The 143,551-nt window shown below is 43.0% G+C and overlaps 7 protein-coding genes, 1 long non-coding RNA gene, 5 other non-coding genes and 1 pseudogene across 31 annotated transcripts in view; 6 read left to right on the top strand and 8 right to left on the bottom strand.

Annotated features, from left to right (window-relative positions):
* The first annotated feature begins 25,838 nt into the window (after positions 1–25,838).
* LOC110504130 (inward rectifier potassium channel 13) lies at positions 25,839–35,413 on the top strand. The gene is made up of 4 exons (XM_021582958.3): positions 25,839–26,252; positions 30,992–31,250; positions 31,513–31,849; positions 32,099–35,413. Exons 2-4 carry the CDS (start codon positions 31,050–31,052, stop codon positions 32,671–32,673), a joined length of 1,113 nt encoding a protein of 370 aa, XP_021438633.1. The 5' UTR covers positions 25,839–26,252; positions 30,992–31,049; the 3' UTR covers positions 32,674–35,413.
* A 1,435-nt stretch (positions 35,414–36,848) lies between these two features.
* Positions 36,849–54,993, bottom strand: LOC110503390 (EF-hand domain-containing protein D2). The gene is made up of 4 exons (XM_036961969.2): positions 54,253–54,993; positions 46,462–46,609; positions 39,912–40,046; positions 36,849–38,278 (listed from the first exon to the last, which is right to left on the bottom strand). The coding sequence occupies exons 1-4, from the start codon at positions 54,546–54,548 to the stop codon at positions 38,144–38,146; spliced, it is 714 nt and encodes a 237-aa protein (XP_036817864.2). The 5' UTR covers positions 54,549–54,993; the 3' UTR covers positions 36,849–38,143.
* Positions 54,935–55,006, bottom strand: trnag-ucc (transfer RNA glycine (anticodon UCC)). Its single transcript has one exon. It is a non-coding gene; the product is annotated as a tRNA-Gly (tRNA).
* A 6,362-nt stretch (positions 55,007–61,368) lies between these two features.
* On the top strand, positions 61,369–61,440 carry trnaw-cca (transfer RNA tryptophan (anticodon CCA)). The gene has a single exon. It is a non-coding gene; the product is annotated as a tRNA-Trp (tRNA).
* A 244-nt stretch (positions 61,441–61,684) lies between these two features.
* Positions 61,685–61,756, bottom strand: trnap-agg (transfer RNA proline (anticodon AGG)). The gene has a single exon. It is a non-coding gene; the product is annotated as a tRNA-Pro (tRNA).
* A 3,413-nt stretch (positions 61,757–65,169) lies between these two features.
* Positions 65,170–65,241, top strand: trnap-ugg (transfer RNA proline (anticodon UGG)). Its single transcript has one exon. It is a non-coding gene; the product is annotated as a tRNA-Pro (tRNA).
* Positions 65,242–70,554: 5,313 nt separating this feature from the next.
* Positions 70,555–70,628, bottom strand: trnai-aau (transfer RNA isoleucine (anticodon AAU)). Its single transcript has one exon. It is a non-coding gene; the product is annotated as a tRNA-Ile (tRNA).
* A 2,410-nt stretch (positions 70,629–73,038) lies between these two features.
* Positions 73,039–95,207, bottom strand: LOC110504131 (ephexin-1). Of its 13 annotated transcripts, none has more exons than XM_090218839.1 (16): positions 94,375–95,207; positions 93,237–93,523; positions 88,202–88,316; positions 87,408–87,782; positions 86,587–86,672; positions 85,129–85,364; positions 84,820–84,980; positions 84,441–84,593; positions 81,301–81,430; positions 81,068–81,142; positions 78,305–78,394; positions 76,817–76,980; positions 76,464–76,622; positions 76,247–76,326; positions 74,707–74,811; positions 73,039–74,518 (listed from the first exon to the last, which is right to left on the bottom strand). In XM_090218839.1, the coding sequence occupies exons 2-16, from the start codon at positions 93,436–93,438 to the stop codon at positions 74,268–74,270; spliced, it is 2,382 nt and encodes a 793-aa protein (XP_090074965.1). In that variant the 5' UTR covers positions 93,439–93,523; positions 94,375–95,207; the 3' UTR covers positions 73,039–74,267. The 13 variants fall into 13 exon arrangements, 6 of the variants coding, with proteins under 6 accessions (XP_090074965.1, XP_090074964.1, XP_021438634.2 ...); XM_090218838.1 differs by having other exon boundaries at positions 81,068–81,194; positions 81,301–81,426; XR_016491423.1 differs by lacking the exon at positions 94,375–95,207 and having other exon boundaries at positions 74,707–75,913; positions 81,068–81,194; positions 93,237–93,889.
* A 6,531-nt stretch (positions 95,208–101,738) lies between these two features.
* LOC110504132 (lysophosphatidic acid receptor 6-like) lies at positions 101,739–109,845 on the top strand. 3 transcript variants are annotated; one of them, XM_021582963.3, is made up of 4 exons: positions 101,750–101,828; positions 102,126–102,186; positions 106,193–106,288; positions 106,820–109,845. In XM_021582963.3, exon 4 carries the CDS (start codon positions 106,824–106,826, stop codon positions 107,925–107,927), a length of 1,104 nt encoding a protein of 367 aa, XP_021438638.2. In that variant the 5' UTR covers positions 101,750–101,828; positions 102,126–102,186; positions 106,193–106,288; positions 106,820–106,823; the 3' UTR covers positions 107,928–109,845. The 3 variants fall into 3 exon arrangements, with proteins under 3 accessions (XP_021438639.2, XP_021438638.2, XP_090074963.1); XM_090218837.1 differs by lacking the exon at positions 106,193–106,288; XM_021582964.3 differs by lacking the exon at positions 106,193–106,288 and having other exon boundaries at positions 101,739–102,186.
* On the bottom strand, positions 105,402–108,650 carry LOC149972419 (uncharacterized). The gene is made up of 2 exons (XR_016491418.1): positions 108,428–108,650; positions 105,402–107,805 (listed from the first exon to the last, which is right to left on the bottom strand). It is a non-coding gene; the product is annotated as an uncharacterized LOC149972419 (long non-coding RNA).
* On the top strand, positions 108,778–109,845 carry LOC110503391 (lysophosphatidic acid receptor 6-like; annotated as a pseudogene). Its single transcript, XR_016491464.1, has one exon. The product of XR_016491464.1 is annotated as a lysophosphatidic acid receptor 6-like (transcript).
* A 1,272-nt stretch (positions 109,846–111,117) lies between these two features.
* LOC110504134 (integral membrane protein 2C) lies at positions 111,118–117,306 on the bottom strand. The gene is made up of 6 exons (XM_021582966.3): positions 116,815–117,306; positions 114,862–115,008; positions 113,223–113,411; positions 113,000–113,110; positions 112,494–112,641; positions 111,118–112,378 (listed from the first exon to the last, which is right to left on the bottom strand). Exons 1-6 carry the CDS (start codon positions 116,908–116,910, stop codon positions 112,287–112,289), a joined length of 783 nt encoding a protein of 260 aa, XP_021438641.1. The 5' UTR covers positions 116,911–117,306; the 3' UTR covers positions 111,118–112,286.
* A 76-nt stretch (positions 117,307–117,382) lies between these two features.
* On the bottom strand, positions 117,383–130,069 carry LOC110504135 (calcium-binding protein 39). 3 transcript variants are annotated; one of them, XM_021582967.3, is made up of 9 exons: positions 129,861–130,069; positions 126,388–126,547; positions 124,873–125,037; positions 124,158–124,276; positions 120,928–121,096; positions 120,726–120,785; positions 120,276–120,341; positions 119,763–119,906; positions 117,383–119,657 (listed from the first exon to the last, which is right to left on the bottom strand). In XM_021582967.3, the coding sequence occupies exons 2-9, from the start codon at positions 126,499–126,501 to the stop codon at positions 119,469–119,471; spliced, it is 1,026 nt and encodes a 341-aa protein (XP_021438642.3). In that variant the 5' UTR covers positions 126,502–126,547; positions 129,861–130,069; the 3' UTR covers positions 117,383–119,468. The 3 variants fall into 3 exon arrangements, with proteins under 3 accessions (XP_021438642.3, XP_021438644.3, XP_021438643.3); XM_021582969.3 differs by having other exon boundaries at positions 129,866–130,069; XM_021582968.3 differs by having other exon boundaries at positions 129,919–130,063.
* Positions 130,070–142,081: 12,012 nt separating this feature from the next.
* LOC110504136 (transcription cofactor HES-6-like) overlaps positions 142,082–143,551 on the top strand; it is a 2,624-nt gene continuing 1,154 nt past the window's right edge. Inside the window, exons 1-3 of one of the 2 annotated variants that reach the window (XM_021582970.3) lie at positions 142,082–142,404; positions 142,541–142,636; positions 142,751–142,829. In XM_021582970.3, the coding sequence (XP_021438645.3) occupies positions 142,342–142,404; positions 142,541–142,636; positions 142,751–142,829 (238 nt within the window). In that variant the 5' untranslated portion in view covers positions 142,082–142,341. Of the gene's footprint in view, positions 142,405–142,540; positions 142,641–142,750; positions 142,830–143,551 lie in introns of both variants that reach the window. The other variant, XM_090219065.1, reaches the window with a different exon arrangement.

Genomic DNA, 143,551 nt, shown 5'->3' with positions numbered 1-143,551 from the left:
GGCTCTGATGATGAAGACATCGATTTAGGCAGCCCCCCACACCTCTCTGATTCAGATGTGGGAGACACATTTCAGTTGAATGCATACAACTGACTATATATCCCCTTTCCCGATGCTCTAAAAGATGAATGGTATCTTTTTCTCTCTCTCTTTCACTGCCCCGGTCCCTTCTTAGGAGATGGACATTCATCAAAACCTGGTTCTAGTTCTATGATCAAAACCCTTTCAATGCAGTCTCTCTGAAAGGAGAAGGATGAAGGTAGACCATCCGGACATTACAACCCCGCCCCCTGCCCACACACATCCTTTCTATCTCTCTCTCTCTCTCATGATCACACATGTAATGTCTCCACATGTTAGGTGAACAGGTGTGACAGGGTTGATCACAGAGGTAAGACTATTTCAAATGTGAGTACAGGATGTGAAAGGAAACTTTTCAGCTCAAGGTTCGCTCTCATCACCTAGACAACACAGCTATACATATAGAGCATGCTTTCAGATAGCTATTTCACAATAGCTACAGACCTATTCAGGGTCTGTGTTCATCTCAAGGTCTATAGCCACTTAGCAATGGTTTCCGGTACAATCCAATGGCACCGATGTTGATGAGATTGACAGACAGGCGTAGGCCGCGAGATCTGGTTCTGAGGGTCGTGTTTTCAATCCCAGTGCAAGGCATTTTGTATTTTGTATTATTTATTATGTTTTAACCCTATCCCAAACCTTAACCCTTAACTTAACCATTTGCGACAGACGTCTAAACTTAACCCTCAATGTGATATTTATGGACAAACGTTGGATTCTGCAGTGTGTGTGCGCACACTCATTTACTCCAAGATCGCATAGCAGTTCAGACGTCTTTTGTCCTCGTCTTGTCGTGTCCTGTATATATATACATTTACAACTTTTTTCACATACATTTTATTTGTATTTTCCATCAACTCATCTTCTAAACACTCTCCTGCAACCAGCCTCACCAATTTATATTTATAAAAAAGTATTATTTACCTCAGATCTGTAATCCTCCAAGAAGCTAGCCAGAAACTCCAAGAAGCTAGTCAGAAACTAGCCAGAAGCTAGCCAGGAGCTAGCCCAGAAGCTAATCCAGAAGCTAATCAGAAGCTAGTTAGCTTCTTTACTGGCAAATCGTTAGTATTCAGCTAACCACGGTTTGTGGTCATCAGCTATCCTTTAGCTCGAAAATCTATCGAAAATCTGTCGCCAGTTTTGTACGGCGCAGCGCGGCTCGGAATGGAACATACCGGACAAATTTTTCTCTCCATGTCCCTGGATTTCAACTGCTCTCTGGACATTCATACCCGGATCTCACAGCTAGCTAGCTGCTATCCGTGTGACAGTCGGCTTTCATCGATTCCGGAGCAAACATCGATTGTTCCGGTGCTAGCCAGCTCCGTCAATCACTCCTGAGTTCCATCATTCACTCCTGGGCTGCAGTCACCTATCCGGACCCGTTTTACTGCCTACGCGGAGCCCCACCGGGCCTTCACAACTGGACTGCCGACGTTATCTACCTGAAGGAGATCCGGCTGGCTCCTCCGTCGCAACGTTACCTGAACACCCATCTGCGGCCCGCTAACCGTTAGCTGTCTTACCGGCTGCTATCTGAATAGACCATCGGACAATTTATTTATTTTTATTATTATTATTATGTTTTCTTCTCGGGCCTCTATAACTATATCTATTGTTCTTATTTTTGTTGTTGTTGTGTGATTTGGATTCATCCCCTCTACCACACGGAACCCCACTAATCTACTGACCGAACGCAAGAGGTGGCTAACAACATACCTCCATCCTATGCTAGCTTGCTACCGATGGCCTGGCTAGCTGTCTAAATCGCCATGACCCTCAACCAACCTCTCCACTCACTGGACCCTTTTGATCACTCGACTAAGCATGCCTCTCCTTAATGTCAATATGTCTTGTCCATTGCTGTTCTGGTTAGTGTTTCTTGGCTTATTTCACTGTAGAGCCTCTAGTCCTGCTCACTATACCTTATCCAACCTATTAGTTCCACCACCCACACATGCAATTACATCTCCTGGTTTCAATGATGTTTCTAGAGACAATATCTCTCTCTTCATCACTCAATACCTAGGTTTACCTCCACTGTATTCACATCCTACCTTACCTTTGTCTGTACATTATACCTTGATGCTATTTTATCGCCTCCAGAAACCTCCTTTTACTCTCTGTTCCAGACGTTCTAGACGACCAATTCTTATTGCTTTTAGCCGCACCCTTATTCTACTCCTCCTATGTTCCTCTGGCGATGTAGAGGTGAATCCAGGCCCTGCAGTGCCTAGCTCCACTCCTATTCCCCAGGCGCTCTCTTTTGACGACTTCTGTAACCGTAATAGCCTTGGTTTCATGCATGTTAACATTAGAAGCCTCCTCCCTAAGTTTGTTCTATTCACTGCTTTAGCACACTCTGCCAACCCGGATGTTCTAGCTGTGTCTTGGCTTAGGAAGACCACCAAAAATTCAGACATTTTAATTCCAAACTACAACATTTTCAGACAAGATAGAACTGCCAAAGGGGGCGGTGTTGCAATCTACTGCAAAGATAGCCTGCAGAGTTCTGTCCTACTATCCAGGTCTGTACCAAAACAATTTGAACTTCTACTTTTAAAAATCCACCTCTCTAAAAACAAGTCTCTCACCGTTGCCGCCTGCTATAGACCACCCTCTGCCCCCAGCTGTGCTCTGGACACCATATGTGAACTGATTGCCCCCCATCTATCTTCAGAGCTCGTGCTGCTAGGCGACCTAAACTGGAACATGCTTAACACCCCAGCCATCCTACAATCTAAACTTGATGCCCTCAATCTCACACAAATGATCAATGAACCTACCAGGTACCTCCCCAAAGCCTTAAACATGGGCACCCTCATAGATATCATCCTAACCAACTTCCCCTCTAAATACACCTCTGCTGTCTTCAACCAAGATCTCAGCGATCACTGCCTCATTGCCTGCATCCGTAATGGGTCAGCGGTCAAACGACCTCCTCTCATCACTGTAAAACGCTCCCTGAAACACTTCAGCGAGCAGGCCTTTCTAATCGACATGGCCGGGGTATCCTGGAAGGATATTGACCTCATCCCGTCAGTAGAGGATGCCTGGATATTTTTTAAAAATGCCTTCCTAACCATCTTAAATAAACATGCCCCATTCAAGAAATTTAGAACCAGGAACAGATATAGCCCTTGGTTCTCCCCAGACCTGACTGCCCTTAACCAACACAAAAACATCCTATGGCGTTCTGCATTAGCATCGAACAGCCCCCGTGATATGCAGCTGTTCAGGGAAGCTAGAAACCATTATACACAGGCAGTTAGAAAAGCCAAGGCTAGCTTTTTCAAGCAGAAATTTGCTTCTTGCAACACTAACTCAAAAAAGTTCTGGGACACTGTAAAGTCCATGGAGAATAAGAACACCTCCTCCCAGCTGCCCACTGCACTGAAGATAGGAAACACTGTCACCACTGATAAATCCACCATAATTGAAAATTTCAATAAGCATTTTTCTACTGCTGGCCATGCTTTCCACCTGGCTACTCCTACCCCTGTCAACAGCACTGCACCCCCAACAGCAACTCGCCCAAGCCTTCCCCATTTCTCCTTCTCCCAAATCCATTCAGCTGATGTTCTGAAAGAGCTGCAAAATCTGGACCCCTACAAATCAGCCGGGCTAGACAATCTGGACCCTTTCTTTCTAAAATTATCTGCCGAAATTGTTGCCACCCCTATTACTAGCCTGTTCAACCTCTCTTTCGTGTCGTCTGAGATTCCCAAAGATTGGAAAGCAGCTGCGGTCATCCCCCTCTTCAAAGGGGGGGACACTCTTGACCCAAACTGCTACAGACCTATATCTATCCTACCATGCCTTTCTAAGGTCTTCGAAAGCCAAGTCAACAAACAGATTACCGACCATTTCGAATCTCACCATACCTTCTCTGCTATGCAATCTGGTTTCAGAGCTGGTCATGGGTGCACCTCAGCCACGCTCAAGGTCCTAAACGATATCTTAACCGCCATCGATAAGAAACATTACTGTGCAGCCGTATTCATTGATCTGGCCAAGGCTTTCGACTCTGTCAATCACCACATCCTCATCGGCAGACTCAACAGCCTTGGTTTCTCAAATGATTGCCTCGCCTGGTTCACCAACTACTTCTCTGATAGAGTTCAGTGTGTCAAATCGGAGGGTCTGTTGTCCGGACCTCTGGCAGTCTCTATGGGGGTGCCACAGGGTTCAATTCTTGGACCGACTCTCTTCTCTGTATACATCAATGAGGTCGCTCTTGCTGCTGGTGAGTCTCTGATCCACCTCTACGCAGACGACACCATTCTGTATACTTCCGGCCCTTCTTTGGACACTGTGTTAACAACCCTCCAGGCAAGCTTCAATGCCATACAACTCTCCTTCCGTGGCCTCCAATTGCTCTTAAATACAAGTAAAACCAAATGCATGCTCTTCAACCGATCGCTACCTGCACCTGCCCGCCCGTCCAGCATCACTACTCTGGACGGCTCTGACTTAGAATACGTGGACAACTACAAATACTTAGGTGTCTGGTTAGACTGTAAACTCTCCTTCCAGACCCATATCAAACATCTCCAATCCAAAGTTAAATCTAGAATTGGCTTCCTATTTCGCAACAAAGCATCCTTCACTTATGCTGCCAAACATACCCTTGTAAAACTGACCATCCTACCAATCCTCGACTTTGGCGATGTCATTTACAAAATAGCCTCCAATACCCTACTCAACAAATTGGATGCAGTCTATCACAGTGCAATCCATTTTGTCACCAAAGCCCCATATACTACCCACCATTGCGACCTGTACGCTCTCGTTGGCTGGCCCTCGCTTCATACTCGTCGCCAAACCCACTGGCTCCAAGTCATCTACAAGACCCTGCTAGGTAAAGTCCCCCCTTATCTCAGCTCGCTGGTCACCATAGCATCTCCCACCTGTAGCACACGCTCCAGCAGGTATATCTCTCTAGTCACCCCCAAAACCAATTCTTTCTTTGGCCGCCTCTCTTTCCAGTTCTCTGCTGCCAATGACTGGAACGAACTACAAAAATCTCTGAAACTGGAAACACTTATCTCCCTCACTAGCTTTAAGCACCAACTGTCAGAGCAGCTCACAGATTACTGCACCTGTACATAGCCCACCTATAATTTAGCCCAAACAACTACCTCTTTCCCAACTGTATTTAATTTATTTATTTATTTTGCTCCTTTGCACCCCATTATTTTTATTTCTACTTTGCACATTCTTCCATTGCAAAACTACCATTCCAGTGTTTTACTTGCTATATTGTATTTACCTTGCCACCATGGCCTTTTTTGCCTTTACCTCCCTTCTCACCTAATTTGCTCACATTGTATATAGACTTGTTTATACTGTATTATTGACTGTATGTTTGTTTTACTCCATGTGTAACTCTGTGTCGTTGTATCTGTCGAACTGCTTTGCTTTATCTGGCCAGGTCGCAATTGTAAATGAGAACTTGTTCTCAACTTGCCTACCTGGTTAAATAAAGGTAAAATAAATAAATAAATAAACACTTTGTTTGCATGCAATTAGGTGGTTTAGTATTAAGGTTGAACATCCATTATCAGGAAGTCCCCAGGTATGCAGAAGAGCTGCTTCTATATACTATATATATATACTCTCTATACATATATAAATGTGTATATATAAACAATGTATAATATCATTATGAATAGTTATATAGTAACTGATTTGTGTTCCAAGATGGCGTAATATACAAGACAGGAAAGAGAGAAAAGAACAGGATAGTCACTTATGGCAGAGAATTAGTGTCTAAATACCTCCCCATCCATCCACCCTTCCTCTCCATCCACCCCAGTGTTCCTTAATGATTTTCTTTTTTCCTGGTATTGAACTCTGTGTTTCTATTTCCAGTCCTGATGACGTTCCCGTTCCTATTCCGGTTAGGATGGGCCTGGACAGTGTGGATTTGTCCATGGATGTGCCTGCAGTGTCTTCTTGTCTTTAGCTGGTGCAGATAGGGCTCAGATCTTACCAGGTGCCCCATATCCCCATTATTACTGGAAATAAGTAGCCTACTTTGAGCCTCTCTGATTGCATCACTGTTCTGACAATCTTGTCAGACAAGAGCAGAGGATGATAACAAGGGGTATCCCTGGGGCCTGTGCAGGGCTGTTATAGACAAGCTGACAGCTTCCTCCTGCTATCTGTCTGGCACAGTTTCCTCCCTTTCTAGCTCCCTCTACACCTTTAAAAAATATATTTTCTGCCCTCTTGTCTCCCTCCCTTTTGATTTACATTTTGATTATATTAGATTTTTGTGTGTGTGAGACCTGTCTGACACGAGAGAGTACATGCCTGTTGCCTTCTTTAGAGAGTATTGTACCCATCTCTAAGACTGAAATCAAGAACAGAAGGAGGAGATAGAGGGAGAGAGAGATATTTTTACACAACAGACAGTTAATTCAAGTCAATTGAGTTAGGATTTAGTTAAATATCCTATGACTATCCTTTTCCAAAAGTTTTTGATCTGATTGCCACTACTGTATATTAAACATTGACATTTCACAGAAACTTGTGAAATCATTGATTTGTTCAACTAGTAAGGTAGATTGATTTATTGCTGTGCCTGTTTCTCTAAACTACCGTAAAATGTTTTAGAACACCTACTCATTGAATTAAAAAATTCTACATTGTAGAATGCTGTATCGCTGCAGAATGCTGTGGTTGCAATGCTGGTTAAATGTGCCTTAAATACTAAATACATCACAGACTGTGTCACCAGCAAAGCACACCCACACCGTCACACCTCCTCCTCCTCCATGCTTCACAGTGGAAAATACACATGCAGAGATCATCCGTTCACCCACACCACGTCTCACAAAGACACGGTGGTCGGAACCAAACATCTCCAATTTGGACTGCAGACCTAAGGACAAATTTCCACCGATCTTATGTCCATTGCTCATGTTTCTTGGCACAAGCGAGTCTCTTCTTATTATTGGTGTCCTTTAGTAGTGGTTTCTTTGCAGCACTTTGACCATGAAGGCCTGATTCACGCAGTCTCCTCTCAACAGTTGATCTGGAGATGTGTCTGTTACTTGAACTCTGCGAAGCATTTATTTGTGCTGCAATTTCTGAGGCTGGTAACTGTAATGAACTTATCCTCTGCAGCAGAGATAACTCTGGGTCTTCCTTTCCTGTGGCGAGAGAGCCAGTTTCATCATAACGCATGATGGTTTTTGCGACTGCACTTGAAGAAACTTTCAAAATTCAAATTGACTGACTTTCATGTCTTACAGTTTTTTACGTTTGCTTACACACTAAAATGTAACTTTTCCCACAATTAGCAAAACCTTACACTCAAGGAGCAAAAAACAAGGCTAGATTTGCACAACTGTAAGAACATTGTCAGCTTCACACTATTTGCAAAACATTACACACAGTGATTTGCAAAACTCTAAACACATTTGTATACATCAGACACAGAAGTATATCATGATGTTACTTCCTTGCAATTCCAAAGCACTGACTGTCAAATTACCACACCTATGAGCCAATCTGTTAAACACAGCCATCAGGTGCACAAACACATGATTGCTAAATTGTAGACGCACCAATCAGGTTTAAGCACTATAAAAATGCAGCAGGTACGTTCACCTGTCTTCAACCAAAATGGAAGGAGTCAGAAGAAGAGTGAGGGTGAGAGGAAGAGTACACAGAGGAGGAGGAGAAGGAGGTAGAGGAAGAGGCAGAGGCCGAGCCAGAGGTCGAGGAAGACCTGAAGCAGGAGGAGAACATGCACAAAGAAGAAGAGGACCAAACTTATCAAATGACATTCGTGCAACACTAGTGGACCATGTTGTGAACCACGGATTGACGCTGAGGGAGGCTGGACTGAGAGTTCAGCCAAATCTTAGCAGATATACAGTGACATCTGTCATAAGGACTTTTCGACAGGAAAACAGGTAAAAGATCAGCTGCTTATTGTCAGCACCATATCCTCACCATACAGTAAGTTACATGTATTATTCTCTACATAGGATTGAGGGTCGGGAACGACAAGGAGGAAGGGGGCCCATATTCACGCAAGAACAAGAGATAGAGATAATAAACATGGTTTTGGCCAATAATGCTTTCAGGCTCAGAGAACTACAAGACAGCATTATCTGTGACCATGCCATTTTCAATAATGTCCATCAGGTCTCTCAGTCAACACTGACAAGTATCCTGAAAAGACATCAGGTTCAAATGAAACAACTTTATCGAGTGACTTTTGAGCGGAATTCAGAGGGTCAAACGGCTGCGGCATGAGTATGTGGCGGTTTGTATTGTTCACTTTAGCACTGTGATGTTGCATACTGCACACATTACTTTTTTACATTGACTGTATACTAGTTCTATCCTGAACTACACAATCTTGTCTTTCACTGTATTTCAGGGAGTTTTGCAGATGGATGCTGAGGAAATCCTGCATGAATTCATATATATTGATGAGGCAGTGTTCAACCTCACAAAAGCAAGAAGGAAAGGTAGAAATATCATTGGCCACAGGGCTATAATCAATGTCCCAGGGCAACGTGGGGTAACATCACCCTTTGCGCTGCCATTTCACAGCATGGGGTTGTCCTCTGTCATGCCAAAATGGGCCCTTACAACACAACTCACATTCTCGCATTTTTGGACCGATTGCACCACATCGTCACAGCAGGTAATGAAATGCACCAGATGCAATACACGTCATCTGGGACAATGTGTCATTCCACCGCTCTGCTTTGGTCAATAACTGGTTTCAACACCATCCACAGTTGACAGTACTATACCATCCACCATACTCTCCGTTTCTAAACCCTATCGAAGAGTTTCTCTGCATGGCGGTGGAAGGTTTACGATCTCCAGCCCCAGGCTCAGGTACCCCTCATTCAGGCCAGGAAGGTTTACGATCTCCAGCCCCAGGCTCAGGTACCCCTCATTCAGGCCAGGAAGGTTTACGATCTCCAGCCCCAGGCTCAGGTACCCCTCATTCAGGTCAGGAAGGTTTACGATCTCCAGCCCCAGGCTCAGGTACCCCTCATTCAGGCCACGGAGGATGCCTGTGACCAAGTCGACGCCGCAGCTGTGCAAGGATGGATTCGACATTCAAGACGGTTCTTCCCGCGTTGTCTTGCTAATGACGATATTGTTTGTGATGTTGATGAAATTCTCTGGCCAGATCCAGCTAGGCGAAGAGATAATGTATAGTATGTTTACTGTAGTATTTTCTCTATTGTCCGTTTTTTTCAGATTTTTTTTTATGTTTGTTGTTGTTAGTTACTGTAATTGTAACCTGTACTGGATACAGTATTTCACGTTTGTCTGTTGTTTGCTGAGCTAACAGTGTTATGCACACTACTGTAGTAGCATGAAAACTGGGACATGTTTTGTTGTGATTATCACTGTTGACATGTTGACTGATTTGGGTATATGGAGAGAAATACATGATATCGTCCTCAGTCTGCAGCATTGGTCTTGTGTAGTGTTTGTATAGTTACACTTTCTCTGTGTACTTAATTTACAACACTCTAATCACTGACAATTAGACTTGCTAAAAGACTTGCAACAGCAGTGTGTAACTGGTTCAAAAAGATTGAAGTCATGAAATGTGTGTGTTTCATATGGTAACAAAATATTATTTTTATGAAGTCGTGTATAGTTTTGACAAAAGTGTTACATTTTGCAAATGATCTGAAGTGTTGTGCTAATTGTGTGTAGTGTTTTGACAAACCGGGCCCTGTTTTCAAAACTGTGCTTAAACAATTGAAAAAAAACTGTAAAGTAATGATGGACTGATGCTTCTCTTTGCTTATTTAAGCTGTTCTTGCCATAACATGGACTTGGTCTTTTAGCAAATAGGGATATCTTCTGTATACCACCCTTACCTTGTCACAACAACTGTTTCACTCAGACGCATTAAGAAGGAAAGAAATTCCACAAAATAACTTTTAAGACGGCCCACCTGTTAATTGAAATGCCTTCCAGGTGACTACCTCATGAATCTGGTTGAGAGAATGCCACGAGTGTGCAAAGCTTTCATCAGGGCAATGGGTGGCTATTTGAAAAATCTCAAATTAACAAATCCAAATATTTTATAACACTTTTATGTTCACTACATGATTCTATATGTGTTATTCCATAGTTTGTTTTCACTATTATTCTACAATGTAGATAATAGTAAAAAAGAAAAACTCTTGAATGAGTAGGTGTTCTAAAACTTTGGACCGGTAGAGTGTGAAAACAGTTGCCCAGCTAACAATTTTAGGGATAGAGAACGTTTTTGGAATGTAACTCGTAATTGTCCATTATGTTTGAGTGTCCAATTTTCCATTAGTTTGGGGAACATTTTATGTGTGTTAGCAAAAACCTCCTGAGAATTTATTTAGCATGTTTGGCGTTCGAGTTAGGAGAACATTCCCGGCAGGTAGCCAAGTGGTTTGAGCGTTGGGCCAGTAACCATTGGACACAGGAATGTTTTGCAACTTTCCCATGAAATGTGCCTATATTCTGAAAACATTGCAACCATATTCTGTGTTTGTTTGGTGTGACGTTGACAGAATATTCTCCTAACCTTCAGAAAACTGAACACTGGAATATTCTTCCAACGTTCCAAAAACACAAGTCTAGAACATTAATACTGAATATTCTGAGAACATGGTCACCACGTTCTCTGGGTAAGTTATGTTTGGCATTAAGGCAGTGGTCTCTTGGAAACAGTCCATGCACATCACTGGAACATTCCTATGAAAAAGTTAAGTAATGACCAAATTACACTTTTAAGGGAACGTACTCTAAAGTTGTGGGGACGTTTGTTGTTAGCTACAGCTATAAGGTGTTTTATGGTCATTCAGTAGCAGTATGTTCTTTAGAGTAAGAATGAGGCATTTAATTCACACTGTCAGCTAACACCAACCAGGCGAAAAACGGATAAAGCAAAAATAGAAAGCAAGAGGGAGAGAAAGAGAGCGGGAGTGATTTATGTCTGTGTGAACACAAAGCGTGTTACCTAAGGATTCACAGCATACTGTCTTAGCAGTGAGTGTTTTTACAGAAAGACAGTCAGGCTTTTATGCAGCAGCTCTGTCACACCACTCTACCAAACCACTCTACCAAACCACTCTACCAAACCACTCTAACAAACCACTCTACCAAACCACTCTACCAAACCACTCTACCAAACCACTCTACCAAACCACTCTACCAAACCACTCTACCAAACCACTCTACCAAACCACTCTACCAAACCACTCTACCGAACCACTCTACCGAACCACTCTACCGAACCACTCTACCAAACCACTCTACCAAACCACTCTACCAAACCACTCTACCAAACCACTCTAACAAACCACTCTACCAAACCACTCTACCAAACCACTCTACCAAACCACTCTACCGAACCACTCTACCGAACCACTCTACCGAACCACTCTACCGAACCACTCTAACAAACCACTCTAACAAACCACTCTAACAAACCACTCTTACAAACCACTCTTACAAACCACTCTTACAAACCACTCTTACAAACCACTCTACAAACCACTGAGAAAATTCAGATTAAAAAAAGGGTAAACTGCTCTCTAGTGGTAACCACTACACAATGCAGCTTGTTCTCCACTAGGAAACACTTGTGTTGTAGTGGGACAGTGGAGGAAAGGAGTTGTACTGGCATAGTTGAACACAGCCCAACCAGACCAGAGAGAAAAAGAGAGAGGGGAAGAGGGAGTGACAGAGAAAAGGGGGGTAGAGGGAGTAACAGAGAAAAGGGGGGTAGAGGGAGTGACAGAGAAAAGGGGGGTAGAGGGAGTGACAGAGAAAAGGGGGGTAGAGGGAGTAACAGAGAAAAGGGGGGTAGAGGGAGTAACAGAGAAAAGGGGGGTAGAGGGAGTGACAGAGAAAAGGGGGGTAGAGGGAGTGACAGAGAAAAGGGGGGTAGAGGGAGTAACAGAGAAAAGGGGGGTAGAGAAAGAAACACAGAGCGAGTGTTACTGAAAAGAAGAAGAAGAAGGGGGAGATGGACGGGCGGCAACATTTTGCCCAGCAGCAGGTGAATGACCCGAGTCTGCCCTCTCTCTCTCCTCTCTAGCTCTCTCTCTCTCCCTCTCTCTCTCTACCTTACCTCTGTCTTCAGACTAATGAGACTGAATGAGGGTTAGAGTGTCAGTCAGAGCCAACAGCAGGTATAACAACACACCCACATGACATTCTATCTAAAGACTTCTACTTATAAAGAGATCTGAAACAAGCCAAAACATACATTACACGACTCAGTTTGCAGTTTTGAAAGACGCCAAGAAAGACCTTATGAAAGAGTGAGTGCTGTAGATAGTAATGTGAAGGTAGATTTTGCAATGGAACAACCCAGCTAACAAACGTTCCAGTTTTCTGTGGGTTAGGAGAATTTTCCAGCAATCAATCAATCACATTTATTTATAAAGCCCTTCTTACATCAGCTGATGTCACAAAGTGCTGTACAGGAACCCAGCCTAAAACCCCAAACAGGCAAGCAATGCAGGTGTAGAAGCACGGTGGCTAGGAAAAACTCCCTAGAAAGGCCAGAACCTAGGAAGAAACCTGGAGAGGAACCAGGCTACGAGGGGTGGCCAGTCCTCTTCTGGCTGTGCCGGGTGGAGATTATAATAGTACATGGCCAAGATGTTCAAATGTTTATAGATGACCAGCAGGGTCAAATAATAATAATCACAGTAGTTGTCGAGGGTGCAACAGGTCAGCACCTCAGGAGTAAAGTCAGTTGGCTTTTCATAGTCGATCATTCAGAGTATCTCTACCACTCCTGCTGTCTCTAGAGAGTTGAAAACAGCAGGTCTGGGACAGGTAGCACATCCGGTGAACAGGTCAGGGTTCCATAGCTGCAGGCAGAACAGTTGTAACTGGAGCAGCGGCACGGCCAGGTGGACTGGGGACAGCAAGGAGTCATCAGGCCAGGTAGTCCTGAGGCATCCTAGGGCTCAGGTCCTCCGAGAGAGAGAAAGAAAAAAAGAGAGAGAGAGAATTAAATTCCCACAAGACACCGGATAAGACGGGAGAAATACTCCAGATATAACAGACTGACCCTAGCGCCTCGAACACAAACTACTGCAGCATAAATACAAGAGGCTGACGCAACGTCCCAGCAAACATACACAGAACGTGGTCGCCATGTTCTCATTATATAAGATATTCATGTTCTAGACATGTTTCATGGGACGTTGCAAGAACATTTATGTGTATCAGTTGTCAGGATGCCTGAAGGTCCCAAAGAAACGTTCTCCAAAAAAAAAAAGCTTGTTACTCTTGCCGAGCCAATCAAGGCCCTGCTTGGTGAACCATTGATCCATTCCTAGCTCTTTTTCTGTTGGCAAGGTTAGGGATACTTACACAGTGCTTTCAACTTAAATATTTGACATTACATTGTGCATGTTCATTGATACAGTAATAATTATTCAACATATTCTCACCTGGGATTTGAACTCACAACCTCTTGGTAGATGGTACTCTGAGCTTCCTGCTACGCCCCATGACAGGTATTGGTTAATCTGACTATTCTCATCATTGATTTGATTAACTAATTTCAGCAATTGAAGGGCTTTCTGGATAGTTGTGTAACTTAGATGGGGCACCGTGTGCAGTGGATAACAGCCGTCTTACAGGATTCTGACCGATTTTGGGTGTTGTTTTTTTACACTAATCTTAGCTTTTTTTTGTACATAATGTCTCCACTATCATTTCCTATGACTGAAAACATCTACTTCAACTAGTGGGCAGCTCTGTACTTTCTGTTTACTAATCCCCAGGACTTGAAAGACCAAGCGGCGGCGAAAGAGTGGCGGGAGCCATGAGACTGCTAAATAGCTAATCAAATGGCTACCTGGAATATCTGCATTAACCCATTTTTACACTACATTTCTTGAACTGACTCTATGCACACACACTGGACTTGACCCACACACACTCACACATACTAACACTGAAACTCCAGCACACACATACACGCACCCACACACATAACATGTGCACACATGCATACTGACACCACACACACACTTTCACACACGCTGCTGCTAGTACGCTGGACCAGTGTATTTAGGTCCTTTCCAGAAGAAACCCTAACCCCTCCTCCCTAGGAACAAATGTATTTATAAAGCCCTGTTGTAACGGCATTCCTCCTCTTCTGAGGAGGAGTAGCGAGAAGGATCGGAGGACCAATGCGCAGCGTGGTAAGTGTCCATAACGTTTATATAAAGACAGAAACTGAACACTACAAAACAATAAACGTGAAACGAACAAAACCGAAACAGTACCGTGTGGCAACAAACACTCACACAGAAACAAACACCCACTCAAAAGTGAAACCCAGGCTAAGTACGATTCTCAATCAGAGACAACTAACGACACCTGCCTCTGATTGAGAACCATACTAGGCTGAACTCAAAACCCCAACATAGAAAAACACACATAGACTGCCCACCCCAACTCACGCCGTGACCATACTAAATAAAGACAAAACAAAGGAAATAAAGGTCAGAACGTGACACCTGTATTTCTAAAGCCCTATATTTATAAAGCCCTATATTTGTAAAGCAGTGTGTATACCCTAAACAGCAAGAAATGCAGATGTAGAAGCACGGGGGTGAGGAAAAACTCCCATGAAAGGCTAGAACCTAAGTTCTCTTCTGGCTGTGCCCGGTGGAGCTTCTAAGAATACATAGCCATTAAGGCCAGATCGTAATAATCAGCGTGTTTGTAGAGAGTGCAACAGGTCAGCACCTCAGGAATAAATGTCAGTTGGCTTTTCATAGCCGAGCATTCAGAGGTTGAGAGAGATTGAGACTTTTGGTCTTTCTTTAATGAAACAATCTAATTTCATTAAAACCTCACCCCCTTCAAATAAAACACCAAAATGTATCCTGTACTGCATACATGTACCATACTCACCATGCCCACTACCCCACTGTCACGGATGCCTCTGGGAACTTTCATCACGCACACCTGACACCTATTTCCACTGATTAGTATTTGTATATATGTACCCTTTGGTTTCCATGGTCTGGTCGATTATTGTTACTATGTCCGTTGGTGCGTGTGAGTACCTGTGCTGTGTGTTCTGGCTTTCTTGCCATTGCGGATTGCGCAGATGATTACGGGTCTCGTCCCGTGTGTTAATCATTGTACGCGTGTGTTACTTATTCAAGGTACTCCTCGCATTTTTGTTTGTGTTTCAACCCTGTGTTTTTGTACAGTGTTTGTTTGGTCTTCGTATAGCAGCGTGACACCCACGATACAAAACAACACCACAATAACCAAAACCTCACCACTTCTACAACCGTATATCCTAAACATTTTCCCCAGCTATACAGACAGCCCCCCCCCCCCCCCCCCCAACACACCATATCTCCTGAAACATCTCCACACTTTTTATCATTTAATAGAACTCAAATTCCACCCTAAGGCACGCAGACCATCCCATTAAATAACAGTAAATGGTCTGTCATCACACTACCTTTGACCCTCCTTGTTGACCAAATAACCAACTTTGCCTGAGCAAACAGAAAATTCAACAAAACACATTTGGCCTTCTCCTTACTTGAATACCTGTACCCCATTATAAACATCCCAACAGTAAAAACCACTCCCAACCTCTCACACAGACATTCCAACAGAGACATTAAAGGCATTAACCTGGTGCACACAGAAAACACATGAATCACAGTTTCTCTCATAACACGGAAAGGACACCACTGCCCGATTCCCGGTTCAAACCGTACAAACCAGCGGTTAGTGGCCAGGGCTCCATGTAGAACCCTCCACTGGAGGTCCCCTGACCTCTTTGGTACTGGGGGTTTGTAGAGCCCCCTCCATCTAAATCCCACCACACTGTCCGCCCCACATACACCCTGCCACTGATGTGCCTTCACTCCTGTTAGGCCCCCAATGTTCCTCACTTTAACGCAGAGGTTGTAGAGGGCTTTACCTCCCACCCCTTCAAACTCCCCCAGGCTTGGAGTGTTAAAATCTAACAAGTCCTCCTTGCCAGTCCCCAGTCTCTGCCGACACCTGCAGTGACGGAAACATTGGTGGCTCCTCCCCCTTTGGCCACACAAACACCCCCCTTACCGGCTCAGACAGTGCCTCCTGGACCTCCTCCAGGATTCTCTCCAGCAGCCTAAAAGACGTTATTTCTGTTTGTTGTGCCAGGACTTCTGGGGTTTTCCACCCCTCCTCTCCCAGCAGTCTCAGGTCACCCAGCCTTAGTAAACCAGTTGCCATCAGTTGCCTCTGTAGGGTGGCAGACTGAACCGATCTCAGAAGGATGGCTGGATTGTGGAAGACAGGCTCCTCCCACAGCCCAGGCTCCACACCCCCTTCTCGTGTGGGCCTTAGCAGCTGCCAGGTCCTTAGCACTGCAGAGTAAAACCTGCTGTACCCAGCCTCTCCAGCTTCATGAGGAACAATTGCCGGTCCAAACCGAATCAGCCAGCTCTCCTCAGCAGCGCGCACGCTGGTTCCCTCCAGCCGACATCAGTATGGTACAGCAGTCTCTGCACCGCCTTTAGTCAGAAAGCAGACACCCTGCTCTCCAGTTCCACCAGGCCCTGTCCTCCTTTGTGGACGGTCATGTACAACACTGCCACCCTCAGTTAGTGATGGCCCGACCAGAAAAAATCCACCAGCTTGTGTTGCAAAATTCACCAGCTTGTGAGCAGACCGGCGGGGGGGTTGAGGACAGCCAGTTTATGCCACAGGTTGTTGATTATCAGCACCCTCCCTCTATATGACACTTGGGACAGGAACCACCTCCACCTGGCAAGTCTTGGCACCATTGACTGTTTACAGCCCCTCCCAGTTCTTTCTGACCCACCTCTCTCCAGGTACACCGCCAACATTTTAAGCCCTTCACAACCCCACTGCAAACCCCCTGGAAACAGAGGAGGGGCCCTATCCCCCCATGCCCCACTTAACAGAGCGTTGTTCTTGCCCCAGCTTACCTTAGCTGACGAAGCTCCCTCATGCACCTTCATATCAGTCTCTAGTGCCTTCATATCCTGATCATCCCTGACCATCACAGAAATGTCATCTGCACACGCCGACAATGCTATGCCTGTCAACACACCCATGCCTGTCCAACACACTCCCTGCAGTCTCACGCCAAAAAAAGTTTCAATGGCTAGTGTATATAACTGCCCCGATAGAGCGCATCCTCGTCTAATGCACCGTCTCACCCAGACTGGCCTACTTGAGCCCCCCTCCCACCTTGACCATACATGATGCCCCTGCATACAATATCTTCACACAGGTCAAAACACATTTCCCAAACCCCAAAACAGACATCATATCAAACAGATACTCATGGTCCACTCTATCAAAGGCCTTCTCTTGATCTAAAGAGTCCAAAGTTCACATTAGAACCTCTCGACAAGTCCAACATGTCCCTGATTAAGAACAAATTGTTCATGATTGATCGTCCCAGTACACAATATGTTTGGTCCTTGTGTACTATAGAGTCCAGATGGGACATCAGTCTGTTAGAGAGGACCTTGTCAAATATCCTATAGTCCGCACAGAGCAATGCCATAGGCCTCCAGTTCACACAAGTCCGCTTTTATGGGCAGGAGAGTCAGAGTCGCCCGATGGCAGCTCATCGGCAACTCTCCTACCCCGACGCATTCACGCAACACACAAAAGAAGTCCTGTCCAATTATTCCCCAGAATTTCTTACAAAACTCCACTGGGGGACATCTGGGTTACGGCCTCTGACAGTTCATGGGACAACAGAGGAATGTAAATTTCATCCCTCTGTGCCAGAGAGAGCTTAGGGAGTTCTGCAAACAAGACCTGAGCACACATAGGATAACACAGTTCTGCCCTATACAACTCAGTATAATACTCCACAGACCACTCCCACATCTCCCCCACCACAGAGGTCACCTGCCCATCAGACAGCCCTAGACCATGCATACTCTTGGCTTCACCACTCTGTCTCCTACGTAATTCAGCTAAATTACCCTGGAGGCCTACATTGCCTTGCCCCACCATCGCTACCTCCATCTCACTATACAACGCTCGAGTTCCCCCAATACTCTCCTAGCCTCTGAGGATGAGAAAGATGTATGCTGTTGACAGAAAAGCCAAATTTGGACTTTCCCCACATCCCACCATTGACTCAGAGATGCATACTCCTCTCTTTGCTGCCTCCACCTTTCGAAAAAAATCTGGAAACCTGAGCAAAAAGTAGCATATTATAAGAGCTTTACATTAAACTTCCAATAGGATGCATGCTGAGGCCCAGGTGAAATAGACAGCCGAGCCATGGTTATGTGGTGATCTGAAAACCCCACTGGGAGAAGGGTAGCACCCAGCAGCCTATTGCACCGATTCCTGGACATGTAAAACCGATCAAGTCGGGCTGCACTCACCCTAGGCCCAAAAACCTTTACCCACGTATACTGTGTTGTGTCAGGATGTTTAGTTCTCCAAACATCCACTAGATCGAACTGATTAATGATGTCCCTTAACACTCCCACTGACCCTGAATGAGGCTCTTCCCCATTTCTGTCTTTTGTAAAATCCATTGTTCAGTTCCAGTCCCCGCCGACCACCAGTGTCTCCTCAGGCACAACCTGTGAGAGTTCCTGTTTAAGACACCCAAATAGAAACCCTATCTCTCTCCCTGTGTTAGGCACATACAAATGTATTAAGACAAAACCCATGTTGTTAATTTCTGCTTTTACAACAAGCAGCCTACCCCTACACACCTCTTTCGAGGAGCACATTTTTACAGACAGACCGGTACAAAAATAACTGCCATCCCTGCACTAAAATGTGTCCCATAGCTCAACACACTTGCCCCTTTCCACCAGAGCCCCCAATCGACTTCATTCACCACATCCTGCAGAAACAACACCTGTACTTTTTTTTTTTTTTACATATTCACCCAACATACTCCTCTTTTCACATCTCTGACACCATTTATATTAAGTGAACCTACCCAAAGAGTCTCCATCAAAAGTGGGTGAAAAGCCAGTGTCATGACTGTCCTGATCAGGTCAGGTTACAGGAGACCACAACCCTACAGATTATCTCTCAACCCCAACAGAGGAGGAGAGATCTAGGGGTCTGAATATGTGGGGGTTTTATGACCCCTCACGACCCTGGTAAATCTCAGGCCACAGACAAATTAATTTGTCCTGTTACTATGGAGAACCAGCCTCAGAACACTAAACATGAAATAAAGGGACTTTGGAACAATGGTTTCCGTCAGCCACAAAGGTGGTCATGACGATAGATGGAATATGAAAATGTATGTCATTTTTGTTTTGTTATTAAAGGTTAATAGATGACGTTATTACGAAAACATTGTAACGTGAAGAGTTTTCCTAGAATATGTTTGATGTTAATATATTGTACGTTGTATGAAAAATATCCAAATCAAAGAGAATGTTTTGGTAAAGATGAAATGTGAAGTTAGTTGTCTAAAATTGGATTTGAGTCAAATCTAGACCTTGCCCTCATAACTTGGTACGCCCAGAAAATTGCTCTTAGGGCGGTTACGCCCACTTCTGACAAAAGGGTTTATAACCTGTGAGTAAAGAATTTACAGACAAGACTACATGATCCAAGCTGCAGCCAAGGTCTAAAAAGTCAACGAACCCAGAACGCAACACAAGTTTGAAGACAAAGAAATAATTTTCTACCCAAGTTACAGATGAGTAGCTGTGTCTCAGCGGGTGAATTCAAGTCGAACTACCTAGCCTCCAGCTCCCATCGAATCGTGGTATCTACACTGTTTCATTCCAACGCTGTGAGCTCTGAGCTACAGAGCTGTCTGTCCTCTGAAGACTCCTTCCAGAGCAAGGGTGAGGGAACAGACTCCTATGCCAAAAGTACACTCACATCGTGAGGACGACCTGAGAGGTGCGACGGAGAAGTGCGTCATCGAGCAGCCTGAACGGTCCACGCGGAGAATCCACAGAGAACTTCCCCACGTAATTACATCATTATATTCTGACCCATAAGAGCGGCAGTTTGGGGCAAGGCTAGGGTTAGAATAAGCATAGCTGACAAATTCACCCAAATGTATATTTATCTCGTGTACTTTCTCTTTTTCTCTCTCTTTGAAATCCCCATTTTGGGTAACACGCGCCATAGTGTCTTGGCCCATTATACTAAGTTCTAATCAATAGCCTATAATGTGTTTTGTCTATGTGTATCTTTTATCATAATTTTAGCTATTTAGTAAATAAATATTTAACTAAGATTGGTGTGGTACGAACTCATTGGTGAGACCCGAGGCCGTGCAGATTCACAGACTATACGACGTTCAGAACGAGATTGGTAGAGGTAACTGGTTAATTAGCGGCTGTTGTAAAATCGATATTCTGATATTCTTTGAGTTAATTTGGGAAATAGATACTCAATAAAAACTAGTTTTCCCATGGTGCCCCAGGTTAATGAGTTAATAATTGCTTGATTCAGTTAATCACACAATTAGAAACTTTTAATCATTCGAGGAACAACAGTCGTCACATTAACTAATACAACGTCACGACACCAGAAAAGAAAGAGACCAATAGCAAAGCTCAAAAAGCCACAGTGCCAGAAAGAAACTATTCATCTAAACAGCGTCTGAAGGTAGACCTTTACACACTGTTGTAACACACTTCTTCAACCTAAACCGTTTCCTGGGTGAGAGGACACCATGCTCCTCATTTTTCATAGCATGTTGTCATGACGCTGGCCTGGGGGTAGGTTTATGACAGTCATAAATACCTCTCCCCCCCTTTTTCCTCTCTCTACCCTACTGATGTGACTATTGAAAATCCCTTGGTTAACATAGAGATTCTGGGAACATCAGAAGGTGGGGGGAAATGAACCATATTTTGGTAATCCGACAAGTTGAACATACGCGTGGGTACTTAATGAATATGATGTCAGTTCGGTTGTCATCTGAGACATTCTCATCAATGATAGGATGACATAAACGGTACAGTGGAAAGTCTACACATTATAGTTTCATCGAGCAGAGAGACATGGAATTTTTGTGCAGTTTAAATGTTTGAATATAAAATTATTGGTGAAAAGATTAAATGTAATTTTAGCTTCCAAATGAGAGAATTGGGTTTTCATAAGGTTAGGGCTCTGCTCAATCAGTGGCCCGCCCCTGTGAAGAGAGATGGGTTATAAAACTATGAAAACACACACTTCTCCCTTTACTATATAAGCCTTGACGAAAATGTAACCTCCTGATCCGAGGATGTGGGGACGACGTTGAAAAGGACTAATATGTCAACTACAGAACTAAGCCAACCTCAGCGTGAGCTTTGGTTGTGAATGGTATGAACTTTGAACTCTTATTCACTAAATAAGTGAGACATCCTAGCCATTGAGTTAGCAACAGCAGCTAAAAACGTGGGTTTGGAAAGGACAGACAGAGTATCCCGCCTACCACCCAACGACGACACTACAACGTTTCCCATTCACCACCAGAGACTCTCTTCAAAGGACAAGGACTCTGTTGGGCAACACGGCCTTCCATCTACCACCAACCTATTGAAGCGCAGCTCAGAGTAAATATTTATTGCATTTTCCTTTTCCAAATGGGAGGTAATTTAGAATGCATAGAATATTGCATTTATGATAGCACAGCTTCTCCCTTTGTTCCTCAGTCTTCCCGCTCTTTCAGTCAAACCCAACCCATTTTCCTTTGTGTAACCAGCTGTCATATCTGCTCCGTCCGCTAGGGACGTTTTCCTTTATGACATAATTTGTAATCAAGGTATGATTCATTCTGTGTATATGTAATTCTGTTTGATTAGTTAGGTATTTACTAAATAAAGAATTAAACCCAATTTTGTATTGCTGATTCAACTTGTTAGCCAGGGTTCGTGAAGATAACCAATAATTTACAACGTTCAGATGAGACTGAAGTAAGGTGACGATTAATATTGACTGCTATTGATGTAAAATATTACTAGGTCTTTAAGAGTTGATTTGGGAAAATAATAGCTCTATAAATATTATTTTGTGGTGCCCCGACTTTCTAGTTAATTACATTTACAGTGGGCAAAAAAGTATTTAGTCAGCCACCAATTGTGCAAGTTCTCCCACTTAAAAAGATGAGAGAGGCCTGTAATTTTCATCATAGGTACACTTCAACTATGACAGACAAAATGAGAAAAAAAATCCAGAAAATCACATTGTAGGATTTTTAATGAATTTATTTGCAAATTATGGTGGAAAATAAGTATTTGGTCACCTACAAACAAGCAAGATTTCTGGCTCTCACAGACCTGTAACTTCTTCTTTAAGAGGCTCCTCTGTCCTCCACTTGTTACCTGTATTAATGGCATCTGTTTGAACTTGTTATCAGTATAAAAGACACCTGTCCACAACCTCAAACAGTCACACTCCAAACTCCACTATGGCCAAGACCAAAGAGCTGTCAAAGGACACCAGAAACAAAAGTGTAAACCTGCACCAGGCTGGGAAGACTGAATCTGCAATAGGTAAGCAGCTTGGTTTGAAGAAATCAACTGTGGGAGCAATTATTAGGAAATGGAAGACATACAAGACCACTGGTAATCTCCCTCGATCTGGGGCTCCACGCAAGATCTCACCCCGTGGGGTCAAAATGATCAACAAGAACGGTGAGCAAAAATCCCAGAACCACACGGGGGGACCTAGTGAATGACCTGCAGAGAGCTGGGACCAAAGTAACAAAGCCTACCATCAGCAAGGGCATTGAAGATTAAATGTGGCTGGGTCTTTCAGCATGACAATGATCCCAAACACACCGCCCGGGCAACGAAGGAGTGGCTTCGTAAGAAGCATTTCAAGGTCCTGGAGTGGCCTAGCCAGTCTCCAGATCTCAACCCCATAGAAAATCTTTGGAGGGAGTTGAAAGTCCGTGTTGCCCAGCAACAGCCCCAAAACATCACTGCTCTAGAGGAGATCTGCATGGAGGAATGGGCCAAAATACCAGCAACACTGTGTGAAAACCTTGTGAAGACTTACGGAAAACGTTTGACCTCTATCATTGCCAACAAAGGATATATAACAAAGTATTGAGATAAACTTTTGTTATTGACCAAATACTTATTTTCCACCATAATTTGCAAATAAATTCATAAAAAATCCTACAATGTAATTTTCTGGATTTTTTTTCTCATTTTGTCTGTCTTAGTTGAAGTGTACCTATGATGAAAATTGCAGGCCTCTCTCATATTTTTAAGTGGGAGAACTTGCACAATTGGTGGCTGACTAAATACTTTTTTGCCCCACTATACATGACTAGCTCAATCAGGTAATATTAATTACAGAGAAAGGATTTCATAGAATAGCATGTCATATCACTTAATCCGGCATAGCCAAAGACACAACAATGTTATACTGATCTTACAAACTTTCTCGGATCAGAAAGAAAAGCCTCAAAATGTACTTTTTTCCTCTTGGTCTCATTCAGGAACCTTGTCAGTTCCCTCACCGTGTACTTTGACCCCTCTGCTTGTCCCCTCTGCTTGTCAGCTCCAGACCCAATGAAGAGGAGTCTGAAAAATAGGCCTCCGCATCATCCTCTTCCTCAGACTGACTTTCCTCCTCCTCATCTCCATCTCCCATCCTGACCACCTGCCCTTCCTCTCTGGTCAGGGCCTCCCCCCAGCACCAGGCAAAAGGTCCATGGTGCCTTTGACCATACCAGCCCCTCCACTCCCACCTCCTTTCTTCTCCCCCTTTTTCCTTAAAATGAACATTTAGCTGTTGCTCATTGTTATTCAGAAACATGAACACTTGCCTGCGGTGCGAAACAACGTGCTTAACAGCATCTGCCTGAAAACCTACTGACAGTACACGAAAACTGCTAGCAAACTTACTGAAATGACTAATCTCTTTCCTGATTTGATCATCCGTAATAAACAGAGGAAAATTTGCAACTACCACCCTGGTTGAAGGGGTAGAATGAGGTGAAATTGGCACCAACACACCCCTTACAAATATTCCACATACCAATTAGGATCTTCAAATACTTGAATCAGTTATAGAACCCATTGCCCTTCATGGTTGTAAGCTCTGGGGTCCTCTCACCAACCAAGAATTCACAAAATGAGACTGCATGCATAATTCTGAAAAAATATCCTCTGTGTACAACATAAAACACCAAATAATGCATGCAGAGCAGAATTAGGCAGTTACCCGCTATTTATCAAAATTCAGAAAGAGAAGTTCAATTCTACAACCACCTAAAAGGAAGCGATTTCCAAACCTTCCATAACAAAGCCATCAACTACAGAGAGATTAACCTGGAGAAGAGTCTCCTAAGCAATCTGGTTCAGAGGCTCTGTTCACAAACACAAACTGACCCCACAGAGCCCCAGGACACCAACACAATTAGACCCAACCAAATCATGAGAAAACAAAAAGATAATTATTCACAAGAAAACAGAGACTGTGACTGACCTAAACTTTGACAACGTACAGCTTTGACTATGTACAGACTCAGTGAGCATAGCCTTGCTATTGAGAAAGGCCGCCGCGGGCAGACCTGGCTCTCAAGAGTAGACAGGCTATGTGCACACTGCCCATAAAATGAGGTGGAAACTGAGCTGGACTTCCTAACCTCCTGCCCAATGTATGACCATATTAGAGAGACATATTTCCCTCAGATTACACAGATCCACAAAGAATTTGAAAACAAACCAAATGTTGATAAACTCCCATATCTACTGGGTGAAATACCACAGTGTGCCATCACAGCAGCAAGATGTGTGACCTGTTGCCACGAGAAAAGGTCAACCAGTGAAGAACAAACACCATTGTAAATACAACCCATATTTATGTTTATTTATTTTCCCTTTTGTACTTTAACTATGTGCACATCGTTACAACACTGTATATAGACAAAATATGACATTTGAAATGTCTTTATTATTTTGGAACTTCTAGGAGTGTAATGTTTACTGTTCATTTTTGTTTATTTCACTTTTGTTTATTATCTACTTCACTTGCTTTGTCAATGTAAACATATGTTTCCCATGCAATAAAGCCCCTGAGAGAGAGAGAGTTCACACAAGAGAATTACATCAGATGGGACAGGAGAATTACACCAGATAGGACAGATTGACCCTAGCCCCGAGCACATAGACTATTGCAGCATAGATACTGGAGGCTGAGACAGGGAGGTTCGGGGGACACTATGACTCCGTCCGACGATACCCCCGGACAAGGCCAACCAGGCAAGATATAGCCCCACCCATTTTGCCAAGTCTCTTTCTTTGAACTTTGAACTTCTGCAACATTTAAAACTTTAGCAACAGAAAGACTTATTAAAGAGTGAGGGTAGATAGTAATGTGAAGGTAGATTTTGCAATGGAACAATCAATCCTTCTCTCCCTCTCTCTCTCTCTCTCTCCACCCCCCTCCCTCTCTTTCTCTTTCTTTCTCTTTCTCTTTCGCTTTCTCTCTCTCTCTCTCTCTCTCTCTCTCACACACACACACACACACACACACACACACACACACACACACACACACACACACACACACACACACACACACACACACACACACTCACACACACACACACACACACACACACACACACACACACACACACACACACACACACACACACATACACACACACACACACACACACACACAGACACACACACAGACACACACACAGACACACACACAAAGACACCCTGTTGTCACACTCCCCCTCCAGAGCCTCTCTCTCATCATCATTCCTATACTAATTTACTCCTACCAACCACAGGACTCAGAGGAGCTACAACTGGCTCTGTCAATGAACTGTGACAAGGTGTTGTTCTTTGGGTTATTCTCCTCCCTCTCTCGCCTTCCGGGAACACTAATTGGCCACATGCAGAGTAATGTGACCAATCGAATCATCCTCGGCAGAGAGCCGGAGCTGCAGATCGGAAGAGCAGAGCGTTGGGCTCAGTCCGGCTCCCACGCCGAAGAGTTCCTGGGGTGACACTATCTTTTCCTTCCTTTACCTTGGGAATACCTCGGGATTTACCCCCCATCTTCTCATCCCACGGATTTGGTGGTTTTCCCCCCCCTGGCCTCGCCTCCTGCCCGCCCTCGGATCAGCGCTCGGGTGAAAAGGGCACCATCAGACGGGTGATCGCTGGCCCTGGTGCTATACTACGGTGAGTAACCTTACGGATGGACTGGGAGTCAGACGATCCAGGCCACTGAGAGGAAGAGAGAGAGGGTGATACGAGACTGTGTGTGAGAGAGACAAAGAGACAGGGAGAGAGACACAGCGGCAGAGAGAGAGACAGACATCGACAGAGAGACAGATTGAGAGAGAGGGAGAGGGAGACAGAGAGACAGAGAGGGAGACAGACAGGGAGACAGAGAGGGAGACAGAGACAGACAGAGAGGGAGACAGAGAGAGAAAGAGTGAGAGAGAGAGAGACATTGATAGAGAGACAGAGTGAGCGACAGGGAGAGACAGAAAGAGAGACAGACAGAGAGACAAAGAGAGAGACAGACAGCGAGACAGAGAGTGACACAGCGTTAGAGACAGAGAGGGAGACAGAGAGATGAGACTATGGTGCATCACAACAGAAAAAGCTGTAAAATCTGTCCCAAAAAAGTTAGACTTTCAAATTTCAAACTTTCAAGATTGAGTTTGTGCAACATTATTGAACAATGTGCAAGAAATTGACCAGCCGAATCACCCATGCCAGCAAAACTTAACCAAGACTGGGTCTACTGTCAATCATGTACATGTAAATGAATACATAAACACAGCTTGTACCCTCGGAGACCCTAGACTGAAGAAGTCAAATAACAGGTCAACTTTTTCCAGCTTGAAGTAACAAAATGGGTGTTTCTTTTCATTTTTAACACGTTCGATATAGGCCTAAGTAGGACAAAGGGAGGTCAACTTGCACAACCTGTCTTACTCTGTTTCATAACCACAGAGAAAGCATTTACAGGATGTATCTATAATATAACTGAGTCGATAACTGTTTAGCTCCAGGTGGTTATCAGGTTCTCCCCTCTTGTACTCATTGGATCTCTATGGGGATGGGGGTAAAGCTGGACGTTAGAGGGAGACCCTGTTAACCATCTGGAGCTAAACAGTTATAGACTCAGTTATATTATAGATAAATCCTGTAAATGCTTTATCTGTGGTTATGAAACAGAGGTGGACAAGTTGTAATATTAAACTTCAACATATGTAAGATGCGGTAATCAACACCAGTGGAGGCTAGTGGAGGGATAAATCAGAGGACAAGTAAAACAGCCTCCTCCTACATATACCTATACCCCCTTAAACTTTGGCACCTAAGACAAACACTCAATAACGTATTATCTACAATTAACGTATCCGCTGGAAAATGGCAAACGCTCCTGCACCGCACTTCGCAGTGATAGAGGGCCCTCTGATGATTGTATCATTGTTGGCTAAACTAAGCTATAGCTTAGGGAGCAATGTAGCCAAGCTGTCTCCAACCAACAACCCCAAATTACAACCTCAAACTATCCCAGCAGCCACTGAGCCTCCTCATCCATCCACAGAGAGAGCCCGCAGAAAGAGTGCTGTTGTTAGCATCAGCTAATAGCCGCCACTATCTCACACACATACTGAGGAGAAAATGGCCGCCAGGCCCAACGGACTGTGGGGGACATTGGCGATTTGTAACCACTGTGTGTGTGTGTTTTTGCCTCCCCTGCACGCAGCATGCCCCTCATGTGACGGCCTCTCTGATGGCCTCTCTCAAGCTGGCATCCCCCCACCTCAGGACAATGAAGCACTTCTTACTGCACTAACACATAGCCATGCTTACCCATTACCCTATATTGTTTCTGTAATAACAGTCCCATGCTTGGCCTAGAGAACAGAAGTGGTAGCTAGCAGCAAGCCGCTGCAGCCTGACTTGTTAGCCCGTGCCAGTGATTATTTCTGACCAGTGGTGTAAAGTACTTGAAAGTACCACTTAAGTAATTTTTTTCCTATCTGTACTTAACTATTTATATTTTTGACAACTTTTACTTTTACTTCACTACATTCCGAAAGAAAATGATGTACATTTTACTCCATACATTTTCCCTGACACCCAAAAGTACTCATTACATTTTGAATGCTTAGCAGGACAGCGAAATGGTCTAATTCACTCACTTATTAAGAGAACATCCCTGGTGATCCCTACTGCCTCTGATCTGGAGGACTCACTAAACAGAGAACATCCCTGGTGATCCCTACTGCCTCTGATCTGGAGGACTCACTAAACAGAGAACATCCCTGGTGATCCCTACTGCCTCTGATCTGGAGGACTCACTAAACAGAGAACATCCCTGGTGATCCCTACTGCCTCTGATCTGGAAGACTCACTAAACAGAGAACATCCCTGGTGATCCCTACTGCCTCTGATCTGGAAGACTCACTAAACAGAGAACATCCCTGGTGATCCCTACTGCCTCTGATCTGGAGGACTCACTAAACAGAGAACATCCCTGGTGATCCCTACTGCCTCTGATCTGGAGGACTCACTAAACAGAGAACATCCCTGGTGATCCCTACTGCCTCTGATCTGGAAGACTCACTAAACAGAGAACATCCCTGGTGATCCCTACTGCCTCTGATCTGGAAGACTCACTAAACAGAGAACATCCCTGGTGATCCCTACTGCCTCTGATCTGGAAGACTCACTAAACAGAGAACATCCCTGGTGATCCCTACTGCCTCTGATCTGGAGGACTCACTAAACAGAGAACATCCCTGGTGATCCCTACTGCCTCTGATCTGGAGGACTCACTAAACAGAGAACATCCCTGGTGATCCCTACTGCCTCTGATCTGGAGGACTCACTAAACAGAGAACATCCCTGGTGATCCCTACTGCCTCTGATCTGGAAGACTCACTAAACAGAGAACATCCCTGGTGATCCCTACTGCCTCTGATCTGGAAGACTCACTAAACAGAGAACATCCCTGGTGATCCCTACTGCCTCTGATCTGGAGGACTCACTAAACAGAGAACATCCCTGGTGATCCCTACTGCCTCTGATCTGGAGGACTCACTAAACAGAGAACATCCCTGGTGATCCCTACTGCCTCTGATCTGGAGGACTCACTAAACAGAGAACATCCCTGGTGATCCCTACTGCCTCTGATCTGGAGGACTCACTAAACAGAGAACATCCCTGGTGATCCCTACTGCCTCTGATCTGGAGGACTCACTAAACAGAGAACATCCCTGGTGATCCCTACTGCCTCTGATCTGGAGGACTCACTAAACAGAGAACATCCCTGGTGATCCCTACTGCCTCTGATCTGGAAGACTCACTAAACAGAGAACATCCCTGGTGATCCCTACTGCCTCTGATCTGGAGGACTCACTAAACAGAGAACATCCCTGGTGATCCCTACTGCCTCTGATCTGGAAGACTCACTAAACAGAGAACATCCCTGGTGATCCCTACTGCCTCTGATCTGGAAGACTCACTAAACAGAGAACATCCCTGGTGATCCCTACTGCCTCTGATCTGGAGGACTCACTAAACAGAGAACATCCCTGGTGATCCCTACTGCCTCTGATCTGGAGGACTCACTAAACACACGTTTCATTGATAAATGATTGGAGCCCCTGGCTTTCCCTGCTTTGCTTTATATAAGGAATTGGAAAATATTATATTTTAGCAATTACATTTACTTCTGATAGTTAAATACATTTAAAACCAAATACTTTAAGATTTTTACTCAAGTATTATTTTACTGGGTGATATTCACTTTTTACTTGAGTCTTTTTCTATGAAGGTACCTTTACTTTTACTCAAGAATGACAAATGGGTACTTTTTCCACCACTGGTTCTGACTGTAACAAATCTGTAATTTAATTAGCCAACATAAGTGCCTCAATATTCCCCAATTAAAATGTTGATGAATAAAACCCCTTAGAAACATAGAGTTACTCCAGTGAGATTCCCACGACTTTTGTGACTGCCCTCGTGTGTAGTCAAGGCTCAGGGCTCATTTTTACTACCGAGTGTAATTGTATGCGTCTAATACACAGAAAAGAACAACAACACAATTTCCCAGCTGATTTTCTACTTCGTTAGCTGTACAAACATTGCACAGCTTTTGACAATTACATTTATTGAAGTGTGTTTGATTCAACAGAATAACTTTATTAGCTGTATATTCCATGTATACTTACAGACAGTATATGGTGCACAATTTACAGGCTAAAATTATAAACAGGAGCGATTTTTAGCCATGCATCCCTATAAGTGCTTCTGGTCCATGATGTGAGTTAGATACAGCACTTAAAATAATTGTTTGTAAAATATGTGTGCAATGTTTTCTCAGCTCATCTCTTGCAGCTAGCAAATACTGTACATACACAATGCAAACAAGAGACTTCATGGGTTCATAAAAAAAACATCTTTAATCTCACAGAATGACATATATTTTCATATATACCTCAAACATCATCACATAGTAAAAACGTCCCATCATATAGTCTACAGTCAGTACATGAGGAGGGTGTGTGTTATTTATCACAGTGATCATCCATAAAGCATTCTAACATGTTGCTGAACAAGACTAGAGAACAGATGGGAGAGAGAAGTCCCAGTCTGGTACTGTAGTGATTGTTACTGAGTCTGTTCCTCCAAGATTAAACTCAACACATTCCTGCTCTGCATGTCGCTGTGTTCCACTGACAGATACCCCACTGAGCACATCTCTAATCACCTGCAACAACATTCTAGACGTTTCTGGAAGTTTCTGTCTCTCTCTGTCTGTCCCCCTATGTACATAACTAACTACATAACAATGTCAAAGTGGATTTGTAAAGTCAAAGTTGTCCATGTTTACAAAGTTATAATAAACGGTCTTCTATGATTCTTGGCATGATTGTCCTTGTTTCCAGATACCTTCATCCTGACCTGCCCACTCGCCTGCCCTCGACCCCTCACCTCCCTGTAACCATGACGACCAAAACAACCAATGTCCTGGACGGGAACAAGGTCTCCTCCTCCCCTCTCCTGTTGTCCACATCATCCCCGTCCTACCTGTCTTGCCAGCGCCTAGTGACCAAGGACGGTCACTGCGCCCTGCGGTCCTCCCCTCCCTCCCCTGGCCTGTGGCCCTCCTGGGCATCTGCCTCTGCCTGGCTGCTAGCCCTACAGGTAAAAAATAAATGAGTTGACACACACACAATAGTTGAAGAGGTGCTGCTGACTAAACGGAAAAGTAAACTTAACATAAAAGGTTACACACAGACACTCTATGGGACAGTTTTGCAGACATAGATTAAGACTAGCCTTGAATTTAAACTCTCAATTGAGAATATCCATTGAACTTGATTATAAGACCAGGATCAGGCTTTATCTCTGTCTGGGAAACCAGCAATAATTGAATGGGTATATACACCCTGGCTCTCCCCTGCAGGACCTGTGGGGGGCAGTGGTGTGCCTGCGCTGGCGCTGGGTCCTATTGGCCTTCTGCACCTCCTTTGTGGCCCACTGGCTGCTGTTCGCCTGTCTGTGGTACCTACTGGCCCACCTCAATGGAGACCTGGCGGTGGAGGACCACGACGCTCCTCCAGAGGGACACGTAGTGTGTGTCAAATACATCACCAGCTTCACCGCAGCCTTCTCCTTCTCCCTGGAGACCCAGCTGACCATAGGGTACGGCACCATGTTCCCCAGTGGGGACTGTCCCAGTGCTATAGCCCTGCTGGCAGTTCAGATGCTGCTGGGGCTCATGCTGGAAGCTTTCATCACAGGTACTTTCTAATGGAGAGGAGCACTTCTCTTTCTCAGGTTGTTGTTGTCCGTTTCAATGCTGAGGGTACAGCTGTTTGGTGTTCTTCATCTTGCATTGTTTTTTTCTTACTCTATTATTTTAATTTCTTGTTAATACTCAATCTTTGTCTCACCTGGGTCTCTAGAGATAAAAAAACAACACAACATACATATTTCTGAGGAAAACTACTGATATCTACATTTTCTCTCTCTCCCTTCCCCACTCTCAGGTGCGTTTGTGGCTAAGATCGCCCGTCCCCAGAAGCGTGCGGGGGCCATTCAGTTCAGCCCCCAGGCAGTGGTAGGTCAGCACCAGGGCCAGCCCTGCCTCATGTTCCGGGCCACCAACCTTCTGCGACGCCCCCTGGTGGACGTGGAGGTCAGTGCCGTGCTGTACGAACAGAGAGACGACCAAGTCCTGCACCAGACCAACCTGGACTTCCAGCTGGACCGGCTGGGCCCACGCCCCTGCCCCTTCTTCATCTTCCCCCTCACCTTCTATCACGTCCTGGACCGCCACAGCCCCCTTTACCCGGCCCTGCGTGAGGGCAGCGCCAGCCATTTTGAGCTAGTGGTGTTTCTCTCCGCCTCCCAGGAGGGCACGGGCGATGCCTGCCAGAAGAGGACGTCCTACCTGCGCCAGGAGATCCAGTTTGAGCGGCGCTTTGTGCCCGCTGTGGGGTTGGACAAGCAAGGCAGGTACCAGGTGAGCAGTCAGCACTTTGGCATTGCCCACTGCAATGAGCCTCTGGACAAGGAGTGTGTGGTGCAAATCAACGGGGATGGGAGTGACAGGATGGAGTAAGGGTGGGGAAGGAGGAGGGTGGAAGGGAAGGATGGGCAGGAAGAAAGGGAGAATGAGGTATGGGAGAAGGGGAAGAGGGTAATGGGTGAGAGGAGTAAGGGACAGAGAGCAACGTGGGATGGGTGGGTTCCGGGGTTTAGAATATCTATATATATAGTACCAGTCAAAAGGTTGGGCACACCTACTCATTCAAGGGTTTTTCTTTATTTGTACTATTTTCTATATTGTAGAATAATAGTGAAGATATCAAAACTATGAAATAACACATATGGAATCAAGTTGTAATCAAAAAAGTGTTAAAAAATCCAAATATATTTTATATTTGAGATTCTTCAAAGTAGCCTCCCATTGCCTTGATGACAGCATTGAACAGTCTTGGCAAAGAGAAATGACAGTGCATCATTACTTTAAGACAAGTCAATTCTGAAAATGTCAAGAACTGTGAAGGTTTCATCAAGTGCAGTCGCAAAAACCATCAAGCGCTATGATGAAACTGGCTCTCATGAGGACCGCCACAGGAAAGGAAGACCCAGAGTTACCTCTGCTGCAGAAAATACATTTATTAGAGTTAACAGCCTCAGAAATTGCAGCACAAATAAATGCTTCACAGAGTTCAAGTAACAGACACATCTCCAGATCAACTGTTGAGAGGAGACTGCGTGAATCAGGCCTTCATGGTCGAGTTGCTGCAAAGAAACCACTAATAAAGGACACCAATAATAAGAAGAGACATGCTTGGGCCAAGAAATACGATCAATGGACATTAGACCGGTGGAAATCTGTCCAAATTTCAGATTTTTGGCTCCAACCGCCGTGTCTTTGTGAGATGCAGGTGAACGGATGATCTCCGCATGTGAGGTGTGATGGTGTGGAGGTGCTTTTCTGGTGACAGTGTCTGAATTCAAGGCACACTTAACTAGCATGGCTACTACAGCATTCTGCAGCGATACGCCATCCCATCTGGTTTGCGCTTAGTGGGACTATCATTTGTTTTTCAACAGGACAATGACCCAACACATGGCCTGTGTAAAGGATATTTGACAAAGAAGGAGAGTGATGGAGTGGTGCATCAGGTGACCTGCCTTCCACAATCACCCGACCTCAACCCAATTGAGATGGTTTGGGATGAGTCGGACCGCAGACTGAAGGAAAAGCAGCCAACAAAGTGCTCAGCCTGTATGGGAACTCCTTCAAGACAGTCTGAAAAGCATTCCAAGTGAAGCTGGTTCAGAGAATGCCAAGAATGTGAAAAGCTGTCATCAATGCAAAGGGTGGCTACTTTGAATAATTTAAAATATAAAATATATTTGGATTTGTTTAAACACCTTTTTGGTGACAACATGATCCATATGTTTTATTTCATAGTTTTGAGTTCTTCCCTATTGTTCTACAATGTAGAAATGTGTAAGAAATTAAGAAAAACCCTTCAATGGGTAGGTGTGTCCAAACTTTTAATTGGTACTGTATAGTAACACAGGGATAGAGATAGGGGCGGAAAATTGTGGGTTAGGGGCAAAATGGGAGGGACAGGTTTCTATGGCTCTGCTACCTGGTTAAGCAACCATCCACATCAAAGGGCATTTATCCAGTCGATTGAAGATCACTAAATTGTAGAGCATGTTCTAGTTACCTGTGATCTCTAGAACCAACAGGCACATTCACTGTCATGAAGGATGATATTCCACAATCAATAACACCGTGCTGCTATGGAATACACTCTGGCTGCATTTACACAGGCAGCCCAGATCTGATATTTTGTCCAATTATTGGCAAAAGAGCTTATCTGATTGGACAAAATCCCAACTTGTGATAAAATATATATATATTTTGGACACACATACAAGTTTGGACATATCTACACATTCAATGGTATTTCTTTATTTTTACCATTTTCTACATTGTAAAATAATAGTGAAAATATTTTATTTTAGATTTGAGTGTGCAAAGCTTTCATCAAGGCAGAGGGAGGCTACTTTGTAGAATCTCAAATGTAAAATGTATTTTGATTTGTTTAACACTTTTTTGGTTACTACAGGATTCCAAATGTGTTATTTCATAGTTTTGATATCTTCACTATTATTCTACAATGTAGAATTCAAACCCTTGAATGAGTAAGTGTGTCCAATCTGTTGACTGGTACAGTATATATATATCAGAATTTGACTGTCTGTGTAAACGCAGCCTCTGTAGTCTAGAGGAGCCTACTTTGAAAGGTGACAACTCAATGTCTTCAATCATTTTAAACTGAGGTATATAATATTGAACTGTCAGAAATTTCAGTCATGCATTAGAAAATATCAGTTGATTTAACTGAAAATGTATTAGATTACTGCCTTAAATGTTTATAAAAAGTCAGAAATCAGTGTGCCTATTTACACCAAATATTAGCCAAAGATTAAATGTAATAATTTGTTATACATTGATTACACATGTTCAATATGTAAAATGCTATGACTTTAGATTGAGCACTTTAGTGATAGGTTAAAGGTTTGGAGAACGATGTCAGTAGATCATCTTTACGTTTTCCCTTTGAATTGATGTAAAGACGAAAATCACTATTTCATCATGCATGTATGCATGAGTCAACAGCAAAACACAAAGATTAAAAAGAAAATGGAAATAATGTTATGGGAAGCCCTGATTTTCAGAGATAAAATCTTATTGTAACATAATACATGTTCCAATGGCTTGTACAGTGTACATTACATGAAATAAAATAATATTTTCTGAACAATTCAAATGGAGAAACATTACTTGTTCATACTTTCTCATACTTCATTTCACAGGTTCTCTCACAATAACACAATATTATATACATGTTGAATGTGGATGGCAATTGGCTACAAAATGTAATGCTGTATGACCGTGGTATTACAGCTGGGGGTGTACGGTACGACACCAAGTCAGCCTCGCTACCATGCTGCCTCCTGTTAGTACAGTGCATTCGGGAAGTATTCAGACCCCTTGACTTTTTCCAAATGTTCTTGCTTAACAGCCGTATTCTAAAAATGATTAAATAAAACATTCTCGTATCTACACACAATACCCCATAATGACAAAGTGAAAACAGGTTTTTCTAAATGTTTGCACATGCATTTAAAAAAACAGAAATACCTTATTTACATAAGTATTCACTAGTATAGGTCACTAACAGAGCTCCAGAGTTCCTCTGTGGAGATGGGAGAACCTTCCAGAATGACAACCTTCTCTGCAGCACTCCACCAATTAGGCCTTTATGGGAAAGTAGTCAGATGGAAGCCACTTCTCAGCTAAAGGCACATGACAGCCCACTTGGAGTTTACCAAAAGGCTCCTAAAGGACACTCAGACCATGAGAAACACATTTTCTGGTCTGATGAAACCATGATTGAACAATTTTGAGGAAACCCGGGCATTATCCCTACAGAGTGACGGTGGTGGTGGCAGCATCATGCTGTGGGGATGTTTTTTAACGGCAGGGACTGGGAGACCAGTCAGAGATGAGGGAAAGATGAACGGAGCAAATTACCGAGAGATCCTTGATGAAAACCTGCTCCAGAGTGCTCAGTATATCAGACTGGGGACAAATGTTTACCTTCCAACAGGACAACGAACCTAAGCACAGTCAAGACAACGCAGGAGTGGCTTCGGGACAATTCTCTGAATGTCCTTGAGTGACCCAGGCAGAGCTCGGACTTGAACCCTGAAGCTGTGCAGCGACGCTCCCTATCCAACCTGACAGAGCTTGAGAGAATCTGCAGAGAGCAATGGGAGACTCTCCAAATACAGGTGTGCCAAGCTTGTAGTGTCATATTCAAGATGACCCGAGGCTGTAATCACTGCCAAAGGTGCTTCAACAAAGTACTGAGTAAAAGGTCTGAATACTTATGTAAATGTCATATTTCTGTTTTGGTTTTTTTATTCTAAATTTCCAAAAATGTAAAAAAAAGTTTGTCATTGTGGAGTATTGTGTGTAGATAGATTAAATTCTAAAAAGTTTAAGCAATTTTAGAATAAAGCTGTAAGTAACAAAATGTGGGAAAAGTCCAGGGGTTTGAATACTTTCCAAATGCATCAAGTCAGCCTCGCTACCAAGCGGCCTCCTGTCTTTCCTCACCAGTACTGTACCACAGCTGTTTGAAACTTACCAGACCAGCAAATCAGATCACTAGAATACACATCATTGAGAAAGCAGACAGAATGTGATTACCATTGTTTTATTTATGGAAAAATACAATTCATCCATTTCCTTTTATTTCGGGACACATAAGACAACCTAATGCTACAGTGTTACATGATGGTATGTTTCTAGAAATTAAACAAACATGGATTACTGGTCAGTATTCAATATAACAGCACCACCTATAATATGCCAATAGTGAAAACGTATATTCAGTGATTTTTACAGGTTTCAACAGAAAAAAAAAAGGTGGCTAGGGACTTTTTTTGGACACAGATATTTTAACATTCCTTTGCCTTCTACGCATAAATTGGTCAATACATTGATCCACATAACCTTTTCTGTAATGTACATCAAACAATATAATTATTGATGGGAAATAGAAACATCTATTTTCTTAAAATAGGTATGACCTCACTGTTTTAAACTAAGTGAGAATATTGTGTATAATAGCTAATACAATCATGTTAATCAGAACAATAATAACAATAAATCACAACAGTCATATCATAACAATAACCTTAATATCAAACTTTCATTATTCAATCAAATATTATTATGTGTGTATTCAGGGAAGCTATGGAACTACTTTAAAACCTCCCTTAATGTGCAAGGGAGTATGAGCATGATCATGCATGTTTTAGTTTGTGTTTGTGTGTGTTTTAGTGTGTGTGTGTTTCAGTGTGCACGTGTGTGTGTTTCAGTGTGTGCGTGTTTCAGTGTGTGTGTGTTTCAGTGTGTGTGTGTGTGTGTTTCAGTGTGTGTTTCAGTGTGTGTTTCAGTGTGTGTGTTTCAGTGTGTGTGTGTTTCAGTGTGTGTTTCAGTGTGTGTGTGTGTGTGTGTGTGTGTTTCAGTGTGTGTGTGTGTGTGTTTCAGTGTGTGTGTGTGTGTGTTTCAGTGTGTGTGTGTGTGTGTGTGTGTGTGTGTGTGTTTCAGTGTGTGTGTGTGTGTGTTTCAGTGTGTGTGTGTGTGTGTTTCAGTGTGTGTTTCAGTGTGTGTTTCAGTGTGTGTGTTTCAGTGTGTGTGTGTTTTGTTTCAGTGTGTGTGTGTGTGTGTTTCAGTGTGTGTGTGTGTGTGTGTGTTTCGGTGTGTGTGTGTGTGTGTTTCAGTGTGTGTGTGTGTGTGTGTGTGTTTCAGTGTGTGTGTGTGTGTGTGTGTGTGTTTCAGTGTGTGTGTGTGTGTGTTTCAGTGTGTGTGTGTGTTTCAGTGTGTGTGTGTGTTTCAGTGTGTGTGTGTGTTTCAGTGTGTGTGTGTGTTTCAGTGTGTGTGTGTGTTTCAGTGTGTGTGTGTGTTTCAGTGTGTGTGCACTGTATTATGAGCAGAAGGCAGACTGCAGCTCTTTGAAGGCAGCCCGTCTCTGTTTCCTATCAAGCGCCTGCCTCTTCATTTCCTCCTGCTCCTCTCGGATCTCAGCCTCAAACTTACTGCCCACCTTTAGAGCTTGCACCTGCACCATACAACACAATATTAGATCTACAGTACAGCCAGGGATTATACAGTGCATTCGGGAAGTATTCAGAACCCTTGACTTCTTCCACATTTTGTTACACTACTGCCTTATTCTACATACAATACCCCATAATGACAAAGTGAAAACAGGTTTTTCGAAATGTAAAATGTATTAAAATTTCTAAAATAAAAGCCCAGAGACATAATTGTGTCGAGGCACAGCTCTGGGGAAGGGTACCAAAACATTTATGTGGCATTGAAGATCCCCAAGAACATTATTAAATGGAAGAAGTTTGGAACCACCAAGACTCTTCCTAGAGCTGGCCACCTGGCCAAACTGAGCAATCGGGGGAGAAGGGCCTTGGTCAGGGAGGTGACCAAGAACCTGATGGTCACTCTGACAGAGAGAGGTTCAATGTTCCTCTGTGGAGATGGAAGAACCTTCCAGAAGGACAACCTTCTCTGCAGCACTACACCAATCAGGCCTTTATGGTAGAGTGGTCAGACGGAATCCACTACTCAGTCAAAGAAACATGACAACCCGCTGGAGTCTTTCTTTCAGACCGTGAGAAACAAGATTCTCTGGTCCGATGAAACCAAGATTGAACTCTTTGGCCTGAATGCCAAGCGTCCCGTCTGGAGGAAACCTGGCACCATCCATACTGTGAAGCACGGTGGTGACAGCATCATGTTGTGGGGATGTTTTTCAGCGGCAGGGACTGGGAGACTAGTCAGGATCGAGGGAAAGATGAACAGAGCAAAGTACAGGGGTTCACCTTCCAACAGGACAACGACACTAAGCACACAGCCAAAACAAAACAGGAGTGGCTTCGGGACAAGTCTCTGAATTTCCTTGAGTGGCCCAGCCAGAGCCCGGACTTGAACCTGATCGAACATCTCTGAAGTGACCTGAAAATAGTTGTGTATTGATGCTCCCCATCCAACCTGACAGAGCTTGAGAGGATCTGCAGAGATGAATGGAAGAATCTCCCCAAATACATGTGCACCAAGCTTGCAGAGTCATTTGCAAAGATTTTGAAAAACCTGTTTTTGATTTGTCATTATGAGCTATTGTGTGTGGATTGATGAGGGGAAAAAAACTAGTTAATCTATTTTAGAATAAGGCTGAAACGTAACAAAATGTGGAAAACCTCAAGGGGTTTGAATACTTTCAGAATGCACTGTATAACACCACTCTGAATTCCATCACTACTGAATCTGTACCTGAAACATTAGATAATTTCAACCTACACTGCAAACTCAAAAACAGCACAGAACACACACAGAGTCACTGTATTTCTCTTTCTGTCCACTAGAGGTGGATGTGGCCTAAGACATGCTGGTGTACAATCCTGTTATGATGGGAGAGACGAGGAATGAATCAGGCCAGCTAATGCACGTCAGGTCTTAAAATAGCTGAGCTCTTGTGGCCCACCTACTGTGACCTGCATTTCCTCAAGTATTCACAACTATACATCTGGGAAACTTAACACACGTCACACACCCTCCCCTTGTCCAATCACCCTGGTTCATCATGGGCATTGATTCTATAATGTTGACACAGCCAACCCTTTTCTCACACATACATACACACACACACACTCTCTCCTCTTCCTCCAACCTACTCCTACCTTAGCCTCGAAGAAGTCCCGAGCCCCCATGACTCCCTCTGTGGAGACGTCAATCTCAGACAGTCTGGCCAGAGCCACCAGACCGCTCTCCTCCTGCAGCTCGCCTGCCGCTGCTCGCCTGAAGATCAGCAGGAACTGGAGGAGAGAGGGAAACATCAGGGTGGAGGAGAGAGGGAAACATCAGGTTGGGTGAGAGAGGGAAACATCAGGGTGGGCGAGAGAGGGAAACATCAGGGTGGAGGAGAAAGGGTAACATCAGGGTAGAGGAGAGAGGGAAACATCAGGGTGGGGGAGAGAGAGAAACATCAGGGTGGGGGAGAGAGAGAAACATCAGGGTGGGGGAGAGAGAGAAACATCAGGGTGGGGGAGAGAGAGAAACATCAGGGTGGGGGAGAGAGAGAAACATCAGGGTGGGGGAGAGAGAGAAACATCAAGGTGGGGGAGAGAGAAACATCAGGGTGGGGGAGAGAGAGAAACATCAGGGTGGGGGAGAGAGAGAAACATCAGGATGGGGGAGAGAGAGAAACATCAGGATGGGGGAGAGAGAGAAACATCAGGGTGGGGGAGAGAGGGAAACATCAGGGTGGGGGAGAGAGGGAAACATCAGGGTGGGGGAGAGAGGGAAACATCAGGGTGGGGGAGAGAGGCTCAAACAGAACTATACATTCAGTTGAAGTTAGAAGTTTACATACACTTAGGTTGGAGTCATTAAAACTTGTTTTTCAACTCCTCCACACATTTCTTGATAACAAACTATAGTTTTGGCTAGTTGGTTAGAACATTTTGGCAAGTCGGCATGACACAAGTAATTTTTGCAGAAATTGTTTACAGACAGATTATTTCACTTATAATTCACTGTATCACAATTCCAGTGGGTCAGAAGTTAACATACACTAAGATGAATGTGCCTTTAAACAGCTTGGAAAATTCCAGAAAATTATGTCATGGCTTTAGAGCTTCTGATAGGCTAATTGACATCATTTGAGTCAATTGGAGGTGTACCTGTGGATGTATTTCAAGGTCTACCTTCAAACTCAGTGCCTCTTTGCTTGACATCATGAAGAAAATGTTTTTAAAAAATCAGCCAAGACCTCTGAAAAAAAATTGTAGACCTCCACAAGTCTGGTTCATCCTTGCATCCTTGGGAGCAATTTCCAAATGCCTGAAGGTAACACGTTCATCTGTACAAACAATAGTACGCAAGTATAAACACTGTGGGACCACACAGCCGTCATACCACTCAGGAAGGAGACGCGTTCTGTCCTAGAGATGAACGTACTTTGGTACGAAAAGTGCAAATCAATCCCAAAACAACAGCAAAGAACCATGTGAAGATACTGGAGGAAATAGGTACAAACGTATCTATATCCACAGTAAAACGAGTTCTATATCGACATAACCTGAAAGTACGCTCAGCAAGGAAGAAGCCACTGCTCTATAACCACAATAAAAAAAGCCAGACTACGGTTTGCAACTGCACATGGGGACAAAGATTGTACTTTTTGAAGAAATGTCCTCTGGTCTGATCAAACAAAAATAAAACTGTTTGCCCATAATGACCATGATTATGTTTGGAGGAAATAGGGGGAGTCTTGCAAGCCGAAGAACACCATCCCAACCGTGAAGCACGGGGGTGGCAGCATCATGTTGTGAGAGGGTGCTTTGCTGCAGGAGGGACTGGAGCACTTCACAAAATAGATGAAATTCAGAGGAAAGAAAATTATGTGGATATATTGAAGCAACATCTCAAGACATCAGTCAGGAAGTTAAATCTTGGTCGCAAGTGGGTCTTCCAAATGGACAATGACCCCAAGCATACTTCCAAATTTATGGCAAAATGGCTTAAGGACAACAAAGTCAAGGTATTGAAGTGGCCATCACAAAGCCCTGACCTCAATCCTAGAGAAAATTTGTGGGCAGAACTAAAAAAGCGTGTGCGAGCAAGGAAGCCCACAAACCTGACTCCGTTACACCAGCTCTGTCAGGAGGAATGGGCCAAAATTCACCCCACTTAATGTGGGAATCTTGTGGAAGGCTAGGTTTGAACCAAGTGAAACAATTTAATGTCAATGCTATCAAATACTAATTGAGTGTATGTAAACTTCTGACCCACTGGGAATGTGATGAAAGAAATAAAAGATTAAATAATTCTCTACTATTATTCTGACATTTCACATTCTTAAAATAAAGTGGTGATCCTAACTGACCTAAGACAGGGAATTTTTACTAGGATTAAATGTCAGGAATTGTGAAAAACTGAGTTTAAATATATTTGGCTAATGTGTATGTAAACTTCCAACTTCAACTGTATCTATACTTTTTAGGTCAGTAGATTGTATAATATATACAGGAGTTACAGTGCACTGCATTTGTGAAATAAACATAAGATGTTATTGTAGGTCATAGTCAATTATTTTAGCTCTAAAAACAACTATAAACTGTTTTTTTTGCCAAATATAGGGTCCTATATTTCCTACATTTCATGTACTGCCACAACAATAGTCTGTCACAACAATCCCTACAAAGCTTCACAACATCAATTACCAATTATCAACATCAAGTACCTAACAGTCTAATATCATAGCATCATAGAGAAGTGATAACGGTTCCTTCTGATATCATATCATATCATATAGAAGTGATAAGGGGTCCTTCTGATATCATATCATATAGAAGTGATAACGGTTCCTTCTGATATATCATATAGAAGTGATAACGGTTCCTTCTGATATCATATAGAAGTGATAACGGTTCCTTCTGATATCATATAGAAGTGATAACGGTTCCTTCTGATATCATATAGAAGTGATAACTGGTCCTTGTAATATCATAACATCATATAGATGTTATAACTGTTCATGTCTGTGGGTTTAGTGTCAGAACTGTCCTCCTATGAGATGTGTTTTCTGTGTGTGACCTTGATGTAGCGACCTGATATCAATCAATCAAATGGATTTTATAAAGCCCTTTTTACATCAGCAGTTGTCAAAGGTCTATACTGACACCCAGCCTAAAACCACAAAGCAATTCAGATGTAGAAGCACGGTCGCTAGGAAAAACTCCCTAGAAAGGCAGGTACCTAGGAAGACACCTAGAAAGGAACCAGGCTCAGAAGGGTGATAGAATCCCCCATCTAGCCAGACCACCAGTGGTCCTAGGGACTGTGCTGTGTAATGGGATATGTCTGTGTGAAACTCAGCTACTCCAATCAGGAGAATGAGAGGCAGAGAGAAGCAAGGATTGGGCTTTGGTCAATGCCTCAGAGCTCAAACCAAACAGAGTCTTTGTATCTCTGTTCAGCTGCCCCTATCACCTGTTAAACCCTGTGAGTATGTGAGAGAGGGGAGAGAGAGAGAGGGGGTAGGAAAGATACGAAGAGGCGGGGGGGAGATACGGAGAGAGGGGGGGGTAGGAAAGATACAGAGGGAGGGGTAGGCAATAGAAGGAGAGAGGGGGAGGGGAGTAAGAAGGGTGAGAGAGGGGGTAGGAAATAGAAGGAGAGAGAGGGAGGGGAGTTGGAGGTAGAAGGGGAGATAGGTCATAGGAGGGGGCTGTGGCTAAGTCATGCAGAAGTGTGCTACCTGTCGTAATCAGTTTCTCTCTCAATTCAATGCAATTAAAACAGCTTTATTGGCATAGGAAACATGTGTTTACATTGCCAAAGCAAGTGAAATAGACAAGAAATAAAATGGAAATAAACAATACAAAATGTACAGTAAACATCACACCCAAAAGTTTTAAAATAATAGGCAAATGATATAAATGTGAAAATAGTTGAAGTATGAAAGAGAAAATAAACATAAATATGGGTTGTATTTACAATGATGTTTATGCTCCACTAGTTACCCTTTTCTTGTGGCAACAGGGTACAAATATTACTGCAGTGATGGCACACTGTAGATATGGGAGTTTATCCTAGATATGGGAGTTTATGCTAGTTGAAGTGTACCTTTGATGAAAATTACAGGCCTCTCTCATCTTTTTAAGTGGGAGAACTTGCACAATTGGTGGCTGACTAAATACTTTTTTGCCCCACTGTATATGTCGCTGGTATGGTCATACATTTGGCAGGAGGTTAGGAAGTTCAGCTCATTTTGTGGGCAGTGGGCACATAGCCCGTCTTCTCTTGAGAGCTGCCAATGACGGCCTCTCTCGATAGCAAGGCCATGCTCACAGAGTCTGTACATAGTCAAAGCTTTCCTTAATTTGGGGTCAGTTACAGTGGTCAGGTATTCTGCCACTGTGTACTCTGTTTAGGGTCAAATAACAATCCAGTTTGCTCTGTTTTTTTGGTATTATTCTTTCTAATGTGTCAAGTACTGTAACTATCTTTTTGTTTAATTGCGTTGCTGTCCGGGGGCTCTGTGGAGTCTGTTTGTAAGTAGAGTCTCCAAACCAGCTGGCAGAGGGGACTCTTCTCCAGGTTCTCTCTGTATCTATCCCCCTCCCCCCCCCTCCCCGTACACTCGCAGAGTGATAATGAGACACACCCTTTTACAGACTGTCCTGAATGGAGTACACTAGTTACCCTATTCAAGCTCTGTCAAATTGTTAGACAGCATTTTCAGGTCTTGCCATAGATTTTCTAGCATATTTAAGTCAAAACTGTATCTCGGCCACTCAGGAACACTCACTGTCTTCTTGGTAAGCAACTCCAGTGTAGATTTGGCCTTATGTTTTAGGTTATTGTCCTGCTGAAAGGTGAATTCACCTCACAGTATCTGGTGGAAACCAGACTGAACCAGGTTTTCCTCTAGGATTTTGCCTGGTCTTAGCTCCATTCCATTTATTTTTTATCCTGAAAAATTCCTCAGTCCTTTACGATATCAAGCATACCCATAACATGATGCAGCCACCACTATGCTTGAAAATATGGAGAGTGGTACTCAGTCATGTGTTGTATTGGATTGCGGTCAAACATTTTTCAGTATTACTTTAGTTTTATTTATTTTATGTTTTTTAACCTTTATTTAACCAGGAAGGGCTCATTGAGATTTAAAATCTATTTTTCAAGAGCGTCCTGGCCAAGACAGGCAGCACCAAGTCATGACAAAAATTACAGACAGACAACATGAAAAACTACAAGTAATCTAGTAAAAAAACATTGAATTCACAAGAGTATAACAAAATCAAAAACAGCTAATTAAAAACTTTGACAGGTCAGGGAATCAGCCTCAAAATCCTTCATCGGTGATTTAAAAACACCAATCGGGACAAGTTCTTCCAGTTTAAAATTATTTTGTAAGGCGTTCCAAGACGATGGCGCAGAGTACATAAAGGCCCTTTTACCAAATTCAGTTCAGACATTTGGAACAGTTAAGAGGATAACGTCCAGCGAACGAAGAGAGTACCCACCACATGTCTGAACATTAAAAAGGCCCAAATAAAAAGGTAGTAAAAATGGCTTTGTAGATACCAGTGACTGAGCCTACGAGTGACTAGAGAAGGCCAGCCAACACTGGTATACAAAGTGCAGTGGTGCGTAAGGGTTTTGCAGTTTAAAATAAATCTCAAAGTGCCATGGTAAAGTGTCAATTGATCTCAAACACTGAGCGGAAGCATTCATATATTAAATATCCCCATAGTCTAGTAAAGGCATAAATGTAGCTGATACTAGCCTACTTCTGGCTTCAAAAGAAAAACAGGCCTTATTCCTAAAATAAAATCCCAATTTCAGCTTCAATTTTTTTGTAAGTTGTTGAGTATGCAATTTAAAAGAGAGGCCGTCATCAATTAAAATTCCAAGAAATGTATATGAGGTTCTCAGTTTTCTCCTATCACAGCCATTAAACTCTGTAACTATTTTAAAGTCACCATTGGCCTCATGGTGAAATCCCTGAGCGGTTTCCTTCCTCTCCGGCAACTGAGTTAGGAAGGACGCCTGTATCTTTGCAGTGACTGGGTGTATTGATACACCATCCAAAATGTAATTAAAAACTTCTCAATGCTCAAAGGGATATTCAATGTCTGCTTTTTAAATGTTTTACCCATCTACCAATAGGTGCCGTTCTATGCGAGACATTGGAAAACCTCCCTGGTCTTTGTGGTTGAATTGTGTATGAAATTCACTGTTCGACAGAGGAACCTTACAGATAATTGTATGTGTTGGGTACATCAATGAGGTAGTCAATTAAAAATCTTGTTAAACATTATTATTGTACAGAGTGAGTCCATGCAACTTATTATGTCACTTGTTAAGCACAATTTTACTCCTGAACTTATTTAGGCTTGCCATAATAAAGGGGTTGAATACTTATAGACTCAAGACATTTAAAATTTAAATGTTTTATTAATTTGTAAACATTTCACAAAGATAATTCCACTTGGACACTATGGGGGTATTTTGTGCAGGTCAGTGACAAAACACAATTCAGGCTGTAACAACAAAATGTGGAAAAACTCAAGGAGAGTGAATACCTTCTGAAGGTTCTGTATGTGTTACTGCAGTTAAAAAATACACACTGTAATTAACAGGCCTTGTAAGGCATTGACTCACTCAGGCACACACACAAGGACATTGACATGGAAGTAGACAGCACACTACACACACCTCTCTGTAGCTCAGCTTGCTGTCGAAGTCCTCATCCACCTCCCTGATCATATTCTTGAGGCCCAGGTGGGTCTGAGGAGCTCCCAGCTTCTCCATCATCAGCTTCAGCTCCATCAGGTCTATGAAGCCGTCCTTACCACTGTCAAACCTACAGCGAGAGGAGGGTAGATCAATTAACTTACATTATAACATCACAACTTTATGAAGCCCTCCTTACCACTGTCAAACCTACAGAGAGTTGTGTCTACATACAGCCAGGGGGAAAGGAAGGTACACAGACATTACACTAACTCATTACACTAACATGTTAAGTCTGTCATAAAGGCCACAGATAGTTATATAGCCAACAACTAGAGGTGTTTCTCATGGTCAGGTCAAATGCTCAAAAACACCTCATGGATCTAGTAAGATATGTGCCAAACCTTTCCTAAGTTCAGCCTAGACTGGTTGACCGGCCCAATGTGGTGAAAGGCATCTATACCCTGAGTGTGACCAGACAGCCACATCTAGACATAGAGATACAGTCCCTAAGTCTGCCAATGACATTACAACACACAGAGGAGAGACAGACATGTTATGATGCTGGGAATAGTGATGCGAGTGGTTGACACTAACCAGACAGCTACCTTTGCTTGACTGACACACACAAACACCAACTTTCCCTGATCAATCACAGTTAAAACACAACACACTCATTTGTCATCAGAAAAACAACAGATGAATCAAGGGTGATAAACAGATCAAGGGAATAATTGAAAAACAGAGAGAGATAACTGAGTGAGATGGAGATAGAGCAGAAGTGTGTGTGTGTATGTGGGGGGGGGCTGCAAGGAGTCCGTCTGTATCTGACACAATACGTATTTATAGATCCTTTCACACAGCTGTTCGAGAGGCACTGGATCTGGGTGTGAGTGAGGAAACACACACACACTCACTCATTCAAACGCACGCACGCAAACACACATGTGCTGCCGACGCCTGAATGGTAGGAGTGTAATCTGGTCAGACCAGAGACCAAAAAGAGAGATGTCATTTTTTCAGGCTAACTCTTCAAAGGTCCATAGGAACTAAATGCCCTCCCTTAAAAACCACCTGATTTAGGACTATTAACTTCCTAACAATCAGCCTTTGTGCTCAGTAGCACAAAGGACCACTGATTTGAACCCCACCCAACACTGTTACCCACCCAATACTGTTAACCACCCAACACTGTAAGCCACCCAACACTGTAAGCCACCAAACACTGTTACCCACCCAATACTGTTACCCAACCAACACTGTAACCCACCCAACACTGTAACCCACCCAACACTGTAACCCACCCAACACTGTTACCCACTCAATACTGTAATTCCTGTTCGTGTCCCTGTCAAGCGTGCTGAATTACTTTTCACCATATTCATTCCCATCGCGCACGCGCACACACACACACACCCATCTGTGTTCTAGGACAGCTGGTTTTGTTTGGTCCTCCACAGCTGACCAGTATGACAACTGTTCACAGCAACTGATGACCACAGAGCAGCTTAGCAACTGTCACCTGTACATACAGGACCCACTCCACAGCTTAGTGACAGGTCCTAGTCCAGCTCCTCAGCGGGGCAAGTCAGTATCTCACAACAACAACATGTTATGCTGAAAGAACAGAAAAGCTGCCTAGTCAGAGGCAGTACTATGATCATTAAAATACTACTCTGGGCTGCTATTACCGGCCCAGCTTTCTACCACAATCTACCGTCCAAGTGTCTGACGAAGGCTTTGACGTAACTTAGATAAGACTAAAAGGCTGTCTGGCTATCAAAAAACTCAAAAGTGAAATGAGGCAAGAAAACAACAGTGTTATGGAATGTCTTCCTTTGTAAGGGAGTGGTGCCACAGCTACGGTCCATGGTCAGGACTTATTGTCCCACAGCTAACTTCCTGCAGTAATTATAGATACCAAGGCTTTTGGCATGGACATTGTATTTTTGGATCTTTCTTTCTCTCTCTCTCTCTCTCTCTCTCCTCCCTCTCACTCTCTCCCCCTCTTTCCCTCTCACCAGCTCTCTCCCCTTCTCTCTCTCCCTCTTCTCTCTCCCCCTTCTCTCTCTCTCCCCGTCTCTCTCCCCCCTTCTCTCTCTCCTCCCCGTCTCTCTCCCCCCTTTTCTCTCTCCCCTTTTCTCTCCCCCGTTCTCTCTCTCTCCCCCCGTCTCTCCCCCTTCCCCCCCCCCCCCGTCTCTCCCCTGTCTCTCTCCCCTTCTCTCCCCGGTCTCTCTCCCCTTCTCTCCCCGGTCTCTCTCCCCGTCTCTCTCCCCGTCTCTCCCCCGTCTCTATCCCCTTCTCTCCCCCCTTCTCTCCCCCGGTCTCTCTCCCCTTCTCTCCCCCGGTCTCTCTCCCCGTCTCTCTCCCCTTCTCTCTCCCCCGTCTCTCTCCCCTTCTCTCCCCCGTCTCTCTCCCCTTCTCTCCCCCGTCTCTCTCCTTCTCTCTCCCCGTCTCTCTCTCCCCTTCTCTCCCCCGTCTCTCTTCCCCCTTCTGTCCCCCCCGTCTCTCTCCCCCGTCTCTCTCCCCGCGTCTCTCTCCCCCCCAGTCTCTCTCCCCTTCTCTCCCCCCGTCTCTCTCCCCCCGTCTCTCTCCCCCCGTCTCTCTCCCCCGTCTCTCTCCCCCGTCTCTCTCCCCCGTCTCTCTCCCCCGTCTCTCTCCCCGTCTCTGAGTCTATTCAGGTCACTCCTGCTGCTATAGGGCATTCTAGTGTCAGAGTGAAGATGGAGCAGGTAAGAGCCGGCTGATAGAGCTACATCCTCATCTCTAATGCAGCCAGTTTTAGACAAGCGTCAGGCTAGTGCATGTGTCTGTGCATTTTCACCCCGGACACAGAGATACTTGTGGACTCTGACGGAGAAAACAGAGAAATTTGTGAAAAAGCCATCCCTCAGAAATCACAGTAACTAACGCATTACCATCAGAGGCTGCTTTTCGATCAGTGACTCGATCAAAAGTCAGAATTGTGACTCCACTGTTAGATAAAAGGGTTCCAGAAGGATTCATCTGTTGTCCCCATAGGATAACCATTTGTGGTTCCAGGTAGAACTATTTTGTGTTCCATGTAGAACCCTCTGTGTAAAGGGTTCTATATAGAACTCAAAAGGATTCTACCTGGAACCAAAAAGGGTTGTGTTATGGGGGGACAGCCGAAGAACCCTTTTAGGTTCTAGATAGCACATATTTCTCTAAGAGTTTAGTGTTGATGATGAGTATGAGTTATGCAGAGTTAAAAGGCAGGGAAGGGTTAAGGCCAATGGAATGCAGAGAAAGTGGGTGAGTGAGTGGGGCATGTGCACCATCAGGGAAGAGAGAGAGTGTGAGGAGGGCATGTGCAGCATCAGGGAAGAGAGAGAAAGTGTGAGGAGGGCATGTGCAGCATCAGGGAAGAGAGAGAGTGTGAGGAGGGCATGTGCAGCATCAGGGAAGAGAGAGAGTGTGAGGAGGGCATGTGCAGCATCAGGGAAGAGAGAGAGTGTGAGGAGGGCATGTGCAGCATCAGGGAAGAGAGAGAGTGTGAGGAGGGCATGTGCAGCATCAGGGAAGAGAGAGAGTGTGAGGAGGGCATGTGCAGCATCAGGGAAGAGAGAGAGTGTGAGGAGGGCATGTGCAGCATCAGGGAAGAGAGAGAGTGTGAGGAGGGCATGTGCAGCATCAGGGAAGAGAGAGAAGGTGAGGAGGGCATGTGCATCATCAGGGAAGAGAGAGAGTGTGAGGAGGGCATGTGCAGCATCAGGGAAGAGAGAGAGTGTGAGGAGGGCATGTGCAGCATCAGGGAAGAGAGAGAGGGTGAGGAGGGCATGTACAGCATCAGGGAAGAGAGAGAGTGTGAGGAGGGCATGTGCAGCATCAGGGAAGAGAGAGAGGGTGAGGAGGGCATGTGCAGCATCAGGGAAGAGAGAGAGTGTGAGGAGGGTAGACCAAAAGATAATGGGGTGAGGCAGAGTATAAAGGGGTGAGAGAAGAGGCATAATTTAGGATGGAATGGCCCGGCCCTGCCATCAATCTAGCCTACCCCCGCTTAGAACATTCCAAAGTGCCCCCTCCCTGGCCCTCATCCCAACTAGGCTCTGCCACCAGGACTGCATTCAAGCAAACTTTAGGACACAGAGAGACTGGCCATTGTCTAATCAGTGTGCCCCCGCTGAGCATGTGTCTCACCCATATCTAGGTTACCCACCAGTGGCTAGGTCAGAAGGTCAAGTACCCTGCATGTAAAGCTAAGGACAGCAGGGGGAGATGAAAGACAGATTGGGTAGATAAAGGAAGCAGTGTCCACTCAGAAAATAATGAGTCAGGCAAAGACAGCACATCTGACCTCTCCGCTTCAGCCAATGAAAAGCCTACAGAGAGACGATAGGATATCCTAAGGAAATGGAGGTTTGCAGCACTTCAACTCATTGTGGTCTAATTAATCATCAAGGTCTGAGCTTTGCACTGAAACCAAACTCTAAAGCATGACAGTCTATACTTATGACACTTACGACATGGGTGGGTAATGCTGCAACACATGTCTATCCTGGGTGGGTAATGCTGCAACACATGTCTATCCTGGGTGGGTAATGCTGCAACACGTGTCTATCCTGGGTGGGTAATGCTGCAACACATGTCTATCGCGGGTGGGTAATGCAGCAACACGTGTCTATCATGGGTGGGTAATGCTGCAACACATGTCTATCCTGGGTGGGTAATGCTGCAACACATGTCTATCATGGGTGGGTAATGCTGCAACACGTGTTTATCCTGGGTGGGTAATGCTGCAACACGTGTCAATCACGGACATATGTCTAGGAAGTGCCCCAGTGTTGGCTATAGGAGAGATGGATAAAACCTGCCCCAGGCAGAACAGCTTGAGAGTCAGAGAGAAGAGAGAGGAAGGAGAGAGGCGGGCAAAAGCGATGGAGATAGAGGACACATTCAACCAACACCCAACAGAATAGATCATCTGGGGCAGTGTGTGTGGGTGAGAGAGAGAGAGAGGCATGATTACAAAATGTTTCTTCATGAGTGCATCTAAGTGCATGTTTGTCACTGTGAGGCATGTTCAAGTAAATTCCCTCAATCAACCCAACATCCTCCTAAAGAAATAGGTTGATACCAAGCCCCCTTCCTCTGTGAACCATATCCACCTCTACTTACTGAGTCCTCCATTCCAACTGTGCTGAGGCCAAACTCAAATGTAAAACTCAAGTTTAAATAAATAGTCCTGGAAAAACTGCAGTGATACTGCATCAATCCACCAATCAATATCCATCTCTACACTGTTTTCACACGCACCTGTAGCTACAAAGCCACAGACGAACTGGAACAAAAGTAATAAATGTCCTCAAGTTCAATGTCTCCCCTATAGCTCTGAAGTAGTCTCCCCTATAGCTCTGAAGTAGTCTCCCCTATAGCTCTGAAGTAGTCTCCCCTATAGCTCTGAAGTAGTCTCCCTTATAGCTCTGAAGTAGTCTCCCTTATAGCTCTGAAGTAGTCTCCCCTATAGCTCTGAAGTAGTCTCCCCTATAGCTCTGAAGTAGTCTCCCCTATAGCTCTGAAGTAGTTTCCCCTATAGCTCTGAAGTAGTCTCCCCTATAGCTCTGAAGTAGTCTCCCCTATAGCTCTGAAGTAGTCTTCCCTATAGCTCTGAAGTAGTCTCCCCTATAGCTCTGAAGTAGTCTCCCCTATAGCTCTGAAGTAGTCTCCCCTATAGCTCTGAAGTAGCCTACCCTATAGCTCTGAAGTAGTTTCCCCTATAGCTCTGAAGTAGTCTCCCCTATAGCTCTGAAGTAGTTTCCCCTATAGCTCTGAAGTAGTCTCCCCTATAGCTCTGAAGTAGTCTCCCCTATAGCTCTGAAGTAGTCTCCCCTATAGCTCTGAAGTAGTCTCCCCTATAGCTCTGAAGTAGTCTCCCCTATAGCTCTGAAGTAGTCTCCCCTATAGCTCTGAAGTAGTCTCCCCTATAGCTCTGAAGTAGTCTCCCCTATAGCTCTGAAGTAGTCTCCCCTATAGCTCTGAAGTAGTCTCCCCTATAGCTCTGAGCAAATACAGTACATGGACACTACTAGTCTCACAAGCAAAGGCTGTCCAGTCTCAATCTCCCCTCTCTCTCCCTCACCAGAGAAACACTGTATACAGTAAAGTCTACTCTCGTCAGCGGTCCCCCCCTCACACACACACACACACACAAAGATGCCATTATCGCACAGGAGAGGGGGTGTCACTGGGGACCCAGTGTTTGAGAAGAGTGGCCCTTGTCCCTCCAGTGAAAAAAGACTGTTGCACAATGACTGTACAGTTCCATTGGCCCAGGAGAAAACATTATTTTGGCCTGGTACAGAGGATGTCAGTAAAGCCCAGTATAGCCCCATATCCCCCCACTGGGTCCACAAATATCCTAAATGGTTGGTGCTGCAGAGACTGGAGTGACAAAGCAGGCTCTAGACACACACACACACACACACACACAGCAGGTTATTACAGTACATAGTCTATGAGAGGATTAAATGAGAGGTAGAGAAAAAATGGGGGATTCGCCCTATACAATAATAACACTAGGCTAGCAACCTAGATTAATTATTGTCATGTAAGCAACATAGGGCTATATATTATTCATATCTATTCATGGCAGAAATGGAAAGTGTTGAAGGCTAGATGAAGACCATTCAGTCTGAAGTTCCACAACAATTTCACTCCACAAGCAGTAGACAGAGGTCACTCAGCAATCTCAGTTCACCTTGTCAATTCTGTGTTCAGTAAATTGTCTCTGACATCAATCCCTCATGCTCACTCAATACCTTGCCTGGATGTGACTAGCCTGCAACATGCATAGTGTCCAGGGAACAAAGTAACACTGTTCGGCTTTTTCTTATTATGAAAACGCTATTCATGTTAGATTAATAATATTTTATACAAACAACATAGATAGAATAACTACATTTCTAAGACATAGAAGTTTTACAATTCAACCGAAAGTAAAACATTACAATTGACACCTTATCCGGGACGAAACATAACAGGCTACAAAGTTAAATGTAACACCGTCTTCAATGGTAAAAATGATGGGCAATTAAAAAAGGATGATTTGAAACTGATATTTTGAAGAAAATACACAAAAATGTAAAATAAATATTTCCATTTGATCTTTTAGGCATGTCACATTGACCAAAAAGGAGTAGCCAAAATGAATAGATTTATATAAAGTATAAAATATCTTTTTAGCATTCAAAAGTCTGAATTTGACTTTTTTTTATTTATTCTAATGTATTATCTTAATTGTACTGCTAAACTTGATATAAAGAAGTGACATTTTATATAATTATGTGAATGTGTATAAATATTATGTACGATTTTAAGTACTGTGTTACATAAAAACACCCTCCATAAAATACAATAACAATTATTGGCATCAACTATACCAACCAAAAGACCCCATCTTACTGATAAAAGGATACATGTTTAAATACATGGAGAATGGTTCCACAGGTCTGTTACCAAAAAAAAGAGAGCCAGCAAGTACATTTAAAAAGACAATACATCATTGATTGATTTGAACTAAACGCATTAGGCATATATACACACTAAGCACTAACACATTTCATAACATCTTTCTAAATAGTCTCAAATTTGAGTTATTAAACTGTTTCAGTACAACTGATCCGCTGTTACTTTGTTCCCTGGTCTCCCCTGCAGACAAAACTGAGGACACCTCTTTATCAGGTCAAGTCACAACATAGGCTATAACCACTGCCACAAGAATGATATTCAAATAAAAATAAATGATTAGCCTACCGTTTGAAAATGTTCTCCATCTCTTTGATCTGTTTGCGAGAGAATTCTTTGAATTCCGTGTAGGGGTTGAATACCTTGGCTTGCTTGGGCGCAGCGTTCCCATCGTTGATATCCAGTCTCCGGGTGAGTTTCGCCGTGAGTTCCGATGTGGCATCATTGACAATGACCACCACCGCTTTTTCCTGCGGCTCAGGGACAGAGTCGCTCGGTTTCACCGGGGTCTCCTCTGGTGCACGCGGGTTGAATTGGGGAACCATCCTGGGCTGCAGTTTCCTCGCCAATTCGTCCGATGCCATGGTGCGTAGGATACTTTTGGACTTGATGCGATTGGAACGTGTGCCTAGCACTCAGGGTGGTCAGCTGTGTCTGTCAGCTCGTGACTCAGAGCTCCTCTCACCCTGGACAGTTTCGAGGAGGCGGAGCACAATTGAACATCAGCATAAAAACATAAATTGAGCTATATTACAGCATCTGAAACCAACCACAGGCGAGCCCAAACAAATAAGAGCATAAAAGGTGCAACACGAGCAGTCAAGGTGTTGATGGATAATTGTTTTGATTTTTAGACATTCTTGGTATGTTTACTTGGTCATCTTTTTTATCGAACCTAATTATTATACCGGTGACGCAGGTACTAAAATGTAGCCTCCATCAAAAAAGGAACTACGGAGGAAAAACTATCTGCGTTGGCCGGGAATCGAACCCGGGTCAACTGCTTGGAAGGCAGCTATGCTCACCACTATACCACCAACGCTCGACCATTACCAAATGAATCCGTACTAACTTCAGAGAAGCATTGGAGTTGATCTGGACATTATTTCGTAGTTGCCATTATGTTTACATGTTATGTGCTCAAATAACACGACTCCCATTACTGAAATAGCGGAGATATAGTGTCAGTCAAACAAGTGTGGGCTGGATTGACAAACAAAACAGTAACGTTAGCCACATTAATAGCGAGGACCGGTTAAAATAGTCATGGCCTAGCGAACTAGCTAAATCTCAGCCTGCCAAGAAAGATGTATGATCTAGCTAAATAAAGAAAGGTCATCATCTGCTTCCATGTTCTGTGCAAAACAAACCAACATGCATGACAGGAAAAAGGCGCCCCTATACAGTGCAGCAAAAAAGTATTTAGTCAGCCACCAATTGTGCAAGTTATCCTACTTAAAAAGATGAGAGAGGCCTGTAATTTTCATCATAGGTACACTTCAACTATGACAGACAAAAGGAAAAAAACAAAATCCAGAAAATCACATTGTAGGATTTTTAATGAATTTATTTGCAAATAATGGTGGGAAATAAGTATTTGGTCAATAACAAAAGTTTATCTCAATACTTTGTTATATACCCTTTGTTGGCAATGACAGAGGTCAAACGTTTTCCGTAAGTCTTCACAAGGTTTTCACACACTGTTGCTGGTATTTTGGCCCATTCCTCCATGCAGATCTCCTCTAGAGCAGTGATGTTTTGGGGCTGTTGCTGGGCAACACAGACTTTCAACTCCCTCCAAAGATTTTCTATGGGGTTGAGATCTGGAGACTGGCTAGGCCACTCCAGGACCTTGAAATGCTTCTTACGAAGCCACTCCTTCGTTGCCCGGGCGGTGTGTTTGGGATCATTGTCATGCTAAAAGACCCAGCCACGTTTCATCTTTAATGCCCTTGCTGATGGTAGGCTTTGTTACTTTGGTCCCAGTTCTCTGCAGGTCATTCACTAGGTGTGGTTCTGGGATTTTTGCTCACCGTTCTTGTGATCATTTTGACCCCACGGGGTGAGATCTTGCGTGGAGCCCCAGATCAAGGGAGATTATCAGTGGTCTTGTATGTCTTCCAATTCCTAATAATTGCTCCCACAGTTGATTTCTTCAAACCAAGCTGCTTACCTATTGCAGATTCAGTCTTCACAGCCTGGTGCAGGTCTACAATTTTGTTTCTGGTGTCCTTTGACAGCTCTTTGGTCTTGGCCATAGTGGAGTTTGGAGTGTGACTGTTTGAGGTTGTGGACAGGTGTATTTTATACTGATAACAAGTTCAAACAGGTGCCCTTAATACAGGTAACGAGTGGAGGACAGAGGAGCCTCTTAAAGAAGAAGCTACAGGTCTGTGAGAGCCAGAAATCTTGCTTGTTTGTAGGTGACCAAATACTTATTTTCCACCATAATTTGCAAATAAATTCATTAAAAATCCTACAATGTGATTTTCTGGATTTTTTTTTTCTCATCTAAGTCAAGTCACGAGTCATTTGGGTTAAAGTCAAAGTCAAGTTGCAAGTCATCATATTTGTGACTCGAGTCTGACTCGAGTCCAAGTCATGTGACTCAAGTCCACACCTCTGCCAATCACTGTACCTGTACACAGCCAATCTGTAAATAGCACACCCAGCTACTTCATCCCCATATTGTTACTTATCTTTTTGTTATTTTGCACCCCAGTATCTCTACTTGCACATCATCATCTACACATCTATCACTCCAGTAGTTAATGCTAAATTGTAATTATTTCACCTCTATGGCCTATTTATTGCCTACCTCCCTAATCTTCTACATTTGCACAGACTGTACATAGATTTTTCTATTGTGTTATTGACTGTACATTTTTTTATCTGTAACTCTTTATCTTGGTCAGGTCGCAGTTGTAAATGAGAACTTGTTCTCAACTGGCCTACCTGCAGTGGTGGTTCTAGACCATTTCAACTGGGGGGGCCAAGCTGGGGCCAGTTGTACTGTTAGAGGGGCCATTTACATTAGACGTTATTGTTGTCATCGTTTTCTTCACTGCATTGCAGGCATTAGCAGGCAAAAGACCATGTTCATAATCATCATCGTTGCCACTGTCTAATAACGGATGTAAAAAAAGAACGATAGCAAAAATGTGTTATGTAAAACAAAATTCATACTCCACATTTAGGGGGGGCCACAAGGGGGTTGTTGTCACAGGGGCACTTATGGAATGGGCAGGCATAAGCCAGAGACAACTAAAGGCAATTGCATTTTATCAATGGCAGTTTGAATGCACAGAGATACCGTGATGAGATCCTGAGGCTCATTGTTGTGCCATTCATCCGGTGCCATCACCTCATCATGTTTCAGCATGATAATGCACGGCCCCATGTTCCAAGGATCTGTACACAATTCCTGGAAGCTGAATATGGCCCAGTTCTACCCATGGTCTGCGTACTCACCAGACATATCACCCATTAGGCATGGTTGGGATGCTCTGGATCGACGTGTACAACAGCGTGTTACAGTTCCCGGCAATATCCAGAAACTTCACACAGCCATTGAAGAGGAGTGGGACAACATTCCACAGGCCGCAATCAACAGCCTGATCAGCTCTATGCGAAGGAGATGTGTCACGTTGCATGAGGCAAATGGTGGTCACACCAGATACTGACTGGTTTTCTGATCCACACCCCTACCTTTTTCTTAAGGTGTCTGTGACCAACAGATCTGTTTTCCCAGTCATGTGAAATCCATAGATTAGTATATAATGAATTTATTTAACTAGGCAAGTGAGGTATAAATACACAGGGGATGATGGGGAAGATGGGCGACAACTGGATAGGGGTGGAAACAATCACAAAGACAGGTGAAACAGATCATGGGGGTGACAATATGTGTTATTTCATAGTTTTGATGTCTTCACTATTATTCTACAATGTAGAAAATAGCAATAATGAAGAAAAACCCTTGAATGAGTAGGTGTTCTAAAACTTCTGATTTTCCCCTTGCGCCTGTCTTTTCTGTAGTTCCTGGTTTTGACCATTCTGCCTGCCCTGACCCTGCCTGCCTGCTGTCCTGTACCTTGCCCCACCACACTTGATTACTGACCTCTGCCTACCCTTGACCTGTGGTTTTGCCTGCCCTCTGTTCTAGTAATTAACTTTTGTTACTTCGACACTGTCTGCACCTGGGTCTTCCCTAAAACGTGATAGGCTCAGTGCTCTGTCACTCATGGGGACAGTATGTCACCGCCAAATCAAAGGGTAGAGCTAAAAAATTCAAGCCCCTTCAGTGCTGCCATAGAGTTTCACTGGAAGTGCCCATCCAAGAAGGCTCAAGGTCATTGGCCATAAAATGTCAAATCACGTAGCTTTGATAGGACCAATCATGTCAACATCATACTTTCAAAATCTTAGTTAGAAGTCATGAATCAAGTCAACAATCTACTGGCAAATCCTTTTTAATACGGGTCATATGAAGAGAAATAATGAAGAAAAATGATAGCTAAAACAAATCGGTGCTCATCGGCAATTGGACATAAACATTACACAACAAGTTGGAAATCGCAAATTAATTTATGGGAGGCACACATGGGACTATGGGAGGCACACAGTACTACATAGAGCCATGACTACATGGAACTCTATTCCACATCAAGTAACTGCAAAACCTGGACCCGTACAAATCAGCTGGGCTAGACAATCTGGACCCTCTTTCTAAAACTATCCGCCTCCATTGTTGAAACCCCTATTACCAGCCTGTTCAACCTCTCTTTCGTATCGTCCTAGATCCCTAAAGATTGGAAAGCTGCCGCGGTCATTCCCCTCTTCAAAGGGGGTGACACTCTAGACCCAACCTGCTATAGACCTATATCTATCCTGCACTGCCTCTCTAAAGTCTTCGAAGGCCAAGTTAATAAACAGATCACTGACCATTTTGAATCCAAGCGTACCTTCTGTGCACCTCAGCCACGCTCAAGCCATACTCTCAGCCATACTCTACTAAACAATGTCATAACTGGCATCGATAAAAGACAGTACTGTGCAGCCGTCTTCATCGACCTGGCCAAGGCTTTCGACTCTGTCAATCACCGTATTCTTATCGGCAGACTCAAAACCCTTGGTTTCTCTAATGACTGCCTCGCCTGGTTCACCAACTACTTGCAGACAGAGTTCAGTGTGTCACATTGGAGGGACCTCTGGCAGTCTCTATGGGGGTACCACAGGGTTTAATTCTCGGGCTGACTCTTTTCTGTGTATATATCAATGATCAATCTTGCTGCGGGTCATTCCCTGATCCACCTCAACGCAGACGACACCATTCTGTATACTTCTGGCCCTTCTTTGGAACTGTGCTAACTAACCTCCGAACGAGCTTCAATGCCATACAACACTCCTTCCGTGGCCTCCAACTGCTCTTAAACGCTAGTAAAACCAAATGCATGATTTTCAACTGTTCGCTGCCCGCACTTGCCCGCCCGAATAGCATCACCACCCTGGACGGTTCTGACCTAGATTATGTGGACAACTAATAATACCTAGGTGTCTGGCTAGACTGTAAACTCTCCTTCCAGACTCATATTAAACATCTCCAATCCAAAATCAAATCTAGAATCGGCTTTCTATTTCGCAAACAAAGCCTCCTTCACTCACGCCGCCGAACTTACCCTAGTAAAACTGACTATCCTACCGATCCTCGACTTCGGCGATGTCATCTACAAAATAGCTTCCAATACTCTACTCAGCAAACTGGATGCAGTCTATCACAGTGCCATCCGTTTTGTTACCAAATCACCTTATACCACCCACCACTGCGACCTGTATGCTCTATTCGGCTGGCCTTCGCTACATATTCGTCGCCAGACTCACTGGCTCCAGGTCATCTGTAAAGTCTATGCTTGGTAAAGCTCCACCTTATCTCAGCTCACTGGTCACGATAACAACACCCACCCGAAGCGTTCCAGTGGGTATATCTCACTGATCATCCCCAAAGCCAACCCCTTTCCTTCCAGTTCTCTGCTGCCAGTGACTGGAACGAATTGCAAAAATTGCTGAAGCTGGAGACTTATATTTCCCTCACCAACTTTAAACATCTGCTATCTGAGCAGCTAACCGATCGCTGCAGCTGTACATAGCCAAGGGGAAATAGCCCACCCAATCTACCCACCTCATCCCCATACTGTTTTTATTTACTTTTCTGCTCTTTTGCACACCAGTATCTCTCCTTGCACATCATCTGCTCATTTATCACTCCAGTGTTAATCTGCTAAATTGTCATTCTTCGCTACTATGGCCTATTTATTGCCTACCTCATGCCTTTTGCACACTGTATATAGACTTTCTTCTTTATCTACTGTGTCGCTGACTTGTTTATTGTGTTATTGGCTTGTTTATTGTTTATTCCATGTTATTCCATGTGTAACTCTGTGTTGTTGTCTGTGTCACACTGCTTTGCTTTATCTTGGCCAGGTCGCAGTTGTAAATGATAACTTGTTCTCAACTAGCCTACCTGGTTAAATAAAGGTGTTCTCAACTAGCCTACCTGGTTAAATAAAGGTGAGAAAAAAAAAATAACAAAAACTGATGCAAGCAGTAAAATTACATTTAAAAAACAGATTAAAAAACATATTGTGGAACAGCGGGGACTGTGAAGCAACAGACACACGCACACACACACACACACACACACACACACACACACACGATAACATACGCACTATACATACACGTGGATTTATTACTGTAGATATGTGGTAGTGGTGGAGTAGGGGCCTGAGGGCACACAGTGTAAGAAGGGCAAGAAGGTAGAAAGAACAATACATCATGCGAAGCAGCCACAACTGTCAGTAAGAATGTCCATGATTGAGTCTTTGAATGAAGAGATGGAGATAAAAACGATCCAGTTAGTGTTTTTGCAGCTCGTTCCAGTCACTAGCTGCAGCGAACTGGATAGAGGAGTGACCCAGGGATGTGTGTGCTTTGGGGACCTTGAACAAAATGTGACTGGCCGGTGTTGCGGCAGAACAGGTGTAGTTTATGGAGGATGAGGGCTGCTCTCAGATAGGGGCTAGCTCATTTCATTACTGTCTGAATGTAGTGTCAAAAATATACGAGCATACTTAAAATTTAATTCCTCCAAAATCTCAAAATATCAAGTAGTTGATTTTTGAGTGTTTCATTTAATTTTCAAAGCATCCTGACCTGTGGGGGTTTTTTTCTGTCTGGTCATAGGCTAAAGACAATGCGGGTATTTTGTAACACCTTTGTGACATTGTTGTAGTGTCAGTTAGTTCTTGCCATATCACATCAGCTACCTAGAGCGTTACAATCAATGTAGCGAAATAGAGACATTGAACAACTGTTTTTACAGACGATGTACAAATGCATATTATAGACCTCGTGGCGCAACGGTAGCGCGTCTGACTCCAGATCAGAAGGTTGCGTGTTCAAATCACGTCGGGGTCATTATTTTTCTTAGTATGTGTTGTCTCTGTATGAACTCCGGGTTGCTTGGTTGTAAAACAATCGTTATTCCTAGGTGAGAAGAGAGCCCTATCCGCCATCCACCTTGTAAAAGAAAAACACATTTACACAAAAGCGTTCGTCTGTGTTGCATCGTTTTGGTCTCTGCTATTGGCAGATATTATAGTTGAAGATCTGCATGCTTTTCATGGAAAAAAATAAGCATATAATTATTTTTATAAAAAGTGGGCTCGTCCGGGATTTGAACCCGGGACCTCTCGCACCCTAAGCGAGAATCATACCCCTAGACCAACGAGCCGTGAAGAAACTTGAAATATTTCGCTTTATAACTGAAAGCTGTAATGCAAATCTCATCAATTGTACGGAAGAAGAATATTAACGCAACACGTAACAATTTCAACGATATTACTGAGTTAGAGTTCATATAAGGAAATCAGTCAATTTAATTAAATTCATTAGGCCCTAATCTATGGATTTCACGTGTTTGGGCAGGGGCGCAGCCATGGGTGGGCCAGGGAGGGCATAGCCCACTTGGGCCAGGCTGACCTACTGGGCAGTTAGGCCCAGCCTATCAAAATGAGTTTTTCCCCACAAAAGGGCATTATTACAGACAGAAGTACTCCTCAAACTGTATAATTTGACTGTCTTGGATTTTAATTTACTATTTAACGTCTACCTTTATTCATATACTGTCCATATTGCCCAGTGATGTAGTGCTATTTTTTTTAGGTGAGTGAACAAACATATATTTTTTTTATGTCATAATTTCTCAATCAAAGTTTGTACAGACAGCTGTAGCCTATTGCATATCATTGTATAACATGCATTCTCCAATCGCAACATTTTCCTATGCTAAGTGCCCACACATGTTGTTAGAAAATATTTGATCTCAATCAGTTTCATGGGAACATGTACTTAGATCTACTTTAACTACTGTTTTGTGGGCAAATTAAAGCAGATGGTGTTAACAAACTTTTTAGCCTATTTTGTTTCAATCAAAGCTTATCCTGCTTGGACGTGCTGTTACAATTTGGTTTCATGAGGAAATAAAGCTGACAATTCAGCTTCAGATAAGACATGGCTGAGGAGATGTTTTTGATGCAACATATTATAGGCACACTATGCTACAGTAGCCTTTATAGTAATACATTTGGTTCTGTTATGTAAAATACTAATTAGCCTAATTATTATGTGATCTTGTGAGACATCGATTTAGCTTTGATTTAATTTAACTAAAATAGCACCATTGTGAGATGTGTTTATCTTCTATTTGTAATAATAATAAGTGATGAGTAGGAATCCAGGACCTCTATACTGGGCAGGCAGAGGAAGGCCCTAAAAATTGCCAAAGACTCCACCCTAGTATTAGACTGTTCTCCCTGCTACCGCACAGCAAGTGGTACCGGAGCGCCAAGTCTAGGTCCAAAATGCTTTTTAACAGTTTCTACCCCCAAGCCATAAGACTGCTGGGAGCCATACATATATGGACACCTACACCACCCGATGTCACAGGAAGGCCATAAAGATCATCAAGGACATCAACCACCCGAGCCACTGCCTGTTCACCCCGCTATCATCCAGAAGGCAAGGTCAGCACAGGTGCATCAAAGCTGGGACCGAGAGACTGAAAAACAGCTTCTATCTCAAGGCCATCAGACTGTTAAACAGCCACCACTAACATTGAGTGGCTGCTGCCAACACACTGACACTGACTCAACTCCAGCCACTTTAATAATGGGAATTGATGGGAAATGATGTAAATATATCACTAGCCACTTTAAACAATGCTACCTTATATAATGTTACTTACCCTACATTATTCATCTCATATGCATACGTATATACTGTACTCTATATCATCGACTGTATTCTTATGTAATACATGTATCACTAGCCACTTTAACTATGCCACTTTGTTTACATACTCATCTCATATGTATATACTGTACTCGATACCATCTACTGTATCTTGCCTATGCTGCTCTGTACCATCACTCATTCATATATCCTTATGTACATATTCTTTATCCCCTTACACTGTGTACAAGACAGTAGTTTGGAATTGTCAGTTAGATTACTTGTTATTACTGCATTGTCGGAACTAGAAGCACAAGCATTTCGCTACACTCGCATTAACATCTGCTAACCATGTGTATGTGACAAATAAAATTTGATTTGATTTGATATGTATATACAGTGGGGAGAACAAGTATTTGATACACTGCCGATTTTGCAGGTTTTCCTACAAAGCATGTAGAGGTCTGTCATTTTTATCATAGGTACACTTCAACTGTGAGAGATGGAATCTAAAACAAAAATTCAGAAAATCACATTGTATGATTTTTAAATCATTAATTAGCATTTTATTGCATGACATAAGTATTTGATCACCAACCAACCAGTAAGAATTCCGGCTCTCACAGACCTGTTAGTTTTTCTTTAAGAAGCCCTCCTGTTCTCCACTCATTACCTGTATTAACTGCACCTGTTTGAACTCGTTATCTGTATAAAAGACACCTGTCCACGCACTCAATCAAACAGATTCCAACCTCTCCACAATGGCCAAGACCAGAGAGCTGTGTAAGGACCTGCACAAGGCTGGGATGGGCTACAGGACAATAGGCAAACAGCTTGGTGAGAAGGCAACAACTGTTGGTGCAATTATTTGAAAATGGAAGAGGCAAGTCAGTTAACAGCAAATTCTTATTTACAGTGACAGCTTACCCCAGACGACACTGGGTCAATTGCGCACCACCCTATGGGACTCCCAACCCCAACCGGATGTGATTCAGCCTGGATTTGAACCAGGAACTGTAATAACACCTCTTGCAGTGAAATACAGTGCCTTAGACCGCTGTGCCACTCAGGAGCCCAAAATCAGGTTGCTAACACTTTTGTTTTTTTATATAAATAAATGTGGGACTCAAAAAGGCCAAAATGCATTGCTTCAATAACTTTAAAAAGATTGTTCCAAAGTTTGCCCCCTAAAAATGTATTTTCTTATGAATGAAGTCGCACAAAAATGTGTGCCTTTTCCTACAAATTAATTGGAACAAAAGTTTGTATTCTTACATGAATTAAGCCACACAAAAACGCTGAAATACTTTTTGTACATATTTGCACAAATCGAGTGTGAGATTGTGTTGGAATAGTGGGATGGTAGAATACAAAGTTGTAGCTAGGTTACTGTATCTAGCTAGCTACTGCCACAATTCAGCTTTAGTCAGGCAGCACCAAATATTTTTTATAACTAAATATCTATCTCATTGTTCTATCTGTGGCAGCACTCTCTGCAGAGCCGTCAAAAAGCGTATTAGCTGGCTGGTCTGCTGGCTAGTCTGCTGGCTAGTCTGCTAGCTAGTTAGCATTCGGTGTCTCGAGGGTGGCCCACAGGCAGGAACGCCCCGTCTACCCTGATAAACGAATGTGGCGAGGTCGCGCAGGCGTCTTTTTATGCCTGGTAGGTTAGGTTACTATAGCAGTTACACCAAATATAATTGAAATATACATTGCAGAACGTTTAGAAACTCTTGAATATCTTGCCACCAGGCGATAGATACATTTATGTTGTTTCTCCCTAGCAGCTATACAATCGTCTAGCTACGTTTGTGTTGTGTGGCCATTCCGAGGATGTATTTCGATTATTTACGCATTTTGTAAATATTCAATACCAATGTTTCAAATTGTGGGTTGTGTAAATTAAACTCAAGCGGCTCGTTGGTCTAGGGGTATGATTCTCGCTTTGGGTGCGAGAGGTCCCGGGTTCAAATCCCGGACGAGCCCGCATTTTCAGCTTTTGTATTTTTTTCGGTCAGTTCAAGTCACATTTTATTGGTAGCATACACATGTTTATCAGATGTTATAGCGACTATAGCGAAACGCTTGTGTTCCTATCTCCAACAATGCAGTAATATCTAACAATTCACAACAATACACACAATTCTAAAAGTAAAATAATGGAATTAAGACATAAATAATGAGGAGGAGCAATGTCGGAATCCAGACTTTCTATCTATCTATCTATATAGGGTGGCCTATATATATATATATAAATAGATAGATAGTCTGTATTTTTATACACATGTATATGTGATGGGATTTTCGTAAGAAAAAGTACATACATTTATGAACTCACTGCTGTCACTCTGGATAAGGGCCTCTGCTAAATGACAAATGTAAATGTATGGACAGTATGTGGATAGAATATTTAGAATGACAGCCCACAGTCCTCGGGAGTGTTCTGTACACAATTTGCATGTCGGCCAAGGTTACAGCAGTAATGTATCCATTTGGGATATTTTATTATTATTATTTATTTAATCTTAATTTAACAAGGCAAGTCAGTTAAGTACAAATTCTTATTTAAAATTACAGCCTACCAAAAGGCCTCCTGTGGGGACAGGGGCTGGGATTAAACACACATGAGGACAAGAGAGACAACACACTACATAAAGAGAGACCTAAGACAACAACATAGCACGGCAGCAACACATGACAACACAGCATGTGGTAGCAACACAACATGACAACAACATGGTAGCAGCACAACATGGCAGCAGCACAACATGGTAGCAGCACAAAACAGGGTACAAACATTATTGAGCCCAGAAAACAGCACAAAGGGCAAGAAGGTAGAGACAACAATACATCACGCAAAGCAGCCACAACTGTCAGTAAGAGTGTCCATTATTGAGTCTTTGAATGAAGAGATTGAGATAAAACTGTCCAGTTTGAGTGTTTTTTTGCAGCTCGTCCCAGTCACTAGCTGCAGTGAACTGAAAAGAGGAGCAACCCAGGGATGTGTGTGCTTTGGGGACCTTTAACAGAATGTGACTGGCAGAACGGGTGTTGTATGTGGAGGATGAGGGTTGTAGTATATATCTCAGATAGTTAAATAAAGGTTAAATAAAACAAAAAAATAAAAGATAGGGGGGAGTGAGGCCTAAGAGGGTTTTATAAATAAGCATCAACAAGTGGGTCCTGCGATGGCTATACAGAGATGACCAGTTTACAGAGGAGTATAGAGTGTAGTGATGTGTCCTATAAGGAGCATTGGTGGCAAATCTGATGGCCGAATGGTAAAGAACATCTAGCCGCTCGAGAGCACCCTTACCTGCCGATCTATAAATTACGTCTACGTAATCTAGCATGTGTCTTAACGTTGGCTAACCATCTATCATTAATGTGAAGACTGTTATATCAAATCAATTATCTGTGTAATTATCACCTGATTAAACTAATCACGTAAACAGTAATTAACTAGGAAGTCTTCAGATATTTTCATATCTTATCGATTACAGTCACTTATTAATGTATTATTACCTCATCAGTCATATTCTGAATGTCGCATACTCATGGATATCTGCACGAACCCTAGCATAAATTATGAATCAGCGATATACAAAGTGGCTTAATTATTTATTTACTAACTAACAAAATAATCACACAGAATTACATAAACACAAACAGGATAGGTTATACATTGGTTACTAGCATGATGCAAAGAAAAGTCCCTAGTATACGAAACCGATATGACGGCTTGGTAGACAAAGGAAAGGGGTGGGGACAGTGTACCGAGAGAAGGACAGTGTACAGTCTAGCCATACTCCCAAATACTTGTATGAAGTGACTACCTCAATCTCTAAACCCTCAGAGACAGTAATCACACCTGTGGGGAGAGGGACATTATTCTTACCAAACCACATGCCCTTTGTTTTGGAGGTGTTCAGAAGAAGATTAAGGGCAGAGAAAGCTTGTTGGACACTAAGAAAGCTTTGTTGTAGAGCACAATATTGCTTAGAATCAAGGGCAATGGTGACATCATTGAGGACCTATAAGGTTGCAGTGACACCTCCATAACCTGAGCGGCTACCAGACTGCATACCAGAGAGAATACTATAGACATCAAGAAAGCCAGTCAGTTGATTATTGACATATTTTCCACACACTTTTGATAAACTGAAAAATAGAAATAGGCCTATCAAATCAAATCAAATCAAATTTATTTATATAGCCCTTCGTACATCAGCTGATATCTCAAAGTGCTGTACAGAAACCCAGCCTAAAACCCCAAACAGCAAGCAATGCAGGTGTAGAAGCACGGTGGCTAGGAAAAACTCCCTAGAAAGGCCAAAACCTAGGAAGAAACCTAGAGAGGAACCAGGCTATGTGGGGTGGCCAGTCCTCTTCTGGCTGTGCCGGGTGGAAATTATAACAGAACATGGCCAAGATGTCCAGATGTTCATAAATGACCAGCATGGTCGAATAATAATAAGGCAGAACAGTTGAAACTGGAGCAGCAGCACAGTCAGGTGGACTGGGGACAGCAAGGAGTCATCATGTCAGGTATTCCTGGGGCATGGTCCTAGGGCTCAGGTCCTCCGAGAGAGAGAATTAGAGAGAGCATATGTGGGATGGCCAGTCCTCTTCTGGCTGTGCCGGGTGGAGATTATAACAGAACATGGCCAAGATGTTCAAATGTTCATAAATGACCAGCATGGTCGAATAATAATAAGGCAGAACAGTTGAAACTGGAGCAGCAGCACAGACAGGTGGACTGGGGACAACAAGGAGTCATCGTGTCAGGTAGTCCTGGGGCATGGTCCTAGGGCTCAGGTCCTCCGAGAGAGAGAAAGAGAGAAGGAGAGAATTAGAGAACGCACACTTAGATTCACACAGGACACCGAATAGGACAGGAGAAGTACTCCAGATATAACAAACTGACCCTAGCCCCCCGACACATAAACTACTGCAGCATAAATACTGGAGGCTGAGACAGGAGGGGTCAGGAGACACTGTGGCCCCATCCGAGGACACCCCCGGACAGGGCCAAACAGGAAGGATATAACCCCACCCACTTTGCCAAAGCACAGCCCCCACACCACTAGAGGGATATCTTCAACCACCAACTTACCATCCTGAGACAAGGCTGAGTATAGCCCACAAAGACCTCCGCCACGGCACCAACCAACCCAGACAGGATGACCACATCAGTGACTCAACCCACTCAGGTGACGCACCCCCTCCAGGGACGGCATGAGAGAGCCCCAGTAAGCCAGTGACTCAGCCCCTGTAATAGGGTTAGAGGCAGAGAATCCCAGTGGAAAGAGGGGAACTGGCCAGGCAGAGACAGCAAGGGCGGTTCGTTGCTCCAGAGCCTTTCCGTTCACCCTCCCACTCCTGGGCCAGACTACACTCAATCAAAGGACCTACTGAAGAGATGAGTCTTCAATAAAGACTTAAAGGTTGAGACCGAGTTTGCGTCTCTGACATGGGTAGGCAGACCGTTCCATAAAAATGGAGCTCTATAGGAGAAAGCCCTGCCTCCAGCTGTTTGCTTAGAAATTCTAGGGACAATTAGGAGGCCTGCGTCTTGTGACCATAGCGTACGTGTAGGTATGTACGGCAGGACCAAATCAGAGAGATAGGTAGGAGCAAGCCCATGTAATGCTTTGTAGGTTAGCAGTAAAACCTTGAAATCAGCCCTTGCTTTGACAGGAAGCCAGTGTAGAGAGGCTAGCACTGGAGTAATATGATCCAATTTTTTGGTTCTAGTCAGGATTCTAGCAGCCGTATTTAGCACTAGCTGAAGTTTATTTAGTGCTTTATCCGGGTAGCCGGAAAGTAGAGCATTGCAGTAGTCTAACCTAGAAGTGACAAAAGCATGGATTAATTTTTCTGCATCATTTTTGGACAGAAAGTTTCTGATTTTTGCAATGTTACGTAGATGGAAAAAAGCTGTCCTTGAAATGGTCTTGATATGTTCTTCAAAAGAGAGATCAGGGTCCAGAGTAACGCCGAGGTCCTCTTTAAATAAAGGATGGACCATGGCAATGGGAACCTCCCCAGAGAGGACAGACAAGTTAAAAACATCAGAATTAGGATTGGCTATGATAGGAGCAGCAACCTTAAAGAAGAAAGGGTGTAAACCATCTGACCCAGATGTCTTTTTAGGGTCAAGTTTAAGGAGCTCCTTTAGCTCCCCGGGCTCAGTGACTGCCTGCAGGGAGAAACTTTGTAGCGGAGCAGGGGAAAAATAGGGTGGAGCATCAAGGCTAGTCGCATTAGAAGGGGTGGGAGATGAGGAAATGTTGGACGGGCAAGGAGGCATGGCTGAGTCAAATAGGAATCCTGACTTAATGAAGTGGTGATTAAAGAGCTCAGCCATGTGCTTCTTGTCAGTAACAACCACATCATCAACTTTAAGGGACATGGGCAGCTGTGAGGAGGAGGGTCTATTCTCCAGGTCTTTAATCGTTTTCCTGAACTTCTTGGGGTTAGACCCACAGAGAGAGTTAACTGCTCCTTAAAGTAACTCACTTTGGCCTTCCGAATAGACTGAGTGCACTTATTTCTCATTTGCCTGAACGAGGGCCAGTCAGCCTGAGTATGTGTGTGCCGAGCCTTTTACCAAATGCAATTCTTGAGGTGGAGTAACCCTGCAAGATCACGGTCAAACCAGGGGCTAAATCTGTTTTTAATTCTCATTTTCTTTATGGGGGCATGTTTGTTAACAATATCACTGAAAATATCAAAAGAGAAAGTCCAAGCATCTTCGACAGAGGGGATCAAGCTGATTCTATACCAATTTACAGAGGCCAGGTCATGAAGGAAGGCTTGCTCATTAAAGTTTTTTAGCAAGCCTCTAAGACAAATCAGGACTGGCTGTTTCACTGAGCAGCCATTATGAACACAGGCTGTAAAACAGGAATCACTAAGGTCATTACAGAAAACACCAGACTGATTGATACCTATCAGGATTATTTGTGAGGATAACATCGAAGAGCCTTTTCTGGGTGTTTTGAGTCATACCTTGTGTGATTGGTAATAATCTGATTTGCTAATTTGCTTTAGGACTTGGTCGGGTGGTTTAAGCATGTCCCAGTATAGGTCACCAAGCAGGACAAATTCAGATTTAGTGTAATCTAGCTAGTACTCACTGAATTATATTTTGATATGACAGATTGTAAAAATTCTTTGATGAATTGGTTAATACAGACATAGTTAGCCTACCCTTGTTCTCATTGTTTTCAAACGGCCGAGACGGGTACTTCATTAAATGCCCTCTGACTAACCAGAATCTGTGGTAAAAGACACTGGCCAGTACGGGTATCGAACCCGCGACCTTCGCGTTATTAGCACGACGCTCTAACCAACTGAGCTAACCGGCCTTCTACACCTCAGCTGTTGTAAGCAATATAGTGATATAGTGATCCGTACAGTTATTGGGGGGTAGTTCTCACTAATTTGTTCACCACTAACTAGGTTTCCACCCAATTGACAACATATTTTCACGTGTATATTCAAAAATCCGCCTAGAAACAATATGTGCATTTTTACAGAGGTTAACATCAAATTGACTTGTTGCAGATAAGAGGCTGTGCCTGGTGACGTGTAACATAAAAATGCCTTTTGCGGTTAAATTCCCACGTACCGAATAAAAAATATGTGAAATGGGATTCCATCGCATTTTTAACTCTATTGATAATTTTCTCACAAAAACATGGAGAACTATAGCGAGTGTGCCCACTGGTATTGGCACGTGTTCTGTAGCTCTGTTGGCTAGAGGGCACGTAATAGCCTTCCCTACATGGTGGGATTATGGACAAAAGAGCAAGATTATTTTTATTTGTCAAACGGTAGCCAAGCATCGATGATCATGTCTCCAGAATAAGAGCCCTCGATATTTATTTTAAAGAAGCATCAAACTCATCACCGTGCACTTACACCACCCTGTGAAGTCCATTATCATTTCATTAATCGGTAGCCTACTGCATGCTTTGATTGCTTTCCAGACGAGTGGTAGTGGGAGGACCACACAATATGTCATCGCCGGACTTCAAATTTACGTCAATCGGATGGTTATTATATAAATATTTGTGCATAAAAGCGTTTCCACCGAAATTTCTCGCATACTTAATTTTACCGACAAGAAAAGATCCCACTTTGTCTAGTTTATTTTGTTTTGTCGAAATTTGGAAAATGTCAAGTCTGTTTACATTAGGCCTATCATGACATTTTTTTATCTGACATAAAAAGGTTGGATGGAAACCTGTTTATGTCTGGAATAAACCTGGCACCATCCCTACGGTCAGTAGGTGTAAAGTACTTAAGTAAAAAATACTTTAAAGTACTACTTAAGTACTTTTGGGGGGGTATCTGTACTTTACTGTGCAAATAAATTCATAAAAAATCCTACAAAGTGATTTATTTTCTGGATTTTTTTTCTCATTTTGTCTGTCATAGTTGAAGTGTACCTATGATGAAAATTATAGGCCTCTCTCATCTTTTTAAGTGGGAGAACTTGCACAATTGGTGGCTGAATAAATACTTTTTTTTGCCCCACTGTATGTATATATATATATATATATATATATATATATATATATATATATATATATATATATATATATATATATATATATATATATATATATATATATATATATATATATATATATATATCTAAATGGTATGGTGTAGAATGTGTAGAATGCAAACCCATACATCTCAACACAGCCAGCATGCTTCCTCCAATCAGTCTACATTAGAGGGAGCATCAAGGAGCTTGCTGGCTACAGCACCACTGCAACAAGCCCTGTCCCTTCTGCTCCTGCCACAAGTGTTCATCTGCCCAAATATATTTGTGCAGGCATGGATGTGCCTAAGGGCCAAAAGGGCACCGCATGGAGGTGTTGCTGTGTTGTTTGCAAGATGAAGTCTCCCATCTCATGCACCACATGCTCAGTGACCCTCTGCTTTACATCAGAAAGAGACTGCTATGGCATTTGGCATTGCTTTTTTGAAAATGTGTTGCTAGAGGGGTCTGAATACTCGCTAAATATAGCGGCAAAGTCACTAAATTGGCAACACTGATCCCTACTGTCTCTGATCTGGTGGACTCACTAAACACAAATGCTTTATTTTTAAATTATGTCTGAGTGTTGTAGTGGGACCCTGGCTATCCGTAAATGTTTTTTAAAAAAACGTCTGGTTTGCTTAATATAAGGAATTAAAAATTATTTGTAGTTTTGATACTTAAGTATATTTTAGCACTACATTTACTTATGATACTTAAGTATATTTAAAACCAAATACTTTTAGACTTTTACTGAAGTAGTATTTTAGGCCTAATCGCCCAACATCAGTGCCCGACCTCACTAATGCTATTGTGGCTGAATGGAAGCAAATCCCCGCAGCAATGTTCAAACATCTAGTAGAAAGCCTTCCCAGACGAGTAGAGGCTGTTATAACAGCAAAGGGGGGACCAACTCCATATTAATGCTCACGATTTTGCAATGAGATGTTCGACAAGCAGGTGTCCACATACTTTTTGTTCATGTAGTGTATATATAGTAATGCTCAATTTTTCAGGTAGTATGTTAAAAGATGGTTTAATGTTTAATCTAAATGTTTTGTAAACAAGAATATTGTGTCAGCAAGACAGGGTTCTTATTCACCAACCTTTATGCAGGTTAAATGACATCTCCATATTACCAGGAATTCACTCAGAGATGAACCTAAATCAGGGCTTAACACGTGGGTTAAATATCAGTCAAACCAGTTATCAACATAATAAACAAATCATGTCCATTTGAATTTCAGATTTAGATTTTATTAACAATAAATTACTTCTTACATAATTCAATTACACAATGTTTCAGTAATTATTTAATTGTATGTTGAACATTCAAGGCATACAGTATGCACACGTACACATACTCATCATACACCCACATGTTTTGTCACTCGCATGCCATTCCAGTGCTGTCGGTGTGTTGGCACATTCTGTGCAGATGCTTCAGGACCAGGTGTCTGTGGAGGGTTTTTCAAGTTGGAGAAGTTGTGCAGGATTTCCCCAAGTGTGTGTGTGTGTGCTCTCGTTTGTCAGTGTACATGTGTAAGTGGCATATCAGTATTGGCAAGGGAACTGACCCCAAGAACACGTCCACTGATTAAGCAAGGCCTGTGATTCTGTAGGGCTCGTCTTCTCCAGTCAATTGCTTCCTGCCCAATACTGAGCACTCTGTCATGTGATTGTTCTATTTACTGTACAGAATCATGAAACATTCACGGTTAATTTCCATTCAGTGCTAGTGGGTGGATTTTAAAACGTGCTTCTTGTATGGTTTCAATAGAGGAGTTGCTCTTTACAAAAGGGTGGATCGTCAAGCCGTTGTTCTGGGGTAATTAAATCTCTAGCACAGAAGCGCTTAAAAAAATGCAGAAAAAAATTGGCCCATGCAGTTGAGGCAAGGTTACGATATATTCACATGTTACCATCCCCTTGAGAACTGTTTCTGTGGTTATCATCTTCTCCCATCTCATGCATAGCTCCTGTTCCACCGGAGCCTTGTTTTAGTTAGACTGGTAGTGCTGAATCATTCCACTGGAAGTACTGTAAGACATGCAGTGTGTTGGAGTTATGGAAGAAGTGCTCTGATCGTAGGACCCATCAGGGGAGCCTGGGACCCTAAACCCTGGGGCCTGGGACCCTGGGGTTTGGGACCCTAAACCCTGGAGCCTGGGACCCTAAACATTGGAGCCTGGGACCCTAAACCCTGGAGCCTGGGACCCTGGGGCCTGGGACCCTAAACCATAGAGCCTGGGACCCTAAACCCTGGCACACCAAAACCACTTGAGAAAGGGAAACAGTTAATAGGAAATAATGTCATTGCATGATGTCACTTTCTTCCAATGCAATCCCATGCTCAAATCACATGATCTCTGTCATTTGATCCATGTGGTCCAGTAAAAATCGATGCCAGGGGGTTCCAACCAATCACTTTCAGTGTGGAATATCATGTGCTTCACTGTTCCTCCTCTGACTGGTCAGTCCAGGTACCGAAGAAATTTGAGACTTTGGGAGTTTTGGGGGTGCGTCTGCCACCCCTGGAGCCCAGCCTGGACCCTGAGGAAGCGCCCCCTTCCTGGGCCAGGTGGATCCTCTGGCACTCCCTGAGGTTCTGGGCCCGCACTTCCTGGTTCTTGATCTCCTCTACTACCCGACAAGGGAACCAGCCCTTCTCTCCATCATGGAGCCTCTCACCCATCATCCAGCCTGAGGGGGTGATAGAGAGGAGCAAGAGAGAGAGAGAGAGGGGGAGAGAGAGGGAAGAATGGAAGAGGAGTGTAGGTAAAGAAAGAGAGGGAGTAAAGGGAGAGATATTAACTAACAGGCAGCCTGTTGAATCTACACTAGAGCTCCTAGTACTAAGATCTCCCAGGAGATATGTTGTCTGATCTCACCGTCATCTGTCCTCTCCAGGATGTTCAACACGTCAGCCATCTCAATGGACAGCTCATCTGGCTCCTGAGACGAATACGACTGAATACACTGGACCTGAGGAGAGGCTGACCACACACGCACGCACACACACAGGCACATTAATAACATATACACTGCCATTCAAAAGTTTGGGGTCACTTAGAAATGTCCTTGTTTTTTAAAAGAAAAGCCAATTTTTTTACCATTAACATAAAATTGATCAGAAATACAGTGTAGACATTGTTAATGTTGTAAATGACTATTGTAGCTGGAAACGGCTGATTTTTAATGGAATATCTACGTAGGCGTACAGAGGCCCATTATCAGCAACCATCACTCCTGTGTTCCAATGGCACGTTGTGTTAGCTAATCCAAGTTTATCATTTTAAAAGGCTAATTGATCATTAGAAAACCTTTTTGCAATTATGTTAGCACAGCTGAAAACTGTTGTTTTGATTAAAGAAGCAATAAAACTTGCCTTCTTTAGACTAGTTGAGTATCTGGAGCATCAGCATTTATGGGTTCAATTACAGGCTCAAAATGGCAAGAAACAAAGCCCTTTCTTCTGAAACTCGTCAGTCTATGCTTGTTCTGAGAAATTAAGGCTATTCCATGCGAGAAATTGCCAAGAAACTGAAGATCTCGTACAACACTGTGTACTACTCCTTTCACAGAACAGGGCAAACTGGCTCTAACCAGAATAGAAAGAGGAGTGGGAGGCCCCGGTGCACAACTGAGAAAGAGGACAAGTACATTAGAGTGTCTAGTTTGAGAAACAGACGCCTCACAACTCCTCAACTGGCAGCTTCATTAAACAGTACCCGCAAAACACCAGTCTCAACGTCAACAGTGAAGAGGCGACTCCGGGATTCTGGCCTTCTAGGCAGAGTTGCAAAGAAACAGCCATATCTCAGACTGGCCAACAAAAAGAAAATATTAAGATGGGCAAAAACACAGACACTGGACAGACAAATCTAAGTTTGAGGTGTTCGGATCACAAAGAAGAACATTCGTGAGACGCAGAAAAAATGAAAAGATGCTGGAGAAGTGCTTGACGCCATCTGTCAAGCATGGTGGAGGCAATGTGATGGTCTGCTTTGGTGGTGGTAAAGTGGGAGATTTGTACAGGGTAAAAGGGATCTTGAAGAAGGAAGGCCATCTCTCCATTTTGCAACGCCATGCCATAACCTGTGGACAGAGCTTAAAATTGGAGACAATTTCCTCCTATTACAGGACAATGACCCAAAGCACAGCTCCAAACTATGCAATAACTATTTAGGGAAGAAGCAGTCAGCTGGTATTCTGTCTATAATGAAGCAGCCAGCAGTCACCGGATCTCAACCCTATTGAGCTGTTATGGTACATAAGAAGTGCCCAATAAGCCAATCCAACTTGTGGGAGGTGCTTCAGGAAGCATGGGGTGAAATCTCTTCAGATTACCTCAACAAATTGACAACTGGAATGCCAAAGTTCTGGATGTCATCTCTGTGTCTGTGTGTGTCATCTTTTTGTACGTCTCACCTGGTTGGTGGGCGCTGGTGGACATGAATCGCGTGCGGCGGTTTGGCGTGAGAGCACATATCCAGCGCAGCTTGTCACTCCTGGCAGCAGCACACAGGAACACATTGGAGATTGTTAATAACAGATCAATTGCATACAGAGAAGTACTGAACTGAGCACACTAGGTGCCGAGGGGGCTTGAGACTCATATATAATGCTGTTAGTTGTAGTCACTTACATGCTGGAGGTCTTGAGCATGTAGCTGACATGCCTCTCCTCCTGGTTCTCCAGAAGTTTCAGGTTGAACACATTAGCCAGCATCTGACCCTGGTCTTCCATGTCCTCAGTCCTCAGCATGGCCCGTGTGCACGAGTCCAGCACCTGGAACTTCTCACCACTGACGAAGAGACACACACATATACAAAGCCTCATGTGACAAAGGGCAGTTTGGCAGGTAGTAGACTTCAAAACAGCCTGTATACAACATTTTGTGTTGGGGGGGGCAATAGAAAGTCACAGACTGAAAGTGGTTGTGCACTGCGACCCCGAATGACCACTAGCTGTCTCTGTGTGGTGATGTCATGTGCTGACCTGGAGCTGCGCTTGGTGATGAGCAGCAGGTTGTTGAAGAGGAACAGGTAGACAGGGTGGTGGAGCTTCTTGCTCCGCATGGTCCTAGTGCTCTTTGGCCCGGCCATCTGCTGCACCTCACCCTTCTTCAGCAGCCAGCGGGAGTGGGAGATCACCGGCACCGACTGGAGGGAGAGGGTCACAGGTTCAACTCAGGGTTATTATAGATCATAGAGATCTCTTTTTTACATCTGTTTATTTGCTGTTGAAATGCCAACATTTCGGTCTATCGACCTCCTTAATTTGGAATAGGGGGCAGCATTGGGAAGTTTGGATGAAAAGCATGCCCAGAGTAAACTGCCTGCTACTCAGGCCCAGAAGCTAGAATATGCATATAATTATTAGATTTGGATAGAAAACACTCGAAAGTTTCCAAAACTGTTAAAATTATGTCTGTGAGTATAACAGAATTCATATGGCAGGCGAAAACCTGAGAAAAATCCAACCAGGAAGTGGGAACTCTGAGGTTTGTAGTTTTCAAGTGAATGCCTATCGAATATCCAGTGTCTGTGGGGTCAGATTGCACTTCCTAAGGCTTCCAGTAGATGTCAACAGTCTTTAGAAGTTGTTTCAGGCTTCTATTGTGAAAGGGGGAGAATACGAGCACTCAGAGTAAGTGGCTCAGCCGAAAGCATGAGTTGTTTATCGCGCGTGGCCGTGAGCGCAACATTCGTTCCCCTTCCTTTCTAATGAAAACAGTATTGTCCTGTTGAAACATTATTGAATATTTATGATAAAAACACCCTAAGTATTGATTAGAAACATCGTTTGACATGTTTCTATGAACTTGAATGGAACTTGTCTGGATTTTGTGCATACGGATTACTGAACTAAACGCATGAACAAAAAGGAAGTTTTTGGACATAAAGATTAACTTTATCGAACAAAACAAACATTTATTGTGTAACATGGAGTCCTGGGAGTGCCACCAGATGAAGATCATCAAAGGTAAGTGATTCATTTTAACGCTATTTCTGACTTTTGTGACACCTCTCCTTGGCTGGAAAATGTCTGTTTGGTTTTTGTGGCTAGGCGCTGTCCTAACATAATCGCATGGTGTGCTTTCGCCGTAAAGCCTTTTTCAAGTCGGACACGGTGGTTGGATTAACAAGAAGTTTATCTTTAAAATGGTGTATAATACTTGTGTTTGAGGAATTTTAATTATGAGATTTCTGTTAGAATTTGGCGCCCTGTAATTTCACTGGCTGTAGGCCAGGTGTTCCGCTAGCGGAACCCCCTTTCCAGAAAGGTTAAAGGAATCAAACAAGCAATCAAATCAAATTTCATAGTTCACATACATATGTTTAGCAGATGTTACTGAGGGTGTAGCCAAATGCGTGGAACCTAACTGAGATAGATAACCTTTGACCAAGTCTGTCTGTGCCAGTCTGGCAATTTCACTGACTATATAGAATATAGACATGTTGTCACATGACTGGTGACAGGTACCTTAGACTTGAACTCCAGTGTTTTCTCAATGCTGATGAGTTCCTCTGTACGACTCATCTTCCTCACACCCTCGTTGCACTCCTTCACAATCTGACAATCGGGCAAACAAACCATTATATAAGGAACACATCCCAACACTCCCTTGGAATTGTATATAGGCCGTTAAAGACATGCTCCGGAACTTTTGCGACTAGTAAGTGTGGATGTGTCAATGTGTAGTTTATGTAAAGGATAATCAACGAGGGTTGTGCACTTTATGGAAAATAGACGTAGACGTAAACGTAGAAGGTGTGTTCGGAACTGACCTACAGAGTTGCATTATTTTCCAGAGAACACAAAGAGCCCCAAGTTGATTATCCCTTTTATACTTTGGTTATAATTTAGCACATTTGCTACTAGAAATGTGTTCATTTGCCAATAGAAATTTGTTCAACATCCACTGAAGTAGCTAGCAAGTTTACTATATACAGTTGAAGTCGGAAGTTTACATACACTTAGGTTGGAGTCATTAAAACTCGTTTTCAACCACTCCACAAATTTCTTGTTAACAAACTATAGTTTTGGCAAGTCGGTAGGACATCTACTTTGTGCATGACACAAGTAATTTTTCCAACAATTGTTTACAGAAAGATTATTTAATTTATAATTAACTGCATCACAATTCCAGTGGGTCAGAAGTTTACATACACTAAGTTGACTCTGCCTTTAAACAGCTTGGAAAATTCCAGAAAATTATGTAATGGCTTTAGAAGCTTCTGATAGGTTAATTGACATAATTGGAGTCAATTGGAGGTGTACCTGTGGATGTATTTCAAGGTCTACCTTCAAACTCAGTGCCTCTTTTCTTGACATATTGGGAAAATCTAAATAAATCAGCCAAAACCTCAGAAAAACAATTGTAGACCTCCACAAGTCTGGTTCATCCTTGGGAGCAATTTTCAAACACCTGAAGGTACTACGTTCATCTGTACAAACAATAGTACGCAAGTATAAACACCATGGGATCACGCAGCCATCATACCGCTCAGGAAGGAGACACGCCCTGCCCTGTCTTTGGTGCGAAGAGTGCAAATCAATCCCAGAACAACAGCAAAGGACCTTGTGAAGATGTTGGAGGAAACAGGTACAATATTATATATCCACAGTAAAACAAGTTCTATATCGACATAACCTGAAAGGCCGCTCAGCAAGGAAGGAATCACTGCTACAAAACCACTATAAAAAAGCCAGACTATGGTTTGCAATTGCACATGGGGACAAAGATTGTACGTTTTTTTAAATGTCCTCTGGTCTGATGAAACAAAAATAGAACTGTTTGGCCATAATGACCATCGTTATGTTTGGAGGAAAAAAAGGGGGAGGCTTGCAAGCCGAAGAACACTTCACAAAATAGATGGCATCATGAGGACAGAAATTATGTGGATATATTGAAGCAACATCTCAAGACATCAGTTAAAACTTGGTCGCAAATTGGTCTTCCAAATGGACAATGACCCCAAGCATACTTCCAAAGTTGTGGCAAAATGGTTTAAGGACAACAAAGTCAAGGTATTGGAGTGGCCATCACAAAGCCCTGACCTCAACCCTAGAGAAAATTTGTGGGCAGAACTGAAAAAGTGTGTGCGATCAAGGAGGCCTACAAACCTGAATCAGTTACACCAGGTCTGTCAGGAGGAATGGGCCAAAATTCACCCAACTTATTGTGGGAAGCTTGTGGAAGGCAACCTGAAATGTTTGACCCAAGTTAAACAATTTAAAGGCAATGCTACCAAATACTAATTGAGTGTATGGTAACTTCTGACCCACTGGGAATGTGATGAAAGAAGGTAAAGCTGAAATAAATCATTCTCTCTACTATTATTCTGACATTCCACATTCCTAAAATAAAGTGGTGATCCTAACTGACCTAAGACATGGCATTTTTACTAGGATTCAATGTCAGGAATTGTGAAAAACTGAGTTTAAATGTATTTTGCTAATGTGTATGTAAACTTCTGACTTGTTGTCGTGGTAACCAAACAAACAGACTTGCTTAACCAAATCACCAGTTCTAGCTTTCTATTAAGAAAATCAAATTCAATAATACCAATATGTTTTCAATTATACTTTTGCTTTCAAAAGCAGCTCAAACAAAACATGTAAACATGAACTATAGTCATTGAATTCTACCGTGCAAATAGACCATGCGTTATAGGGAAATAATGCACATTCTAGAATGACATTCATGTCAATCAGAAAGGAGTATTCAACAATGACATGGTATAATTAAGTGATCATGCCCAAGAAGCCGGTGTTTGGAGGATGTATTGGCACGGGTGTTAGGAACGACTTCCAAAAGATTATATAAAAGTTCCAGAGAATCTCTTTAACAAACATTACTGGGAGGCAAAGAATATATGCAGATTGTGAGTCCAAAGGAAAGAGTGCTAGACCTGTTTCAGAGAGAACCAAATATTTATGTAGAGGCTATACTTGATGCTCCAATTAAAACCACATTCCTTTGTTTGTGGCAACTACAACTAACCTCATCATGACAGTCATCATTCCCTACAAAGCGTAGAGAGTCGTGGCAAGACTAAGTCTTCCCAACATGATGATGGTGATGATTGTTTTTAATGCAACACTCAACACCATGACAGGCCCTGAGCCCATAATCACAACCCGCAGTACTGAACCAAATCGAGTACTCTGTCATCTCTCCCAGACTGGTTTAGTGCTGTAAACTGGTTTAGTACTGTAAACGGTTTGGTACTGTTACCGTACCTGCTCCAGCTGATGGTGAGCCTTGATGGCATTGGCCTCCATATCTGAATTCTCCTCTGCCCTCTTCAGAATGTTCTGCAAGCAAGCACAGCCGCAGAAGCTCAACGCAAAACTTACATCCTGGATACTGCAATATATTAGCACAGAGTAAAGCATTATCATAACTATTATTCGCGATTCAGAAATGCTATGCTCCCCCATCTTGGTTCAGCCCACTCTCTTGCTCCACTTACCTGGACCAGCATTTTGAGTCGTGTGATCCTCTGGAAGGGGAGGATGAGGAAGGAGGTGAAGGAGAGGCCTCGGACATGCGGCTGGTTCTCCAGCTGAGCCATGGCCTCACGGAATGACTGGTTTCCCTGTCTGGACAAAACACAGGCATGTTCGAACCACCACAAAGACAGCCAACTCAAATCACAGGCATGTTCAAACCACCACAAAGACAGCCAACACAAAACACAGGCATGTTCAAACCACCACAAAGACAGCCAACACAAAACACAGGCATGTTCAAACCACCACAGACTGATTCAGGGAGGTTGTCTGACCACAGACGTTCTACGCAGAGAGTAGACACGCTTCACAGAACTGCTAGATGTTGCAGCAGACTACTATTACTCATGCTTTATGATGTTAGCGGAACTTTTACTCAGAGCAACAAATCACCACACTGACGTCATCCAGGCAGGTCCAAACACACCGACCACACAGATCCATCCATCAATGCTATGTGTCCTGTGAAAAACCACAGCCGCCTGTTGACTATGATGTCACCCTGTCTTGACAGTACAACCAACTGCCCAGCAGAGGTCTCCCTCTCTAAAGTTAGCCTTATCTCGAGCTCAGCAAGTTTAGTTCTTTCCCATAGTGTTTTATAAGAATGTTTTTTTGCATCGACTTTGCGATTGTTACCCTCTCTGTGTGGAGTCTATCAATAATCTGATTAGGAATGAGAAGCAGCAGTGAAAATTTCTTAAGAATCTCCCAGCCAGCCTTGAGGGGAGAATGCATTCACTGCAGAGCAAAACAGCTGCTCACACTGTCACCAATACCTAGGTGACTCACAGCACCGTCACTGACTCTCTGTATGTTGTTAATGGTTATTAATGCTATGCCGATGATCGCTATATCACATTATATGGAACATGTCAGCACAGTACATACAGGTAACTGCCAAAATAATGGAAACACTTGAGTAAATGAGGGATACAATGTGTATTGAAAGCAGGTGTTTCAACACAGGTGTGGTTGGTGAGTTAACTAAGCAATTAACATCCCATCGTGCCTAGGGTCATGTATAAAAATGCTGGGCAGGCCATTATTTGGGCTACCATGGTATGCCCCCATAGGACGACAATGTTCCCATCCACAGGCCACGAGTGGTCACTGAATGGTTTGATGAGTATGAAAACGATGCAAACCATATGTCGTCATGGCCATCCAGTCACCAGACCTCAACCCAATTGAACACTTATGGGAGATTCGGGAGCGGCGTCTGAGACAGCGTTTTCCAGAACCATCAACAGAACACCAAATGGTGGAGTTTCTTGTGGAAGAATGGTGTCGCGTCCCTCCAATAGAGTTCCAGACACATGTAGAATCTATACCAAGGTGCATTGAAGCTGTTCTGTTTCCTGTTGGCCCAATGTGCTATTAAGACACTTATGTTGGTGTTTCCTTTATTTTGGCAGTTACATGTACACCACTAAGGTGTGAGTAAATGTAAATGATATGTTAGGTGATGTAGGTGATGGAGTTCCTAAAATCTGTCCCCAATGCCATGGAGTTTCCTACCCTAAATCTCTTGATACAGACCTACAGTGTGTCATATTTTGGTATTGCTTCACAGCTCTAATCTCCATGGTATGTTTTTTCCAGTGGGCGTCTGGTGTTTGATAACTGGCTTAGCTCCCAGTGCGTCTCTACCATCCATGCGGTCTGTCCTGTAGGGCTGCCTGCGTGGGAACGTCACAGTCTTTCTCTCAGGTATGTGGTGATGGTGGTGAGGGACAGGACAGACATCTACGTTGACAAACAACCACACCCTGCTGCTGCTACTATGCAACACAATCAGCCTGCCATCATTATCAATACAAACCCTGTTCTGTTCTCTCATTAAAAACACTAATACACACACACACAATCAACCTGCCATCATTATCAATACAAACCCTGTTCTGTTCTCTCATTAAAAACACTAATACACACACACACAATCAACCTGCCATCATTATCAATACAAACCCTGTTCTGTTCTCTAATTAAAAACACTAATACACACACACACAATCAACCTGCCATCATTATCAATACAAACCCTGTTCTGTTCTCTCATTAAAAACACTAATACACACACACACAATCAACCTGCCATCATTATCAATACAAACCCTGTTCTGTTCTCTCATTAAAAACACTAATACACACACACAATCAACCTGCCATCGTTATCAATACAAACCCTGTTCTGTTCTCTCATTAAAAACACTAATACACACACACACAATCAACCTGCCATCGTTATCAATACAAACCCTGTTCTGTTCTCTCATTAAAAACACTAATACACACACACAATCAACCTGCCATCGTTATCAATACAAACCCTGTTCTGTTCTCTCATTAAAAACACTAATACACACACACAATCAACCTGCCATCGTTATCAATACAAACCCTGTTCTGTTCTCTCATTAAAAACACTAATGCAGGCTGACACACACACACACAATCAATCTGCCATCGTTATCAATACAAACTCTGTTCTGTTCTCTCATTAAAAACATTAATACAGGGTGACCCACACACACACACATATTGTACATATATAGGCACAGAGACAAATCCACCCAGACACAAGCAGGGACACATATTGTACGTATACATACACAGAGACATATACACACACACACACACACACACACACACACACACACGGGAAATGGGTGCTTCACCCAGATCAGGACAGGTGAACAGAATGTTATTCAATGCAGAGGTGTTCTGTTGTTATCATAGCCACAGCTCAAGGTTCTTAAGGTTCTTTCTGTTCAGTTACTTTGATAGACAGCCACTTCCCATTGTGCTGAAAGTCACGTGTTATTCTGTCAGGTATGCTGTCATACAACTCACAGACCTTCATCTTATTCAGTCAGTACACACAGTACATAGGCCTACTGTGCATAAATCACATAGATGGTCTTACTCAGTTAAAGCATGATTTGAACTGTCAATTCTAAATTGGTAATGATCTGTGATGGGCAACAGTTTGGCACAGCTACAATACCAACCACAACACCATCCCTATTGTACTACTGCACAGAGAGGTTAACCCACATATCATGCTACTGTAGACATTAGTTGGAGGGGTACCCACAGAATGCGTCGGTAGTTCTTCTCCTGATACACCTGGTTGATGACGTAGGTGATAAAGACGTGGAAGTGCTTGACGGCGTGGTCGTGGACGATGTCACACACGTCTGAGATCTGGAGGGACTGTTCGATGCGGTTCTCCAGGTCCATCAGGAACCTAAGGAAGGATGTATATAGTATGACATCATCAGCAGGGGACAGTTGAATAAAGGTCACCATACAAGTCTTACAGTATGATCTGGAATGAAAGATGAATAAGGACTTGTTTACCTTTTACTTTCAGAAAGCTTAACACAGCAGTTTAGAGGGATCAGTAATCACACGTTGCAGAGAGGATGGGGGTGGGGGGGGGCTGATTAGTCACACACACAGGCTTCTCTTACCTTTCACTGGCCTTCATCACCTCCTCAATGTTGGAGAACAGGAAGTGCATGTCTGATTGGCTGAGTGTGTTGACCAGCACAGGGTTCTTCAGGAAGTGGGTCTCCAGCACCTCCAGACTCTTGTAGTAGGATGCCTCTGAGGTCACCAGCTCAAACATGGCCTTGAGAACAGAGCAAGGACACAGGTCATGTAAGGCTCTCACTTACCATTCACCATCCAGTAAGACCTCTCTGACCTTTCACCCTCCAGTATAACCTTTTACCTCTCTCTCTCTCTCTCTCTCTACTGTATGGCCTTTGACCCCTCACCTCTTGTATGATGACCTCTCTCTGCGGTAGCTGGGTGAGCAGGCCGCTCTGCTGCACGACCTCCAGGTTCTGCCACAGACTCAGAGAGCGAGAGTTGTTCCTCAGCTGCAGCTGCAGGGCCGGTGGGGACGTCACCCCTAACCCCGCGCTGACCCCCGAGGTCAACCCATCCTGCTGCCGTCGCTGCTCGATTTCCTGCTGCTTGGATGTGTCCCGGTACTCCTGGTACAGGAAGGCTGGTGGGACAAAAAGGGACAAAATAGAAATGAAAAAGGACAGAAGCAAGACAACATGAGTCTGAGCACATGGTCATGTTTGGTTTGATAACAATAAAATATTATTATGGTTATTTAGCAGACACTTTAGTCTGAGGCCACATCACACAGTTTATGTGGCCCATGGGGCAATCAAACTTATAACTCACAACCACTCTTTATTGTCTTTACACTGACCCCCGTGACCCAGAACTAAAACGTTCCCTTCATATTTGTGTGACATCGTGGAGTTGTAACTACATTAGTTATTGTGTAGAGTCAATTTGGAAAGAATGGATCTCATCTCATTTGAAATAATGGATCTCATCTCCTTCACATTTCTCTATCAGTCCTCTCCTTTCTTTCTCTTTACCTCTCTCTCAGCCAGTTTCAGGTGAAAGAGGGCTGGATACTTGCACATTGATAAGCAGGGTGGTTAGTTGCGGAGGAGAACATTAGCACTGTGCGTGTGTGCATGTGTATGTTCTGTCCTCTCACACTACATAGACGTTAAGGTCATGTTGAACAACAGGAAATGGTTGCATAAGCCCCCTCAGTCAAATTCAAATGCTCACCTACTGTAGGTGGGCGTATGGTATTGACACTTACATAAGAGAGGGAGAGAAAGAAAAGAAAGAGGGATATAGAAGACAGGGAGAGCGAGAGATGGAGAGAGAGGGTGAGATTGAGAGAGGAGAAAGAGGGAGGCATGCTTGAACCAACATGTTGACAAAAAGCACTTTCTGCTGAGTTATTCCATTAATGCATCCTTTCAAAGGACATCCATTTATTTACATCCACAGATTAGGTGTGACACTGCTCTGAACATCAGTATCTCAACTCATCTATACCCATTACTGTAAGTACAGAGAACAGTGCCCCACCACACACTAAACTCAGCCTTCAAACTTGACGGATGCACAGTGAAGTTTTAAGTGATAGATGGATGCAACTTCAGGCAAATCTTGTTCTTTTTAAGGAAATATTATGGGATATGTTGTTGTTAACAGCAGTGTGTGTGTGTGTGTATGTGCCTGCATATGTTTGTGTGTACCACCACCTGTGCGTGTGTAGGTGGTGGAACAGAGAAGGTCATTATGTCAGTGCAGCAGCAGCAGCTCTGGAGACTATAGTGTGGGTGGAATACATATGTTGCCTCCACCTTGCGTGGAATTGACAGTTCTACTGGCTATATTTTTCTCACCAACGTTCTTGACAATGTTGAGACTGTAGCAGATGGGTTCTACTTTCAATGGTGTTGAGCTCGCTCTTTCCCTGTTGCTCACCAACCTGAGTAGAGAGAATGAGAGAAAGAAAGATAGAAAAATGAAGATGAGAGATGAGCAAGGAGATGCCTTGAAGTCAACGACAAACCACTATTCATCCTATAATTTACAACAATTCAAGGACACTCATTGGATCATCCGGAGGTCTATGGGAGTCAGATTGAGAGCACTTCATTTCACATTGTCAAATATCATCTGTTAATTTTGTGTGGGTTGACTAACACCACATTAGAAATATTAGATGTTCACATCTCAACAGACTATCTAGAAATTCTGGTTCTCCCCATTCCTTATATTATGAGAGAGTCCATCCTCAAGATCATTAATATGTGTTTTAAAAGACACGTTCTCATAAAACAAGACATATATTCATGCCCCAATATTTTAACCAGGGACTCCTTTTTTTCTACTAAGATGGGTTTGATAGAAGGAGCAGAAATGCTGCAACTCCCACTTCCTCGCATTCTCGACACACTTGTTGAAATGCGGCAAGAAAAATTAGAGGACTACACATCTATCTCCAGCCTGCCTAGCTCACTACACACTGTTAGTACTTCACTGAGCACCTCTTCAAAAAGCTCAATCTCTTCAGCATATTATTACACAGAAATACATCACCTGCAACATACTGCACTTTCAATAATCAATTACCAATTAGCACATAATTACCACTTATCAACTATTGCGGAACCCAACAGTTCCTCTCTCCCCCACCCCACTCCACTCCACATATTTTTACCTGAGTTTGACGCCCTCTTCATTGAGTTCCTCCTCCGCTGGTTGCGGTGACTGTGTCCCCCCTCCGGGCTCCCGTACGGAGCAGGCGGTTGCAGTGCGTTCTGAGAGGCTCTCCATGTCTTCAGTGTGTGTGTGCATGCCGTGTGTCCGGTACAACCGAGCTCTAGAAACAGAGGAGGAGGAAGTGGAGCCCCCTCCACACTGACCACTAGTTGGAGAAGCATCTGCACCCTTCCTCCCTCCTCCTCCCCCTCCTCCTCCTCTCCTAGTCCAAAGAGGGGAAGAGGCCGGGCTAGTAAGTGTGTGTGGGCTCCTGAGCTCCCCGTTGCTCGGCAACGCAGTTCCGGAATGGAGTTGGCGTGGAGAGGTTGGCGTACTACATACAAGAGGTACACAGTAATAAGCAGCTGCAATAACAATAAGAAAGAGTGATATCTCTTCTTGAAGATGAGGAGGCAAATTTAACTCTAACTGTATTAGAGTAACGGAATAGTATGAAAATGAATGCACGAAATACTGTAAATTGCTCTAGATTAGAGTGTCTGCTAAATGACTAACATGTAAATATAACTGTAGCGCATTCAGAACACTGATATTCCTTTACACAATATATGCAACAAAGAACAGTGTCCTGTATTGTCTTGCTCTAGGCTCACATGTCACTCAATGGAAAAGCAGCTCATAAAAGACAATGGTTGCTCCTGGTTGCTCCTCAGTTTGAGTGTGTGTCTGCGTGTGAGTGTCTGTGTGTGTGTGTGTTTGAATCAGTCTGGGCTGGGTTACGGCAAGGCTCACCGCTGTGCCCGGGGAGATAGCGAAGGTTTCTGGAGATCAGGGACACAGAGGGAGCTGCTGCTTGACCTGCTGCCTGGGGTGGGCTCTGGACCAGGCCTCAGAGAGACGGCAGGGCCTGGAAGAGGGAGAGAGAGAGAGAAAAAGAGATGGTGAGAGAGAGAGAGAGAGAGAGAGAGAGAGAGAGAGAGAGAGAGAGAGAGAGAGAGAGAGAGAGAGAGAGAGAGAGAGAGATGATAAGTAAGGGTTTAAGAGAAAAGGGTGAGTGGGCAAAGAGTGAACAGTGAGTTAGGGACAAGGAAATTAAAGTACTTTATCTCTATTTTCCTATATTAAACACAGACACACACACACAGTGACTCTTTAGAGTACAGGGCTGATATGCAGGTAGTCATGACTTTGAAACCCACTTTAGACAGAAGAATGTGTTGCTAGGGGAGTCTCCTGAGCTGGATTGAGAGAGAGTGTGTTTTCAGCAGATTACTGTACCCTGGGACACGTGAATAACTGGGTTTTCCTCCCAGTGCTAAACTAGTCTACTTAGGAATTGTTTTTCAATGGCACTGTTTGCCTGGCAGCTCCATTCTGGTTCTATATAAGCTGCTGCACCACTGACTAACACCGCCCAGACCTGCAAGCACTTGATTTCCCTCTGGCAAACTGGCATTAAGAGGGCGAGTTAAGAGACTGATTATCTCATGAGAACACTCACACAGTGACATTTGAATTAGTCAGTTATAAACTCTTGATAAACAGCTGTGCGAATCCTCTACCCTTACCCTGACCTTAACCATAATCTTAACCCTTACCTTAACCATTTTAAATGTCAACTTCAATGGGGTAGGGATGTCCCAAAGATATGACCGATGGAGATAGCTAGCCTTCAAACTCAGGTAAAATCCCCTCTGCTTTTCTGAGATTACCACCTGCTTATTCGGGGGCAAGTGCTTCCATATGCTTATTGTTGTAACAGAAGATCTACCCACCCATTAAGTCAGGAATTATATGCTTCAGTTCAGTGGAGTTGCAAAGCGCCACCCTTTTCTGCTGATCTAACACCACATAGGCCAAAGTCACATGATGTTCTATATATAAAATATAATAGAATCCTTTGAGAAAATCTATCCCTGTTCAGGTATTTGTAGCAGGATTCCAGTGAAAAATAAAAAATAATTTCAAAACAGACTTTGTACTTAAAGACTGCTGGAGGTATTATGCATTACATTGGCCATTAGTCTTCTAATAAGTTGTGATGCAATAGCCTACCAGCTTGGACAAAATAAGGCCATTTAATACTATGGGCACACATCTACCACACACTCCACTGAACACCTGTTGTATTTATTACACCCACAGAACAGTGAGTTCAGTTTACATTCACACTCCTCAGTAGCTATGGAACAGCCAATCCAGTCCAATACACTTCAGTAGTTATGGAACAGCCAATCCAGTCCCATACACTTCAGTATTTATGGAACAGCCAATCCAGTCCCATAAACTTCAGTAGCTATGGATCAGCTAATCCAGTCCCATACACTTCAGTAGTTATGGAACAGCTAATCCAGTCCCATACACTTCAGTAGCTATGGAACAGCCAATCCAGTCCCATACACTTCAGTAGTTATGGAACAGCCAATCCAGTCCCATACACTTCAGTAGTTATGGAACAGCCAATCCAGTCCCATACACTTCAGTAGCTATGGAACAGCCAATCCAGTCCCATACACTTCAGTAGCTATGGAACAGCCAATCCAGTCCCATACACTTCAGTAGTTATGGAACAGCCAATCCAGTCCCATACACTTCAGTAGTTATGGAACAGCCAATCCAGTCCCATACACTTCAGTAGTTATGGAAGAGCTAATCCAGTCCCATACACTTCAGTAGCTATGGAACAGCCAATCCAGTCCCATACACTTCAGTAGCTATGGAACAGCCAATCCAGTCCAATACACTTCAGTAGCTATGGAACAGCCAATCCAGTCCCATATACTTCAGTAGCTATGGAACAGCCAATCCAGTCCCATACACTTCAGTAGCTATGGAACAGCCAATCCAGTCCCATACACTTCAGTATTTATGGAACAGCCAATCCAGTCCCATAAACTTCAGTAGTTATGGAACAGCCAATCCAGTCCAATACACTCCTCAGTAGTTATGGAACAGCCAATCCAGTCCCATACACTTCAGTAGCTATGGAAGAGCCAATCCAGTCCCATACACATCAGTATTTATGGAACAGCCAATCCAGTCCCATACACTTCAGTAGTTATGGAACAGCTAATCCAGTCCCATACACTTCAGTAGCTATGGAACAGCCAATCCAGTCCAATACACTTCAGTCCATACACCTCAATAACTATGGAACAGCCAATCCAGTCCATGCACCTCGATAACAATGGAACAGCCAATCCAGTCCCATACACCTCAATAACTATGGAACAGCCAATCCAGTCCCATACACCTCAATAACTATGGAACAGACAATCCAGTCCCATACACCTCAATAACTATGGAACAGCCAATCCAGTCCCATATACTTCAGTAGTTATGGAACAGCTAATCCAGTCCCATACACTTCAGTAGCTATGGAACAGCCAATCCAGTCCCATACACTTCAGTCCATACACCTCAATAACTATGGAACAGACAATCCAGTCCCATACACCTCAATAACTATGGAACAGACAATCCAGTCCCATACACCTCAATAACTATGGAACAGCCAATCCAGTCCCATACACCTCAATAACTATGGAACAGCCAATCCAGTCCCATATACCTCAATAACTATGGAACAGCCAATCCAGTCCCATACAACACAATAACTATGGAACAGCCAATCCAGTCCCATACACCTCAATAACTATGGAACAGCCAATCCAGTCCCATACAACACAATAACTATGGAACAGCCAATCCAGTCCCATACACCTCAATAACTATGGAACAGCCAATCCAGTCCCATACAACACAATAACTATGGAACAGCCAATCCAGTCCCATACACCTCAATAACTATGGAACAGCCAATCCAGTCCCATACAACACAATAACTATGGAACAGCCAATCCAGTCCCATACAACACAATAACTATGGAACAGCCAATCCAGTCCCATACAACACAATAACTATGGAACAGCCAATCCAGTCCCATACACCTCATGTAGGTCGTTTACACAAAAATCGACTTATCTTTTTAAACTCATTGACCCATTACTGTATATCATTCCTGTAGATTCAAGATTGTTTTGAGAGAGTATGAGGAATGAAAAAGTGAATCAACAATTGTACTATTCCTATAAGAAAAAGCAATTGATCAGATAAGATAAGGTTATCTACCAAACTGAAAGTTGTAACCAACTTTGGGGCAGCAGGTAGCCTAGTGGTTAGAGCGTTGGGCCAGTAACCGCAAAGGTTGCTAGATCGAATCCTTGAGCAGACAAGGTAAAAATCTGTTGTTCTGCCCCTGAACAAGGCAGTTCCTGTTCCTAGACTGTCATTGTAAATAAGAATTTGTTCTTAACTGACTTGCCTAGTTAAATAAAGGTTAAATTAAAAGTAAATGTAAACAGCTTTCACTAGAGGTTGAATACTGGTTTGACTTTGACTCAAAGAAAATATCAAGGGTTACAGTCTTTGAAGAGCATCATCTCTTTTCATCCTGTTTTATAATGGTCCCACAACATTTTACAACGTGCTCTTGTTTAACTAGGGCGCTTGACTCTCCGGAACTAACTGGTCATATATAAAGAAATGTCCCTCACACCCTAAAAGCCTATCTCACAGGCTGGGCGAAGTCTACCAGGGACCAGGAAAGAGTCCTGGAGAAATGAACTGTCTGTGTCTATTCTTGGAGGCCTGCACCATGTACAGGGGTAAAAAACACAAAGGGGAAGGGCTGAAATAAAAACAGCATACCATAACTGTCGTAGAATGCACTGGTGTAGTCGCACAGTTCTTAGTCCATTGGCCTATACATTCATGTATCTGAATACTTTGTTGACAATAGCAATATATTATGGTGTGTAACAACCCACTGAGCACAGACGTCAGTTCAACTTATAGTTTTGATTTTCACTTGGTTGAGTTGTCAACTAATGTGAATTGAACGTGAAATCAACAAAAAATGTCACCCTTCTGGGTCGCTGACTTTTTGAGAGTCCAATCACTTTTCCAAGTTGATTCAACGTCACCACATTGAAATTATGTGGAAACAATGTTGATTCAACCAGTTTATGCACAGTGAGAAGGGAGTATTTCCGTGACGGCAGCTCTCCTTCTCTCCAGCCTCAGGCTATATGAAGTGTGTAGACTGGAGGTTAAAGGTGGTTGGCTAGAAGAACAGGCATCACTCATACAGATTTGTTAAAACAACACATATTATAAAACAATGGAACCGGTTCCTCTGGTTTCATTAGCTTTCATTAGCTCTCAGGACCGTCCGACCGTCAAGCCTATGTTCTCTGTGGAACAAGACAACAGCTGCTGTTCTGCGGTCTATAAAACACCACAGAATAACAACAATGATACCCCAGACAGACTGGCTGGATGATTTTAGGAAAGAGGTCAGGGTCTTCCTGTGTCCATCAATGGGATATAAAGATCAGTGGTGTAAAGTAACTAAGTAAAAAATACTTTGAAGTCATTTTTTTGTGGTAAAACTGCTGTACACATAGATTATCAGCATTCCATGCTACCTGAATCCTAGATATTTTCAAACTGAATGCGTTATTGTATTCTCAAACTTAATGACACTACTGTAGCAGACAAAAGACAGATTTTTTAACCTTTATTTAACTAGGCAAGTCAGTTAAGAACAAATTCTTATTTTCAATGACAGCCTAGGAACAGTGGGTTAACTGCCTTGTTCAGGGGCAGAACGGCAGATTTGTACCTTGTCAGCTCGGGAATTCGATCTAACAAACTTTCAGTTACTGGCCCAACACTCTAACCACTAGGCTACCTGCTGCCTCAGGTAGCCTATGCTTGGTGAAATTCAGAGCGGAAGGGAAGAGGGGGGTATTCTATTCTTACTTTCAAGTTGTTCTGACGAGGCCAGCCTCTTCTTCCTCATAGAACGGTAGAAGCGGGAGTTCCTGCGGATGGGGGCGATGACCCTGTCATCCTCCTCTTCTTCCTCGTGGTTGGTGGAGTGCACCGATGCTGCGGGCTGCTTCTCAGGTGGCTCCTGCGACTTTTGTCCCCACTTGCCCCTGAACAGGGCCGTCATCGCCATGGCAATGGGCTCCAGGCTCCGTGGGGTGTGTGTCCCCCTCCTGTTCTCAGATCCGGGATGGTGTGGTAGTTCCTGTCGGGTTTGGCTTCAGGGCAGAGGAGAGTGTAGAATCCATCAAATGTTAGCCAGAATCCAGGAGAAAATCCATTTCTGTCAATCTCAAGTCCCAGCGAGGCAACACAACAACAACAACACAACACACACTTCAGGGCTCAGTCTCACATAGGTTAGCGACTGCCCGGCACACTGAGGCCAAAGTAGCTCTCCCTAGTCCCTCCTCCTCTCTCTCTCCTCTCTCTCTACTCCTCCCCCTTCCTCCACCCCCTGCCTGGGGGGCAGGAGTGTTGTTAGTTACTCAAACAGCCATGGAGCCAATCAGAGTCAGCCCCCTCTCTCTCCCTAAACTGTAATGATTCTGTGTATGACTCGCCCTCTTTTTCTCTCCCTCCCTCCCTCTCACCCTCTGTGTACCGCCTTGCACTGCAATGGTATTCAAACTTTTGCAGCAGGGACCCCATTTCTTCCACCAGAATTTCTGGGGACACCATTTTTTTTCTCATGATCCCACCTCACTCCAAATATAATGACACAACCTTAAAATAGTTACATTTCTATTTTTATATCAACAAATATCCTTTAATTCATTACATTTTCATCTCTTATCAAAATGAAAAGAAACCAAAAAATACATTTACTCAACATATTTTTTTCTAATCATCTTTCTCAAAAACATTTGTATATTGGCCCATACAACAATCTGTTCTCTTAATGTTTCATTTGCCGACCCCACTGCAGACCCCGACTTTGAATACCACTGCTGTACTGTCTGTCTGGGGCCCGCTGAAAGATATTCCAGAGCCCGGCCTGGCCTCACCTGCATGCCATCTCTCTCTGCTCTGCTCTTCTGTGCTCTGGAGAACCAGAAAAACCACTTACCTGTGCCAGGGAATTCAGCCTCATGGCGATCACTGATCACTCCTTTAGTACTTATTTTCTTTATATTCCTCCTCTGGAGATCTTCAGTGTGTTCCCCAGTGGTGTATACCTTGTATTCTCCTGTATAGGGGTTAGTCACACCTCAGAGAACACACTAAAACCAGTACACCTGCCAGTTCTCCTGTAGGTCCTCCAGTGTGGTACAGAACTGTGTGTTCAGATGATATGTAGCCTGTTGTCCTGCTTGTCTGTGGTGGATGATGGTCTCTGTAAACCTGCGCCCCGCTGCCTGATCAGTACAGTTCATGCAGCAGCAGGAGAGAGAATTCCAGGGCTCCTTTATGCAGAGAATGGTTGAGTGAGGCCTCGTTGTATGAGCAGAGTGTTCGCCTCCGACCATCAAACTCCTTCCCTCTAATCAGACCAGATGGAGAGGGTCTGGGGGTCAAACACATTCACACAACATCCAAAAGATAATCGAGGAAGGCTGACAGAGTAACAACACAAGCTCTCTGAAGCTGCCTGTCTTATACAGAACTGTTTCTGTCTTGATCATCCAACTACAATAGTTATTGTGTCACTGGGAAAGATTCTCATATCTAATAATATATTAGAGGCGCAATAAGGCACACAGATCTTCTTGACGTCTCAATAACAACAGAAACAATCTCACGTCACACTGACAAAATAACAATGCAGATTGAGCAAGGCACCACACTTTTCCAGACTCACCCTACTGACTCCTCACCTCAGACGGGCGTGTTTGTGTGATTCACACAGCTTTGTTGACTGTATCTACCCAACCAATCAGATAGATCTCTATTACAGTAATGTTTCAATATAGAGAACGTGTATAGGAAGGAGAGGTACAGTAGAAAGAAAAGAGAGAGAAGTGAAAGTGTAAAGGATTTCTCAAATCCGTGATCAAAATAGGAATGTTTACTTATAGTGACAGTATCAGTACTGAGAGAGAGAGAGAGAGAGAGAGAGAGAGAGAGAGAGAGAGAGAGAGAGAGAGAGAGAGAGAGAGAGAGAGAGAGAGAGAGAGAGAGAGAGAGAGAGAGAGAGAGAGAGAGAGAGAGAGAGAGAGAGAGAGAGAGAGAGAGAGAGAGAGAGAGAGAGAGAGAGCGAGCTGATGGGTTTCGGGGCGGAATGCGTTTTGTCCACTGAGAATTTTCCTTGAGCTCAAGTCAGACATCTGAGGTATGCAATATGTCCCTCCCTGAGGATGCATTATTGTGTAACCTGGTTGGACATATTTCTCCTCTCACTCTCTAAGCCCTGTCTTTCTAGTTCACAGGTCAAGAGTGCCGTTTGTAAACTCCAACCACAGTGTGGTTATCTGAGTCGAGCGATGGATTTAATCTGCCTGCTAAAGGCATTGTTAAAATTCCACACCTGAAGCCTGTTGATAATAATATGACACCTATTGGTTAACTATTAACTTATGCTCCAGGATAGAACATGTCTACAAAGTGCTTTTACGGACTCAGTCATAATGTATATCAACTCCTCTGGCTAAAGTGTCGTGTCAGCTTTTTGTATAGGTGAGAAGTGGGGAGGAAGAGGAGAGAGCGAGAGAGAGAGATGCTTGCTAGTGTTTCACCTCATAAGGGACTGAAATAATTAAACTCAGTCAAAGCTGTAAGGGAGAGTGGGCTTAGTTGAGCCATTTTTACATTCAGAATCACTCCATCAAGGGAAATGTAGTATTCTTTCTAACAAACATAGCTTGTCCAAAGCAAGTGGTCTAGTGGCACAATGGGACAGGGTAAATTAAGCCGCCTACACATTTCTGTACTGAATTAAATATTTCCACTACCTTTTTAAAACCATGTCTTCTTTATTTCCAAAACACAATTCAACACAATCACAATCCTCTAATTTTAAGCAAATTTGAACACAGATTTAACACCTAACATAATGCCTAGCATTATGCCTGTGAAGAAAACACTTTGATTTGATCAACTTGCCATTGGCTTAACTTACCCCAAGGCAAACATTTTGACTATATTAGCCCACACAGCTACTAGGAGGCACTTCATGCTAGTTTTAGGACCTCATATTGAAGCTTATCGAGATTCCAACTGATGTATAGAACAATCTTAAAACAAATGACTTTGGTTTGGATAGAAGCATCGTGAAACCTCGAACACAATACATTATTTTGACTTGGTGAAAATCCATTTTTTGGACCTAACTTGTTTACCATTTTTTTCCATGTGGTTTATTCCTTCACAGACTTATGACTTCTTCCTAAATATTTGGTCAAATGTTTAATTTTGTGTATGATTTCCGAGAAAATCCGCTGGGCAAAAACTGGTTGAATCAATGTTGTTTCCATGTCATTTCAACCCAAAAAATCTGTGTTGACATTGTATCAATGTGGAAAACTGATTAGATTTGCAAAACGTCATCAACGTAAGTGCATTTGTCTCTTTTTAAACACAAATTGTACCTAAATCCAACGTGTTGTTGATTTCACGTTGAATTCTCGTTAGTTGACAACTCAACCAAATGTATATCCAAACTAGATGTTGAACTGACGTCTGTGCCCAGTGGGAAGGGACCCTCAATTGACCCCTTTGGCTCAATTTACCCCTTTGGCACAATAACCCCTTTGGCACAATTTACCCCACTCTCCCCTACTAATATGAAGGATTGTCACTCCCATTTATCCTAATCTGATTTACTAATCTATCTACTAGAGAGAAATCTAATTTATCCTAATCTGATATACTAATCGATTCATTAGAGAGAAATCTCATTTATCCTAATCTGAATACTAATCTATTCACACGAGGGAAAGCTAATTTGTTCTAATCTGATTTACTAATATATCCACTAGAGGGAAACCTAATTTATCCTACTGTAATCTGATTTACTAATCTATCCACTAGAGGTAAACCGAATTTATCCTACTGTAATCTGATTTACTAATCTATCCACTAGAGGTAAACCGAATTTATCCTACTGTAATCTGATTTACTAATCTATCCACTAGAGGTAAACCGAATTTATCCTAATCTGATTTACTAATATATCCACTAGAGGGAAACCTCATTTATCCTACTGTAATCTGATTTACTAATCTATCCACTAGAGGTAAACCGAATTTATCCTACTGTAATCTGATTTACTAATCTATCCACTAGAGGTAAACCGAATTTATCCTAATCTGATTTACTAATCTATCCACTAGAGGGAAACCTAATTTATTCTGATCTGATTTATTAATCTATCCACTAGAGGGAAACCTAATTAATCCTAATCTGATTTACTAATCTATCCACTAGAGGTAAACCGAATTTATCCTAATCTGATTTACTAATCTATCCACTAGAGGGAAACCTAATTAATCCTAATCTGATTTACTAATCTATCCACTAGAGGTAAACCGAATTTATCCTAATCTGATTTACTAATCTATCCACTAGAGGGAAACCTAATTTATTCTGATCTGATTTATTAATCTATCCACTAGAGGGAAACCTAATTTATCCTGATCTGATTTACTAATCTATCCACTAGAGGGAAACCTAATTTATCCTGATCTGATTTACTAATCTATCCACTAGAGGGAAACCTAATTTATCCTGATCTGATTTACTAATCTATCCACTAGAGGGAAACCTAATTTATCCTGATCTGATTTATTAATCTATCCACTAGAGGGAAACCTAATTTATCCTGATCTGATTTATTAATCTATCCACCAAAGGGAAACCTAATTTATCCTGATCTGATTTATTAATCTATCCACTAGAGGGAAACCTAATTTATCCTGATCTGATTTACTAATCTATCCACTAGAGGGAAACCTAATTTATCCTGATCTGATTTATTAATCTATCCACTAGAGGGAAACCTAATTTATTCTGATCTGATTTATTAATCTATCCACTAGAGGGAAACCTAATTTATCCTGATCTGATTTATTAATCTATCCACCAAAGGGAAACCTCTCCCCAACATCTGTTTAATAATCTTATTGTGCAAAACAGTTTTTTACAATCATTAAAGATTAAAGTTACAATTTCCATATGCTATTCACTAACCAAAGAGCACTACTATTGGTTAAATTTAGGCCTGGATTCAATCAGGTCAAGCGTTAACCAGCATAGCTGATGTTTTGTCTTAATCATGGTGGTATCCACATGAATGTAGAAGTATTTAGAAACATATACTATTCTTATTTACAGTAAAAGTGACTCCAAATTGAGGCAATACATTATTTACCATTATTTTCTACTGGGCACAAAATAATCTGAAACACAAAAAACAGCAAACGCATCCAACAAGTTTGTAATGTCACAAGCTTAACATAATCATTGCTTTCGAGGAATATGGGACCAAAAACTAAACTTTTGGTCCCAATACTTTTGGTTCCCTAAAAAGTACAAAAAGTGATGTAATTTCTAAACGGTTCACCTGATATGGATGAAAATACTCTCAAATGCCAGTCTGCACTTGAACCTCATAGTCATTGTATCATTTCAAATCCAAAAGGCTGGAGTACAGAGCCAAAACAACAAAAAATGTGTCACTGTCCCAATACTTTTGAAGCTCACTATAATTGATTAGGATCCCCATTAGCTATTGAACATGCAGCAGCTACTCTTCCTGGGTTCCACATAAAATGTACAAACACATGACTGAGTAAGGACCAGTTACGGACAAGAACAACATAAGATAATATTACATGACATTAAAAGATTAATAAAATAAAAATAGAGTAATATATTGGCAAACCCCTGGTGATAATTAGTTCATTAAATATAATTAAGCCTAATTTACTGGTTACCTTCCCCCTGCATCCATCGTTCCTGTAACAGGAGGCAGGTGGATCATGTTATTAATGTCACAGTCTTGGCAGCCTGTGTGGAAATGTGATACAAGGACTGTTAACTCCTTGGTTATGTACAGTAGCTAATCAAACAAAATGTTTGGTTAATCGTGTTAAGTTCAAGTATCACCGCAGGTGACAAAAACTCAGTAGGACTCTCAATCGCTGTCTGTGTTGTACATGGTCTTGAAATATGATCTTAGGCTTACACCTTGTTTCATTAATTTGACAAATGTGTTACCACATTCAGTATATTGTATCTATTGCACAATGCACACATACAGTGCATTAGGAAAGTATTCAGACCCCTTCACTTTTTCCACATTTTGTTACGTTACAGCCTTATACTAAAATGTATAAAATTATTTTATTTCCTCATCAATCTACACACAATACACCATAATGACAAAGCAAAAACAGGTTTTTAGAAATTTTTGAAAATAAATAAATATATAAAATACTAAAAATACCTTATTTACATAAGTATTCAGACCCTTTGCTATGAGACTTGAAATTGAGCTCAGGCCCATCCAGTTTCAATTGATCCTCCTTGAGATGTTTCTACAACTTGATTGGACCACCTGTGGAAAATGTAATTGATTAGGACATGATATGGAAAGGCACACACCTGACTATTTAATTAAAAAAATGTTTTACCTTCATTTAATTAGGCAAGTCAATGAAGAACACATTCTTATTTACAATGATGGCCTACCCCGGTCAAACCTGGACGACGCTGTGCCAATTGTGCGCCACCCTATGGGACTCCCAACTACGGCCGGATGTGATACAGCCTGGACTATAACGGTCCCACAGTTCACAGTGCGTGTCATAGCAAAAACCAAGCCATGAGGTTAAAGGAATTGTCCTTAGAGCTCAGAGACATGATTGTGTCAAGGCACAGATCTGGGGAAGGGTACCAAAAAATGTCTGCAGCATTGAAGGTTCCCAAAAGCACAGTGGCCTCCATCATTATTAATTGGAAGAAGTTTGGAGCCAACAAGACTCTTCTTGGTGGTTCCAAACTGAGCAATCAGGGGAGAAGGGCCTTGGTCAGGGAGGTGACCAAGAACCCAATGGTCACTCTGACAGAGCTCCAGAGTTCCTCTGTGGAGATGGGAGAACCTTCCAGAAGGACAACCATCTCTGCAGAACTCCAGCAATCAGGCCTTTATGGTAGAGTGGCCATTGCTCATCACCTGGCCAATAGCATCCCTACAGTGAAGGATGGTGGTGGCAGTGTCATACTGTGGGGATGTTTTTCAGCGGCAGGGACTGGGAGACTAGTCAGGATCGAGGGAAAGATGAACGGTGTAAAGTACAGAGAGATCCTTGATGAAAACCAGCTCCAGAGCGCTCAGGACCTGACTGGGGTGAATGTTTACCTTCCAACAGGACAACGACCCTAAGCACACAGCCAAGACAACGCAGGAGTAGCTTCGGTACAAGTCTCTGAATGACTTTGAGTGGCCCAGCCAGAACCCGGACTTGAACCCGATCGAACATCTCTGGTGAGACCTGAATGTAGGTGTGCAGAGACACTCCCCATCCAACCTGACAGATCTAGAGAGGATCTGCAGAGAAGAATGGGAGAAACGCCCCAAATACAGGTGTGCCAAGCTTGTTATGACATACCCAAGATGACTCAAGGCTGTAATCACTGCCAAAGGTGCTATGCTATTACATTTTTTTTATATACATTTGCCCAAAATTTCTAAAAACCTGTTTTTTCTTGGTATTGTGTGTAGGTTGATTTGGGGAAAAAACGATTTAATCCATTTTAGAATAAGCCTGTAAAGTAACAAAATGTGGAAAAAGTGAAGGGGTATGAATACTTTCCGAATGCACTGTACACTAGGCTGAGAGGAAGTGTGACATGAGACATGTAGAGTAGGCCTTAATCGCTTTTCTAGACCAAATATGGATTACTGATCTGTAGAGGATTCATTCAAACGCATGGGGGCCCAGGCAATGATGACTAGTTTCACAATGACTGGAAGATCACTCATTCAAAGTATGAAAAGTGAAGATGGAAAAGAAATGAGAATGTGGCTGTGGAGGTGATGTATTGTACTCTATGCCATAACGACATTTTTCTCTGGCCTACATTATCAGACAGACTTCACAGTCAAAAGTCTACTTGTACTTTCAGGCAAGAACAAGGGGGCAGTTTCCAGAGAGCTAGATTTCACCACTAGTAATGATATTTCAAACACACACACACACACACACACATGAATTTGAATTGGCTCCTGACAGAGTACTCCAAATGTCCCCTTACTGGGGACCGTCTAGTGCAACTTTACATTATAAAGTTGTATTTCACTGTTTCAGACTATTTTCCAGACAGTCACCCACTCGTATGTGAATGTGTGCATGAGCAATGACAGTTGATGGAATCATGATTAAAAAGATTTACAATTGAATATACAGCTTGGTTCTTTCTAGAAAAGACGAAATGAAAACCTCAAACCTGCGTGGGAAACGTATATATGTCAAAGGGGAAACGCCTTCTGTTAACCTACATATCTTACAGAGGTAGTGAAACGTTTTACATACAAAAGAAAACTGAGCGTGATTAACCACGTCTGTGGCCTAAGCAGAAGTGGTGGGTATGTATGTGTGCAATCCACACAACAAGTGAAGAGTGTCTTCTTTTAGCTACTGTATGTGTTTATCTGATTATGTTAGTTTCATTTGAAATACACTGCTTCGTTAAACCTAGTCAATGCAAACTAGTCAATCAAAGCGGTACTAGCCTAGAGCAGACTGCAGGTCCAGTGTGGTTTGTGTAGTGCTCTTTGGAAAACAGCGTGCACAACGGGTTTCACTATCAATCAGAGGAATACATATTGGCACGACATAGGCTATTTACTGTAGGTTAAAGTCTGTTTTACCAAACAAGGACTCAAAGCCACGAGGTTCGGCTCCAGTTGAGAGGAGACAATTATCCCAACGCGATTTCGGTGAGTGTGTTTTTAAAGTAGCCTACTGTAATGGTTTTGGACTGGAGTTTTGCACCCAGTTCTTCACTGTGCATGCCTTAGCTAACCTAATTTTATCTTTACAATCACCTGAGGTTTCTGCCATGCTGTTGTGAGATACTGTGCCATATAATCGTAAATCATCTAGACAAATTCAAATGTCATGATCCCTACAACAATGGAAACACATTTTAAACTCATGCACAATCTACAAAGGGGAAAAAATCACTGTTCAGACCTATACAGTCATTGGTTCAGTCATCATGTTAAATTTAAACCTGCGACATTCAAATTAGTAAAAAAAAACGTATGTAAATCAACAATGGATTTGAACTCATTATTACTTTAATAAACAGTAAATGTTAATCTTAGTAGGATGCAAACAAACAATGTATTTGATCATTTTCTTATGGTGTTGAATAAACAGTCATAGCAGACCATCACGCATTAAAGGATAATTCCACCCAAAAACGATATTTGGTATTTGTTTCATTCGCCCATTGTTGACATAGTCCCAAAATATTTAGCTTGTCAGCACTCAAGTTTTCAAGGTATGTAGCTCTAAATCACCCTTGTATGATGCATTTTGCAACAGAGTTGTTTTTTTGTGTTAAATTTTTTAACCAGGCAAGTCAATTAAGAACACATTCTTATTTACAATGGTGGCCTACCCCAGCCAAACCCTAACCCGGATGACGCTGGGCCAATTGTGCGCCGACCTATGGGACCCCTAATCACGCCCGGTTGTGGAATCAAGCCAGGGTCTGTAGTGCCGCCTCTTGCACTGAGATGCAGTGCCTTAGACCGCTGCGCCACTCGGAAGCACCATATGATGCAAAATACATCATCAGGGATGATTTCTGTGTTTTGAAAGTTACACAACCTTTTGGGACTATGTCAACAATGGACAAATACCAAAATATTGTTTTTGGGTGGAGTTTTCCTTTAACCTCTTGGTGGGCAACTATTTCCTTGTTTCCATGTCAACAGTGGACATACAGTTGAAGTCGGAAGTTTACATACACCTTAGCCAAATACATTTAAACTCAGTTTTTCACACTTCCAGACATTTAATCCCAGTAAAAATTCCCTGTTTTAGGTCAGTTAGGATCACCACTTTATTTTAAGAATGTGAAATGTCAGAATAATAGTATAGAGAATGATATATTTCAGCTTTTATTTCTTTCATCACATTTCCAGTGGGTCAGAAGTTACCATACACTCAATTAGTATTTGGCAGCATTGCCTTTAAATTGTTTAACCTCAGTCAAACGTTTTGGTTGCCTTCCGCAAGCTTCCCACAATAAGTTGGGTGAATTTTGGCCCATTCCTCCTGACAGAGCTGGTGTAACTGAGTCAGGTTTGTAGACCTCCTTGCTTGCACACACTTTTTCAGTTCTTCCCACAAATTGTCTCTAGGATTGAGGCCAATACTTTGTGATGGCCACTCCAATATCTTGACTTTGTTGTCCTTAAACCATTTTGCCACAACTTTGGAAGTATGCTTCGGGTCATTGTCCATTTGGGAGACCCATTTGCGACCAAGCTTTAAACTTCCTGACTGATGTCTTGAGATGTTGCTTCAATATATCCATATAATTTTCCGTCCTCATGATGCCATCTATTTTGTGAAGCGCACCAGTCCCTCCTGCAGCAAAGCACCCCCACAACATGATGCTTCCACCCCCGTGCTTCACGGTTGGGATGGTGTTCTTCGGCTTGCAAGCTTGCACTTTCCCTCTGAATTTAACGATGGTCATTATGGGCAAACATTTATATTTTTGTTTCATCAGACCAAAGCACATTTCTCCAATAAGTACAATCTTTGTCCCCATGTGCAGTTGCAAACCGTAGTCTGGCTTTTTTTATGGCGGTTTTGGAGCAGTGGCTTCTTCCTTGCTGAGCGGCCTTTCAGGTTATGTCGATATCGGACTCATTTTTATATATTATTCTCTATTCTCTATATGTAGATAATTTTGTACCTGTTTCCTCCAACATCTTCACAAGGTGCTTTGCTGTTGTTCTGGGATTGATTTGCACTTTTCGCACCAAAGTACATTCATCTCTAGGAGACAGAATGTGTCTCCTTCTTGAGTGGTATGACGACTGCGTTGTCCCATGGTTTTTATACTTGCGTACTATTGTTTGTACAGATGAACGTGTTAGCTTCAGGCGTTTGGAAATTGCTCCCAAGGATGAACCAGACTTGTAGAGGTCTACAATTGTTTTTCTTGGCTGATTTCTTTTGATTTTCCCATGATGTCAAGCAAAGAGGCACTGAGTTTGACGGTAGGCCTTGAAATACATCCACAGGTACACCTCCAATTGACTCAAATGATGTCAATTAGCCTATCAGAAGCTTCTAAAGCCATGACATAATTTCTGGAATTATTCAAGCTGTTTAAAGGCACGGTCAATTTAGTGTATGTAAACTTCTGAACCACTGGAATTGTGATACAGTTAATTATAAGTGAAATAATCTGTCTGTAAACAATTGTTGGAGAAATTACTTGTGTCAGGCGCAAGGTAGATGTCCTAACCGACTTGCCAAAACTATAGTTTGTTATTAACAAGAATTTTGTGGAGTGGTTGAAAAACAAGTTTTAATGACTCCAACCTAAGTGTATGTAAACTTCCAACTTCAACTGTATTTATAACCCATGGACAGTAGATCCCTGTTAGCGCTCACTATGATGCTATTAATTGTAATCTTCCGACTTCAACTGTAGTTGTAAAATGGTACTAAACTTACACTGACATATTTATATGCATAGATAGGACAGTGGTAGGCTATTACCTAATGTGACATCCCACTGGGCAAAAACGGGTTGAATCAATGTTATTTCCACAATAATTCAACACGAAAATCCTATGTGATGAAGTAAAATCAACGTGGAAAACTGATTAGTTATGATAAAAAGTCAATCATAAGGGAATTTCCTTTTTTTCACCCAACTTTAACTTAATTTGACTGACATGATGAAATGTTTTGTTGATTTCAAGTTGAATTCACGTTAGTTGACAACTCAACCAAATGTAAATCAAAACTAGACGTTGAACTGATGTCTGTGCCCTGTGTCTGTGGGATGATAGTCATAGACATAAGCGGTACAACACCCCTTGATTTAGACAGGAGCAAAGAGGAGCTTCAAACTAAGACATGGTTCCCAACAGGCCGACCAAATGAATGATAGAAGTATACAAAATTGCTTTAATTTGACATGTAACGATTTTGATCAATGGTACAGTGCTGATCATTGATTGGGAAGTATTTAATGTACAAAACCACAAATAGCTTGATTACAATGAGTTGCTACCGGCAAATAGAGAGATAGGCCAAGTCTTACTGATAGTCTATATAAAAGTGGTTCACTGCACACAGTTTAAGATGAATTCCAAACTGATTTCACTGCAAATCTAATTAACTACCAATACCAGTTGAACATGTGATAAATGTCTGACAAGTCATACTGCAAAAGGGTAAACTATTGGCCTATCCCACTAAATTACAAGCTAATGTATCAGGCTATGGGAAGTAGTTTTCTAACATTTTAAACACAACTCTGTTCCGATAACACAAAGGACAGCGGCTGGTGTTGCCGTTTTATAAATAGGCCTTCTTTACTTTCACACTAGTTCCCATCAACCCCTTAAACATGACAATCAAACACAGTCACAGCACGTGGCCAGAGAGGAAGAGTCGAGGCGAGAGGGTTTACTCATCCCAAAATCTGTCAACAAAAATAAGACCACAAAGTAAGGAATGGAAGTCCATGAGAGAGTGTAAAATTTGGTCAACAAAACCTTTAATTGCTAATTTGCTATGTGAGGCTTATTTGATTGAAAATACGTTTCGTAATGGTTCGTTTGTTACAAATGCACCGATATAGGTGGACTGACGTGGCATTTTATCAACTTTGAAAGAAATTACTTTATATCTGAGTTTTGCCTGTTGTTCTCACACGTAACTCCCCCTCTCATTGGATAGAATGGTCCCACCTGATCTTGCTGCCTCATGCCAGCCTTTCATCTTTGAGGACATCTTGACAATATAATAATCCATCTTTGACTTGGCCCAAACGAGGTAAGATCTCAATTTCAAACTCCTAACATCCTCTTTCCTCATCTCCTTTTCAAAATTCATTGGATGAGAAAACCAGATGTCTCGCTCCTCTGACCTTCTCCTCCAATGGGTTTTAAAGAGAGAGGACAGAGGACACATGGAGTGTGCGTTTTGAGATCATCCCAGAATCTCAGATAAGATGCCTTTCCAAGAATGCCAATTCCTTTCCCCTTTTATAGGGTTACAGAGGAATTGAGTACTGCCACTTAGTAATGGACCTCTAAAAAGCCTGGTACACTAAAATGAAATTAGTTACCGTCGCCTAGTAGGTAGTAACACAATGCCTAGTCTATGAGATGGCAGTTGTGATCCAAATGATTAGTTGGTTCATTATTTTCCAATGCACTTGAGCTTTACTACAGGATATCCCCTATAAATCTCTTTACTCTTGCACAGTGACCATCCTGATTGATGCCTCTAGTATTGGTTAAAAATTATTGAGTCATAAGTGAAATTACATTCATGTGTATGTATTTCCCTCTCTGTTTGCAGGAAAATGGTACTGTGTGACAGCAAAGTGTGCTATATACAGTGGATTGTCTATGTCCCCACATTCATGGTGGGTCTTCCCCTCAACCTGGCCGCTCTGTGGCTCCTCCTCTTCAGAATGCGTCGATGGACTGAGTCCACGGTGTACCTCAGCAGTCTGATCATCAACGACAGCCTTCTCATCTTCTCTCTGCCCTTCAAGATGTACGCCTACGAACACAACTGGGGCCTGAGCATGGGATTCTGCACCTTCCTGGAGAGCCTGGTGTTCGTCAACATCTATGGGAGCATCATACTGATCGTGTGCATCTCTGGCGACCGCTATGTTTATTTGCGATTTCCAATCAATGGCAAGCGTCTGCATTCGCCACGGAAGGCTGCCCTGGTATGCCTGGCCGTGTGGGTGATGGTATTCGCTTTCACCACACCCGTCTATGAGCTCCACAACAAAAACAACAACGACACCAGAATGCACAAAGGCAACGAAACCAAGTGTTTCCAGAAGTTCTCCAGCGAAACCTGGAAGAAGAAATGGATCATCATCGCCATAGAGACAGTGTTCTCAATCAGCACGGTTGCCATGGTGTTCTTCTCGGTGCGTGTGATGCAGATCCTGAGTGGCATGCGGCGACTGAACCCACTGGACGATAAGCTGAGGAACAACAAGTCTGTGAAAATCGTCCTGAGCAACCTGGTGGCCTTCCTGCTGTGCTTCATCCCCTACCACGTGGCCGCAGTCGTCTACTTCCTGGCCAAGAACCGCACGGAGGACCCGAACGTCATCAACCCCCTCAGAGACTTGGTCCATATCAGCATGTGTCTGGGCAGCATCAACTGTCTGACGGACGGGGTCTGCTACTACTTCATCCTGAAGGAGAACCTGCTGACTGCCAGCAAGGAGAGGCGGAGGATGTCCACTAGAGGAAACGTAGTGGCGAGGCTCAGGGAAATCAACCAGCATCCAATGGACAACATCAAGGTCAAGGAACCTGGAGAGACAGGATCAGATGCCCAGGTCAATGGAGATCAATTGGACTTGCTAGATAGATGTGGCTTATCCCCTCTTGGTGCCTGCAGAGTGGAGAGCAGGGTGGAGACATTTCCCCTGTAGATGGGGAAATGCCTCTATCTGGGAAATGGAAAACTCAGATCCCCACAGCAGACAGAGGAGACAAGTTGCTCGAAGATTGAATGAATGGCCAGCACTTGGAATAAATGTTTTTAAATCAATCATCCAACCTTCCATTGTATTCTCACTCATCACACGTGGCCTTTGGTCCTAGTCTTACCTCTTACCTTTAGGAGGCTGAGATTCAAATAGGTTCCACAGAATATCTCAGAGGGCATATCTAACACTAACTGATCTGATCAACAAAAGGCATGGGATTTACAACCCTGAGTCTTGTAATTTATTCATACTGAATAGAAGCTTCTACATAATTATACACTGTTCAGATATGGACTGTTTAGATGCAATCCACCCACTCTCAATCTAGACAGTAAAGATGTGTACATCCAGACCATTTCAAATATAAAACGGTATTTACATTTTTTAGACAGTTGCTCTTGATCAACACGCTTGTTTATAACTATTCACTACGAATAACTCACTTTTCGTAAAAAAATGATCAGACTGTCTGTTTAGGTCAGAGATCGGAGATTCTTCATGTTGATAGTTTGTTACTCAGACATGGTTCATGTTGTCAAGAGTCTTCAACCTTATCAGCAGAGAGGATGGGAGGACCTTCCTGAGAAAATAAAAAAAATCACCCTCACTTCCTGTTTCAACACTTTCATTCCGGAAGTTAAGAACAGCTCAACCTCTATGCAGACTGCTCTGACAGGAAGTGGCAACCAGAATATTGAGTGAGTGGATTGGGAGTGGTTTCTGTCTCTTTTCAAATTACACGCACAGACACCATGAACAACAACAATGATAGTTTAGGAGCACTCTCCTCTGAGGGGAGTTATTATGTGACAGCCTCTGCCATTGCGTGGTGGTGCTGGGCCTGCCGCTCAATGCCATGTCACTGTGGGTTCTGCTCTGCCGCCATGGCTTCAAATCCTCCAGCGCTGTCGCCATGAGCCACCTGGCTCTGTCCGACCTGCTGCTGGTCCTGTCCCTGCCCACCCGGGTCTACTTCTACGCCACGGGCACCTGGCCCCTGGGCATCCAGGCCTGTACAGCCACCACCATGCTGTTCCACAACAACATCCGCTCCAGCGCCGCCTTCATCACCTTCATTGGCCTGGACAGGCTGTGGTCCACCCTCTGAGGTCTTGCAACCTCCGCACCACCACCAACGCCTGGAAGGCCTGCGTCTTCATCTGGGTCCTGATAGTGGCAGTCATCATTCCAGAGAGCCTCTACCAGATCAGTCAGATAAAGAGCTGTGATGCCACTAACGTCTGCTTTGAGTTTATTAATGTATGTTCTGTGGAGAATCCGATCGTTGGTTATGTGCAGTCCGGGCTGGTGTTCATCATGCTGGGGATCAACGTGGTCGCCACCACCATGGTGTCCTGGAAGCTACGTGGGCACCTCAGCGATGCCGCCAGGGTCAACAAGATGAACGTCATGCTGATCTTCACCATCAACCTTCTGATGTTTGTCTTCTTCCTGCCCTCCTCCATCGTCGTGACGCTCAAAATCAGGCAGGCTATCATGCCCATGTTCTGTCTGGCCAGCGTCAACCAACTGTTGTAGTACTTCTCTTTAGATGCTTTCTGGAAGAAGAAGGTTCTGACATGGAGGTTTCTCAGGCCAGATCACATGAAAGTAGATGAAGGGTGAGAACACAGTGAGTGAGAAACCACTACCAGTGGAGATTTTGAGGTAACAGCATCAAAATGTGTCCCTAAATATGCCACAATTTATAGTTAAATATAGAATGATATTTTGTCAAATTATATGTTATAGTTTTTTTTTTTGTGGTAACAGTTCATCTCTTCTGTAAGTTTAATTGAGCTCATCTGTACTTTTAAGATGTGCCAATACAATTGTTTTATAGAATAAACATTTGACCTCATCTTCCTGATTTTGATGGTTAATAAGACTGAAGTCATTGACATTTACTGTATATAGGTTTTGTACTTCCCCATGTATTTCCCCAAAAGTACTAATAATTACTAAGGCTTTCATTCACATGCGGAGCCGGGTGCCCAACAGTTCCCTTTGTTGATTGGTTCGACCATCAGATAGTCATGTGACTTTGTTGATAATTCATGAAGTTTCTGGCTGAGGAGCCAGGCAGGCAGCAGCAGCCATCCAACAGCTCCGTGGCTCAGAGCCCTGCCATATGGAGGGACATCTGTGCACAGGCTATATGGCAGACAGACAGGACATAAAAAGTCACTATGGAGTCTAGTATAGGAAAGCCAGTGTAAAGGTGCCATTCAAATAAATTCATCCAATGAGTCATTGTCTTCCGGCAGGTGGTGTCACTCCTATGCGACACTTAACTGTGTGAAAAACAAAGTTACTTTTCCACTATGCTCAAACCAGGTCAGTGCATGAGATTGTTTACACTTTCCCTTACTAAAAGACAGCTCAGAGCATACCACAACCCTCCACTTTAAGTAACCTAGATTCACACTTTCACCCACTAACACTTAAGAATATGATCCATTACCTCTAGAGTCTAGACACTGAAACAAGGCTGGTGACACGCACAGAGCCAAAGAGAATCGGGACAGCGAAATGTTCCATGAAGGCCTGCAACAAATCAAATGTTTTGTCACATACACCAAATACAACAGTGAAATGCTTACTTACAAGCCCTTAACCAACAATGCAGTTTTAAAATAAAACAAAACAAATAAGAAACGAAAGTAACAAATAATTAAACAGTAGCAGTAAAATAACAATAGCAAGGCTATATACACAGGGTACTGGTACACAGTCAATGTGCGGTAGAGATATTAAAGTGACTATATGCATAGTAGTAACAGAGAGTAGCAGCAGTGTTAAAATGGGGGGGGGGTCAATGAAAATAGTCTGGGTAGTCATTTGATTAGATGTTCTGGAGTCTTATGGCTTGTGGGGTAGAAGCTATTTAGAAGCCTCTTGGACCTAGACTTGGCGCTCTGGTACCGCTTGCCATGCGGTAGCAGAGAGAACAGTCTATGATTAGCGTGGCTGGAGTCTGACAATGTTTAGGGCCTTCCTCTGACACCGCCTGGTAGAGAGGTGCTGGATGGTAGGAAAATTAGTCCCAGTGATGTACTGGGCCGTACGCAGTACCCTCTGTAGTGCCTTGTGGTAACAGTTATTTAGAAAGAACAAGGGATAGAAGCCCCTGGGTGTTTTAACTACTTTATTCACAGAGAAGACTTCACCAGCAGACAAAATATACAGACCTGTCTAAGGTATATATTAGCATATGATATAATAAACTCCCTCACAGCAATCATTACTTTAGTCCAGTCTCTGACTCTGGACCAAGGCTTTAAACGTGCTCTTAGAAAATATTCTAACAGTGCGGTTTATCCTTAGAGAAACACACATGCAGGGTGAAAAATAAATGACAGAATTCTACTAGAATGACTCACAAAAGCATTGATAAAGAGTGCAAATGAAGGGGGAGAAGCTCAACCTCCCCTGAAATATACACAATAAGAGGTGATGAGAGGGGCATCAATAAGGAGGGAGAAACATTCTGACACGTTCACAGGGAGAAGGGCAGCTTGGCTGGAAATAATCTGGTATAATATTACATAACTACATTAAGTATCATGTACATGATTCTATACTTTTGAGGCCTTACATACAGGTGCAAACACACAAAGACTAATAATGGCCAACTTGTCTACTTCACTTTGTAGGGACACTGGTTCTTAACTCTCTTTGTAGGGTTCTTAAACTCACATTCATGTTTTCCTTTACTTTGATAGGGTGACTGAGCTAAAGAAGAAGAGATACAAAAGAGAAGCATGAGGTGTGCTGGGGGGGAGGGGGGGGGTCGTGACAGACAAACAGTGCGACAGAGCAAGAGAAAGATGAGGGGGCGATGCGACAACATTAGGTCCGGTGGTGGCTGACAGTAGCAGGATTTCACACGCGCAGTAATTTCAAGAGCAGGGAAATCAAGTTGTCGCCATGACAACACTTGGAAACTGTTGTCTTCCCTGACAACCAAGGCCGTCACAGTTCTCTTAAGTGGAAAAACCTCCCCATCATAATTGGCTTAGTGGTTCTGCTACATGAAACTATTTCATCCAAGGTAAATTACAGAGAAAAACATGTATTATTGCAACCAGGAAACACAAGGAAAACCTCACTACTGACAATTCCTAAAATAAACAGTGTGTTTATAAAGAAGAGTTAAACATATGGAAAAAAATAACAAAACCATAGTTAAAGTGCAACTGAAAGGTCATTCTAAGTATCTACACAGGGATGCGCTACAGTGGCTGGAGAGGTGGCTGTGCCTTAGGGTGTCGTGCCAGAAGGTCAAGCTGAGGTAACAGTTTACACTCCATCACAGATGACCGTCTCAACCACAAACGTGTTCTCAAAGTGCCGGATGCGATGGCAGTTCGCCACTTCCCGTTTGTTGATGCCTACAGGTCAGACAGTGAAATACTTTTATTAGACAAGAGAGTAGGTAGACCATTCAGACCCTGAATGACCCGCACAACCTTATACAAAGCTCTGAACCCCTCCTTCCCGACTCACGTCTGCGGGCGCGGCGTTTCAGGCGGTATGTGTCCTTGCCGTTACACAGGCGGTAGATGAAGGGCCCCAGCTGGCGCATGTTGTGAACCCTCCCTGTCACAAACATCTCCTCCTGGATAATGTAGGTCTGGGGCAGGTATGTCCCCTTCTAAACACAGAGGGGGGGTGGACAGGGTTAGAGTTCAGAGAGAATGAGAGAGACTATTTGCACATCATTATAACACTGTACATAGCCATAATGACATGTCAAATGCCTCCATTCCTTTGAAACTTGTGAGTAATGTTTACTGTTCATTTTTTATTGTTTATTTCACTTTAGTTTATTATCCATTGCACTTGCGTTGACAATGTAAAACATGTTTCCCATGCCATTAAACCCCCTTCAATTGAGAGAGACAGAAAGACAGAGGCAGAGAGAGAGACGGGGACAAAGAGGGAATAATAAGCTGTGGAAAATGGGAGATGGCATCTCAAACAGAAAGTGAGAGAGACAGGCTTAATGTTACCTTAACATTGACCAGCAGTTCCCAGAGGTTCCGTGGGGGCATAACGATGGTGGTGTTGAGCTCGATGACATAGCATTTGTCCAGAGCGATGTCATGGTAGGCAGTCAGTCCCTGGTGACAGACAGAAACTAAACTAAATAAAACTATGCATGTCAAAAAGCTGGCGGATTGACTCTACATCAGGTGTGTGGGTACGTGCGTGGATGTGCCTAGTCCTCCTCACCCTGTGAAAGTCGTGGATGATGTCAGCAGGGTCGCTTCCTCCAAAGTGGGGCACAGGCACGCTGATCTGCTCATAGTTGTCTTCCAGGTAGATGCCCACGTTCTCCTCCAGCTCCTGTCTGCCTCTCAGAGGGGCATACACAGAGTCCTCATAACGAACCCTGCAGTGGAACAGACTCTCCTCTGGGATCTAGGTCAAGGCGCAGGGAACCGTTAGCAAGGCTATCACTAACGATCATCCTCATTATCACAGTCACTGCTATTATTGAACGTTTCATGATCTCAGACTGGGAAAGAAGGACCAATGTCTGATAAACAACTGACCTCAAAATGAACGTTATACCACCACCAGAGACAGTTAAACCAGGATGCACATTTAGAAATTCAACATCAGAAGACCCACTACATGTGAAGTATGTGGACACCTGCTCGATCAACAACTCATTCCAAAATCATTCATATGAAGTTTGTCTCCCTTTGCTGTTATAACAGCCTCCACTCTTCTGGGAAGGCTTTACAATAGATGTTGGAACATTGCTGCAGGGACTTGCTTCCATTCAGCCACAAGAGCATTAGTGAGGTCGGGCACTGATGTTGGGCGATTAGGCCTGGCTCACAGTCGGTGCTCCAATTCATCCCAAAAGTGTTTGATGGGGTTGAGGTCAGGGCTCTGTGCAGGCCAATCAAGTTCTTCCACACTGATCTTGACAAACCATTTCTGTATGAACTTCGCTTTGTGCACAGGGGCATTGTCATGCTGAAACAGGAAAATGCCTTCCCCAAACTGTTGCCACAATGTTGGAAGCACAGAATCCCCTGGAATGTCATCGTACTGTATGCTGTAGCGTTAAGATTTTCCTTCACTGGAACTAAGGGGCCTAGCCCGAACTATGAAAAACAGCCCCAGACCATTATTCCTCCTCCAACAAACTTTACAGTTGGCACAATGCAGTCGGGAAGGAAACGTTCTCCTGGCATATGCCAAACCCAGATTTGTCCGTCGGACTTTCCACTGCTACAGAGTCCAATGGCTGTGAGCTTTACGCCACCCAACGCATGGCATTGTGCATGGTGATCTTAGGCTTGTCTGCGACTGCTCGGTCATGGAAACCCATTTCATGAAGCTCCCGACGAACAGTTATTGTGCTGATGTTGCTTCCAGAGGCAGTTTGTAACTCGGTAGTGAGTGTTGCAACCGAGGACGGACAATCTTTACATGCTATGCACTCTAGCCGGCCCGTTCTGTGAGCTTGTGTGGCCTACCACTTTGTGGCTGAGCCGCTGTTGCTCCTAGACGTTTCCACTTCACAAAAACAGCAATACAGCTGATCGTTGCAGTTCTAGCAGGGCAGAAATTTGACGAACTGACTTGTTGGAAAGGTGGCATCCTCTGACGATGCCACGTTCAAAGTCCCTGAGCTCTTCAGTAAGACCATTCTACTGCCAATGTTGGTCTATGGAGATTGCATGGCTGTGTGCTCGATTTGATACACCTGTCAGCAACGGGGTGGCTGAAATAACCAAATCCACAATTTTGAACGGGTGTCCACATACTTTTGTATATGTAGTGTAGGACCATAGAGGACAGAGCGATATCAGAGTATTGTCTCATGCTGTCACTGGATGTAGGTTCTAGGTACCTGCGGTATGAAGTAGTAGCGGTAGACATAGATGGAGGCCAACACCAGACCAGACATGAAGACCACCAGGCCAAAGGTCAGGCAGCATAGGCCATTCAGAGGAGATCTCCCTGAGCGCAGAGGCAGAACCAGCTCCTCCTCATCCTCCTGACAGGGAGAGACACAGGGCCACATACTTAAACACAGGCTAGTGTCCTGTCCAGGCAGTGTACTTCTACAGCAGGCTGCCTCACAATACAGAAGAAGCTCAGACAAAGCTTACTGGTAAGGCTTTGGTACTTGGTGAAAAGCTAGTGTTTCACAGATATTCTATGGAGGCACATCAGAACAGGGCAGACTAAGTCAGGTGGGGTTAAGAGTGCATTATGTTCCTGGTCTTAGATAGAATAAATCTGCATGTTTTAGCAGGGGAACAGCAACGTGGGAGGCAGAGATGGATAACAGAGTGGCTAGTAACATGGCACTTCTAAAGACAGAGAGTAACACCACCCCCAGTCTCTCACCCCATCTGCCTCTGTCACACGCTCAACCTGTTTGTTGGCAGGGTGGCACGGGTTGGCAATAGGCGCACGATTGTAGCCTACACCGCTCACGTAACCATTTATGATAATTAACATAACATGTGACGGATGTGAGTGGAAATCCTTTCTACCGTATATGTGCAACTACGTGGGTGGATAGGTGGGTGTACAGGTACATTTATCCTGGAAGATGAGCTCTGTGCATAGGAGACAACAAAGCAAGCTATTCTTAGCTGGTACTTGAAAATATCCTGACTGATCTCCTATTGCCTATGTATGAAAACAGCTCACAAGACTATCAAAGCTAAAATCTTAGCGTTATGACAACCTGTGGTGAAGGATAAACTAGGAGATAAGATGCACAAGGATGAAGGGATAGACTAGGCATCATTTTCGCTGTCTGTGTGCGTTTTCCCCACAGAGACAGATTTTTACCAGTGTTCTTCCCTGCTGATTGAGATAGGAGGGCCTTAGATTGACTGAAAATGTGACGATAGTCTGTTTACATTTCCAACAAACACTATATTATAGAAGGTAACTGCCAATAGGTCACTGCCAACTTACCCTTGAGATAAAAACAGGCACACATACAGCCTAATTGGTGAAGATGCATATTTCAAACCTTTGATCAAATACTTGTCTCAGGCTTTCATTGTAGTTCATTACTGAATGCAGGGGGCTGACTGAAAGAAAAGCATATTTTATTGGATTTGAAACAGCAGGATGCTGAGAAGCCAAGCTTTCCTTGAACGACTGCATCACAAGTTGAGGACTGTAGCCTACTGCTGGCACAGTGATGCTACTTATTAAATATGAACTTGCATGGCCAGCAGTAACCTCCATCTGCCATGTTGTCTGCTGCCTGTGTTTGGTAAACATGTTTTTATTGTAATCCAGTCACATTTCCCAAGAGATACAATAATTATTCATAACCCACAGCCAACATTATAGGCCTATGCTTAAATAACAATTTGATCCTTCTTGGTTTAGGTTCTTACAACTAAGAATTTAACTCCGATATTGACAACATTAGAGTTACATTCTCAGAGCCTAACGTTGGCCTAAATAATTGATGTCAATGAAGCTAATCGGTCTAAGAACATCCCCTTAACTATGTTCAATAGTAATGTTAGCAGTTCCCCTTTATCCGTAGACTATTTGGCAAAATTTCCACAAAGAGCTCGTTAGCCGCACAGCATCGTTTTATTTCCTTATAAATGACAATGGCTGCTCTGCTGTCAAATAACGTTAAAATGCTCCTGTTACGTCGATGATTGTACTGGTAAAATGCCCTGCAGACGCTTGACAGCCCACCGCGCGTAACTTCATTATTGCTGGAGGTAGCGCTAGCTAGCTATGTTTTATCGAAGGGCACAGCACACAAAGCGATATATGTTGCCAACCACAACAGAGAAATGCATCACTTATTTACCATTGGATGGGTTATGAGAATGTCGGTCTTGTCGCCATCATTCTGCTCTTTCTCGGCTTTCTGTCCCGCGACGGACTGGAAAGTGATCTTGACCATGGCTGTCCCTGTCAAAGACTGGTCGGGTGGGTTTCGATTCTTTCTAGCTACAGTAGCTAGATTCCCTTTCGTATGCGAGCCTCTTCTGTTGTTACTGATACAATATAGCTAGCTAGCTGGTGGTATCAATCTACCGGAAGTTTGACTTTTAAGCCCACTTAAAGGCACCGGCACTGGAATGAGTTACGTCTACGTGACGATGAGTAGTGTGTGAAGAGTACCGTCCGTGAGAAAAATAAAGAAAGGGGGAACTGATAATTATGCGGTATCATTAGCACATTCTGTTTATAAAAAGAAAAAGCTACAATAGCCAAGTATCCATAGCTAAATAACGCACACGTCGTCAACATCCAGGATAGGGTATAGCGTAAATTGAGTGCTGGATTTAAAAAAAAAAAGATTTTACTCTTCCATACATTCAGCAGATAGATACAGGAAAGGACAATGAGAAACAATTAACACTGAGCAAAGGTTAAATTTATTCCAAATGTTTTTCATTTATTTATGTTTAGATGGTAAGGCCAAAGCCTTTGACACAACTGAAAGCACCCACACACTCAATGTGCTGGGACTGGAGTCAAAGGTTAGACATAGCTTGAAATTATTTGGCTATCTCAAATGTTCATTTGTTATTTTCGGAAGAAAATTCCAGTACAACATTGCTTGTAGAGAGTACCATGCAGCCAGTAGAGGAACATGCAATTTAAGTATGCATTGAGGAATACTGGTCTCTGTTGGTTTGCACAATGAAATGGTTGATCTGCCATCTATTGGGATATCTTGAGCTTTCAGTCAAAAGCACTTGGTTCAACATCACTCTCTGACCATATCCTTCACTGCAAGTAAACATGTCTTTTGAGTGGTATATATGCAATATATTCATGTCATCCAATCAACTCCATCCCTCAAATAAATATGGTGTTTCAAATGGCAGATTAGCTCAGTCAGTGTAAAGTAAACATTTAAACAATCTCCAAAGAACATACTTAATGCTCTGGAATTGTACTGGAATTTCAACCCCAATGAAAAAGGCTCAAACTGGTTGGTAAAGGGGAAACATTTGAATGTGCCAAGTAATTGTCAACTCCTGAAGCTCACTAGATATGGTGCAACACCACCAGAAAGCAGTGAATATCATAATAAACCAGAGTGGATGAGTGGGGGGAAGAATGATGCGATTCTCTGAAATCCCCCTCAACCCCCCCCCCGGATCAGATTCCAGTTGGGTGATGGAGGGCGTGTTCCTCTACCCAGGCATGTCTGACACCAGCCAGATCTTACAATGCTTGTATATGATATATTTTACATATCAGCTAACCACATATGTTATAGCAATCTCTCAGTGGATGACGTGGCACGCAACCATTGGTTGATACATGCAACGTCTGAGCAGAGGAAGGTGACCATTGGCTGGCTGCTCAGCACAAACACACAGGCTTGATGTTTTAGTTATCACCTTGCCCCATCCCATTCCCTCCAGGCCTCCCCTCCACCCCACTGTCCTGGCACCCCAGCACATTTTAGTCGTCCGAGTTACTGAAATACAGACAGAAAGAAAAGAGGATTAAGAGATCTGGGCTAATACCATTACATTCCCCAGCTGTACTAATTATTAGTAATGTCCTCTAGGTTAACAATGTAAGAGCTGGCCCTGGCTGGATATTATGTACAAAGAAAAACCAGCCACCATTTAAATTCAGCAGTAAAATTAAATGCAAAAAAAAAAATACATTTTTCCTCTTAAAAATGAATTTGATTAGAATTACCGAAAAACTTGATTTAAGGTAAAATATATATATTCATTTGTCAATGTTTCAACAAAATCTACAAAGCAAAAATAAAAGTCATATGTACATGTTCACCCTGTCCCAGAACAAGTCAGGCCTGTACCGAAATAATATCTAGCATTTTATCCATATCATTCGCTTTGTGCTGTTTCACAACACACCAATAGCTGCATGGTTTGGTATGAGGCCACTGGAGAGCCCATTACAAAATGTATCACTGTTGCTGCTGTATACGATGAAAGCATAGATAAGAGTTGTAGCTGGTACGTGCTTTTTGCAGACTGTGACACTAAGTAGACAGGGCCAGCGTTTAGCCAAGTACAGCGATTTATCTGTCACATTCGAAGAAGGCATGCAACCATGCTCACTTTGCTAGTACCTTTTCATCTCAAGGTTTATGTTGATATTATAGCACTACATGTGTGTCAGAAGTCTGCATAGCACTCAAATGTAGATTTCGTTGTTACTATGTTTGAATGACCTTTGTTGTGTTGTTGATGTTACCCTTCCACATGTCTTAATGTGGAAGAAACAAGCAGCATCTATTATGTTCATCTTTTTAAAAGGAGATATTGGAAATAAAAATCTGAAAAAATAAAAATAAATCTAATGTCCGTTGCGTTGAACAGCAGAATGAGCGGGAGACTTCCTGATGACTTGATGTGGGCGCGTTATTTTTTTTCTTCCTCAAAATGGTGGAAAAACCAGAACAGCAGCAGCTGCTGATGAGTCCGTTATCCAGATGTTGTCTGGACCCCTTAAGCCCCTCCCTCAGGCCTCCTGGGGGGACGACCTCTTCAGATCTCTGATCTGTTTGACCAGGTACGTCTTTTCATCATTGAACTGTTCGTCCTCCGTCCTGTCGTTCTGGAACTTGGAGAGGAACTCGATGAGTTTGGTCTGGTTCTTCAGAAGAATGTCCAAGATGGGCTGTGTCTTGTTGGGGTTGGCCACAAACACCTACAGGGGAAGGAAGAGGACAAATTATTCTTACAATCTAACTAAACTCATCAAATTGCACCGCCTGCTAGAGCCTTGCTATAGTCTCTCGTTTCTTTATTTTACCTTGAAGACGTGGAAGGCCTCAAACTGGATGTTGCGGCTTTTGTCTCGAAGAAGGTTCATCATTAGCTTGAGGTTCTCTGGCTTGCTGATGTATTTTGTCATGATGGTGAAATTGTGTCGATCGAGAAGTAGCTCTCCCAGCAACTAGATTGTTTCAGTGTGACAAAAAACATTAAGTAATAATTGCAATTAGTCTGTGGTAGGTGACAAAGTAATAATTAATTTAAACGCCAGGTTTGAAACAAGATTCAGCTAAAACTATATAAACAGTTGGGTTTACACTAGGCAAAGTGAAGATACTGCTATGCATTGGCAAAAATAAGAGGACGTTACCAGGCAGACGAAATGTATCGAAAACCTACTACATCCACAGACTGATGCGACATCGGTCAGCTTGGTGATATTCAGTAACCAAACACCATGTAAGAGACCATCTATACTTAGCCCTCAAAAACAGGTATACATACAAATACAATTGACAGCGGTTTACGACAACAGGACCAACGTTCTTACCTTGAGGGATTGCCTTTTAGTCACGTAGTTCTCAGAGTGGAGTAACTTCTCATATTCACTGAAGAACTGAAGGGAGGGGAGGAGAAAGAATCATAGTGAATGTCAAGCGCTATTTCAGAGTGCATCTGCTTGTTTGCAAATTCGGTGACAAGCCAACTAGTGACATTCTCACACCGATAGACATTCAAAACAGGTACTGAGTACTGTGCTGCCAAGGTAATTTCCATATTCCCTGGTATACTTTTCATGGGTCTCAGATGTCTCTGAAATACTCCGTTGTCAGGCTGGGGTTTAGCGCAAATAAACTCAGCTTATCCTGGCGTAACCTCAGTCTTAAAAAGCTCCGTTAACCAGGGCAGGTTGCTATTCAGAAAAAGGAGAATTCAAAGAAACGCGTCATGGAGATGTGTCCTCGTCGGGTTACATTTCAGCACAATGTGGAGGACTTACCCTGTCGTAATGCTGCTCCAGGAACTCTGCACTCAGAATCTTGTGTCTCGTTAGCAAGTCCTGGAAGAGGAAAATATACAGCTATTTTAACCAATGAGCTAAAAATGCAGGCCCTCTATCTAGGTCCCAAGAAAGCCACGGTCCTAGGGGGTCTGAGATATTACAGTTCTGAGAAAAATGGCAGTCATTTTGGAAAACTCACTTTAAAGGTGGCGAATGCGTCTGAAGCGATGTCGAACGTGGACATCTCCACGTATCTGAAGAAGTCGTAGAACTGCTCGGCCCCCAGAGTGATCTTGGCCAGCGGCTCGTGCCTGATACACTCCCTCAGCATGATGCCACAGTTCAAAGCGATCTCTGGAGACTCGTACCTACCAGGTGGACATTTGAATAGGAAAGAGGTATCCCGTTATTACGACGCAAGTAGGGTTGGGCGATGTCAACCTTAGTCCTAACGTAATTATGTACCCATAAAACATTGACATACGATGCTATCGCACCCTATTGGCCAATCCCCCCCCTCCCCCCCCCCCAACTACAACAAAAATATTGTTGGAAAAAGAAAACAGCTAAAACGACAGTCGGGCTACAGCGTGAAATTCAATACAACGGGATGAATCATGACGAAAGAGAATGTTATTGAACGCCTGGGCAGAGGTTAATAGCAGGTACATCTTTTCTAACATTCCTTTATTGTGGAGGAGCTCTAGCAAGGAGCAGGTGTGTGTGCTGTGATGGAGCAGTGACTGACTGTCATGAGGAACGGGCTGTCTTACTGTAGTGAGCTACACTAGTATGTGGAAACTCCTTCAAATTAGTGGATTCAGCTATTTCAGCCACCCCCATTGCTGACATGTATATAAATATTGAGCACACATCCATGCAATCTTCATAGACAAACAGTGGCAGTAGAGTGGCCCGTACTGAAGAGCTCAGTGACTTTCAACATGACACTGTCATAGGATGCCACCTTCCGAACAAGTCAGTTCGTCAAATTTCTGCCCTGCAGGAGCTGCCCCGGTCAACTGAGGTACAAGTGCTGTTATTGTGAAGTGGAAATGTCTAGTAGCAACAACAGCTCAGTTGTAAAGTGGTAGGCCACACAGAACAAGACCGCCGAGTGCTGAAGCGCAACACTCACTACAGAGTTCCAAACTGGCTCTGGAAGCAACGTCAGCACAAGAACTGTTCGTCGGGAGCTTCATGAAATGGGTTTCCATGGCCAAGCAGCAGCAAACAAGCCTAAGATCACCAAGCGCAATTCCAAGCATCGGCTGGAGTGGTGTAAAGCTCTGCGCCATTGGACTCTGGAGCAGTGGAAACACCTGCCCCAATGCATAGTGCCAACTGTAAAGTTTGGTGGAAGAGGAATAAAGGTCTGGGGCTGTTTTTCATTGTTCGGGCTAGGCCCCTTAGTTCCAGTGATGGGAAATCTTAATGCTACAACATACAAAGACATTCTAGATGATTCTGTGCTTACAACTTTGTGGTAACAGTTTGGAGAAGGCCCTTTCCTGTTTCACCATGACAATGCCCCCATCCATACAGAAATGGTTTGTTGAGATTAGTGTGGAAGAACTTGATTGGCCTGCAGAGCCCTGACCTCAACCCCATCGAACACCTTTGGGATGAATTGGAACGCCACCTTTGAGCCAGGCCTAATGCCCAACATCAGTGCTCGGCCTCAGTAATGCTCGTGGCTGAATGGAAGCAAGTCCCTGCAGCAATGTTCCAACATCTAGTGGAAAGCCTTCCCAGAAGAGTGGATACTGTTATAGCAGCAAAGGGGGACCAACTCCATATTAATGCCCATGATTTTGGAATGAGATGTTCAACGAGCAGGTGTCCACATACTTTGGTCATGTAGTGTAGGTTATAGGACTACATCATGGGCTGGATAGAAACAGTCTACCGTCTACCGTCTTCACAACTGGATAATAATTGCCTCATAAAATAGGACTAGGGCTAGGGCTGGATAGAAGATAGAAACAGTCTACTGTCTTCACAACTGGATAATAATTGCCTCATAAAATAGGACTAGGGCTAGGGCTGGATAGAAACAGTCTACCGTCTTCACAACTGGATAATAATTGCCTCATAAAATAGGACTAGGGCTAGGGCTGGATAGAAACAGTCTACTGTCTTCACAACTGGATAATAATTGCCTCATAAAATAGGACTAGGGCTAGGGCTGGATAGAAACAGTCTACTGTCTTCACAACTGGATAATAATTGCCTCATAAAATAGGACTAGGGCTGGATAGAAACAGTCTACTGTCTTCACAACTGGATAATAATTGCCTCATAAAATAGGACTAGGGCTGGATAGAAACAGTCTACTGTCTTCACAACTGGATAATAATTGCCTCATAAAATAGGACTAGGGCTAGGGCTGGATATACACAGTCTACTGTCTTCACAACTGGATAATAATTGCCTTATAAAATAGGGAAATAAACATTGTTTCTTCTATCTATCATAAAGCTGTGATTGAAAATAGCCTATGCCTAGTCTTACGCTACAGACATTAATTTGTGTTATTTACGAACGCCACAACTTTAGGACAACTCCTTCGTAGGCTAGAATATTTGGGAAATAAGCTGATGTTCCTAACTTTAAGTTGTCGTAAAGCGTTTAAACCTCGCTTGGAGGGATATTCATGGTCTACACTGATCATTTCTTTCTTAATAAGCTTAAACTGGTCATTAGATGTTTCTATAGGATATTGATATGCTTTGTTCTCCCTCATTATTAGTCCTCTAACTTGTGTTTTTAGGCGAGAAAAATGACTTTGAAATGGAACTCCTTTACATTCATTGTTTGATCGGGAGAACGCCATACATAAAACAATGAAGCATTTCCAACAGTCATTCATATAGCCTATCAAATGGAGAAAGAGAAGAGAATACAGGCTAAGCTTTTTAAAAACAGCTAAGCACAAGATAGTTCGGGAGTGTCCAGTACTTTAAAAAATAATGATCCATTCTGACTGTAAAAACACCAGAAAATCAGTTCCAAGTGATTTTACTATAAGAAATCTGTTCAAGTATTCCCACATATAATAGAGACACATCGTATACAAATGTAAGCAAGGTTTGAAATGATTGTGTATTAGTCACACACATCTGTTTGGGTTTCTTTCAGTCTACAAATGATTTGTAATTATGTTCTGGCCCCCGACCAGCCACTAAAAAATAAAGAAATCTGCCCACGGCTGAATCTAGTTGATGATCCCTGATATAGGACTGTTAAAGTCTCCAGTTATTACTATCAATATCTGCTTTCTGTCAACTTCTGCAATAGTTATTTCTATTTTGATGTATTTCATTATTTTGTATTGAGACAATGTGGTAACCAACACAAAAACACTACACCCCAACATGGTAAATGATAGGTTGTAGTGTGAGTTTGGGCACCCTGGCCAGGCCTCACCCTTTGAGCAGCATGAAGAGGATGTTCTGCTGAGTACAGAGGTACTCCACCGTGGGCGTCCGCGTCCCGATCTGACGCCTCAAGATGTTGTTGAAGATCTGAGCCACATCCTTCTTACCCTGATGTTGTACAGAAATGACATGAAGCAATGTCAGAAAAGTGTTAAAAATCACAAAGGGTCAGCCATAAAGTTTTTCTGAACCTAAATTCAATGTTCTTATACATGTTATGGTGATAAAAACATTCACGTATTAGCACCATTGGTGAATCGTAACATTTCATATTAATATCATTGCGTTGTTTTTGCACCCATTATCAATTCCAGCCTCCCTATAGCAGGAATAGCTAAGACAGATGTCTCTTCTGATGGGTGAGAATGACCCAGACCAACTGAAGGATGTGGAGGTTGAGCGTGTCAAAGAGGAAGAGGAGAATCACACCACACTGACTCAGTGAAGTCTACACACACACACACACACATTGCAGGGAGGAAAGAAAAAAAAAATGTCCCTGTGAAAGCATGTCCATGTGCCAGTAGAAGAGACTGAACACAGTCAGTCTTGACTCTTTCTGTACAGCGACACAAATCAGTCTCTCTCATCTATATCACTCCTCCCAAAGGAGACCCACCTTTCTAGTCAGCATCTCAAAAGAAATCTCTCATATCCCTGCATCTGTCCCAAAGACAAACAAACACAGTGTAAAAGTGTTTCACCTCAAAGTCGATGAGCTGCAGGTCAGCTACGAGGGTGCTGAGCAGGCCACTGTTGTAAAGCTCCTGGGCCAGCTGGGCCACCGCCTCTGTCTGGGGCTCCTTCTCATTGGTGCCGTACAGAATCTCCTTCATCGCCACGAGGCTCTTAGACACCTCCTCCGTGGCCTGGACACACATAGAGCCAGACACAGATGAAATGAGCTCTCTACATTATATAAGCTAGCTCTCCATCAGTCACCATACTGTTTCCTCTGACCTAGCTATCCCCTGACACCCACCATCCCATGTTGTACTGTTTATCCCATCATACACTTTCTTCAGAGTGTAGAGATGGCTTGTTATGAAAGGAAACCCTCAACAGGTTGTTGGGACCAATGTCTCTAGTCAAACATGACAGGCAATTTCTTTTTGTTCATATATATTTTTGAAACACAGATACCATATTACACCTGGGGTCTCCAACCCTGTTCCCAGAGAGCGACCGTCCGGTAGGTTTTCCCAGAGAGCGACCGTCCGGTAGGTTCCCACTCCAACCCTGTTCCCAGAGAGCGACCGTCCGGTAGGTTCCCACTCCAACCCTGTTCCCAGAGAGCGACCGTCCGGTAGGTTCACACTCCAACCCTGTTCCCAGAGAGCGACCGTCCGGTAGGTTCACACTCCAACCCTGTTCCCAGAGAGCGACCGTCCGGTAGGTTCACACTCCAACCCTGTTCCCAGAGAGCGACCGTTCTGTAGGTTCACACTCCAACCCTGTTCCCAGAGAGTGACCGTCCGGTAGGTTCACACTCCAACCCTGTTCCCAGAGAGCGACAGTCCGGTAGGTTCACACTCCAACCCTGTTCCCAGAGAGCGACCGTCCGGTAGGTTCACACTCCAACCCTGTTCCCAGAGAGCGACCGTTCTGTAGGTTCACACTCCAACCCTGTTCCCAGAGAGCGACCGTCCGGTAGGTTCACACTCCAACCCTGTTCCCAGAGAGCGACCGTTCTGTAGGTTCACACTCCAACCCTGTTCCCAGAGAGTGACCGTCCGGTAGGTTCACACTCCAACCCTGTTCCCAGAGAGCGACCGTTCTGTAGGTTCACACTCCAACCCTGTTCCCAGAGAGTGACCGTCCGGTAGGTTCACACTCCAACCCTGTTCCCAGAGAGCGACCGTTCTGTAGGTTCACACTCCAACCCTGTTCCCAGAGAGCGACCGTCCTGTAGGTTTTCACTCCAACCCTAATCTACCACACTTGATTCTAATAATTAGTTGGTTGATAAGCTGAATCAGGTTAGTTACAGCTAGGGTTGGAATGAAAAACTACAGAAGGGTAGCTCTCCAGGAACAGAGTTGAAGAGGCCTGCCTATTTATTTATTTATTTACACTGTAGTCAATTCAAACTCTTAGAGGGAGGGGTTTGAAATTCCCCACTCCATCGCTTCCATAGAATTTCTGAGGTCACTAATCAAGTTAGAGCAGTGGGAGAGAGGTGTAACTAGGAGGTACTGTCTGTATGTCTTTGTGTTTACCTTCTCAGCCTTCTTGTCAGAGATGTCGTGTTTCTCCAACACCGTCATGTTGTCCTTCAGGTTCTTGACGATGTCTGCCGGCGACTTGTGGGACTTGCCAAAGGGGAACGGCATGGTGGTGGTTACCGTGGGCGACCAAGCAGCGAGTGCACAGTCCTACCTATCCACAGGAAAGAGAGAAAATATAAACTGGAGATGATAAATGAGAAAGAGAGAAAGAAAGGGCTCTGCAGAGAAAGACTAAACCAAACTGTGACAGTTGTTCAAACTGCATCAGTACAGACTCAGAGAGCTCAGTGAGGAGGAGCCAAATCAGTAAAGGCACTAACAATGTGACTCACTATTCATCATGAATCATACTGATACAAAGATACTACTCACTCACAATTCATAACCTACTGACTCACAATTCATAAGTCATACTGACACCAAGATTCATAGTGCTAAGAAACAACAGGATGTAGAGGGGCAGGCTAAACAGATTGATCTGAAGACAGGAAACAGTTAAAAAAGGTGGAAGCAAAATGTTGATCCTCACCCTCATACTGAGATTTGATATTAAGCATTACTCTAATTGTGCATGAGGTTGTTGAAAGGGCAGGCTAACTGCAGGAGTTGTGTTTACTTTAACTATGGATCAAATTGATTGGTTTACTGACCAGTTGCATCATAAGAGGAGGTGACATAGAGACATGACTGATTGGTCAGTGGTAGTCAGTGCTTACAGAGGTAGAACGTCCACTGCCCTACCCTATTCCAATGACCCCTTCTAGTGTTGTTAAGGTCACAGAAACCTCCATTTACCGGTACTTCTCCCCTTTTCCAGCCTCTCCCCACTAGTGTAAACAACACAAACCCACCACATATCCTCTCACACACCCCTCCCCAAACAAACTGTAAGGTGCTTATAACCGTATCTAGAGCAGTGAGATCCGGGGGAATACATGAGGCCCTCAGTGGGACACGTCAGACCTTCTCTCACTGAGCTTTTATCTAGGGCAAGGGATGGGCAACTGGCAGCCCTCAAATTCCCAAATGTAACTAGGCAAGTCAGTTAAGAACAAATTCTTATCTTCAATGATGGCCTAGGAACAGTGGGTTAACTGCCTTGTTCAGGGGCAGAAAGACAGATTTTTACCATGTCAGCTCTGGGATTTGGGTTACTGGTCCAACTCTCTAACCACTAGGCTACCTGCTGCCCCGGTACTATGCTGTATCACCGCGGTGTCAATCTGACATCAGTGGTGCTAAATTTGTCGAATTAGGCAGGGTTGAACTCACACCAGAGGGATGGGTGCAGTTTCTATGTAAAAGGGTGCAGAAAGGAGAATTACTTAAAATGTCCCCCATTTTAGAACATCCATGACAATGCAGCTAGTCCAAAATAGCTGAGGAACACTCAAGTCCCTTATATTATGGAGTTGAGTTATTAATAACAGGTTGCGTGATTTGATAGCAACACCATTGAGTCCCCTCAGTCGATACTTGTAGGCGTTTTTAAGAATTTAGATTTTTACATGTACCTAAGTTTGTAACTAACTGTGGTTCTTTCACGGGGAATACTGAAATTCACTTTCATTGAATACAACCTACTTTCTCCTCGTTGTTGCTTAACTGGAGACAACAGCCTTGATGTACTACGTAAAACAGATTCAATTGGCACAAGTGCTTTCACACGGAGTTGAGCAACACAAATCAGGAAAGTAGGTGGTTGTAGTCGATAAAAATATTGATTGATGGCAACTCAATGTTGTTGCCGTCAAATCACACAACCTGTTATCAATAATCAACTTCTCCGCGATATAAAAGAGAAGAGTTGAGCATTCCTCAGCTATCAAAACCCAACATGGATTCCAATAGCACTGTTGTGTACAGCCAAGACCAGTGAAGTTACTCCCAGAAAGTAGTGGATAATGAACGAGACACAGGGTGATGTACCAGACCAGTCAGTCAGTCTACTTTGGCAACCTGTTTCCAGATGTGATCTTCCCCTGACCTGTGAACCCAAACTCTGGCACAGTCTTGCTCAGTCTCTGACCTGTCTTGGCATCTACATTTATAATTAGAACCCAGCACTGGAGCCAAGAATATAACCAACCAGCACTAAAGCAAGACCTAGCCTGGTCATATCTGATGTGTCCCATGTTAACAGATTAAAATAGAAACACAGACACCCGCCCCTGGTTTGAACTGAATCTCTGGGCACCTTTCGCCTTCTCCAAGTGGTCAATCCATATTTCACTTGCAGGCTAAAGTTAATTAATGTAGGCAGCACTCCTCTACTCCAGGGTTTTCCAAACGTTTCGGTTTTTGCCCTAACACTACACAGTGGATTCAGATAATCAAAACTTGATGACTTGGTTATTTTAATCAGCTGTGTAGTGTTAGGTCAGAAACCAAAACGTGGATGAAGGGGAGGCCCCAGATCCGAATTTGACCAACTCCGCTCTATTCCAACGTGACCCCCTTTGGTTATTAGAATGATGTAGATAAGCAGACAAAACAGATGTAACATGTTTAAAGCTGTTGGTTAAGTACTAGATAGAGAATAACGAATTCACAATTGTATCTGTGCAGATTGCATACATAGCCAACTAGCAAGCAGAGTGTCTTTGGAAACAATCATGGTGCATTTCCATGATGATTTTGGTAACGTTAATAGTACGTTCAACTCGTGCGATAATGGTAGCCTACTAGACTGGTATTGGTCCTTAATTTAACTAGTAGTACGGGCTAGCATTGGAGATAGACATTGGAAAGAAGAGTAGTTAGTGTAGCTAGCAAGTTGGAAGACAACGTGTGCAGTTGCGAACTATGAACTACCAAAACATTCTTGCATCACTCGCTCATTGCTAATGTAGCTTAGCTAACATCAGCAAGCGGTAAAACAGGGATCCGCCCTCGTTATCCACGCCATAGAGCCTCAAAATAGGGTGTGTGGTGCAGATGTCAGCCAGCGTCTGCGCACAATATTTCGCGTTGGCTAATTGTAAACTGCTAGGTAGTGTCCATAAAGTCGTGCAATCCTGCCAACTGACGTCTCATATTGTGGTCCATACGGGAGGCCTACTTACACAACAGGCCTTTAAATATTACTAGTTAGCTCGCTTGCTAACTTAACTACCACAACGGCAATGCTGTCTGACTAGCTAACGTTAACCAGAAATCTAGTTAGTTAGTTGGCTAGCTAACGTTAGCTGGCTATAACAGCGCCAGCTAGCTAGTTACTGTACTAACTACTGTAGTTGAAGATAGTTAGGAAGATCACACAATTTGCTTGCTATTTTTTAAGTTCAAGGTCTTGAACGTCTCGTGTAGCAGCTAACAAATAACGTGAAATGCTTTGACAGGCCTCCGCTAGCTGGCTAACGTCGATAGTCAGACAGATAACTGCCTGGCGTTAGCGAACATCATTGGCCAATGCAGGCAGGCCAGCTAATTGTGTCATCCAAATGACAAATACAATATCAAACCTTACAAACTCGATCTTATCACTCTCCACGGATGTCTGAAACGCTAACGACTATGTACCGGTTCGTCCCGTTGGATTAGAGGCTCCTTTGTTTTCCTTATTTGTCGCCTCCCCTTGTTTGAAATGTTGTATATTTCCTAGTCCTTTATGTGTACGAGTGCGACTGGTTGGGCATCGAGGTCTACCGCCCCACGCTGGTCGTGTAACGCTATAACATCTGCACATGGGGCCTCGCGAGTGTCCACAGGGAGGCGCTCATGCACAAGGGAGAGTGCATGAATGACTCCAATTATGTATATAAACATACTGTATGTATATCATAGGAGGCTGCTGAGGGGAGGATGGCTCATAATAATAGCTGGAACGGCACTAATGGAATGGTGTCAAGCACATGGAAACCATGTGTTTGATGCATTTGGTACCATTCAGCTCCAGCCATTACCACAAGCCCATCCTCCCAAATGAAGGTGCCACCAACCTCCTGGGGGGTATATATAAATGATTGGAATCCACACACAACTAAAGAGGGCTATGTTGAATCCACACACCCTAGACAAAAAGTATGTTTGGTGAGCGATTCTGCATGCAAGCTTTTTCTCTTCATACTTGTCTTTCCCTTCAGGCACAACCTTATAAAGCCTCTTGGCAACAGGATACAAATGTGTACAGGTCTCCCAGAGTGAACAGGCTAAATCTTATAAAGTTGTAATGAATGAATAGGACCACTCTATTCTACTAGCTATGGAGCCTTCCCAAAACCAACCCTGGACAAAAAAAAATAAAAAATGACAAGACCTGCCAATCAGAACAAAACAAACAACAGGATGGGATTTTATGTTTATTGAAAAATAGGATGAAATAAATCCCTGGTGTGTATGTGTGTGTGTGTGTGTATGTGTGTGTGTGTATGTGTGTGTGTGTGTGTATGTCTGTGTGCGCACATTTGTGTGTGTGTGTGTGTGTGTGTGTGTGTGTGTGTGTGTGTGTGTGTGTGTGTGTGTGTGTGTGTGTGTGTGTGTGTGTGTCTGTGTGCGTGTGCGTGTGCGTGTTTTTGGGTCTCTGGTTGCAGTGTGATGAAGATTTCAGTTGCAGCATTTCTGAGAGCAGCCTCCACAGCAAAACATCTTCCTCAGACATCTGTTAAAGCTGTGAGGGAGACAGTAACCACTGACATGAATGCAACAATACGGACACTACTACAACACTTCAAAATTGTGAGTCACACCCAGTGGAGGTTGCTGAAGGGAGGACGGTTCATAATAATGTCTGGAACGGAGCGAATGGAATGGCATCAAAAACATGGAAACCTTGTGTTTTATCTATTTGATACCATTCCACTGATTCTGCTCCAACCATTAACTCAAGCCCGTCCTCCCGTGCCACCAATTTCCTGTGGTCACACCATCCTTTACTACCTCCTTTTATGTGTCCGTCTGTCTGCTAGCTTTTCCCTCCCTCCACTATATAATTATCTTCTGTCTACTTAAATCTCACTTCTTCTTGAGGGTCTTGCGGCATTTCTTCTGCTCCTCTGTCTCATTCTCCTGTTCCTTCTTCTCCTTTACCTTCACTTCTTCCTTCTTCTCTTGCTTCACTTGGAACCTTTCCTCATCAGGCAGGATGATCATCTCCTCTACCTCCTCATAATCAATCTCATTAGGCAGGATGATCATCTCCTTTACCTCAACATACTCAATCTCATCAGGCAGGATGATAATCTCCTTTACCTCAACATCAATCTCATTGGTTTCTCCTGTCAGATCTCCATTAGTGTCCTGAGAAACACAATACAACATTGAAACATCTTTCCAGTGCAGCTATAATCTGACAGATCTACACTAGCTTTCCTCTACGTGACACCATGTGTGTGGATCTGACTGACAGAGAGAGTGGGAGCCTGGTTCTTATCAGGCTTCTTACCAGTACCGGGGTTTCAGTCTTGTCGGTGTTGCCTGTCTGTCCTCCCTCAGTCTGGGTGGAAATGGGTGGCAGATGCGTGGTCTGTGGCCATGCCAGGGTGGGCAGTGGAACCTTCAGTGGGGGCAGGCGATGGGGGAGAGGGAGGGGTGGAGCGGCGGTGGTCTGGAAGCTAGAAGGAGGGATGATAACGGGGAGGAAGAGGGGGGCAGTGGCTGTAGTAGCGCTCCGTGGAGCAGCGGTCAGAGAGACAGAGGTCAAGGAGGTCACAGTCACTGGAGCAGGTGACCTGTAGTTCTGACTCTTGATGGGAAGATTAGAGGTATAAGATTAGTTCACATTATTAATCACAAGATCACAGTGACAAGATACAGCCCACTGGACACAGACGTCAGTTCAACATCTTCTCCATGTTGGTTCAACATAATTGTCTTGAAATGACATGGAAACAACGGTAATTTAACCAGTGTGTGTCCAGTGGGAGTACATGTGTATCAAAACCTAACAGGTCTCACATGCTGGGAGAATATTGTAGCTGCAGTAATGAATCAGTAATTAATATATGTCTGTATTAATACTGTATGAATCCAGTAAACAACCTACCACTGACTCAAGTGTAGCGAAGTCATTCTGCATGAGAGGCGAGACAGAGGTGCAGGGTTAGATTATGTGGCTAAACCTACCAACTCTCACAGTCTCGCGGCAGAATTAGACGTTCATCCATGTTTATCAAACGTCAACTTTCAAAGTTGTTCCAAATGTCACATTTTGAAATGTTTAAGGTTAAGTTTAGGCATTAACTCCAAATGGTTAAGGTAAGGCATTAACTCCAAATGGTTAAGGTAAGGGTAAAGTTTGGGATAGGCTTAAAACAAAAATATAAAAATCAAACTTTCTATCGCTGGATTCAAATTTGCAACCTTCGGAATCAGATGCTTACACCTATCTGCCATTCCTGTCCGCAACACCCTAGCAAAACCGAAACCCAGTTGAAGGTAACAGTGATCAATGTTGCCCCTAGTGGCTGGTTTCCACGTCATCTCCTGACATCCTCAGACATGGATGGACATTGAATACTGACTTGCATAATGGGTGACCTGGCTGTGCTAAACATAACACGCACAATGCATTTTTATAAAAACCTAACAAGCCTCCAACATGAGTTAATCCAATCCAAAATACTGCTGCAATACTGAAGGCTATGAGTTAACCCAATCCAAAATACTGCTGCAATACTGAAGGCTATGAGTTAACCCAATCCAAAATACTGCTGCAATACGGAAGGCTATGAGTTAACCCAATCCAAAATACTGCTGTAATACTGAAGGCTATGAGTTAACCCAATCCAAAATACTGCTGCAATACGGAAGGCTATGAGTTAACCCAATCCAAAATACTGCTGCAATACTGAAGGCTATGAGTTAACCCAATCCAAAATACTGCTGCAATACTGAAGGCTATGAGTTAACCCAATCCAAAATACTGCTGCAATACTGAAGGCTATGAGTTAACCCAATCCAAAATACTGCTGTAATACTGAAGGCTATGAGTTAACCCAATCCAAAATACTGCTGTAATACTGAAGGCTATGAGTTAACCCAATCCAAAATACTGCTGTAATACTGAAGGCTATGAGTTAACCCAATCCAAAATATTGCTGTAATACTGAAGGCTATGAGTTAACACAATACAAAATACTGCTGCAATACTGAAGGCTATTATAGTTCACAATGTGAATTGTAAAGAAACCTGAATGCTATTCTTCCCTCCTTGTTCTTGCCATTATGCCAGCTGACCTACAGCATGCTGTGATGTGTGGTGTTACCTCAACTTCCACAGCGGCTATTTTCTGCACTCTGTCCAGCATGGGTTCGATGCCCTCCTCCAGCTCTCTCCAGTAGTTTCTGAAAGAGCCCACGACTAACTCCTGCTGGAGCTTCCAAGCATCCAACATCATCTGGTCTTGCTTGATCTGCTTTCTGATCATGTGACATATGTCGATGTCTTGTACTTTCTCAAAACCTACAAACACATTTTGGACTTTGTCCATGAACTCTACAGCCGTTTCCTTGTCAATTTTCACTGGCTGCGCATTTTGACCTCCTTCACTCTCTTCCTCTTCTGCCACCTTTACTATTTGTCCAGCTCTTCTCCCATTCATTACCTTCTTGTCTTTTGGGTGTACTGATCTTTTTCTGTCTATTCTTCCTGCAACCTCTAGCGCTGGCTTCATCAATCTCCCACCCTTCCCAAACCTCCTAACCATCCTTTCAAAATCAATCCTCTCCTCCAGCTTAGCTTCCTCTTCATTTTTGTTCACCTCCAGAGCTCTGTCCAGGGTCTGGCCTAGGGATCCCAGGTCTTTGGTGACCTTCTCATGGTAGTAAGCCAGATCCTCCTTCAAGTATCTCATGGTTCTCTCTCTGGCTTTAACCAACAGGGCCTTCTCTTTCTCCTCACATAGGGGGACTGTCTGTATCATTCACACACACACACACACACACACACACACACACACACACACACACACACACACACACACACACACACACACACACACACACACACACACACACACACACACACACACACACACACAGGGTCAGCAACAGGTAGTTTAGTTTTTGGTGAAAAATACTAAAATCATCAGGAATTTAGCTAAAAATGTGTTTAATTCAGGGAATTTGTTCCCAACTATTCCCACTAATAAAATAAGAGACATACTGTATGTGATTGTGTCTCAATGAAATCAAGGTATGAAATTACTGTTCTTTTCAAATAAAATATCTTTAGGGTTTAGTTGTGGTCAATTTGCAGTGTACAAATTATTATAATGAGGTGGATATAACAAAATAAAATAAAAATACTCAATCATACACATTACTATGGTATTATGCAAATAGTTACAGCCACATTAAAGTTGACGAACACAGTGGAACACACACACACACAAACTATAAGGTCATGCTGCAGGACTGGAGTCCTACCTGTGTGTGTGGCAGGCAGTTGATGGTGGTCCTGTCAGGTGAGGGTGGTCTCGGGCTCTGTTCCACTGGGTCTCGGTTCTTAGCGATGGGCTGCAGAACACCCGTTGGTGTCATAGTCACCTGAGGTCTCCTGTTCCTGTTTCTGGACACACACTGTCTGGGTTCAAAGTCTGGGTTCCTGACCAGAGGACCTAACTGGGAGCACAATGACATGAGAACATTACACTCAAATCCGTGTATCTAGCATTTGAACACTATTTTTTTGTTTTTAAGCCATAGCATAGGTCCGCTTACCTGATAGGGTAATAAGGAAATCCATGTGTAAATCACACATGTTCAATAATAATAATAATAATAATAGTAGGCTATATTTAAATAGGATAGTACTTTCATTACAGAGTTATCTCAAAGCTCTACTAAGGAAAAACATTACAGAAATGATATACAACAAAAACAACATACATTTAGAACAAAGGCAGGTAGTTTTAGGCCTATATGCCATGTTATATTGCTCTTAATTACCATATAGGGACGACGGGGTCTGCGCACTGGCTTACTTACAAGCGCCTTCCTTACAAGCGTCTGTCTGCATCACTGGAGGGAACAAGAAGGCCCCAAATTACATTCCGGACAGACAACATTTGTTAATGAAAAAAACAACATTTGCTTACTTAAATATTGTGAGAAATTAAACTCGATATTTCTCTAAAGACACCTTGTTCAAATTTGGCAACAAATAATACATTCACTGCCTTACTTTAAAATTGACCCTCTCTACTGCCACCACAAATCAAGCAAGTAACCTACAATGTAGTGTTCTAGAACTCTTGTAATGTTCTACTTGTTATTATGACGCTCTTGAATAATGTATTTATTATGCACAGATGCAGTGTCATCACATGGCTGAGTTTTGGCCAATACAGGAACATGCAACAATGTATTACATTTCTGTGTGCATCTTCTAAATAATGGACAGCTGACTCTGATAGGCTAATGGATAAATTATGTAAACCTAATTTCAAGTTTACTGGGTCAGGGCTGTTCTAGGCTGGCCTATATATTACAACAGAAATGAATGGCTATTTACAAGTTCAATGTGTATTTATGGAATCAATAAAAAAAGAGACCACCTACAATAGGCACGGGAAATAAATATATTTTGGGTTTCAATGCAGAAAACAGCGTGGTGAATAGACGTGAATAGATGCTAACTGTCACGGTTATGTAGTTAGGCTGTGCCTTGGAGTGCGGACCAAAGGCTCAAAGTGATTTCAAGCACCGATTGAAAATGCCTTTAAAACATATGGGACCAACAAGAAAATGTCCGGAAAGTAGCTAGCCTACATTTGTTACAAACGTAGGCAAATATGCCAAGGTTAGGCTAGCCTATCAATTAAGATCAATTAGTAGACTATATTATAACTGGTTTAGCCCATTATTATTCCGTTAAAATAAGGGCTGTCTGTAAAACCATATTTAGCTAGTCTAAAGTTGCAACATATAATTGAATGCTGCTACTGAAGCAGGTTTAGGCCTACACACCGGCTGCACCAAATCTTCAGATCGGGCTGGAAATATTGAAACAATTAGGCTAATTCACTTGATCAATAGGTTTCAGTGCAAATGCGATAGCCTACGGCCCACACAACGTTCTTTTCACTTGGACATTCCATAATAGTTCATTGTTAGGCCTATGGAAAACAAGTGTAATCGCCAATTGTTGCATATTGGATCAAATGTGGCTTGATCATGTTGGGGAAAACAAGATCCTAATACCCCTACATTCCTTCACCATGCTTAAAAAGTTGAATAACTACAGCCATCAACACTATAAAGGGGTTGCCGCGAATTTGACAGTCACTACAGGCGGCATAGTGGCAAGTAGCTTTCATATTGCAATACATCTACTGTAATCTAAATACAGTATCAAACCAGGTACCGTGTAATGACACAGTACAACACCGTAGAACTGACTTAATTATACTTATTTTAAAAAGGACCTCAATCTTAATTCATTAATTAACGGATGGATGGCTGGCTGGCTGGATGGATGGACAAATGAAATTGATGGAGGGGATTTGGGGTTTGTAAGTGACAATATTTTACTGTAATAACATGGGATTGGTACAAGCAGGTCAGCTGTGAGGTACACCATATCAATGAATATTTGCTGTTTCACTTCCAAGAGGCCTTAACAATGGCATCCAAACTGTAAGTGACTACAGGGCAAAACAGACTAAAAGAACATGGCAAAATGCTCAACCAGATTTAAGGCTTGCTGCCACTCCAATCTGTCCCCTATACATTTTAAAATGATGGTGCACTACTAGCGCATACTTGTTAAATTGTTAGGCCTACAACACTCTTAAAAGACACGCCTCAAAATATGTTAATGAGCCAGCCTATCATGCACCCACTAGGGCCAAAGGCTTTTGGCACTCCAAAAATTCTGTGTATCCTGTGGGATGGAATTACAGTAGCTATCGAAATACAGCAATTGTTTCCCTACCTACAACATTTTCCCACAACGCACCATAATTTACAGTATGATGCAGTTTAACATTTGACAGTATTTTACTGTTGATAATACCCAAAATGACCTATAAATAACAGTGTAATACCAGTGTGTTAATACAACACTAAAGTTTTAAATGTTCTCACATTATGAAGAGGTATATTTACTTTAGAAGGATATAATGTTTTTTATTCAATTAATAGATAGGCATGTGTAGAGGGATAGTTGTCTAATAGAGGGATAGTAGTCTAATATGGAAAACCGATAATTTCATTGGAAGGATGGATGAAGGGATTGAGACTGACAGGACAGAGAGTAAAGGCCTATTTACAGTTGAAGTCGGAAGTTTTCATACACTTAGGTTGGAGTCATTAACACTTGTTTTTCAACACTCCACAAATTTCTTGTTAACAAACTATAGTTTTGGCTAGTTGGTTAGGACATCTACTTTGGTCATGACACAAGTAATTTTTCCAACAATTGTTTACAGACAGATTATTTCACTAAAATTCACTGTATCACAATTCCAGTGGGTCAGAAGTTTACATACACTAAGTTGACTGTGCCTTTAAACAGCTTGGAAAATTCCAGAAAATTATGTCATGGCTTTAGAAGCTTCTGATAGGCTAATTGACATAATTTGAGTCAATTGGAGGTGTATCTGTGGATGTACTTCAAGGCCTACCTTCAAACTCAGTGCCTCTTTGCTTGACATCATGGGAAAATCAAAAGAAATCAGCCAAGACCTAAGAAAAGCAATTGTAGACCTTGACATGTCTGGTTCATCCTTGGGAGCAATTTCCAAACGCCTGAAGGAACCACGTTAATCTGTACAAACAATAGTACGCAAGTATAAACACCATGGGACCACGCAGTCGTCATACCGCTCAGGAAGGAGACACGTTCTGTCTCATAGAGATGAACATACTTTGGTGCGAAAAGTGCAAATCAATCCCAGAACAACAGCAAAGGACCTTGTAAAGATGCTGGAGGAAACAGGTACAAAAGTATCTATATCAATATAACCTGAAAGGCCGCTCAGCAAGGAAGAAGACACTGCTCCAAAACCACCATAAAAAAGCCAGAGTACGTTTTGCAACTGCACATGGGGACAAACGTCGTACTTTTTGGAGAAATGTCCTCTGGTCTGATGAAACAAAAATAGAACTGTTTGGCTATAATGACCATCGTTATGTTTGGAGGAAAAAGGGGGAGGCTTGCAAACCGAAGAACACCATCCCAACCGTGAAGCACGGGGGTGGCAGCATCATGTTGTGGGGATGCTTTGCTGCAGGAGGGACTGGTGCACTTCACAAAATAGATGGCATCATGAGGCGGAAAATGATGTGGATATATTGAAGCAACATCTCAAGACATCAGTCAGGAAGTTAAAGCTTTGTCGCAAATTGGTCTTCCAAATGGACAATGACCCCAAGCATACTTCCAAAGTTGTGGCAAAATGGTTTAAGGACAACAAAGTCAAGGTATTGGAGTTTCCATCACAAAGCCCTGCCCTCAATCCTAAGGAAAATTTGTGGGAAGATCTGAAAAAGCGTGTGCGAGCAAGGAGGCCTACAAACCTGACTCAGTTACACCAGCTCTGTCAGGAGGAATGGGCCAAAATTCACCCAACTTGGGAATCTTGCAGAAGGCTACCCAAAACGTTTGACCCAAGTTAAACAATTTAAAGGCAATGCTACCAAATACTAATTGAGTGTATGTAAACTTCTGACCCACTGGGAATGTGATGAAAGAAAAAAAGCTGAAATAAATAATTCTCTCTACTATTATTCTGACGTTTCACAATATTAAAATAAAGTGGTGATCCTAACTGACCTAAAACAGGGATTTTTTTTACTGGGATTAAATGTCAGGAATTGTGAAAAACTGAGTTTAAATGTATTTGGCTAAGGTGTATGTAAACTTCCGACTTCAACTGTATTTCTTCCAATTTGGCCAATATTACAGGCTTATTAAAACAAATAAGATAAATGTTGATGTGGTAGTGCATGTCCCTCTATATGCATTTCCAATGCGCATTTCAAATCTGATGTTGCAAGTGTGAATTGCCTTATATATATATATGCCTCTAGATCCGGAATAAGTAACCTAAAAAAGCGGATGTAGACGGGCACACTGGCCCAACAGGAATGATTGTGTTCCTCATAATTAGCAGCCAAAACGAGCGCCGTTTAGGGCGTCTGGGAATGGGAACTATTGTGGCATTGTCATTCTCACGCTAATTCTGATCACGGGGACGCGTGACCTGATGGTAATAGAGAGAACAGCAGGAAAGGGCGCGAGCACCTCTTTACAAGTTGGCCTTTTAATTCGGGCTCTCTGATATTCTCTCCGCTGATGCCTCAACTATTTTGACCGATTAGTTGATTTTTGGCCCTTCTGTGCCACCAACCCATAACAAGATGGAACTTTCTATAAGTCCCCATTATAGTGCCTGCACAAAAATGTCACAAATTGGCACTCCAACATTGAATAGACAATTTGATCAATTGGGTAGGCCTATATAAAAATGTGATCCACGAAAATGTTTTTGTCTTGTGACACTATATAGATACAGTCCTGTGAACGTAACACGTTTTTCTGTCGGTGGTCGCCACTTTCTGGAAAAGGACGCTGAAGGACTCTGAAGGACGTTTCCTAGTGACGAGAGACAAGCGGCTGACTGCACGTGGGTCGCGTGACCATATGTCCCATTGGGCTTTGTATGGTCAAAGACCTCCCCAAAAGTCACCCAAGTTTTCTGGAGTTTCACAAGAGACCCCACCACTCAGTGAATTCATCAGCCACAGCCTCTTCAGAAAGCCACCCATTGTGACTGTATTTGGATTTATACGTGGTTTAGAAAGTGAACTCATTCCGGTCCACTAATTCAAAGCCTTGTACACTTGCCTGTCTTCTGTCAGTGCCAACTGCCTACTGAAGGTTCGTTAAGTATTAAGGCTCTAAGGACCACATTCATTTTAGTCTAAATTAATCTATCAAATAAAAAACAACAATATCATCCATAGCTCATGCAAAAATAAGGTAAGCTGTTTTGACATGTCATGTATTGTTAATTGGCTACCATTCAGGGTTGGGTCACATCTAATTGATGGCAGCCAATTCAGGCATCAGGAAGCAAACTGAAATTCCAATTCAATTATTATTATTTTCTTTTTCAATGACTTCTAATAAACTGAAAAGTAGAAGCTATTTATTTTCAAAAGTTGTACTATTTTTTATTCAAAATTCAAATTACTTCCTGAATTGACTGTCTTCAATTCGAATTGACCACTTTAGGCTACACTGTTTCATGTTTGCAAATTCAACAAGTGTTATGACCACTAATTTCACAACTAGGCCCATATGCTATTCTCATGCATAACAATGTGATATAAAAATGTAGCTCATGAATAATCCAAATAAAGTGATCAACGACCACACATAAGCTATTGCTCATACTGACGCTTTATTGTGATGCTGGATGGTCACACACTTGACAGAAAAACTGCGGTCAGGGCGCACCTGCCCTAACTTCCCATTAGTCACTTCCTACTCCGGGGCTCACTGAGAGAGAGCCTTCTCCCAGTCTGGACCGTCCACTTGTCCTTCCACAGGGTTAGTACTCTCTTCGTGGTGATTAGGTTCGGCTGAATACCGCCCATTGTTCGGTGGCGTTTCCCACGTTCTAGCGTTCGCCCGGCAGTCGTGTGGCTCAAGTCAAACACAGAGCCGCCGCCGTGAATCCCTTAGCCTAAGGCCGGCTCGCGGGAGGGACATCTGTCCGTGTGGTCACTCTGACATCTGCTCTCCCTAGTTAGAAAAATTGACAACATATGTTTAGCTTACAGTTTTCAAACATTTCCTCTGTCTGGCTCAGGCTAATCAAAGTTGTAAGTAAACATATATATATATATATATATATATATTCATTAATAATCAATCATGATCAATATCCGACAGGATGTTCAAGTCATTTATCCTTGTTGATATTAGACAACCCAAAGAGCATCGGAATTCATGTGGAATTAGGCCTAACTACACTCATCCATATCCCGCACCTGCAGAACCAGTAGGTGATGGGATTTAATTTTATTACAAAGAAATTCCGAACATGAAACAAGCACTTTCAATCGATTGAATTTTAATCAATTCATTCGATTGAAATCTGACCAACTTTAGAAAATCCGTTGAGGAGCCTAAGACCTACTGAATTGCTGAACGAGGGCAGAGTTGAAAATAGTTTGAAATAATCGTCATTAACTTTGAATGTAATTGCCATAGGCTTTTCAGTCATGAACATATACAATATCCCTTGCCATTGCGCGAACATCATTTAGGGTACATCTCAGGAAAAGCATATAGGCTACATTCAATAAAAAAATATTGACACTTTTCGTTATAGGCTTTTGGCTTAATTTTTCAGAGCAATTAGTTTAGGCTTACTCTTCACTCAGGATTTAGTCACTAAAGTTTCTCATCATCAACACTTTCACCCTGACCACTTGCCAGTATCGACAACGATACAGACTGATAACAATGACCACAGGGCGTTGTGGGTATTTTTTCTATGTGAGACTTAAGCGGATAGGTTTCGCCTTTTCTCGGGTTAGCCTAACGCTGTCCCATTTCATTGGCATGAATAGTCAAGGGGTCCCTGGTGTGACCACGGAATTTACTCACTCTTGTTCGGCCCTGCGAATGAAAATCCTGAGGGGACCCGCACGCTTTGCGTCACGAGAAAGAGAGAGAGTCAGAGAGAGCGAGAGGATAAGGGGGGGGTTCAGGGTGGACATCTGTCTCATGTATTTTTTTCCAGGGCGGGTAGCTCGGCTATTGAAAAGAGGCAGTGAAGTGACCTGTCATCCCTGACTGATGGGAGCGGGCGCTGGGAGCAACCCCGTGTGTGGGAAAATACCTCGGCCAAAGAGCTCGGGCATTCAAATGCTAATTCTGCCCTATAAATAAGAGCGGTGCGTGGTGCGGAGGGCCTTACAGACCCTAGACTCAGCCGGAGAGGAGAGCTATTCTCTAACCACAACTATACGGAGCGTAAAGGATAGATGACAGCTAGCACCATGGCTCACAACGTGGGGAAACAATCGAGTGCCAAGGAGGAGAGAAAGGTATTGCCTTTGTTCCCGCGGATATATATAAACCTAATCAACAGGTGTCTTTTATCGGATATGCTCACACTTAATGATTGTCTGGTCCAATTTGTGACTGTCTGGTCGCCATTAACCCATCGCTTTCCATCTCTAGCTGCGGAAGCCGATAATTGAGAGGAAAAGACGGGAGAGGATTAATAACTGCTTGGATCAAATGAAAGAAACCGTGGTCGGGGCGTTCAGTCTTGGTGTGGGTAGGCCTATATACACTGTATTTTAATTGTTATAAATGCTCAATTATATGGAGTGTGAAAGACACAGTGTAAGTTATTTGTTGACCCTAACTTTCCATTTCCCCAAACAGCAATCGAAACTTGAAAAGGCGGACATTCTAGAGATGACAGTGAAACACCTGCAGAATGTTCAGACTCATAGAGTCAGTGGTAAGTAAGTGTCCGATCAAGTGGCTTGACTGAAGAAGCATGCAAGTGCCAGGAGAGTTTTCAAAGTTGTGCCTGCATGTGATACTCTATGTAAGCAGCTGGGGCCGTGTCAGCACGTTGGAATGTTAGACACATTTAATGGAGACTGGTGGGAATATTTCCATCAGTGAATGAATAACAGTCAATAAGAACAATACGAATAATCATGTGAGTATTAGTACTCATATAGCTTTATTATTTAATTTAGTTTTGATCCATATTCTTTCTTGGTTTAAACTTAAAACAATTGATTAGTCAAGTGTCCTTAATCTTGGTCCAGGGCACTCAAAGGTGTGCACATGTTTTGTGTTTGTCGCAGACCTACACACCTGATTCCACTAAGCAGCTCATCATCAAACCTTTGATTAGTGGAATCATGTGTGTAGTGCTGCGACAAACACAAAACATGTGCACCCCTTTGAGTGCCCCTGGAACAAGATTAAGAAACACTGCAATGCATTATGCGAGGCACTGAGGCGTCACTATAGTCCCTGGTTCGAATCAAGGCTGTATCACATCCGGCCATGATTGAGAGTCCCATAAGGTGGCGCACATTTGGCCCAGCGTTGTCCAGGTTTGGCCAGGGTAGGCTGTCATTGTAAATAAGAGTTTGTTCTTAACTGACTTAACAAGTTAAATAAATAAAAACATCGATATAATAATTACTCATTTATTTTGGGCAA

Source organism: Oncorhynchus mykiss, chromosome 24 (genome assembly GCF_057628025.1).
Source record: "Oncorhynchus mykiss isolate SJ-2025 chromosome 24, ASM5762802v1, whole genome shotgun sequence".
In the NCBI taxonomy this organism is placed as follows: Eukaryota; Metazoa; Chordata; class Actinopteri; order Salmoniformes; family Salmonidae; genus Oncorhynchus; species Oncorhynchus mykiss.
This window is presented reverse-complemented; position numbering and strand designations above follow the sequence as displayed.

Excerpts from the sequence above, each read along its gene's own strand:
- LOC110504135 (XM_021582967.3), bottom strand. The coding sequence starts at position 126,501 with ATGCCGTTCCCCTTTGGCAAGTCCCACAAGTCGCCGGCAGACATCGTC. Across the intron at positions 121,097-124,157 it reads CTCTTCATGCTGCTCAAAGG|GTACGAGTCTCCAGAGATCG; the intron begins GTGAGGCCTGGC and ends TCCACCTGGTAG. Across the intron at positions 119,907-120,275 it reads CTAAAAGGCAATCCCTCAAG|TTGCTGGGAGAGCTACTTCT; the intron begins GTAAGAACGTTG and ends GAAACAATCTAG.
- LOC110504131 (XM_090218838.1), bottom strand. The coding sequence starts at position 93,438 with ATGGCGATGACGGCCCTGTTCAGGGGCAAGTGGGGACAAAAGTCGCAG. Across the intron at positions 88,317-93,236 it reads CTCGTCAGAACAACTTGAAA|GCCCTGCCGTCTCTCTGAGG; the intron begins GTAAGAATAGAA and ends TCCCTCTTCCAG. Across the intron at positions 85,365-86,586 it reads CAACATTGTCAAGAACGTTG|CCTTCCTGTACCAGGAGTAC; the intron begins GTGAGAAAAATA and ends TTGTCCCACCAG.
- LOC110504134 (XM_021582966.3), bottom strand. The coding sequence starts at position 116,910 with ATGGTCAAGATCACTTTCCAGTCCGTCGCGGGACAGAAAGCCGAGAAA. Across the intron at positions 113,111-113,222 it reads TCATCCACGACTTTCACAGG|GGACTGACTGCCTACCATGA; the intron begins GTGAGGAGGACT and ends GTCTGTCACCAG. Across the intron at positions 112,379-112,493 it reads GAAACGCCGCGCCCGCAGAC|GCATCAACAAACGGGAAGTG; the intron begins GTGAGTCGGGAA and ends TCTGACCTGTAG.
- LOC110504130 (XM_021582958.3), top strand. The coding sequence starts at position 31,050 with ATGACGACCAAAACAACCAATGTCCTGGACGGGAACAAGGTCTCCTCC. Across the intron at positions 31,251-31,512 it reads CCTGGCTGCTAGCCCTACAG|GACCTGTGGGGGGCAGTGGT; the intron begins GTAAAAAATAAA and ends TCTCCCCTGCAG. Across the intron at positions 31,850-32,098 it reads GCTGGAAGCTTTCATCACAG|GTGCGTTTGTGGCTAAGATC; the intron begins GTACTTTCTAAT and ends CCCCACTCTCAG.
- LOC110503390 (XM_036961969.2), bottom strand. The coding sequence starts at position 54,548 with ATGGCATCGGACGAATTGGCGAGGAAACTGCAGCCCAGGATGGTTCCC. Across the intron at positions 46,610-54,252 it reads ATGGAGAACATTTTCAAACG|GTTTGACAGTGGTAAGGACG; the intron begins GTAGGCTAATCA and ends CTCTCGCTGTAG. Across the intron at positions 38,279-39,911 it reads GGGACTTCTTCGAGGCTAAG|GTGCAAGCTCTAAAGGTGGG; the intron begins GTAGGAGTAGGT and ends TGTATGGTGCAG.
- LOC110504132 (XM_021582964.3), top strand. The coding sequence starts at position 106,824 with ATGGTACTGTGTGACAGCAAAGTGTGCTATATACAGTGGATTGTCTAT.